This window comes from Eleutherodactylus coqui, chromosome 2, assembly GCF_035609145.1.
Source record: "Eleutherodactylus coqui strain aEleCoq1 chromosome 2, aEleCoq1.hap1, whole genome shotgun sequence".
Classification (NCBI taxonomy): domain Eukaryota; kingdom Metazoa; phylum Chordata; class Amphibia; order Anura; family Eleutherodactylidae; genus Eleutherodactylus; species Eleutherodactylus coqui.
The window spans coordinates 133,294,313-133,438,491 of record NC_089838.1 but is presented as its reverse complement, the minus strand read 5'-3'; the positions used below and the strand labels follow the sequence as shown (position 1 = coordinate 133,438,491).

The 144,179-nt window shown below is 43.1% G+C and overlaps 1 protein-coding gene across 1 annotated transcript; it reads right to left on the bottom strand.

The window, feature by feature from the left end:
* Positions 1-39,250: 39,250 nt before the first annotated feature.
* Positions 39,251-137,966, bottom strand: WIF1 (WNT inhibitory factor 1). The gene is made up of 10 exons (XM_066591575.1): positions 137,742-137,966; positions 137,437-137,576; positions 92,417-92,525; positions 83,838-83,978; positions 75,084-75,179; positions 64,101-64,196; positions 60,541-60,636; positions 56,896-56,991; positions 47,752-47,847; positions 39,251-39,924 (listed from the first exon to the last, which is right to left on the bottom strand). The coding sequence occupies exons 1-10, from the start codon at positions 137,881-137,883 to the stop codon at positions 39,803-39,805; spliced, it is 1,134 nt and encodes a 377-aa protein (XP_066447672.1). The 5' UTR covers positions 137,884-137,966; the 3' UTR covers positions 39,251-39,802.
* Positions 137,967-144,179: the final 6,213 nt, after the last annotated feature.

Sequence of the window (144,179 nt, the reverse complement as noted above, 5' to 3'; positions counted from 1 at the left end):
TATTTGTCCAAAAGAAAAGAATAGCAATACAAAAAGAAAAGCAAAAAAGATAGGTCAAGCTGTGTTTTTAGAAAAACGTCCATGAAAAATATTAGAGATGAGCGAGTTAGTTACTCGAGCGAGCCTTGCTCTTCTCGAGTAACTGCATTCTTGTCCGAGCGCGCTCGGGGGGGGGATGCAGGGGACAGCGGGGGGAGAGAGAGATCTCTCACTCTCTCCCCCGCTACCCACTGCCGCCCCCCGAGCATGCTCAGACAAGAATGCAGTTACTTAAGAAGAGCAATGCTCACTCGAGTAACTGACTTATCCAAGCGTGCTCGCTCATCTGTAAAGATTTATAGACTCTTTCTCAAAAAGAAATTAAGCACCCTAGAAGGAGTTGTCATTTTGTTGCAAAACTTTATATATAACAAGCAGATATGCAGATGATTAGAGTTATAGCAAAATTAGATAACCGGTCTTGTCACTTGTGGGTAGTAGATCTCTTTTTCAGCTTGTCTAGAGCTTGTTGACCACTAGACGCTTCAATGATGCAATTGGAGATTTTGCCCAGTTATCTGAATTTGAGAGGGGATACATTATTGGAATGTGAGAAGCTAGATGGTCATAACGATAAATTGCCCGCCGCCTGGATCGTTGTGACCAATGGATGTGTGAGGGAACACACAAGACGACTAGGCTCAGGATGCCCTTCACAGACAACAAGTACAGAAGATCGTCCGACAAGTTCAAGCAGCTCCAATTGTTTGTTTGTCGGCCATCCAGAGATAGGTGGCACCATCGTTACAAGACCCTGTGCCTGTTGGAAGCATTTCCAGGCACTTGGCTGAAGGGCATTTTCTCACTGCAGCCATTACATGTACTGCCTTTGTCACCCACCATCGCCTTCATTTGCAGTGGTGTCATGAACTACAAAACTGGACTGCTATGGAGTGAAACCAGGTTGTCTTCAGCGATGACCGTTTGTCATCCCTAGTATTGCTTTATTATCTTTGGAGTTTGTCAATATCAAGAGAATAGATCTGCTGCTGAATTAGTCCATGGCCTAAAGGTACCTTTACACTGGAAACAGCGTTTTTGGGCAATAGTCATCCTGTGTTCACATAGCCACCAGCAGGACACTGAATGAGAAGTTTATCACTTTTCGGAGTTGCTTGGTTCTTAACTCACCTAAAAAAACAAGCGACTATTGGCCCTGTTTGCATGGAGACATTAATAATGTTAACATATGCTGGCACATGGAAAAATGAGAGCCTGTATGTGAATGGAGGCAGGCAGAGGAGATATCAAAGGCGGTCCGCCTCCATTCTCTGGATGACTATAGCTTGTGTATGAAATCACAGGAGAGAGAGTCAGTGGGACTGCTGTTGGACACTTATGTGCCCGACAGTCGGCCTGTATAAAGGTACCTTAATAGAAGAAATCATGATATTTGCATACAAACACTAAATACAATAGTATTCAAAGGATGCTTTTCAAGAATTCTGTGCCTATTGTATAGAAATGCTAATGTTGCAGGTCAATGTGCAAACTTGTTTAAAAAGGATCCCCATAAAATGAACACTAAATTTATAGAAAAAGCCAATGACTCTTGTAGTAAAATAACAAGAAGAAAAATAACAGGTTCTTCATTAAGAAAACAATGTTTGGATTTGAAGAGTTTCTTCGAATATTAGATCAAAATTTCAATGTAATTAAATTGCATTGACTCTCTATCTACATTTCACTAATTGCAATTTAATTTCTAGAAGTGTAATATGATTTTTTCCCTTGTAGATCACAGCCTACAGTGCCTTAACGTGAATATTCTGTTTTTATTTCAGCAAAATATTTCTTGTCTTTTACATTTGTGATTGCTTCACCTCTGGACTAACCAGTCCCTTCTAACAAGTAATATTTTTGATGATTGTAAAATTGGTCAATTTTGTATTCATCCAAAAGAAGTGTAGTAGCTGATGACTACAGGCCAGTTAGCTTAACATCAGCAGTTGTAAAAACAATGAAAATTCTCCTGATAAAAAGAGGATAATTTTTCACCTAAAAAGCATCAATATTAGGATACAAAACAGCACAGCTTTACTGAGGGTAGATCATGTCAAACTTATTGATTTCTCTATGTCACATAAATGTTGGATGAAGGTGGTGACATGGATATCTCCTCTCTAGATTTCCTCAAAGACTTTGGTATAGTTCCACATAAAGAGCTCGTAGATATGTTATCAGCCTCCCATGTACTCTTTTACCCTAATTACTATAGCCTCTTCCGTCTTTTTTTCTTTTATTTCAGAGCTTATCCTCTAATTGCTTAGTGTTTGTTATGTTGTGTATGCCTACCCAAATGTTACTACACATCAAAACATTATGCAATAATTGTCCTTAACCCTTTCCAATCCACTGTCTGACGTCTAAAGACATTATGATTTAAGGCTGTACAGGTCTGATGTTGGAAGACGTCCGTCTGGGTTCTCTTACTGTCTATTGCCAGCGTCTCTGCTGTTGGAGCCTATCCAACGTGTCACCTCACGCAGTACTTGCTTTAGCCAGCAGATAGCGCCATTGTATAACGGCAGAAAAAGAGTAAGCCCCTTAGGAAAACCAGGATACAAATTGGATTGGAAAGGGTTAAAGTACCAATATAAACATGTATTTATCACTAACACATGAAAAACGGATAACAAGATAAACACAGTAATGGGAGTGTTTTAACTCCCCAACATATTGGCCTTGGTGATCCCTGCCTGAAAAGAGGTCCATTTCCCGATAAGGACGGCCCCACATATTGTACCTATGGGGCCTGGTCCATCCCTAGAGGACAGCAAGAGAAGACAGACAGGAGACTACTGCCACACCAAAGAGGACATGATTCAGGTGAGTGCAGACCGACTGGAAAAGGGGATTCAAGTGTCCACACATCTACATAATTCAAACCAGACTAAGATGTCAGACATCACCCGTCTGATGGTGAAAAGAAAACAGACAAAACATGACTCTCTCCATCAGTTTCGTTCACCTTACTTTTTTAATTCCCCTACTTCTTGAGGTAAAATGAGTAAAGCTTTAATTTGCTTATAGAAAGGATATATGTTGACCTATCTATCTGTTGAATCGGTCAGTTCGACTCATAGGATATCTATCGAACTGAATGATCATTAGTGACTGGCCTATTTTGTGCCGTAATGACCAAACTACTTAGTTTTTTTAAATCATATTTATAGTGCCATAATTTTGTTTTTCCGTCAACATAGCTTTATGAGGGCTTGTTTTTTGCTAGACAAGTTGTATCTGTAATGGCACCACTTTTGATATTATGTTGTAAAACTTTTATATTTTTTTTTCTTAGTGGATGTAAAACCCCCCAGAAATGTTAGCATTGTTTTTTTGGGTTTGTTAAATTGCCGTTTGTTATTCTCTGGATCAGCATGATGCTAGCGATATCAAGTTCAAGTAATTTTTTTTATATGTGTTACTACTTTTGCACACTAAAAACACTTTAAAAAATCGTTCCACTGTCACTACAGTACAAGACCCAAAACATTTTTCGTTTTTCATTGAACGTGCTGTGATAGGACTTATTTTTTGTGGGACAACATGTAGTTTTATTGTTAACGTTTTCGGCTACATAAGACTTATTTTTTTTTATTTATTGCATGTATTTGTTCATTAAACTAGAAGTGTTGTGTGCGTATATTGTAGATTTATTATATGTTCTCACCTTTTGTATTTTTGTATTCTTTCTTTATTTTATGTTGGTTAGCTCTTGGAAGACTGAAATATACTATATGTTCATATAAATGTGCAAATGTTTATTTGGGGATCGGTCGCATAGAGCTCATACGTTGGGCATTTCTATCTGAGTGTGCCGCTGGCACCCTAGTCTCTTTGGTGATGGCGCAATGATTTATTATGTGCGCCTGCGTGGTGATGTGGATGCATGTGCATGTCCATGCACAATGTATATCATGGCGCAGGTGTGCGGGTTAATGGACCCTGCAGCTGTGTCCACATTTCGTGTGTGTGTGTATATATATGTATATGTATATATATGTATGTATATATATATATATATATATATATATAATCACTCTCCTTTCTTGGGATTTTATTCTCTCCTGATGAAGCCTTGATGGATGAAATACTCATCAGTTTCTTTGCTGTGGTTCTCCAAGTGTTTCCCTCAGGGTAGGTGATATTGTAACCATTATTAGTATCATACAAAGATTTCTGATTGTATATGGGTTTTACACCCCCAGCGAAAAAAAAAGAGATCTGGACGGAGAAGGGGAAAACGAGGAGGGCAGTGTTCTGTACAAAAGTACAAAGGAAAGTTGAAAAGTTCTTATTTTTTAACTGTTTTAACAGATGTACAGAACATGGTTTTAAATAAGGCCAGTCTCAGATGACCGTAAGTGTAAAACGCTGTGTATCTCACGCACACTGTCATGCGCAGTCTTCCTTGTTTCTTTTGTTGTTTAGATTTCCCACTCTATCACTTTACAATGGCACGTATAAACTCCACACTAACGCAATGTAATTGTGTATGTACCGTGTTGATTATGTGCCCATAGAGAACAATGGGCTCTATCGCGCATAACATGCTGTGTTCTTTTTTTTGCGCGGATTATACTAAATGAATATTCACAAGTGTTCATGGATTAATGAAATCATTGACTTTATTGACTGTGTATTCCACAGGCGTACATAGCCTGCATAGTACGCCTTGAAATCAGGCTTGTGTGAGTCCGACCCAAGGGTTTGAGGTTTGCTCCAGAAATTGGAGTGAATTCCAGCCCTATGTTGGTGTTCATAGGTTTATTCAGACTTTGAAGTTAAAAAAAATATTCTGCTTGATGATAGTTTTATCTGTGCAGATCTTAAAGTGAAGTCCATATTCAATCCTGTTGAACAGTGATCACATTAACCCTTTCTAATCCACTGTCTGACGTCTTCAGACATTCTGATTGAAGGCTGTACAGCTTCAATGTCGGAAGACGTCCAGCAGGGTATTCTTGCTGTATATTGCTCTGTTGTCGGGGCCTCTCCGGCATGTCACATACTGCAGTACTGGCTCTAGCCAGCAGATGGCATCATTGTATAATGGCAGAAAGAGAAAGCCCCCTAGGAAACCCGGAATCCAAAATTGGATTGCCAAGGGTTAATGCCTTTTAAAACTTGTATGTTCTGGGAAATACAGAATCTGGATAATGTAGGCCAACCCCTGTATTATCAGAAAACAAGTAGATAAGGGGGGAGGAATTATTATGAATATAGAAGATTATGCTGTGGAGGTTATGAGACAATTAGCAGACACAAAAACTTACCAATTGTTGAAGAGTGATCCTACAATTAAATATACTGCGGCTTTGAAGAAATTTTTAGATACTGGTATGAAAGACATTTTAAATAAAAGGGAATATGGTTATCTGTATGTAGAACCTCCTAGAATTCTGTATTATACTGTCTTCCTAAGTTGTACAAGATCCCAAATAAACCCCCTGGATGTCCTATCATGTCAGGTAGCGTGTCACTCATCTGTAGAATTTTCAAATATATTGAATTTTTTTTTCACTAAAATATGTTAAATTGGTCCCTTGCTATCTGCGTGACTCTAAATATTTACTGGAGGATATATGAGAATTTATTAGTGACTGCAGTTGTGAATTCACTCTATACTATAATTCTTGCAGTCAGAGAATCCCTTAGTAGAGATGATGCTATACCCCAATTGTAGGAAGAATTTATTATCAAATTACAGATATTTGTACTTCACCATATCTACTGGTATGGAAGCTCTTTCTACCTGCAGTGGTAGTGCTGTAGCCATCTGTTGGGTCACTAACGCTGGATGGCTTACTCCACCACACTCTGCTGTCTCCCTCCAAGCCTTCTGCTGAGCCACTGCCATCTTCCCCCCACACCAGATTCCACCACCAGAGGACCGCAACTCAACTTCCTCGGTGGTGGCAGCGCAGCCAGCCCCACTGCTTCAGCTCAGCCCTCCATGCCGGACACTCTTTGTTTTCCAGTGACTTCCCTCTCTTCCATGGCTCCTGAATATATCGCCCTGCCTCCGAGAAGCACTGCTGGCACCCAATAACTTAAAGGGCAGCTAGCCCTATCTAAGGTTAGTGAGGAAGATGACTGGGACATGAAGGAAAGAATTAACCCTTCTCATCCTCAGAGGCTACATACAATGGCCCTTGTAGATGCCCACCCACACTGATCTCTTGGAGAGAGTGCCCCCTGTTGCTTAGATGGCCTCAGCCCTCCTCCTGACCATGACTACTACCACTCTGTCACAGTGTGTACAAGGGAGTGCAAGTTTATAGTCATCTTTGACATTTTCAAGACTGGAATTAACACCAAAAGTGGATTCATGCACCACTGGAGATTATGAGAAATCTATAGCAGAGATAACATGAAGTCCCTAACACCAAATTTAGAGACTATAAAACTTTCACATGCCTTATCAGTGGGCTAATTAAGTATTTACTCCTCTGCTCATCCTGTTCTGGTATTGTTTTAGGTGCAAATTAATCACACCATGTCTGTGCCTTTTCATATGTATGTGTGTATATACTGTATATGCCTCTTTAAATTTATTCCATTAAGTCTGAAGAAGAACCCTAAGTAGGTTTGAAAGCTTGTTATAACATTATGTCGTTTTGTTAGTCATTAAAAGATATAAAATTTACAAGATTACTTGGTCTCTCTTGCTGAGAACAATCACAACTAAGCCAAAGGGCATGGCTGCACAGCCACGATATATTATTTGTTGCATAGATGATTTTGAACTCAAGGATTGTATCATGGTTAAAGCTTGTGCATTGCACAATTTTGAATTTCATGGAGAACCTATACAGCTTTTCCCTGACTTATCTTGGATCACTCTAACAAAATGGAGGATGGCGTTCAATTACCCTGGGGCCATTGATGAACTTTCTCCTTTTGTTCATTACTGCCGATCCCAATGCCTTCCTCATTTGATTGAGAGGTCGACTCCCAAACTCCCGCACCTCCTCCATTATGGCATCCTGTAGAACACAAAAGAAGAAATCTTTATTCCACAATCTCAACTGCTTCGTCTCCAAGGAATGGCCATCCTCATTGATGACTTTGCTACTTTACTGTGAATTTTGCATAATTCTGCCTTATAGCCCATGAATAATGTGCTAGTTAGTCGTTCAGCTTTCTGTCTGCAAGCCTTGATATTAAACTTTTTCCTTTTTATATAATGGGATTTGCAGGGATTCATCGGGAACCCTTGTTCTCCTGTTTTTTTCCTGACTAGTTAGCTGTGTTGTTCTGGCCTGTTCTGAGCCCTCCCCACATTTGATAGAGATTTGCAGTTAACTCTTTTCTTAGTTTTTTGTTTTGAGGAAAGTGCGTTTTTTTAGCAAAAATACTCCTATCTTTTGCCCCATCAAATTCACATATTCTGCCCTCAAGGATCAATGTTTTTTTCCTGTGTATTTCAAACAGTTATTTCCATGTTGGTGGTCTGCGTTTCTCAAGATGTTTGCCCTTGTCTTCGTCTCTTCCCTATTTTGTGCCTTTTTGTCTCATAATTCATACTGGCTTGTGATCATGGACTTGAATATCTCAACTGGTCTGCCTCTCGCTCTCCTTCTTGAGTTCTCTGTTGCTATTACTTTACTTCCTCTCTATTTAAACACACCAGCGGTGAGTTGCTACTATTTTTGTTCTTATTCCCCTGCTTAAGTGTGTTTCTTTAAATGTCAAGGTCCTTTATTCCAATGTGAAGTGGCACTTAACGAATCTTAAAGCCAATGTCACATTCCTGCAAGAGACCCATTTTGACAAAACATGTTACTTTAATTTTGCACTCCAACATTATCCTACAATTTATTCTGCGGCACAAGATTTAAAAAAAAGCGGACATAGCTATTCAGGTATGCTCAGCGACTCCAGACCGGAATGGTAAATGTATTATTTTACAAGCCTCCTTAAATGGAACTTCTAATGTTTGTAATCTATATGCTCCTAACAGCTCCCATATTAAATTTATTAAAATGGTCCTCAATAAGCTTTCACGACTTCCCCCTTCTTGGTGGCGACTTTAACACAGCTTTTTTGGACAAAATAGACCATTTTTTCCTTTCGGGTAAGCTACCTCACCCTTCACTATCTCTGTTTTCCAGGGAATTCTGTAAATTGATTAGATGTTATACTTTATTGGATCTCTGGTGTAAAAACACCCCTCTGAAAAACCCTTCTTTTTCTCCTGGCCTCATTGTACCCACACGCAAATAGATTATTTTTTCAGGAATTTTCCAACCTTGTGTCTATTACGCTTGACGGATATGGGCACTATCACATGGTCTGACCATGCCCCTCTTTCAATATCTCTGAAAAGATCCTCTGTTGGCATTTGTGTGTGCCACTGGCGTCTTAATGACTACTTGCTTAGGAGTAGGCGGTTCTGCACTAAACTTTGAGAACATCTGAAATCATTCTTTGAAACTAACCTTGGTAAGGTCTCCTCAGAAGCAACTCACAAGGCTGGTTTTTGAAAGCATTGTATTGCTTTGGGTTCCAGACTTACTGGAAACTGCGCTCCAGAAAACTGCGTTGATTAGAGATGAGCGAACGTACTCGTCCGAGCTTGATACTCGTTCGAGTATTAGCGTGTTCGAGATGCTCGTTATTCGAAATGAGCACCGCGCGATGTTCGAGTTACTTTCACTTTCATCTCTGAGACGTTAGCGCGCTTTTCTGGCCAATAGAAAGACAGGGAAGGCATTACAACTTCCCCCTGCGACGTTCAAGCCCTATACCACCCCCCTGCAGTGAGTGGCTGGCGAGATCAGGTGTCACCCGAGTATAAAAATCGGCCCCTCCCGCGGCTCGCCACAGATGCATTCTGACGTAGTTCAGGGAAAGTGCTGTCTTGCTGGAGTTGCTATAGAGAGAGTGTTAGGAGTTATTTTAGGCTTCAAGAACCCCAACAGTCCTTCTTAGGGCCACATCTAACTGTGTGCAGTACTGTTGAGGCTGCTTTTTGCAGTGTTGCACATTTATTTTTTTTTGTATATCGGCCGTGCAGAGCATTGCGTCCTGCAGTAATTTTACATTGCCCAGGGCCAGTAGTGGTGAGGCAGGGACAGAAGACATATTTAGTGTATATAGGCAGTGGGCCTTTCCAAAAACATTTTGGAAAAAAAATCTATTTGGGCTGCTTGTGACCGTCCTCAGTGTACTGGGTCTCTGTTGGGGGTAGTTGTCCTAATTCATACGCAGCCAGCTAAGTGTTACAGCAGGCTTGCGCAAAATTCTTTCCTGGCTCTGTGTTGCCTGTTACATCCCCGCTGTATTCCTGTCCACAGTGAAACAGTCTGCAGTAATTTTACATTGTCCAGGGCCAGTAGTGGTGAGGCAGGGACAGAAGACATATTTAGTGTATATAGGCAGTGGGCCTTTCCAAAAACATTTGGGAAAAAAAATCTATTTGGGCTGCCTGTGATCGTCCTCAGTGTACTGGGTCTCTGCTGGGGGTAGTTGTCCTAATTCATACGCAGCCAGCTAAGTGTTACAGCAGGCTTGCGCAAAATTCTTTCTTGGCTCTGCTGTGCGTTCCGTAAGCGAAGTCAGCCTCCAACCACAGGCCAATAAGCGGCACATTTAATTACAGCGTTCTGTTTCTGCACTACTAGTAAAACACCATGCTGAGGGGTAGGGGTAGGCCTAGAGGACGTGGACGCGGCCGAGGACGCGGAGGCCCAAGTCAGGGTGTGGGCACAGGCCGAGCTCCTGATCCAGGTGTATCGCAGCCGACTGCTGCGGGATTAGGAGAGAGGCACGTTTCTGGCGTCCCCACATTCATCTCCCAATTAATGGGTCCACGCGGTAGACCTTTATTAGAAAATGAGCAGTGTGAGCAGGTCCTTTCGTGGATGGCAGAAAGTGCATCCAGCAATCTATCGACCACCCAGACTTCTGCGCCGTCCACTGCTGCAACTCTGAATCCTCTGGCTGCTGCTCCTCCTTCCTCCCAGCCTCCTCCCTCCATTACAATGACACATTCTGAGGAGCAGGCAGACTCCCAGGAACTGTTCTCGGGCCCCTGCCCAGAATGGGCAGCAATGCTTCCGAATCCTCTCCCACTGGAGGAGTTTGTCGTGACCGATGCCCAACCTTTGGAAAGTTTCCGGGGTCCGGGGGATGAGGCTGGGGACTTCGGGCAACTGTCTCAAGAGCTTTCAGTGGGTGAGGAGGACGATGACGATGAGACACAGTTGTCTATCAGTGAGGTAGTAGTAAGGGCAGTAATTCCGAGGGAGGAGTGCACAGAGGATTCGGAGGAAGAGCAGCAGGACGATGAGGTGACAGGTCTTCAGAGGGGGAGGCAAGGGCAGCAGCAGGGCAGGTTGGAAGAGGCAGTGCAGTGGCCAAGGGTAGAGGCAGGGCCAGACCGAATAATCCACCAACTGTTTCCCAAAGCGCCCCCTCGCGCCATGCCACCCTGCAGAGGCCGAGGTGCTCAAAGGTCTGGCAGTTTTTCACTGAGAGTGCAGACGACCGACGAACAGTGGTGTGCAACCTGTGTCGCGCCAAGATCAGCCGGGGAGCCACCACCACCAGCCTCACCACCAGCACGCGCAGACATATGATGGCCAAGCACCGCACAAGGTGGGATGAAGGCCGTTCACCGCCTCCGGTTTGCACCGCTGCCTCTCCCCCTGTGCCCCAACCTGCCACTGAGATCCAACCCCCCTTTCAGGACACAGGCACTACCGTCTCCTGGCCTGCACCCACATCCTCACCTCCGCTGTCCTCGGCCCCATCCACCAATGTCTGTCAGCGCACCGTCCAGCCGTCGCTAGCGCAAGTGTTGGAGCGCAAGCGCAAGTACGCCACCACGCACCCGCACGCTCAAGCGTTAAACGTGCACATAGCCAAATTTATCAGCCTGGAGATGCTGCCGTATAGGGTTGTGGAAACGGAGGCTTTCAAAGGTATGATGGCGGCGGCGGCCCCGCGCTACTCAGTTCCCAGTCGCCACTACTTTTCCCGATGTGCCGTCCCAGCCCTGCACGACCACGTCTCCCGCAACATTGTACGCGCCCTCACCAACGCGGTTACTGCCAAGGTCCACTTAACAACGGACACGTGGACAAGCACAGGCGGGCAGGGCCACTATATCTCCCTGACGGCACATTGGGTGAATTTAGTGGAGGCTGGGACAGAGTCAGAGCCTGGGACCGCTCACGTCCTACCCACCCCCAGAATTGCCGGCCCCAGCTCGGTGGTGGTATCTGCGGCGGTGTATGTGTCCTCCACTAAACCACCCTCCTCCTTCTCCGCAACCTCTGTCTCGCAATCAAGATGTGTCAGCAGATGTGTGACAACGGCCGTAACCTGGTGGCGGCTCTGCAGCTCGGCAGCCTCACGCACGTGCCATGCCTGGCCCACGTCTTTAATTTGGTGGTTCAGCGCTTTCTGAAAAGCTACCCACGCTTGTCAGACCTGCTCGGAAAGCTGCGCCGGCTCTGCGCACATTTCCGCAAGTCCCACACGGACGCTGCCACCCTGCGCACCCTGCAACATCAGTTTAATCTGTCAGTGCACCGACTGCTGTGCGACGTGCCCACACAGTGGAACTCCACGCTCCACATGTTGGCCAGGCTCTATGAGCAGCGTAGAGCTATAGTGGAATACCAACTCCAACATGGGCGGCGCAGTGGGAGTCAGCCTCCTCAATTCTTTACAGAAGAGTGGGCCTGGTTGGCAGACATCTGCCAGGTCCTTGGAAACTTTGAGGAGTCTACCCAGATGGTGAGCGGGGATGCTGCAATCATTAGCATCACCATTCCTCTGCTATGCCTCTTGAGAAGTTCCCTGCAAAGCATAAAGGCAGACGCTTTGCGCTCGGAAACAGAGCCGGGGGAAGACAGTATGTCGCTGGATAGTCAGAGCACCCTCCTGTCTATATCTCAGCGCGTTGAGGAGGAGGAGCATGAGGAGGATGAGGAGGAGGGGGAAGAGACAGCTTGGCCCACTGCTGAGGGTACCCATGCTGCTTGCCTGTCATCATTTCAGCGTGTATGGCCTGAGGAGGAGGAGGATCCTGAAAGTGATCTTCCTAGTGAGGACAGCCATGTGTTGCGTACAGGTACCCTGGCACACATGGCGGACTTCATGTTAGGATGCCTTTCTCGTGACCCTCGCGTTACACGCATTCTGGCCACTACGGATTACTGGGTGTACACACTGCTCGACCCACGGTATAAGGAGAACCTTTACACTCTGATACCCGAAGAGGAAAGGGGTTCGGGAGTGATGCTATACCACAGGACCCTGGCGGACAAGCTGATGGTAAAATTCCCATCCGACAGCGCTAGTGGCAGAAGGCGCAGTTCCGAGGGCCAGGTAGCAGGGGAGGTGCGGAGATCAGGCAGCATGTACAGCACAGGCAGGGGAACACTCTCTAAGGCCTTTGACAGCTTTCTGGCTCCCCAGCAAGACTGTGTCACCGCTGCCCAGTCAAGGCTGAGTCGGCGGGAGCACTGTAAAAGGATAGTGAGGGAGTACGTAGCCGATCACACGACCGTCCTCCGTGACGCCTCTGCCCCCTACAACTACTGGGTGTCGAAGCTGGACATGTGGCCTGAACTCGCGCTGTATGCCCTGGAGGTGCTTGCTTGTCCTGCGGCTAGCGTCTTGTCAGAGAGGGTGTGTAGTGCGGCTGGGGGAATCATCACAGATAAGCGTACCCGCCTGTCAACCGACAGTGCCGACAGGCTTACACTCATCAAGATGAAGAAAGCCTGGATTTCCCCAGACTTCTCTTCTCCACCAGCGGACAGCAGCGATACCTAAGGAATACGTAGGCTGCACCCGCGGATGGAAGCATCGTTCTCTATCACCATCAAAAACGGGGACCTTTTTGCTTCATCAATCTGTTTATAATATTCATCCTCCTCCTCCTCCTCCTGAAACCTCATGTAATCACGCCGAACGGGCAATTTTTCTTAGGCCCACAAGGCTCAGTCATATAATTTTTGTAAACAATTTTTATACGTTTCAATGCTCATTAAAGCGTTGAAACTTGCACCTGAACCAATTTTTTTTAAACTGGGCTGCCTCCAGGCCTAGTTACAAATTAAGCCACATTAACCAAAGCGATTAATGGGTTTCACCTACCCTCTTGGTTGGGCATGGGCAATTTTTCTGAGGTACATTAGTACTGTTGGTACACCAATTTTTTGGGGCCCTCGCCTACAGTGTAATCCAATTAATTTTTTGCCCACCTGCATTAAAGCTGACGTTACCTCAGCTGTGCTGGGCACTGCAATGGGATATATTTATGTACCGCCGGTGGGTTCCAGGGAGCCACCCATGCTGTCGGTCCACACGGAGTTGTAACTGCATGTGTCCACTTCTAAAGAACCCCAGTCTGACTGGGGCATGCAGTGGGGGCCGAAGCCGACCTGCATTAAACATGACATTACCTCAGCTGTGATGGGCAATGCAATGGGATATATTTATGTGACGCTGGTGGCTTCCTGGCACCCACCCATGCTGTCGGTCCACAGGGACTTCACAATAGGGAGTTGTACCTGCCTGTGTCTATGAATTAAAAACCCCGGTCAGGTTGGAGCATGCAGTGTGGGCTGAAGCCCACCTGCATTTAATCTGACTTTAGCTCTGCTGTCCAGGGCACTGCAATGGGATACATTTATGTACAGCCGGTGGGTTCCAGGGAGCCACCCATGCTGTGGGTGCACACGGAATTCCCATTGCGGAGTTGTACCTGCCTGTGACTATTTATAAAAAACCGCGGTCTGACTGGGGCATGCAGACACCTTGACAGAATGAATAGTGTGTGGCACATAGGTTCCGCATTGCTATGCCCACGTGTGCAGCTCCTGATGGCGGTGGCACAGGATTATATTTCTCACTGCTTCTGTACAGCATTGTGGGCTATCACCCCGCCCCTTTTAAAGAGGGTCACTGCCTAGCCGTGCCAACCCTCTGCAGTGTGTGCCTGCGGTTCCTCCTCATGGCAGACGCACTTATAAATAGACATGAGGGTGGCGTGGCATGAGGGCAGCTGAAGGCTGCGCAGGGACACTTTGGTGTGTGCTGTGGACACTGGGTCTTGCGGGGGGGAGGGTTGGGCAGCATGTAACCCAGGAGAAGTGGCAGCGGAGTGTCATGCAGGCAGTGATTGTGCTTTGTTGGAGGTAGTGTGGTGCTTAGCTAAGGTATGCATTGCTAATGAGGGATTTTCAGAAGTAAAAATTGTTGGGAGGGGGGGGCACTCTTGCCGCTATTGTGGCTTAATAGTGGGACCTGGGAACTTGAGATGCAGCCCAACATGTAGCCCCTCGCCTGCCCTATCCGTTGCTGTGTCGTTCCCATCACTTTCTTGAATTGCCCAGATTTTCACAAATGGAAACCTTAGCGAGCATCGGCGATATACAAAAATGCTCGGGTCGCCCATTGACTTCAATGGGGTTCGTTATTCGAAACGAACCCTCGAGCATCGCGAAATTTTCATCCCGAGTAACGAGCACCCGAGCATTTTGGTGCTCGCTCATCTCTAGCGTTGATGGCTAGACTGTGATAGCTTGAGTCATCCTTGTCAGTCTGCCCTCCTGAACTACTTTTAAACCACTCAGATCCTAGTTAATGTATCTTACCCTTCGGAAAGTCGACCAATTACTACTTAATACCAAACAACTTTATTATGAATAAGGAAATAAACCCCATACTTTTTTAGGGAACAGCTGCGAGATCAGGCAGAGCAAACTACTTTCCACGCCCTTATGGTACCAAAATTTGTTATCCACCTACCATTTTCCGCATGTTCTTCGATTATTTCTCACAACTCCTATTCCCTCCCAGACACCCTTCCTGCTAGTGAGTCTGAGAGGGAGGAAATTCTTTATACCTATCTCAATGTCTGTTCTTTACTTAAACTGTCAACAGAGGCCCTACCCTACCTTAACGAGTCCATTTCTGCACTAGACATTCCAGATGTCATCGAGAGACTTCCTAATAGCAAAATACCAGGCTTAGATGGCTTGCCATATTTATATTACAAAGCTTATGCCCAAATCCGACTGTCTGATGCTACTACCAATACACTTACAATTAGGAATGGCATGCACCAGTGCTCTCCCCCATCTCTTTGCGCTTTCCATTTAGCCGCTCACAGCCTCCACAGGCTCTAATTCTGATATCAAGGGGATTGTGGTTCAAGGGAAGAAATTGAAATTATCTTTATTTGATTACATGCTGCTGTTGCTCACAAACCTATATGCCTCTCTTCCCAATTTGCATGCCCCCTTACGGGAATTTGGACGGCTCTCTGGCAAAAACCAAATCCCTTCCTCTCAACTTCTCAGGCGCCTTTTTATCCCATCTGAAGTCTAATTTTTCTTATCAATGGCGAGACACCACTATAGCTTTCTTAAGAATTAAATTGACTTCCTCTTACTTCTTTATATACTGTATTTTTCCCCCCTGCTATATAGAAATATTCATTGTCTTCTTGATAAATGGAAACGTCTCCCATTTTTTTTAGTCAGACAGATTTTTAAAAAATTGTTCAAGCAAGTGAAAATTAATGATAATCGTTTAGTGCAAATGTTTAAACGATAAATCATTCGCTTTTCATCCACCATTGATTTTATGCAGGCATAAACATTATCGTTGGCTCATTCACTAATTCTTTGGTTTAAATACAAATCGTTCAGTTGATCTCATTCACTTATACAGTGCATGTGAATGAGTGAACCATTTCTCATTTGAACGATCCATCTGCCTATATAATCAGACTGTATGAGCGAATGAGCGAACTCTGAGATCGTTGGCTCGTTCAAACAATAAACTGGTGTAAATAGACGCTAAGACTTGGAGTCGACGCTCTTTGTATTTGCTGATATTATGAATCCTGTTTGGTATAACTTTGCTCTTGTTTTTAGATTTGAAGACCAAACACCAATTGCCCGCATATATTCACTATCACTTTCTACAAATTCAACATTTTATGGCTTCCATGTTTGGTGGCACCCAGGTCTCTGCTAAACATTCTTTGAGAATTTGTGTAGCTGTATCACTTCTACAAGAGGCCTTATTTCTGCCATATATAAAAATTCTAATTAGTCCTTCCATAGAGACCCTCCCCAGACACTTTATATATGACAAAGTAGGGAGACTACCTACAGGAAGTTTTATCCGATGATGTTGTGCAGCGTATCTGAAAGTGAGCTGCTATAACCTCTTTATGCGTGACCAATAAAATGAATCAAAATATCACTTTTCCTTTGGTATCACTCTTCTGAACACCTTCATAGACTTGACCCAGCAACCCCCTCCACTTGCTGAAGATGAGGGAGGTTCTGTATTCCATATCTTTTGGGACTGTCCCTTAACACACTAATTTTTGACCGAGGTTCATCAGGTTCTCTCCAAAATTGTTAGGCTCAATATTCTGTTTTCTACTAAAGCATATCACCTTAATATTTTTCCAATACCATTGAGTAAGAATACACTTAAGTTGCTACTGTATACCCTGACCGCTACATGATGTCTGATTGCACACTGTTGAAAGAGGACACCTCCGCCACCTATTTCTGAATATTTTACTATAATACTGGATTTGAGAACTTTAGAATATTATTCTGCTCTTAATCAAAATATGGTTGATTCATTTTCTGCTGTCTGGGACCCAAGGGACACTTTCTAGATACTCCGTGACCTATTAAGTGTTTTCTTTTTGCCTTTTGTCTTGTTTTAAATTTCCCCCAATTCTTTTTTAATTTTCTTTTTCTCTGCTCCCTATAGCCATATTTCTTGTTTATTCATGCCTGGCTTGTTGCTATTTCTTAGTGAGATCATTTATTGTACCTCATTGAAATATTTCATTTTTTTTTTACTATCTTTATACATACTGTTTATTTTTTTTTTTTAATTTATAGTGGAATTTTTTTCTGAACTTTGATTTTTTTAAATTCTATTTCTTAGTCCTTCAAGGGGACTTGATGATGCGATTGCTCGATTGCATAGTATACTGCATTACTTCTGTAATGTAGTATACTATGCATATGCCATCAGCCTTTCGGACTCTGTCAGAGTCGGGGTGTGAGAGCCTGAGATACCTGGCAGACACAGAGGCTTGCTGCCATGGTAATCCATTGGTATGTCGCAATCGCATTGTGGGGTACCGATGGGTGACAGGAGGCGCCTCCTCCCCCTGTTACCAACTTACATGCTGTGATCACTATTGATCATGGTGTGGAAGGGGTTAAACGGTCAGCACCGGAGGTTTCTCTGCTCACAAATGTTTCAGTAAGAGCCCAGATGTTAGTCAACAGCCGAGCACCCAATCTACTCCTGCTACATTACAGGAGCTTTAAGCCTGTGCCGTAAATTTACCATAGCATGGATTTTAAGCCCAGGATCAAGCAGCATATATTTGTGGTGCTTGGTCACTAAAGAGTTAATATAAGTGAAAACTGTAACACATTTTGCTATTGGATATTATGATTTCAAAGACATATCAAGTATAATAAAGAGAAAATTCATTACACATTGAATGAAGCTAGATAAAAGCTTTATGTCATCACTTCAGAGGGAGCAAAATGAGATGAAAGGATCGTGATGACAATAACATTGCAGCTAAAAAATCCAGAGAGGGCTTGATGAGTTTAACAGATATGACCAGGTCGTCTTCATTCCAAACTGACCACTTTTATTTTTAGCATGCAGATACTGACTTACATAGTAAATACTGCAATACATTACTCACAGATGTAGGTACAACATGCTCTAAGATTCTGATTAGTCAGCATAAAAGTAGCACAGGCTGGGTTGGTGGCACGGATTCCAAAGTTTTATTAGTGATTTTATCAACGAGTGCAGCAAATTAAGCACTTTTGTCCTCATAAAGCTTCATTCCATGGTTCTAAATACTGAATAACATCCATTGTATATACTATAGACAAGTCCTAAGGTTGTGGACTGGGAGCTCATTTTTTAAAGTTATGAAAGCCCTCTCTACGAGTCCCCTGTGGTTTAAAGGCGCCATTACACAGAACAATTATAATCGTTAATAAATAATAATCATTCATTGTAAACAGAGGCAAAGATCAAACAACGACCAATTAATCATTTGCTTTCTGTTCATCATTATTCATTTTATGCTGGCATAAAAATCATTGTTGGCTCATTCACTAATCATTTGGTTTAACCCCTTCCCGCTCCAGGACGTACATTTACGTCCTGGAGCGTCGGGGTATGTATGAAGAGAGGTCGCGGGGCGACCTCTCTGCATACAGCATGGGTGTCAGCTGTTTATTACAGCTGACACCCGCGGGCAATAGCCGTGCCACTGATAGCTGCTATTAACCCTTTAAGTGCCGCTGTCAATTCTGTACATCCCCCCCCTGCAGTGAGATCGGGGAAGCTGTGCAGGTGTCATGGCTGCTGGGGCCCTTCTGAAAGGCCCCAGGGCTGCCTTGAGAGACTGCCTATCAAGCCATCCCCGTAGGGTGGCTTGATAGACTGCATGTCAGAATGCAGTATGATGTAATGCTATAGCAGTACATCATACTGCAGCAGCGATCAAAGTATCGCATGTCAGAGTCCCCCAGGGGGACTTAAAAGTAAAGTGAAAAAAAGAGCAATAAAGTTTTTTAATTGTAAAAAAAAAGTTATTAAAATTTAAATCACCCTCCTTTTGCCATATCTATAATTAAAAAGTCTAAATAATAAATAATACTAAAAATACATATTTGGTATCACCACATCCGTAAAACTCTGATCTATCAAAGTAGTGCATTATTTTTCCCACACGGTGAACGTCGTCCGAAAAAAAAATAAAGAATGCCAGAAATGCACTTTTTCAGTCATCCTGTCTCCCAGACAAAAATGCAATAAAAAGTGATCAAAAAGTAGTATGTATTCCGAATTAGTACTAACGGAAACTACAGGACTTTTTTGCAAAAAATGAGCCATTGCTGAACTACGTCGATGGAAAAATAAAAATGTTATTGCGCGCACAAGATGACGGCAGAAAACAATTGAAAAGAATTAAATGTCTGAAAAAAAAGAGTAGTATAGTAAAAAAAAAACTATACAAGTTTGGTACTGTAGTAATCGTACCAACCCATAGAATAAAGTTATCGTGTCATTTTTGTGCGCCGTAGAAACAAGATGCACTGAAAAATGGCGGAATGTCATTTTTTTTTTTTTATTTTACTCCACTTAGAATTTTTTAAAAGTTTTTTAGTACAATACATGGTACATTAAATAGCAACATTGAAAACTACAACTCGTCCCGCAAAAAACAAGCCCTCATACAGCGATCTCGATGGATAAATAAAGGAGTTATAATTTTTTTAAGGGGGGGGGAAACGAAAATGGAAAAAAAAGGGGGTTGCATCATGAAGGGGTTAAATACTGATCGAACAATTTCTCTTTTGAAGGAGTCAACAATGTATCTGTCCATATAAACAGGCTGCCTGAGCGAACTCTGACATCATTAGCTCATTCAAAGGATAAATCGTTGGTGTAAACAGACCCTAAAATAAGAAAGCAGCTGATTCTCTCTTTTCCCTGCTTGTCCCTATCATCTTTAAAGGCTACAGTCTGCCTGACCTGTCTACGAACAAGCTGCTGCAGCCAAAGACATTGCTCAGCTATCAATATTGGGTGCCATTATTAATTGCAGCAGCAGGTTTATAGGACGTCACAGACAGTCTGTAAACAAACACAGGGTGAAGGAATTTTTTACCCCAAAAGGGGCTAAATTGGCTTCTGCCTCACTGCGGTTTTTTGCATTCCTCTGGATCAACAAGAGGGGGTGCAAACAGGCTGAACGAGATGGACATTGTCTTCTTTCAGCCTAACATACTATGTTACAGCAGGGACCAGAGCTGGTGGTGCGGGGTGAGCGGGGAGCGGAGAAAGGTGAATATCACCCAGTGAGATGGCCCTTCCTAACTCCGAAAAACTTATGTCTCCTTTGTGATAAGTCAACCCATTTCTTTCCCTTATTTTGTCCCACCTACTGCCCAGTTTTCTTCCACACTGTTTTTCTTTTTAGTTCTTACTCTTTTTCTTCCCTCTCCCCTATCTTCTTCACTTTCTCCCCTTTTTTACTTTCCTTGATCTGGTTCTTTCGAACTCGGTCTGATGTCATTAGGATTGCATTACTATTTACTTTTAAAAGTGGTGAGAAAAGTGGGCATATAGGCGGGAGCTGTACACTAGATTTACTGTAATTTACACTAGAAATTGGTGTAAAGTAGAGCTCAGATGTACACCTGCCTATTTCTGTTTCTGATACGTGGACAGCCAAAGATGTGCCAAATTTATGAAGAGTTGTGCACTTCTACCATTATCCTATTTATTATTATAGCCCATATAGTAACAATCCACACAGCCAAGCAGCATAATGTTCTAGTGTCACAAATACCTAGTTGACAGAGATTATCGCAGCACTCTCAAGGTGCTCAAGATGTTCAAATATCATTATTCACCGTCGCCCAATGGGATTGGTGGAGGTGTCTTTTATTACCACCTATACAGTGGACAGGTGATATGTCTATTCTGGTCCAACCCCTTTGACCTACAACCATTCTAGATCGCCATGGATAATGGATATCAATGTTAATTTACCTCCTTCATCCTTGTAGAGCATCAGAGATACATTGTATTAATGCTAAGCCACACTAGATTCCAAGGAATATTACCAGGAACCCTTTAACCCCTAAATCACCATAGGTAAAAAATGTAGGAAGTGGTACATAAAGAAAGTGCTATGATTGAGTATTATGAACAGATGGCAGTCTAAGGATATTGGGATGTGTGTGATCTTATTTCGAAATTCTATTCTGCATTACAAATGATCCCTCAGTAGACATTTCAACACTGCTATGTGATGTCTAGTAAAGGGGTTGTCTCGCGAAAGCAAGTGGGGTTAAGTACTTCTGTATGGCCATATTAATGCACTTTGTAATATACATCATGCATTAAATATGAGCCATACAGAAGTTATTCACCTACCTGCTCCGTTGCTGGCGTCCCCATCTCCATGGCTCCGTCTAATTTCGGTGTCTTCTTGCTTTTTTAGACGCGCTTGCGCAGATGGGTCTTCTCCCAATCAGGAGGAATCAGGAGGCTGGAATCGCCACATGTGATGGGGGCGGAGCTACGCGATGACGCGTACAAGGGGGCGGAGCCAAAACACCGCTGCTGCCGAGCGGAGCCAAAGGGAGAAGACCCATCTGCGCAAGCGTGTCTAAAAAAGCAAGAAGACACCGAAATTAGACGGAGCCATGGAGACGGGGACGCCAGCAATGGAGCAGGTAAGTGAATAACTTCTGTATGGCTCATATTTAATGCACGATGTATATTACAAAGTGCATTAATATGGCCATACAGAAGTACTTAACCCCACTTGCTTTCGCGAGACAACCCCTTTAAGGCTTTGGTCCTTCCTCTAACTGAACAGTGAACGCAAACATGGCAGGAGTTGACTCCCTAATCCGAAATTAGGACCAAGAAGGACAATTAGGAATTAATACAAATGACTTGTTCAAGGCTGCAGACTGATAAATCCTGAAAACAATGTATCTAAATGATAGATTCCATTTGGTATATACACGTTCGAGTAGGAAAGGATTTCATCTTATTTTTGTGCTACCACCTACCTAGATGAAATGTTTTCATAAGATGCAGCTGTATAAGGAAAAATGACAACTGGATCACACATTGATGCATTATGAACAAAATGTACTATATTCCACGAGGCCAGCCTAAATACAGAGCACACTCTGAATAGTCAGGCAGCTGGGCACCTGTTGTAGATTGAGGTAAACTATTACAATTTACTATGCTGGAAAGCTTAGCAAAGCAATTTGGCAGAAATAAAAAAAAAATGTGGTCTTTGTAGTAGTGATTCAGTTACTAATAAGAAAAGTGGGACCAGAGATCTTCCTAAATTTGAAACACATTTGAAAAGGTAGAAATATGTAAAGTTGTGAGCATTCCTTGGCTGTCCATGTGCACATGTCCAATACTTAGAATTCTTTGCAGGGTATTGAAGTGGGATTTCCTGCATAATGTAGGCTTTTGGGAAAGTCAAAAGATTAGTAAATAACCAGTACTTTGCATATTTTTAGAGATAATTCTAAGGTCTACTTAATAGATATTGATTCATTATCCCACGATGATTTATTTTATAAGATCAACTAAGCAAATAGAAGAAGACAATTCAAGCTTAAAATGTATTTTAGAAATCCTTGTACTCCAGGACAAACTCCAAAGCAAATGTGAATTGCAGTTTGTCTTCAACTACTTTTGTCTCAACTTTAGGGTGCATTCACACATGCCAATTCAATACATTATTGATGCAGTTTTCGAAGCCAACATACAAAGATTAAAAATAAAAGGATACACACATTCTTTCCTATATACAGTTGCAAGAAAACGTAAGTGAACCCTTTAGACTTGCCTGTATTTCTGCATTGATTACTAATAAAATGGGGTGTGAATGTCATTTAGGCCAGAATTATAGACAAACACAATCTAACTAAATGAATAAGATGCAATTGTAGTGTTAATGTCTATTGGATGGCAGCATTCCTTCAAATCAATGTCACTTTATAACAAGTCTTAACAATGATTGGGAATAGGAAACCAAGCCAGAAAACCATGTACAAACAGCAGTTTCGAGGTGTTTGCCCCTCATCAGTCTACAGTAGGTTTCTGGCTTAGCTTATGAGAGGCCTGCGATGTGGGTCAGGAGGGGTGTCGTGTCTCTTTAAGGAGAGCACCTAAAAAGTGTGTGGAGACACGTAGGGGGTGAGTGGGTCGGGGATTGGTATAGTCTCTCCCCAAGGAGAGCACCCAAAAGGGATGTGGGGACACCTAGAAGGCCATGCTAGCTCCTCTGGGTAATTTATGCAAATAAGGAAGATGGAAAAATACCTCTGCAGTGCCACCTATTGGATGGCAGCATTCCTGCAAATCAATGTGACTTTTTAACAAGTCTTAACAATGATTGGGAATAGGAAAACAAGCCAGAAAACCATGTACATACAGCTGTTTTGGGTTGTTTGCCCCCCGACCAACTCACCTCCTGAGTCCTTAATGACATCTCCAAGGGATAACTGGCAGAGTTTTTCAATTTATTTTAGATGAGCCACAGTGTTTTTTTGGACAGTAGGGATTTTTTTCATAGTGTCCTTATAAAAACACTGAACAAGAATGGTGTTCATCGAATAGTGGACACATAAACTGAGGTTTTTGCAGTTTGTAGAGTCTTCAGTAATTCATTTGCTGTTATGTTTGGATTCTTTTTCTAGATATTCCACTGTGCTCTTGGAATGATCTAAACATGATCTACTCTCCTAGCAGGAGAGTAGTGATATAGTAACCAAAAATGTTAAAAATAATATATAAGGCTTTGTAGTAATTAAGAGTTAATTCCCTTCATTACTTAAAGGGGATTTCCAGGGAAATACTATTGATGACCTATCTTCAGGATAGGATGCAGAAATGTATGTTTTCTATGCAGTTATTAATATACTCTATTGCACATGTCCTCTGCTGAAATGAACCAACTCAAGATCACAATCTCAGAGAAGTACACTAAAACAAAAAGCTAAACTTAAGTACTGAAGTGAATTAACCCTTAGTCACTACAAAGCCTTAGAAATGATATTTAACTTTTGGTTACTATATCACTACTCTCCTGCTAGCAGAGTAGATGGAGTTTAGATCAGTCCAAGAGCACAATGGAAAATCCTGAAAAAGAATCCAAGCATAACAGCAAAAAAAAAATGCCAAAGACTCTACAAACTGCAAAAGCCTCTGTTTGTGTCCAGTATCCACTATTAAAAAAACACTATGCAAGAATGGTGTTCATCGAAGGACACTGAGAAGGAAGCCACTACTGTCCAAACAAACATTGCAGCTCATCTAAAACACTATGGAAATAAAACGCTGCATGCAAACACCAAAATTTTATCCCAACAGTGAAGCATGGTGGAGAAGCTTTATGATTTGGAGCTTTTTTGCCATCTCAGGGCTCAGATGCCTTGTGACCATTGAGGATACACTGAATTCTAGGGCATATCCAAACATTTTACAGGAGCATGTGAAGGCAGCAGCCCATGGCTTGAAGCTGTAAAGATGTTGGATGATGCAACAAACCAATTACCCAAAGCACACAAGTAAGGCTATGTTAACTTCTGCATTGTATGAGCCAGCCTGCGCAATTTCGTCCTGGAAAATTTCTTCCAACATGCTGGAAGCCAGATGTATCCCATTGTAGTTAATGGGCTCTGCTTGAAGCCTTCCGGGTTCAGCATATGCCGAATCTGGTACTTCTTGCTTTTCTGCTGTTCGGTTTTGAGGACAAAGCCAAGCATCAGAAACATAATGCGGGTGTGAAGAAAACTAAAGAACAATGGAAAAATTTTGTATTTTGGAATTGCCAAATAAGAGTCCCAAGTTTATCTCTATAGAGAAACTGTGGCCGACCTGAAGAGGGCGGTGCATGCAAGGTATCACAAGAAATATTCATAACTTGAGTCACATCTGCAGAGAGAAGAATAGTCCAATATTCCTCTTCAATGATGTCCAAATCTTATTTTCATTTACAGAAAACGTTTGATGGAGGTAATTGTTGCTAACGGGGTTTTTTCAGATTTTTAAAAATTCCGTTTTAGAGGTCAGTTTTGACTTGTATAACAATCAGATTACAGTTTATACGTAATCAATGCGGAAATCTAGGTAATTTCAAAAGGTTCACTTACTTTTTCTTTCAAGTAGAATTGCCTTAACTTTGTGATCCACTCCTGACATTAGCGTCAAAAACGGAATCAATTAGCTACCTAAAAACGGCACAAGTGCAAACACCCTCAGACACTACTGAGGTTCGCTATTCTAATAGGCCTTATGCACAGAATTAATTACTGCTCGATATGAGTTTTACTCTTTCGTACATTGCTGATCTTCTCCAATTCAGGAGTATATATCCCGTGTGCTTCATTATCCTCTATCAGATACCATTTGGACAAGGCCGAATTTACCTATGGACACATTAGGCTGTTACTATAGGCAGCCCTAGGGAAAGGGCAGCTGCTGAAAGACGTAGACTGAACAGAAGGCTGTAAATGGTACTAGATGTTGAGAACAGCACACCACAATGTTTTGTATTATTTTATAGAGAAGACTAACATTTTAGAGCAATACATGACTTAAAATGGTTGCACATGTTTTTTGTTTTTTGTGTTATAGTTCAATGACCCCTTTGCCACCCATAGAAACTTTGTCATATACTTCCATTTCTGAAGATAGGCCTGTTATAACTGGGGATATGTGAACTGTGATGTCAACACTTCATCCTGGCCCAGCAATGTTCAGTATACACATCACATAGGCTGGGACCTGAAAGTCATTGCTCTGTATACGGGGATATCACTGATGATATTCTGTTTCAGGGCAAGTAGCTTGCACTCTATTGGCTGCAGCTGCCATGTGGGTATACAGGCACATTACCGATTCAGCCATTGTAAACAAAGATCAGCATGGAGGAGCAGACCGGCGGCACTGGAGCAAAAAGTATAAGTACTGGCTAACTTATTATGTTAGAGCACCTCCCTATTTTTACAACTTGGGCAATTACTTTAAGGTGTGGTCAATTTGTTTGCTATACACTAAACTGATCAATCTGTGCTATGCTATCATGTAGTATCTAACATTTACAGCCCTTTACACTACTAGTACCTTCTTCTTCCTTCAGTTATGAATTTTGATACAGATCATAGTTCTATTGATATGTTCTGTAAATGATACATTGCCACAAGTGCCGTGTTTCAGTGTCCATTAACCCCTTCCAACTTTTGATTGATTTATAGTTAAAATTTCAATTACATGATGTAGATGGCAATGACCAAAACAGATTTTTAGTGCTAAAGGGCTTTACCACTGAATGCATTGCAGATGTCTTTTTATCCACCTTGGCATGATGTCTTTCCCAAACACTTAGAAATTTTGATAGGCTGACAGATTTCCATCTCTTGCCATATTTTTGCCAACTACAATGAAAAATTATGTTTTTGGAATATTTGATTTTTTTATTCCATGAGTCCTTTAGTTTTCTTTTTTGAGTCTGGCAAATATATTCTTGATGGGTTCTCTTTTACTCACACATTATTTCCATGATCCCACTTGCTTTTTTTTATGCCAACTTATATACTGAAGCTGCTGGTGAATAGCTAGTTGAGAAAATACGGGTCTTGTTTCTACTACAGGCCAAAAAATGTCATATTCTTTCCATAGTCACACACAGATACGGCATTTAGGAAGCCATATATAGCAAAAGAGACCAATATTTACTCTCAATCGTACTGAAAAATAAGGATAAATCTGAAGCAGACGGTTTATAACGTTTGTATACAAGAACAGAATTTGTTTGTTAAATCAACCATACTTGGGAAAAACTTCTCTTAATTAAATGCAGTGAAAATAATTTGTGTGTTTTGTTTGTTAATTTTTGCGTTTTGTGCTTAATATTTGCCAAGCAGCATTTGTATATTAAAAATAACAATTAAACACAATTTACTTGTTAAGGCCCATTTACACGCAACGGTCATCGCTCAAAACTCGTTTAAATGGTTGAAATTGAGCGATAATCATTACGTGTAAACGGGAAGCCATCGAGCACTATTATAGTTTCAGCCTGCAAAAAAATAGTCGCTCGGTCATTTGCTTTTCATTTCCTCTAAATGGAATTCGTTCAGTCGTTTGAAAGACTGAACTACTTGAGGGGAGGGGTGATTGTTTGCCTTTCTAAACACAAGGACTTGACTACTTGTTTACTCATGTCTGCAGAAGACAATGGCTTTTCTTCACACTAATTATAAACCTCCTGGATTCCTCATACACACAGGACCCCTGAGAAAACAACATATACAGTGTTTACATATTAATGAGGGAAATGGAGAGGATTTCAGCCCATTATCTTTACTACACTTGATCTTAGCCAAAAAGCAAAGCCAAGAAGCGATTCAGACGATTATCTTGACGTGTAAACGCTCGGCATTTCTATGCAAGAAAGTCGCTAATTTGTTCAGTCCTTCATTCAAACGATAATTAGTGTGTAAATGGGGCTTGATTTAATACATCAGATATTAGCAAATGTTATATGCTATGGATTATCATACTATTGTATTTTAAAGGGGATTGATTACAGTTCTAGTACAGTCATCAGTTATCTGTGTCTTGTAATGGGTCATGTACCTTTGTGTCCAACACATGAACAGGACTAATTTGTATTCACTGGCAGTAAACAATGAATATTCTTACTGAATGCTTGCAAGCTGATATCTTATAAATTACAGTACATTATCGCAGAAAGTGAATTAATAAATTGTATATTCTTTATTACACAGTGAATAACCTTTATTTAATCATAACATCCCTTTAATAAATTGTGAACCTAATATATTATGTGGCTTCTCAAGCCACCCAGTGTCTTATGTTTACACTAAACACCCATAGGCGCCTTTAGGGCCACTCTCACACTGACGCTTTTGTATAGCGTTTAGGTGGCGTTTTTAATGCCAGCTAAAAACGCAACACTAAGCCTGCATTCATTTTAATTGGGTTTCTCAGACCCCAAGCGTTTTAGTGCAGCGTTTATAATGCGCGCTAAAACTAACACTGTACGTTCTATTTTTGGCATTGCAGCGCGTTTTTGATGTCGCCTATTAAAAAGATTGGGGGGCATTAAAAACAGTGTAAGATTCTGTGTACAGTGTTTTACAGCGTTTTTAATGCTGCTAATGAAGCCCCTGGAGGGGGGGGGGGGGGAATGGTGACGTCATCAGCTAGCTTAACTTGTGCTATTACTGCACAAAATATACAGTAAAATGCAGGCAAATGCTCATAAAAACTCCGTAAAATGCTGCTCTCAACACTGTACAACCTAGCATCTTCACAATCGCAGCAGTCACACAATGAGAGTGGCCAAAGGGTGACCATACACATTAGATGAGCGTTGTCGGAACTCGCTGATTATCTTGGTATCCAGACTTTCCCCTATTGGCAGAAATGAAGAGTAAACCACAACCTGGGGTTCTAGAAGCAGTTTACCCCCCCTCTTCTTATCAAGAACATGCATGCTTAGCCGAGTTGAGTGTGTATGTATATATATATATATATATATATATATATATATATATACATATATATATGAGGGGGTCAGGAGTAATAGCTTGTTCGGACAACAGCTATCTGAAGAATATGGCCAATTAAAGCAGCTGACCGATCTGAAAAAAATAGATGACAGACTTAAAGAGAGAAGCAAACTATACTTATATATTAAATTGCTACTTGTTGGACATCACCGATCTTGAGAACAAGTCCTTTTAAACAAACAGCATTTATTCTAAGATGAGGCACAGTGAGAACAGGTTACAAACGTCTTGACATTCATACATTGAAAGTCTTCATATTCTTACAAAGAATACACATATCTTATGCATGTCTCTCCATACTTAAGTGGTTACATCACTTTGGACTACACATCTCACACTCTCCCCTCTATGTGAGACTCAGTGTCAGTTTGAGATACAAGGTGTCTGTATGTCTTGGACTAGAACAATGAACCTTGTCAAGTTTCTTTCTGTACTGGCTTGCTGAGAAGCTATAAATCTATCACAGTAGGTTAAATATATATTTGTGTAACTTTAGCATCTAGGTTGGACACTAAGACTATTCTGGGTTAACATAATCAGATACAGGAAGAAGAATACATATATTATGCTCAGACGACATTGAAAGATAAGCAGACATTCTGTTGTAGAAAGAAGAAGATGCAAGTCTGAGTCTCTTCCGCATTAGATAAGTATAAGAAAATAGAATCTTAGTATATGAGTCCCACACATGAATACATCCCTGTACCTGGCCCCGGCCGGGTTAAACACAGTAAATTAAGGTGCGTTTAGACACAACAATTATCTTTCCAAAAAATTGTTAAAACGAACAAAAGGGAACAATATAATTGTTTAGTTTATATGCAAGCCAAGGACTGAACAACAAACTAGAATTGTTTTTTTTTTGTTTGTTGTTCATTTTCAGCCAGCATAACAATCATCGTTGGCTCGTTCACTTATCGTTGCGTTTAAACAACACCCCCCACTCAGTGTTTTACATAGGAATGCAAACACTGAACTAGAAGTGAGCAAGCGCCATAAAAACGTGTGAACAGGCGCACAAATCTAACATTTGTCCGCTCGTTCAGATGGCACGGGCCTGGCGCATTTGCGCCGAGGCCGCAATGCCGTTGCCTCCCCTTCCCTCCCTCTTACTGGCTTACCTCCTCTTTCCTTCCCTCGGGCTGTTTGCAATGGAAGTGGGTGGGACAGGGGTGGAGCTAAGCCCCAGCACCCTCCCCGCCCCTTGTCTGCAGCCAGCAATGGGAAGGGCATAGTGGAGTGGAGCTTAGCTCCGCCCCACCCCTCCCATTGCAAACAGCCGGAGGGAAGGAAAGAAGGGGGAGGGATTTTAGCAGTTACGCTGCTAAACTCCCTCTCACCTCTTTTCTCTGGCCACTGTCATTGGCTCCCATAGGAGCCCATGCAGCTGCTGACGTATTCCGAACACAAAGATAGCTCCAGGACTGTCTTTGCTGCCCTGCGTAAAAGCCCTTTTTACTTTGCAGGAATACGCCTGTGTGATCTGATGCATTGGAATCCAATGTATCAGATGGTAGTGTGAAATGGTGGCCCATATACGCTCATGTGAATAAGCCCTAAACAGGCTGCACAAGTTTGGATGAGCTGGTGATGATGTATCCAGCTCGTTAACTCGGGGAAATCATGCATTTCTCATTGTGTCTAAGAAGGCCATTAGTCTATTAGTTACAATATACTAGTAAGATGACTGTCTGAGAACAATATATGGTTGACTGTAGTCATGCCTGATTCTCCTACACTCCTTGCTTACAATTTTTTCTATCTAAAATGTAATCAAATTAAAGGGAATTATTGAAGTCAAGACAAGATCTGGAAGAACCATTCGTAGACTTGTGAAGTGTACAAAACAAAACCCACACATTCCTGCCAAGGCCTTTCTACCATAAGCATTGCTCGTGCAAATGAAATCTGCATTTAAGCATCCTCAGAGAAAAACCTTACCCGTTGACAGTTCATGAAAGTCAATATCTCAAGTATGCCATACAATACTGGGGTATCTCGAAATTACCTTGAAATTAAAGGGGTTGTCTCATGAAATCAAGTGGGGTTATATGCTTCTGTATGGCCATATTAATGCACTTTGTAATATACATCGTGCATTAATTATGAGCCATACAGAAGTTATTCACTTACCTGTTCCGTTGCTAGCATCCTCGTCTCCATGGTGCCGTCTAATTTCAGCGTCTAATCGCCCGATTAGACGCACTTGCGCAGTCCGGTCTTCTCCCTGGTGAATGGGGTCGCTCGTGCCGGAGAGCTGGTCCTCGTAGCTCCGCCCCGTCACGTGTGCCGATTCCAGCCAATCAGGAGGCTGGAATCGGCAATGGACCGCACAGAGCCCATGGTGCACCATGGGAGAAGACCTGCAGTGCATCGTGGGTGAAGATCCCGGCGGCCATCTTGGTAAGGTAAGTAAGAAGTCGCCGCAGAGCGGGGATTCGGGTAAGTACTAAACGTTTTGTTTTTTTTTAACCCATCCCTTGTGTTTGTCTCGCGCCGAACGGGGGACCTATTGAATAAAAAAAAACAACGTTTCGGCGTGAGACAACCCCTTTAATCCTACAATACATACTGCAACATTTTTGGATACATTTGATCCAAGTGCAATGATTTGTTTAAATGTACATGAGATAACACAACTATGCAGTGAGCTTTCTCTTCAGCTATTCTAGTAATGGAATGTAGTCATTTCCGTGTGGTTGGCTGAATTGGAAAGCTTTTGAAGAGTATTTAGTTGCAAATGGTGGATGATGACAGAAAAGAGAGGTGAGTACGTAGATTTTAGCTCAGTTATACATATTTTATTATTTTCTTACACTATAAAAAATATTTTCTATAGGATCTGTTCTTATGAAATATCACTTCTTCAGAGTTACTGTTTGTTCAATGACTTTCCTGTGAGGTATATTAGGGAATTAGAATGGTGTATAATTTTTGCTACACTGTGCATTCAGATAGCTGATGCATTTCATTCTCACCCCTTGTTTTATTTTTTCAGTATTTAGTCCATTTCTTTATTGCGCTTTCTATTGTTATGCTATCATATATATGTATACATGTGCTATAGATTTCTTAATCGATTGTGATAGATGGTACTGCCTATCAAAAGTGATATTGGCAATCATTACGTTGTATAAAGTTTTTAAAAAGAATCAAACATTCTTTTATATATATAAGAAATTAAAAACTTTTACCAAGAGATGCAAGTTGCCTAACTGCAAAGGGTTTACTGCAATTAAGTGTGAAAGGTGTGGTGTGCCACTTTGCTTGAAAAGGACAAGCAATTGTTTCAAGATGTACCACTGAACGTGGTTAGTCATAAAATGAAATTGATCCTGAATAGAGATGAGCGAGCATACTCGCTAAGGGCAATTGCTCGAGTGAGCATTGCCCTTAGGGTGCATTCACACGAACGTATATCGGCTCGGTTTTCACGCCAAGCCGATATACGTTGTCCTCGTGTGCAGGGGGGGGGGATGGAAGAGCCAAGTGCAGAAACTGAGCTCCCGCCCCCCTCTCTGCCTCTTCTCCGCCCCTCTGCATTATTTGTAATGGGAAGAGGCAGGGCGGGGGCGGGGCTAAGCTCAGCGAATTAGCCCCACCCCCATCCCACCTCTTCCCATTGCAAATGATGCAGAGGGGGGCGGGAGCTCAGTTTCTGCACTTGGCTCTTCCATCCTCCCCCCCCCTGCACACGAGGACAACGTATATCGGCTCGGCGTGAAAACCGAGCCGATATACGTTCGTGTGAAAGCACCCTTAGTGAATACCTGCCCGCTCGAGAGAAAAAGTTTGGGTGCCGGCGCGGGGGAGCGGTGAGTTGCGGCAGTCAGCAGGGGGGAGCGGTGGGGGGGGGGAGCGAGAGAGATCTCCGCTCCGTTCCTCCCCGCTCTCCCCTGCAGCTCCCTGCCCGCCGCTGGCAGCCGAACCTTTTCTCTCGAGCGGGCAGGTACTCGCTAAGGGCAATGCTCGCTCGAGTAATTGCCCTTAGCGAGTATGCTCGCTCATCACTAATCCTGAACTTAGTTTTCGTAAGTAGAGAAGCATGGTTAATATAAAAAAAAAGAAATTAAAGTTTTAATGTAACATTTGCTCAACTATGAGGTGCATGGATATAAGAACTGTAGAAAAATGTTGTGATCTGTAGATATTGTGACATATGTGACTGAAGTGCACAGTGTAGCCTTTTGGCCCACAATAATAAAACCTAAATAATGTGAAATTTTAATTTAGATTTTTAAAATTATTTTTCCCTAAAACCAATTACCTTTCCAGGCTGTCCACAATTTTTTGTAAGAAAATAAAAAAATCAGGCATTGTTTAGTTAAAGGGGTTGTTCAAGATGAAAAAAAGGAGGTTCTTTTCTTTTTATAAAAGTTCCACCAGTGCTCATAGGTTGTGACTGGTACTACATCTCAGCTCCATTAAAATAAATAGGGCAAAGCTGCAATACCATACTCACAACCTGTGGACAGGTGTAACTCTGCTTTTCGAGGGGTCCTTTCACACTGGTGGAGTTTTCTGCTTTCTGCACTGCAAGTCGCTATAAATTCCACACCATAGCTCCATGAGGATTTTGATGTGGAATGAAAATGGGTTAAATCTGCTTGAAATCGCACACCAAAATCTGCAGTTAGCCCTGCAGATTTTTATGCGGCATTCTGCTGCGTCCCAGTGTAAATACTCTAACCTTGTGAAAGGTCCTTTGGACAACCTGTTTATGTTTAATCCTTTTATTAATTTTGAAGCTATAACATAACAAATACAGATTTCAAAAGTAGTAATTACAATTAACTGTAGCAGTGTCGCCGAAGGACCATCTGGGGGTGAGAGTCCATGTAGTCCAAGAGATCCTCAGCTTGTATAGAACTTCCAAGTCGAAGTTCAGATTCCTTCTGAAGTATTTACTTAACTGGACTGTGGTATGTGGATTTTTCAGAGAATGGCCCTAGAGTACCAGGACACTGCTTAAAGGGGTTGTCCCGCGCCGAAACGGGGTTTTTTTTTTTCAACCCCTCCCCCCCCCCGTTCGGCGCGAGACAACCCCGATGCAGGGACTTAAAAAAAAAAACGCACAGCGCTTACCTGAATCCCCGCGCTCCGGTGACTTCTTACTTACCGGTTGAAGATGGCCGCCGGGATCTTCTCCCTTGGTGGACCGCAGGGCTTCTGTGCGGTCCACAGCCTCCTGATTGGCTGGAATCGGCACGTGACGGGGCAGAGCTACACGGAGTCGGCATCCTGCACGAGCGGCCCCATTGAGAAAACAAGAAGAACTGGACTGCGCAAGCGCGGCTAATTTGGCCATTAGACGCCGAAAATTAGTCGGCTCCATGGAAACGAGGACGCTAGCAACGGAGCAGGTAAGTGAAAAACTTCTTATAACTTCTGTATGGCTCATAATTAATGCACAATGTACATTACAAAGTGCATTAATATGGCCATACAGAAGTGTATAGACCCACTTGCTGCCTCGGGACAACCCCTTTAATATTAACTTAAGTGGTTGTTAAACCAACATTGAGTGAAAGGTATAGCAAATAAAGAGTAAGAAAGAACAAGAGGTAGAGATATAAGAGGGAGACAAAGAGAAACGAAGTAGGGGATAGAAAAAGAACTGATAGGAAGAGAAAGATGTGGGGGTGGGAGGAAACGGACCTATAAGTAGCGTGGGAGAAGAAACCAGAGAATAGGATATGGGAACACGATGGTGGAGTGGGATGTTGGCCTTGTCCCATCACTCCAATAGATTCATGAACTCAGGCTTATGCTGGAAGGAGATCCATGGCCCCCATGAGTCTAAACCTCCACTGGATTCAAGAGCATCACCTCCCACCAATTCTTCCATGTGCATTAAGCAGTTCAGCTCTTGAATAAACTCTACTGCGGAAGGTGTGTGTGTGTGTGTGTGGGGGGGGGGGGGTTGCCAATAGCGAGAAACTACAGTTCGCGCTGCTGTTAAGAAATGATGCAATAAACCTTTCTTTGCCTGGGCTAACGAGCCTGGAATAATAGAGAGTAGCGCCAATTTAGGTGATGCAACAACTGGGTTGCGTGTTACCTGTTCATGGATCTGAAAGACCACATCCCAAAAGGGCCGGAGATCCGGGAAGTTCCACCAAACATGTAGTAAAGTACACCTCGCAAAGCCACAATGCCAGCAGGAGGTCGATATTGCTGGATAAATATGGTAAATGAGGTCTGGACATCTATACCACCTGGTGAGCAATTTATATGGACAACCTGTTTAAGTGCTGTGATTCAATGAAACTAACATTAAACTCTTTAAAGGGGTTGTCCCGCGCCGAAACGGGGTTAAAAAAACAACCCGCACAGCGCTTACCTGAATCCCGGCGGTCCGGCATCTTCATACTTACCTGCTGAAGATGGCCGCCGGGATCCTCTGTCTCCGTGGACCGCAGGGCTTCTGTGCGGTCCATTGCCGATTCCAGCCTCCTGATTGGCTGGAATCGGCACGTGACGGGGCGGAGCTACACGGAGCCGGCATTCTACACGAGCGGCCCCATAGAAGACTGCAGAAGACCCGGACTGCGCAAGCGCGGCTAATTTGGCCATCGGAGGGCGAAAATTAGTCGGCTCCATGGGAACGAGGACGCCAGCAACGGAGCAGGTAAGTATAAAACTTTTTATAACTTCTGTATGGCTCATAATTAATGCACAATGTACATTACAAAGTGCATTATTATGGCCATACAGAAGTGTATAGACCCACTTGCTGCCGCGGGACAACCCCTTTAATTACATCACCAACAGGAAGTTTGGACAAAAAAAATCATTCCAAGGAAAGGACACCATGCCAAGTCTTAAAGTGGTATTCCCGCAATCTAAAGTATACCTCATTGTTCTCTAGTAGTAAAATACATAATATTTGCAAATATAACTAATTAGCAGACTATGTTTCTACAGCAACGAAATACCCCAAAACTGCATCCCATGTAGTTTTAACCTGGTTGCTACTAGAGAGGTCCTCCAGTAGCTTTTGGTTTGTAAGACAACCATGAGTTTTGCTATCTTTTTATAGTGAATCTCTGTATTACCCTGAACAGTGAATTAATGCATGTACCGCTTCACCATACTCAATGCACAGGGTGAGCATGCATTATACGGTACACCTCTCCCACTCAGTAACGCACAGGGAGGAGATGCACAGCAGTTGTGGAAAGTGTAGTTTCCTACCGTGAACCAGCCGTCTTGTGTGCTGCACAGTAAAACTGCCAAGTTTACTCAAGGAAGAAAGCAATACCAACATAGGAACTAGAGACAGAAACCATAGAAGATAACCAACTGGTAAGTTTATTTGGGCATGTTAAAATTTGTTTTCTTAAGTTAGGAACCTAGACAGCATTTTGAGAAAATATCCGATTCTGGAATAACCCTTTAAAAGGGCTTGTCCAGGGTTAGAAAAACATGGCTGTTTTCTTTCAAATACAGTGCCACCCTTGTCTGTGGGTCGAGTCTGGTATTACAATTACACTCCCATTCACTTCAGTGGAGCTGAGCTACAATACCACGCAATCCTATGTTTTCTTTTTTAACCCTGGATGCATGATGGTGGTTCTGTTTAATCGTGGGATTGTGTGGAAATATTCCTCAAATAGAGGGAAGAATGAATTTTACTGAATAGCAACAAATCCTAAAAGTCAATATCCCATGGACAGTGAGCAAATTTTAGCTACAAGACAATGATCCCAAACATACTTTAAATAGGTTGCATTCACTTTTTTTCACACTCACAAAATCAACAGAACACGTACACAGACAAGGAAACCCAAACTTTTGGCATACTAGTGCCCACGTATCCCTTGATGTCCGGCTCTTCCCATCTTTTTTGAATTCTGGGCTCATGCTCTTGCAGAGTGTCCGCAGCTCTTGATGAAGTGGCTGTTTCCTGCAATACTTGAAGCCTGGCCTCATGCTATTCTGTTGTTCCCAACACTCTTGATGCACTGGCTCTTCCCCTCTCTTTTTTTGGAATGCGGGCCTGATACTGTTCTGAGGTCTCTACAGCCATTGATGTTCTGGCTCTTTCCTGCTCATTCTTAAATCATTGTTCACTTCTCTCACTCGCTCACAGTAAATTTTGCTTTTGGTTGGACAGGTCCAATGGGTTTCTGCATTTTTGGAGGCATTCCAGATCCACTACACATTATTCACCATACTGAATTACAAAGTATCTTATTTTTTCATATATTATATGATACACTTCGTTTATTGAAACTGTGTAAAAAACAAAAAACAAAACCATATTTGTTACACATACCAACCAATCATTATTCCTTAAAGTGGTTTTCCCACAACTTAAAATTGCTTCATAAATACTCTGTCCTTCCTTGTTGCTGCCGTCCAGGACATGTGACTGATGCAACCAATCACTGTTCTTCTATAGCTAGTAATTAGCTGAATTAGTCACATGTCCTGGACAGCAGCAAGCAGGAAGGACAGAGTGTCTGAGAAGCAATTTTAAGTCTTGGGAAAACCCCTTTAAGCTGCTGTAGTAAAGTGGAAGCTGTGATTGGTCTCAACTAGAGTTGAGCGAACGTACTCTTCCGAGCTTGATGCTCGTTCCAGTATTAGCATACTCGATGGTGCTCGCTACTCGAGCGAGCATCACGCCATGTTCGACCCCGCCGCAGTCTTGGCCCCTACCCGCCGCTGACGTGTCAGATTTGACCCCTTCCTGCTGCGATGCTGCGCACGTCAACGGTAGTTTGTGGCTGGCTTGGTGGAGGGGAGAGAGAGAGAGAGAAAGAGAGAGAGAGAGAGAACAGGAAGAAAAAAAAAGCTTGGCAACCGGCGGGTCCCATACAAAAATGCTTGAATCTCCCATTGAAGTCAATGGGGTTCGTTACTCGAATAGAGCTCTCAAATTTTGTGAAAAGCTCGACTCGAATAACGAGGACCGGCGCATTTTGGTGCTCGCTCATCTCTAGTCTCAACTAAACTTACTGCTTGTTGTTCATAGCAACCAATCAAGGCATGCATGGGCCTATGAGGAACAAAGAAGCAAATATACAAACAATTCTTTATTTATATATATATAACTATTCGGAAAATGTCTAAAGGATTAGAGTTTTTCTGTTGAAACCTCCATCACGAATCCCACAATCAGGGGTGCTTAATTGCAGCCAATCCCTTGCAGAGAGGGGCTCTGCACATGTGGTTTTCGTTGCTTGCTGTGTCGATATCTGAACACAATATCAAGTGTGCCACCTCAAGTGTAAAATGTGTCTGTGACGTTTTCTGCTTTAGTCAACTACTATGCCTTTTCATGCCCAACCCTCGTCCCAGTGATGCTCGCTCTTGTGCTTTTACATAGCAGCAAGCATCACTGGCATCGCTTTCAGCACTTCCAGCATGGAGGCGGAGCGAGCTGGGAGCATTCTCCCACCCACTCCCCTTGACGGGAATATTTTGCTTCTTGGATGTCTCTCTTCATGGTCCAGCAATAGTCATCCAGCATAATGGGACTCCACTTGCATTGATACCGCTGTTCCATCATAGAAATCTTCTGATGGAGATGCTCGTCATGTTGCTCACTGACAGCCCCAAGATTTTCCTGGAAGAAGTCCAGGTGGGAGTCCAAGAAGTGAGGTTTTAAGGACCTATTGCATCTCAATGCTTGGTATGATTCACAAGATCACTCACCAGATCACAATAGTTTCCTGATTTATGATTTCCAAGAAAGGAAGAGGAGTTATTTTTGAATGACAACCAGGCTGCTTTTTGATTTAATTTTTGGATTTAACATTTCCTGACATTTTTCATCATCCATCACTAATCTTATTTGTGACCCTACAAAAATTTCTTCTTTCAGTTTTACATCAGTAACGTTAGGAAATTTAGATTTCATATGCATAAATGCTTCTGAATTTCTATCAATTGCTTTTACAAATTGTTTCATCAGTCCCAGTTTTATATGCAGTGGAGGCAAATTCACTTAATGTATATTTGCCGCTTTTTTTTGCCAAGAATAAGAGATGTATGTTAAGGCCATTGTTTTTGTGTAAAATGGCCATTACCAGAAGCATAACTTGAAGATTCGGGGCCCCAATGCGGAATCCGTAACAGGGCCCCCAACTATGATGTTTTATTCTCACTAGGCTTCCTATATGGAGAAGATAGGCCTTATGGGCCCCTTAAGAATCCTGGTGCAATCGAATCCCCTGCAACCCCTATAGTTACACCCCTGGCTATTACATATGGGAACGTTAAGATGAACCACCTGCAGACAGCACCCCCTTACCAAGTTTATGCCTAAACTCAATAGTATTACTATGTAGCAGACTGCCATTGTTTCAGTGAAGTTAAATGGGACTGAATTCCGTTGTGCAGAATTCCGTTATGCATGTTATGACCACTGTTCCTTGCAGGTGCTGTGTCCAGGGGTGTGCCTAGCCCCCACTAAAAAAATATATGCTAGATCTATTGATCCTGAGATCTTGTTGGGTGGTAAAATGCTACCCTGTTATCTTGACCTGTAGTGGCCTTGCTTGGGAATGTTGGGCAAGAGAAAACTCCTTAACCAGAGGCGTCCCTGGAGTGTTATAGTAGTTTCAGATTGCTACCAGGAGAGAAAAATTGTACCGTGGGCTGAACAAAGATTTATGACAAGGAGTTTGAATGATGTTGTAGTTGAGCATGTACTCCATCACTCCATTTAATGCCTATGAGGTGGACCTACTATCAGTTCCAGATATGTGATGGAGCAGCACATTGCATGCAAGACCACTCCTTCATTTAAAGTTTTCCTCACTGTGGTTATGCAGTAAGGAGACATGGGCACTCAGGACTGTTTTAATGACTGGTGGGTCCCCAAGTGATTAAACATTTATCACCTAACCCTTAGATAGGTGATAATGTCCATTGTAGGGCAACCCCTTAAAGTAGCTTTCTGAGTTAAATACCCATTGGGAACTATAGTTACACACTATACAGCATCAATAACATAAATATATCGCAAGCAATTCATGTAACACTTTTATTTTGTATAGAATATTGTAAAGTTTATTTGTTGATATGAATGATATCTTTACAAAATCTGCATTTTATATACTAGTTCTTTATATGCCACATACTAGAAGCAAGTGTTCAAGAAACAAAAACGATTCTTTCTGGCCTTTAGAATGAATTATAAATACCTTAATTTAATTTCAAATCCTTTTTATGTTTTCTGCTGCTAAAACAAATGTATGAGGAATAAACACCACATAGAGACTTAAAAACCTACAAAAGTATTACAAACTGGTAAAACAAAATACTACTTTCTTATAGGTTTTGTTATGAGAATACTGAACACTGGGCATATATTACATAGGGTGTAAGAACCACTAGGACAACAAAACAAAACAGTAACCTACTGATTAACAGGTAGCCCATACAACAATTACACGTAAGTCAATGTTATGTCAATGGTTCATAATGATGAAGCTAGTGAGAATTAGACCAGTAACATGTCATAAGCATGTTATTATCTAACACAAGGGAAGTTAATGGACACTGTGAACTTTGTGTACTGTAAAATCTTTCAGATGTCTTGGTTTTCACCAGATGTAATTAGACTCGGGAGGAACAGGCTTGTCTTCAGTCCTTTTAGGTGAAGGTGTGTGCTGCCTGTTTTTGGTGCCCGTTGGCCTCATGGCGTTCACAACGTTGGCTCCATACCCTGAAACATCAGAGTTCAAGAGAACAGAAATTAGAAAAATACACCTATGACGTTATTTACACTTTACATTTTCCAAATTGTGTTTGAAAAAGAAAATTATTATATACGTAAAGGGACTATCCAGAGCTTTCATCTTGCCACTTGTCCTACAACACAGTCAGGGAAGTTAGATTTTGGTGTGCTGTGTATTGGTAAATATATTGGTAAGTCTGTGGGCTGCAGGGAACCTGTAAACAGGTCAAAGCTCTAACACCTTAACGCAAAGGTTACCCAGGACATTCACTGACTCCCCGCTGGACAAGTTTGAGCCTGCCTAAAGGCATGTGATGGAATATGATCAGGATTAGAGATGAGCGAGCATACTCGTTAAGGGCAATTGCTCGAGCGAGCATTGCCCTTAGCGAGTACCTGCCCGCTCGAGACAAAAGGTTCGGGTGCTGGCGCGGGGGAGCGGTGAGTAGCGGCAGTCAGCAGGTGGGAACGGGGGGGGAGAGAGGGAGAGAGAGATCTCCCCTCCGTTCCCCTCCCTGCTCTCCCCCGCAGCTACCTGCCCGCCGCCGGCACCCGAACCTTTTGTCTCAAGCGGGCAGGTACTCGCTAAGGGCAATGCTCGCTCATCACTAATCAGGATATATTTTCAACCTGTAAATGCAAACATCTTAACCCCTTAGTGATGAAGACCATTTGCGCCTTAATGAACAACTAATTTTTCACTTTTTTTCATTATCCCATTCCTAGAGCCATAATATTTCAATTTTTTTTTGGCGGGACAAAATGCAATCATTTTGGGGTAATATATTGTATAACTAATTAATTTTTTAAAAAGGATTAGGGTAGTAAAAAAGAAATTCTGCCATTCGTTTTTTAGATTTCATATTTACAGCGTTCAGTGTGCAAAATAAATAATAAAATAGTATTATTCTCTCGGTCATAACTATTCCAGCGACACCTAGTTCATACAATTTTGGTATTTTTGTACACAAAAAACACTTTTTTTTTTTAAAGATTTGCTTTTGTGTTGCCGCATTCCAAGAGCCATAGCATTTTTATTTTTCCACTGACTGAGCTGTATAAGGCTTTTTTTGTGGGATGAGCTCTACTCTTCATTTATCCACTTTTTGGGAACATATGACATTTTAATTGCTTTTAATTTTTTAACAAAATCGGCAATTTTGGCATGTTTTTTTTATTTCATTTTAACGACGATCACTGCGCAGTATGAATGTGTTAAATTAATTTGGCTGGCCAGTACAATTACACCAATACTAAATTTATATAGTTTTTTTTGCAACTTTTTCACACCTTTTTAAAACAAAATGTATTTTTTGTTTATCACTGCATTTAAAGACCCTTAGCATTTTTTTTTATTGTCAACGGTGTTGTGTAAGGGTTTTTTTTTGCAGGATGAGTTGTACTTTTTAATAGCACCATTTGTTGATCCATGCAACGTTTTGATCACTTCCATTTTTTGTAAGGCAAGATGGGCAAAATTAGCTACTTTTGCCATGTTTTTGGATTTTTTTCTATAACATGCACTGTATGGGTTAAATAATGTACTAACTTTTTTCTCTGGGTAATTATGCATGATATCACTTAAAAGACTGCGCATCAGAATAAACCCCTTAACAGCTGCCGTCAAAAGGCATATGAGCGGCTGTTAAGGTGTTAGGAGTTGTCTCACACACAGGTTTTTGTGACAGTTTACTTTTTCATGCAGTTTTTTTGAGGCAAAGCCACCGGGGAATTCAAAAGATATGAGAAATATAAAGGGAGGAATTCTACTTCTTCTTTCTGCTGGATCCACTTCTGGGTTTAGTTCAAAGAACTAATGAAAAACTGCCACAAAAATCTCACCGTCAAAACCTGAAATTTTTCACGTTGTGTCAAAAGATGGGTCTTTGACAGCACCAGCGCAATCTTGAGGGCAAACTGTGCTCTTTCATAGAAATCTATGCTTAGTCATATGTGAATAAAACTTGGCAGCGTGTTGTAACTAATCATTGCAATCTGCCGTAGGGGTTCAGAGTCAGGTGAAATCCAGGCCTAGCTCATTTTTATAAATGCCAGGCAATCCACATTGTCTGTGGACAGGCAGATGCGTATGTCAGTTATCGTACCCCCGCCTTTGCTGAATACTCTTTATGATAGCACACTGGTAGTGGGGCAGGCAAGCACCTGTATCACATGTTGGGCAAGCTCTGGCCATTCATCCAGCTTACACACCCAGAAATTGATGGGGCCAACACCATGTCTAAGTACATCCATGCGGGTGTTGACGTAGTCTTGGACCATCATGAATAAGCACTGCCTGTGACTCTGAATCCTACACTGATTTACAACAGCCTGAAAAAAACTATGCCACACTTCTGTTAGACTTCGCCTGCCATCGGTGGTGGTGCTGTTACGGCTCCCTACTCGTCCATCATGAGCCTAAGAGCCGCAATTGCTTACAGATGCATCAGCACTGCCATTGGGGAAATGCTCTGCTCGAGTTTATCTCCTGATACTGCTGAATTTTGATGTCCCTCTCCACTGCGGAAATGAGATTTGTTATGTTGGCCTTGTAGCAGGGATCAAGGAGAGTGGCCACCCAGTAATGATCTGATGTTTTGATGTGGGTTGTGCAACAATTCTTCTGCAAGCATTGCAACATAAAGTCACTCATATGTCTCAAAGCCCCTACTGGTGACGATGCACATTCCTATGTTATCCCCATCCTCCTTGTCGTCGTCTTCTTCCTCCTCCTACTGGTCTTCCTCCCATATACTTCTTCCATGGATAGAGAAAAGTATTGGAGAAGACACCCTTCTTTATTGTCCAAAACAAACCATGTGTCAGCCTGGGTCTGCAGAACAGTCAACAGCTCTTCAGCGGTGTGAAATGCTCACCTGGAAAGATGAGTTTTAGTACAGCGTGGTATCATTTTCTGTGGGCAGTGCTATATGGAGGCCAAGTTTCGTGAGATACTGATATCTGTGTCAATGCAGAAAGTGTTCAAAGTTGGTAGGAGGAAGTGGAGGAACCGAAGAAGTTCCATAAGTATCTGTGGTCAGATGCACCCTTCCACTGACCGTAATCTGCCCACATGGCGGTGCAGGGCAGGGACATTTTTTGGCAAAGAAATGGTGGCTGGGCAGCGGTTACTGTGGCTTAGCATGAACCATTATGTTGCAGAAGGAGTCTGTGTCCAGCAGCTTGGAGGGCAGCATTTCCATTGCAAGCAGCCGTGCAATGCCTGCATTCATGCTCTGTGCTTGTGGATGGTTGAGGTGATATTTTTTTTTACGTTCCCATAGCTGGAAGATAGAGGGCTGGCTACTTACCCAGGACACGCTGGAAAATGGAGTAAATGGCAATGTTGTAGAAGGTGGTGGTGGTGACAGCTCCATATCTGCTTTCCATTTCCTATTACTGGCTCTAAAAGCTGTAGCCTGGTCATCAGTGTCAGAGGAGAGGCCTGAACTACCCATGCCACTTTCCTTAGACAAAACTGTCTCTCTGTGCTCAGAGGCTACTGCATGAACAAGGAGGAAGAGGCAGCAACGGCAGTGGAAGAGGGGGCAGGATGAGACTGCCTGTTTGCCCTCTGGTCTAGCTGGGCTCTTCAAAGCAGTGGGTGGTGAGAGTTCATGTAGCTGGTCATACACATTCTGTTGAGGTTGTTTATGTTCTAGCCTAGTTTCAAATGCTTCCCACATATCTTACAATTGACCACTGTTCTGTCATTACCTGTGGTTTCAAAGAATGCCCAGGCTACACACATCCTGTGAGCAGACATAGCTGTGGGCCTAATGTTGGTGGTGCTGAGGCTAGTAGTAGTTGGTGGTGGTGGTACAGCCCTTTTAGTTTTCTGTGACACCCTGCAACATCCACCTCTTCCTCCTTTCCCCTCTGAGCTGCTATGATGATGCTCCCTGCCTTCACGCCATGTTGGGTCAAGTACCTCATAATCTTCCACCACCTCTTCCTCTTTGTTGTGCCCCTCTCGCTGAGTGGACTATGCTACAGTGAGCACTGGGAGCTGGCACCCATGTCTCTGCATCCACCTGTACAGATATTGTCTGTGCAGGGCTGACCACACACACTGACCCACCCTCATCTTTCTCTTTGGAAGGAAAACATTACTAGACATCAGTGTATACAATGTCTTGGTCTTCTCTCTCTGGTTGTTTGGAGTGCCTCGTTGACATCCATGGCACAGAATGATCAAGCAGCGCTTTATACTGATCCATGTGGACTGCTTCAGAGTCTCTGAGTGATTTGGTACAAAGCAGAGGGTGAATCTCTTGGTCAACTGGTGCAGACTGAAATGCGAGGAAAGGGAAGTACTGGTAGTTGATGCATGCAGTGTTATCCACTCTATGACCTGTTCGGGGTGCTGCGAATGTAATGCACAGACAGAACCTCTTAGGAATGGCAGCAGGCTTGCCTTGCTTCGTGTATCATGTGCAGCCATTGCTTCAGTGAGAGCCGCCTGAGGGGCCAACTTGGCCTGTTCTCTATCACCACCATGACTACTGACATGTCCAATACCAGAGAATATCAGAGAAAATAACTTTACCCTAGTCCTCTGCAGTGTTTTTTTGATGAATGTCTCTTCAGACTGTTTAGGACATCTGGAAGAATGAGTCCTGTGTCATGCCAAAAGTAAAGCATCCTGAGACCACCATGTGTGGGGTTGCTTTTCATCCAAGGAACGAGGGCTCACTGACAATATTTCCTAACACTGCCATGAATGGTATCTAAACATCCTCTAAGAGCAACTTCTCACAACCATCCAGGAGCAATTTGGTGATTAACAAAGCTTTTTCCAGCATGATGGAGCACCATGTCACAAGACAAAAGTGATAACTAAGGGGCTTTGTGAACAAAACATTGAGATTTTGGTTCCATGGGCAGGAAACTCCTTAGATCTGAATCCAATTGAGAACCTGCTATCAATCCTCAAAAAGCAGGTGGACAAAAAAAACCCCAAAAATTGCGATAAACTCCAAGCACTAATTAGTTAAGAATGGGTTGCCATCAGTCAAGATTAAGCCCAGAGGCTGATATCCAGCATGCCAGGGCGAATTGCAGAGGTCTTGAAAAATAAGGGTCAAGGCTGTAAATATGAAGACTTTGCCTTGACTTGATGTATTTCTCAATAAAAGTTCGAAATCTTCTGAAATGTTTATAATTATACTTCAGTAACCATAGAAACATCTGACTGTGACCAGGCTCACACGGGCAAACCGGATTCCGCATGCGAGAGGCCAGCAGCAAATTCCAGGTGTGAGCCCAGCCAGTCACCCTGTGTACCTGCTATTACGGTATTGTTAATTGCACATGGGCCGTGGGTCGGACGGCCTCCACTGACATCAATGGAGGCTGTCCGCGTGGATTCTGTGGCAAAATAGAGCATGCTGCATTTTCTCTTCTGCTCCCAGAATATGCAATTTGTATATGCAAGTGTGAGCGAAAATGCATGCCTTTCATTGCCCGTGTTTTACTGCGGATCACCTGCCCAGACGGTGATCACAAGATCCGCAATCCAAATTCGCCAGTGTAAGCTCAGCCTAAAAGATCTGAGAACAGAGAGGCAGCAAACTTTGTGAAAACCAAAATTTGTGTCAGTCCCAAATCTTTTGGTCACGACTGTACAGGAGAAGATTATCTGTTATTTATTTAACCTCAGATCTTGCTTCTTTGCTGTATTTTAGCTCAGTTCTATTATGGCAGAGCTGTGATCTGTGACTACAGTTTAACTACAGTGCATAATCTTAACCCTCATGTGGTACCAGTTTCAAAGTGCAGGACTGCAAGGAACAAGGTGGGGGTCAAATAGACGTATGGTACCACACAAGAGCTAGGTTGTCTGCAACATACTTAACAATAAAACTTTGCAATATTACATATCATACTATAAAGATGCCAATCTATCATAAACTACATTGACACAGCCGAGAGATTACTGTGATACGTATGAAGGAACCCTAGAGAGTAGTTTGAATTACTTTCTATGTTTTATGTATGGTAAAATGGAATCATATTATGTTCTATGAAAGCGTCTATAGAATATAGAAAAAAGTTTTAATGAAAAGTGTTTTATTCACTGCTATTATCAAAAGGTAAGTCATGCTCTAGAATGTTTGATGTATAATTATTTGGAAAATCTAGACCTAGCCCTGGCTTTTTGATTGATGTCTGTAAATTAATACAGTATTTTTTTTTTTCCAGCAATTTTTCATTTAGAGATTTTCTGGTTTATAAGAGCAGATGACTTTGCCAAGCAGTGGAACTCAAACTATTTTCCCATCAAAGTTCCATTTCTAGCTCTTTTAAAGTAGTACCCTTGTTATGCTATTGCCATGTGTATATTATGAATCTTACGCCATGTCGCTGTTTGTTCAGCATACTTACAGATTTGGTAAACAGTTCTGCACAGGCCATGAATACATAAGTAGAGGCTTGTTTTAATTTCTGTCACACTCCATAATAGTACCTATCATTATCTGCCAGCATCATCAGATTAAAAGCTTGTATTGGAAAGAAGCCAAAACTTTTCTGCCAGTTTAAACTTCTGTGGTGGTCTGGCCCCTCTTATAGTAAACTGATGGAGGTAAAAAGAACCCTAAACTCTCGGTTATTTTGACTGACACTGGGAAATGGCAATTCACAGTCAGTGGGTGTTTACGACAGATCTGTGTGGCAGAAGGAGGCTTTTACGAAGTTCTTCCTTGCTAAGCATGCAGTTGTTTAATTGTTTAGATCACAAAATGGGACATATAAACTCCGGAGACCTGTCAAAACTTAATGACTTTGTTTTACTGAAATGAAAATGAGAACACGACATAGAAACATGGCTTCAGTCTAAGACTACATTCACATGGCCTTATTTGCGGTCTGTGTGAGGTCCGTCTATTTTGTGCCAAAAACTGGAGTGGATCCTATTAGAGTGAAGGAGGAAAACTTTTCTCAGAGAAGAGGTTTTCTTGCATTCCTCTTACAGGACTTGAACCAATTTCTGCTGCAAGACATATAGACTTTACAGGGTTCTCAAATATTGGATGTTTCACTGTTTTCCTATGATGCATTGATTTCTATGATGTTCTTAGTTTGGATCAGTAAACCCGAGGTCGGGCCGGGACGCTTGTCCATAATATGGACATATAAATGTGCCTTTGTGAAACCACACTAACGCTATTATCAAGTTGGTATTAAAGGAGTATAACGATTTCAGCAAATAAAGGTCACTAATTATAATGTAAAGTTAGAAAAGTTTCCACAAGTTTCTTTATCAATTTTTTACGAGTTCTTTGCAAGATCTCTGCTTCCAGTCATTCAATAGGAACCATTATCGTTTCTTATAGCTACCTATTAGAGATGAGCGAGCATACTCGCTAAGGGCAATTACTCAAGCGCATATTGTCCTTAGCGAATACCTGCCAGCACGGAAGAAAAGATTCGGCTGCCGGCGGCGGGCAGGGAGCGGCGGGGGAAAGCGGGGGGGGGGGAGGGGGGACGGAGGGGAGATCACTCTCTCCCTCTCACCCCCGCTCCCCCCTGCTCACTCCCGCAACTCACCGCTCACCAGCGCCGGCACCCGAATCTTTTCTTCCGAGCGGGCAGGTACTCGCTAAGGACAATACTCGCTCGAGCAATTGCCCTTAGCGAGTATGCTCGCTCATCTCTATTACCCATACAATGAATACTTTTTATTTGTTGAAACAAAGATACTAGATGTTCCATTTTCTGTTTTCCTGGTAATTGTTAATTAAATTTACATGTATAGACTGAATTACACCAAAAAGGAAGAGGTCAGGAACCATCAGAAAACTCAGCTCTTACTTTTGTTACAGTATCTACCATTCCAGCCTTCTTTGCATTGGCATTTGTTGGGTTCAATGCAGGTTCCATGTGAACCACATGAAGGTTCACAAACAGCTGAATAAAAACAAAGCAAAATGATAAATACCAGCTATACTATTCTCCACAATACTCCTGAAGTACAAGCGCTCGGCTAGTTCCGTCAGCGCCATTGAAATGAATAGACAGTGGACGTACATGCATGGTCAGAGCTTCGTTCATTCTGGTGAGACCCCGACTGATCAGACTTTAATCACCTATCTAATGGGTATCTATCTTGGGATAACCCCTTTAAAGGATCATTACAAAGTTACAAGATGGTTCAAACTGTGCAGTATTCATGGCTCTCACAATGTTTTATAGCTGGTATAAGCTTCGCAAGATTTTAGATGGAGCAACTAAAAAGTGATAATCGCTCTTCTGAGCAACAAATGTTATCAGAGTGGTTATCACTTTCATCTCCTAACAAAGATCTCTCATCCAGAAAAGCCTAGCAAAAATTTAAATGCAATGCCCCGCAACAAAATATTATGGTCCAAATTTTTGTGGGCCATGAAAAACAGATTTTTTAATTTATTCAAGTTGCTACAGTATGTGGTAATTACATTCTAGTAGCAATGCACTCAGCTTTGTATATCATAGTAGGAGGGGCTAAAATAATTGCAACTATGATCTGCCAAGTTATAAAATGAAAACATACATGAAAATAATTATTGTAATATGTAACGAGTAATACAGGGTATAGCTGAACAAATGCATTATTATTAGAGATGAGCGAACACGTTCGGCTCCGCCCCTTTTTCGCCCGAACACCGAACTTTGCGAACACTTCAGTGTTCGGGCGAAAAAGTTCGGGGGCCGCCGTGGCAGCGCGGGGGGGGGTGCGGCGGGGAGTGGGGGGGAGAGGGAGAGAGAGAGGGCTCCCCCCTGTTCCCCGCTACTGCCGCCCGCGCCGCCGCGCATCTCCCCGCCCCCCGGCGGCACCCGGACACTTACGCGCGAACACTGCAGTGTTCGGCAAAGCCGGTGTCCGGGTGCGGATGTGTCCGTAACGGACACGTTCGCTCATCCCTAATTATTATACAACTAATACATAAGACCAAAGCACCATGTTACTCAGTTATCTCTTCTTATTTATTATACAGGGGGTAGTCAAATAGGCTGATCCAGCGCTATATCTCAATACTGGTGGCATATAATGAAATAATATTAGTATACTTTATTGGAAGGCATGGATGTGCTACATGGTGGTGTGGCACGCTGGCCCCTAGGAACATGGATTTCAATTATAATTTTATTGTGCTCCCTGTTAGAGAGTAAAACCCAACTGCAAAGTTAAAGAGTAACATATGAGAAGCAGAAATCCGCTTTTTGTGTTTCTAAGAGCCGTTGTTGGACCCAGTTATGTTGTGTTCAGTCCAGGGACTCTCAACAAGGACCGGTACCTGAATCTCCTGCAGACGACGGTGGATGTCTTCCTGGATGGTCTGCCCCTATCATAGCAGATGGAGGCCACTACATGTACACTTTCCTTCCTTCAGTCATAGCAGTGGTCACACAGACTTGTAGAGACGTGGTAAGCGGATTTCTGCTTCTCACATGCTACTTGACAATTGGGTTTTACTCTCTATTAGAGATGAGCGAACACCAAAATGTTCGGGTGTTCGTTATTCGAAACGAACTTCCCGCGATGTTCGAGGGTTCGTTTCGAATAACGAACCCCATTGAAGTCAATGGGCGACCAGAGCATTTTTGTATTTCGCCGATGCTCGCTAAGGTTTTCATGTGTGAAAATCTGGGCAATTCAAGAAAGTGATGGGAATGACACAGAAACGGATAGGGCAGGCGAGGGGCTACATGTTGGGCTGCATCTCAAGTTCACAGGTCCCACTATTAAGCCACAATACCGGCAAGAGTGGGCCCCCCCCTCCCAACAACTTTTACTTCTGAAAAGCCCTCATTAGCATTGCATACCTTTGCTAAGCACCACACTAGCTACAACAAAGCACAATCACTGCCTGGATGACACTCCGCTGCCACTTCTCCTGGGTTACATGCTGCCCAACCGCCCTCCCTCCCCCCCCACAGCGCACACCAAAGTGTCCCTGCGCAGCCTTCAGCTGCCCTCATGCCACGCCACACTCATGTCTATTTAGAAGTGCGTCTGCCATGAGGAGGAACCGCAGGCACACACTGCAGAGGGTTGGCACGGCTAGGCAGCGACCCTCTTTAAAAGGGGCGGGGCGATAGCCCACAATGCTGTACAGAAGCAATGAGAAATAGAATCCTGTGCCACCGCCATCAGGAGCTGCACACGTGGGCATAGCAATGGGGAACCTATGTGCCACACACTATTCATTCTGTCAAGGTGTCTGCATGCCCCAGTCAGACTGGTAATATGCACCTTAACAGTAACCGCGTTGGTGGTAATGTGGTGGTGACTGCGGACCTAGTAGCACGGTTGTATTTTGTTGGTTTTCGGAATGCGGCCAGGATTAAGTGGGCCGTGGCAGGGGGATGGTGTGGGGGCTCTCTTGTTGTGTCGGTAAAGGTGAAATTCTTGGACTGCCACCAGACGAACCAATGCAAAGGCATTTGCCAAGAATGTTTTCCCTGTTGGAGGAGGAGGGGGATGTTTTTGAGGCACTACGTGTCCTCTCCACGTGTCCGTGGTTATATGCACCTTAACAGTAACCGCGTTGGTGGGAAATGGCCTCGCCGCCATCATGTCTTTGGGAAGCCTCTGTTTCCACACCCCAGAGACATACCATTAGCAGCGGTATAGGCAGAGCCCAGAATTCGTAACATTTCAGCCGTAGCATTAGGACAGGCCCCACTAACATATCAGTAGCAGCATTATAGGAGGAGCGCAGTCTTCGTTCCATGTCAGCAATAGTAGCACTCAAGACAGGCCCCAGTAACAATTCCGAAGCAGCAGTATAGCGGGAGCGCAGTCTTCGTTCCATGTCAGCAATAGTAGCACTCAAGACAGGCCCCAGTAACAATTCTGAAGCAGCAGTATAGTGGGAGCGCAGTCTTAGTTCCATTTCAGTAGCCTTAGTATAGCCAAGGCCCAAGTTACATTTATGTAGCTAAAGTGTAGGCCAACCCCACACACCTTTCTGTACCATGAGTGCAGGCGAAGAACATACAAATTGCTATGATTACACTGTAGGTGAGGGCCCCAAAAAATTGGTGTACCAACAGTACTAATGTACCTCAGTAAAAATTGGCCATGCCCAACCAAGATGGCAGGTGAATCGCTTTGGTTAATGTGGCTTAAGTGGTAACTAGGCCTGGAGGCAGCCCAGTGTAACGAAAAATTGGTTCAAGTTAAAGTTCCAACGCTTTTAAGCGCATTGAAACTTATAAAAATTGTTCAGAAAAATTATTTGAGTGAGCCTTGTGGCCCTAAGAAAAATTGCCCGTTCAGCGTGATTACGTGAGGTTTCAGGAGGAGGAGCAGGAGGAGGAGGAGGAATATTAGACACAGATTGATGAAGCAGAAATGTCCCCGTTTTGGATGGTGAGAGAGAACGTAGCTTCCATCCGCGGGTGCAGCCTACGTATTGCTTACGTATCGCTGCTGTCCGCTGGTGGAGAACAGAAGTCTGGGGAAATCCAGCCTTTGTTCATCTTGATGAGTGTTAGCCTGTCGGCACTGTCGGTTGACAAGCGGCTACGCTTATCTGTGATGATTCCCCCAGCCGCACTAAACACCCTCTCCGACAAGACGCTAGCCGCAGGACAAGCAAGCACCTCCAGGGCATACAGCGCTAGTTCAGGCCACGTGTCCAGCTTCGACACCCAGTAGTTGTAGGGGGCAGAGGCGTCACCGAGGATGGTCGTGCGATCGGCTACGTACTCCCTCACCATCCTTTTACAGTGCTCCCGCCGACTCAGCCTTGACTGGGGAGCGGTGACACAGTCTTGGTGGGGAGCCATAAAGCTGGCCAGGCCCTTAAAGACTGTTGCACTGCCTGGAATGTACATGCTGCTCGATCTCCGCACCTCCCCTGCTTCCTTGCCCTCGGTACTGCGCCTTCTGCCACTAGCGCTGTCGGCTGGGAATTTTACCATCAGCTTGTCCGCAAGGGTCCTGTGGTATAGCAACACTCTCGAACCCCTTTCCTCTTCGGGAATGAGAGTGGGCAGGTTCTCCTTATAGCGTGGGTCGAGCAGTGTGTACACCCAGTAATCCGTTGTGGCCAGAATGCGTGCAACGCGAGGGTCACGAGAAAGGCATCCTAACATGAAGTCAGCCATGTGTGCCAGGGTACCAGTACGCAACACATGGCTGTCTTCACTAGGAAGATCACTTTCAGGATCCTCCTCCTCCTCCTCCTCCTCCTCAGGCCATACACGCTGAAAGGATGACAGGCAATCAGCCGGTGTACCGTCAGCAGCGGGCCAAGCTGTCTCTTCCCCCTCCTCCTCATCCTCCTCATGCTCCTCCTCCTCCTCCTGTACGCGCTGAGAAATAGACAGGAGGGTGCCCTGACTATCCAGCGGCATACTGTCTTCCCCCGCCCCCGTTTCTGAGCGCAAAGCAGCTGCCTTTATGGTTTGCAGGGAATTTCTCAAGATGCATAGCAGAGGAATGGTGACGCTAATGATTGTAGCATCGCCGCTCACCACCTGGGTAGACTCCTCAAAATTACCAAGGACCAGGCAGATGTCTGCCAACCAGGCCCACTCTTCTGAAAGGAATTGAGGAGGCTGACTCCCACTGCGCCGCCCATGTTGGAGTTGGTATTCGACTATAGCTCTACGTTGTTCATAGAGCCTGGCCAACATGTGGAGCGTAGAGTTCCACCGTGTGGGCACGTCGCACAGCAGTCGGTGCACTGGCAGCTTAAAGTGATGTTGCAGGGTGCGCAGGGTGGCAGCGTCCGTGTGGGACTTGCGGAAATGTGCGCAGAGCCGGCGCGCCTTTACGAGCAGGTCTGACAAGCGTGGGTAGCTTTTCAGAAAGCACTGAACCACCAAATTAAAGACGTGGGCCAGGCATGGCACGTGCGTGAGGCTGCCGAGCTGCAGAGCCGCCACCAGGTTACGGCCGTTGTCACACACGACCATGCCCGGTTGGAGGCTCAGCGGCGCAAGCCAGCGGTCGGTCTGCTGTGTCAGACCCTGCAGCAGTTCGTGGGCCGTGTGCCTCTTATCGCCTAAGCTGAGTAGTTTCAGCACGGCCTGCTGACGCTTGCCCACCGCTGTGCTGCCACACCGCGCGACACCGACTGCTGGCGACATGCTGCTGCTAACACATCTTGATTGCGAGACAGAGGAGGAGGAGGAGGAGGAGGGTGCTTTAGTGGAGGAAGCATACACCTCCGCAGATACCACCACCGAGCTGGGGCCCGCAATTCTGGGGGTGGGTAGGACGTGAGCGGTCCCAGGCTCTGACTCTGTCCCAGCCTCCACTAAATTCACCCAATGTGCCGTCAGGGAGATGTAGTGGCCCTGCCCGCCTGTGCTTGTCCACGTGTCCGTTGTTAAGTGGACCGTGGCAGTAACCGCGTTGGTGAGGGCGCGTACAATGTTGCAGGAGACGTGGTCGTGCAGGGCTGGGACGGCACATCGTGAAAAGTAGTGGCGACTGGGAACTGAGTAGCGCGGGGCCGCCGCCTCCATGATACTTTTGAAGGACTCCGTTTCCACAACCCTATACGGCAGCATCTCAAGGCTGATGAATTTTGCTATGCGGACGGTTAACGTTTGAGCGTGCGGGTGTGTGGCGGCGTACTTGCGCTTGCGCTCCAACAGTTGCGCAAGCGACGGCTGGACGGTGCGCTGAACTACACTGCTGGATGGGGCCGAGGACAGCGGAGATGAGGGTGTGGGTGCAGGCCATGAGGCGGTAGTGCCTGTGTCCTGAGAGGGGGGTTGCATCTCAGTGGCAGGTTGGGGCACAGGGGGAGAGGCAGGGGTGCAAACTGGAGGCGCTGAACGGCCTTCGTCCCACCTTGTGGGGTGCTTGGCCATCATATGTCTGCGCATGGTGGTGGTGGTGAGGCTGTTGGTGTTGGCTCCCCGGCTGAGCTTTGCGCGACAAAGGTTGCACACCACTGTTCGTCGGTCGTCAGGCGTCTCTGTGAAAAACTGCCAGACCTTAGAGCACCTCGGCCTCTGCAGGGTGGCATGGCGCGAGGGGGCGCTTTGGGAAACAGTTGGTGGATTATTCGGTATGGCCCTGCCTCTACCCCTGGCCACCGCACTGCCTCTTCCAACCTGCCCTGCTGATGCCCTTGACTCCCCCTCTGAAGACCTGTCCTCCTGAGTAAGCGTTGCACACCAGGTGGGGTCAGTCACCTCATCGTCCTGCTGCTCTTCCTCCGAATCCTCTGTGCGCTGCTCCCTCGGACTTACTGCCCTTACTACTACCTCACTGCAAGACAACTGTGTCTGATCGTCATCGTCCTCCTCACCCACAGAAAGTTGTTGAGACAGTTGGCGGAAGTCCCCAGCCTCTTCCCCCGGACCCCGGGAACTTTCGAATGGTTGGGCATCAGTGACGATAAACTCCTCTGGTGGGAGAGGAACCACTCCTGCCCAATCAAAGCAGGGGCCCGAGAACAGTTCCTGGGAGTGTTCCCGCTCCTGAGCAGGTGTCATTGTAGTGGAGTGAGGAGCCTGGGAGGAAGGAGGAGCAGCAGACAGAGGATTCGGATTTGCAGCAGTGGACGGCGCAGAACTGCGTGTTGACGATAGGTTGCTTGAAGCACTTTCTGCCATCCAGGACAGGACCTGCTCACACTGCTCATTTTCTAATAACCGTCTCCCGCGTGGACCCATTAATTGGGCGATGAATGTGGGGACGCCAGAAACGTGCCTCTCTCCTAATCGCGCAGCAGTCGGCTGCGACACACCTGGATCAGGAGCTCGGCCTGTGCCCATACCCTGACTTGGCCCTCCGCGTCCTCGGCCGCGTCCACGTCCTCTAGGCCTACCCCTACCCCTCAGCATGCTGTATTACCAGTGATTTGATTTCACAGGCAGGAAATAAATTGGCGCAAGACTGCAGCCAAATATAATTTTTTCCCTTTTTTGAAAACGAAAGGCCCCACTGCCTCTAGTGAATGAATAATCTAAGTTTAATAACTGTGCTGTGTCCCTGCTAATGTGTCACAGAACGTGAGGGTAGCAGAGTTATTAACTCTGGCAGAGCAGGTATTCTTTTTCCCAATTAAGGAAAGCAAATGGCGAAGCCAGGAGTAAAACGTAGCTGGGTGCGTCTGATTTTTAAACGTTGCACACGCAGCCGACACGTGTCCACCGCCCTTAGGACGGACAGAGGCAGGACAAATAGAATTATTTTCAGTTTTTTTCCACCAAAAGGCAGCACTGCGTATATTCAATGAACATGAGAAGTTTAATAACTGTGCTGTGGCCCTGCTAATGTGGCACAGAACGTGAGGGTAGCAGAGTTATTAACTCTGGCAGAGCAGGTATTTTTTTTCCCATTTAAAGAAAGCAAATGGCGAAGCCAGGAGTAAAACGTAGCTGGGTGCGTCTGATTTTTAAACGTTGCACACGCAGCCAACACGTGTCCACCGCCCTTAGGACGGACAGAGGCAGGACAAATAGAATTATTTTCAGTTTTTTTCCACCAAAAGGCAGCACTGCGTATATTCAATGAACATGAGAAGTTTAATAACTGTGCTGTGGCCCTGCTAATGTGGCACAGAACGTGAGGGTAGCAGAGTTATTAACTCTGGCAGAGCAGGTATTTTTTTTCCCAATTAAGGAAAGCAAATGGCGAAGCCAGGAGTAAAACGTAGCTGGGTGCGTCTGATTTTTAAACGTTGCACACGCAGCCGACACGTGTCCACCGCCCTTAGGACGGACAGAGGCAGGACAAATAGAATTATTTTCAGTTTTTTTCCACCAACAGGCAGCACTGCGTATATTCAATGAACATGAGAAGTTTAATAACTGTGCTGTGGCCCTGCTAATGTGGCACAGAACGTGAGGGTAGCAGAGTTATTAACTCTGGCAGAGCAGGTATTTTTTTTCCCAATTAAGGAAAGCAAATGGCGAAGCCAGCAGTAAACCGTAGCTGGGTGCGTCTGATTTTTAAACGTTGCACACGCAGCCGACACGTGTCCACCGCCCTTAGGACGGACAGAGGCAGGACAAATAGAATTATTTTCAGTTTTTTTCCACCAAAAGGCAGCACTGCGTATATTCAATGAATAATAACTGTGTTGTGGCCCTGCCTACACAATTCTTTCCCTGCAGTATCAATGGAGGGTGCAATGCTCTGCAGAGGCGATTTTGAGAAGAAAAAAAAAATGCAGCACAGCTAACAGCAGCCAGCACAGTACTGCACACGGTTAAATATGGCCCTAGAAAGGACCGTTGAGGTTCTTGAAGGCTACACTCACTCCTAACACTCTCCCTGCCTATGCAGCACTTCTGTCCCTAATGCCGGGTGCAACGCTCTGCAGAGGCGATTTTGAGAAAAAAAATAATTGCCACTGCTAACAGCAGCCAACACACAGCTATCAGTGGCCCTAATAAGGACCTTTGGGGGTCTTGAAGCCTACACTAACTACCAATTCTTTCCCTACAGCAGCTCCGGTACAAACAGCACTGTCCCTCATCTAACTCACACCGCATCTGAGGCGAACCGCGGGAGGGGCTGACTTTTATATTCGGGTGACATCTGATCTTCCCAGCCACTCACAGCAGGGGGGTGGTATAGGGCTTGAACGTCGCAGGGGGAAGTTGTAATGCCTTCCCTGTCTTTCAATTGGCCAGAAAAGCGCGCTAACGTCTCAGGGAAGGAAGTGAAAGTAACCAGAACACCGCATGGTGTTCGTTACGAATAACGAACATCCCGAACACCCTAATATTCGCACGAATATCAAGCTCGGACGAACACGTTCGCTCATCTCTACTCTCTATCACTTATAGGGGTCACAACACGAAATTGAAATCCATGTTCCACGGCCCCGAGGGGCCCATGCACCTTACTATTGTGTGCGCATGTATGCCTTCCTGCTCAAGTACGCTATTGTTATTTCAATACAGGATACTAGTATTGAGATATAGCGCTGGATCGGTCTTAATGACTACACTCTGTATTATAACTAATCTCCATGGTTAAAATGTAAAACTTACGTTTTGAGCACAGATCTCCTTGGTAGCCCTTGGAACATTTACACTTGTTCTTGCCGCTACATTTTCCTCCATTTCGGCATGCCTGTTGACATTTACCTTAGAAAACCAACAAAGGCACATACTGGTCTTAAATTATGATACTCAATTTACATTAAAGCACATTGTTTTACAACACCGTTTAAAATGACATGAGGCAATAAAATGTCTCAGAATGCATATAGGAAAGGTTTTCAAGTGAATGGAATGGAGCTGCAGTTTCAGCTACGACAAAAGGTGCAGAGCGTGGCCTGGTAAACAGTAAAGGGGACACACTACTAACTGGAGGGCTGTGGCCTCTTCAATCAGCTGATGCGCTGCAGGCCTAGAATCGGACCCCACTGATATGATATTAATGGTCTATCCTCAAAAGCTCAGAAAAGATGACTGCCCCATAATCATGTACAAAAAATATCCACAAATAGCAAATTCTAATGAATTAAAAGAAAAAGCACGTGTTTCAATATGTGTTTTCAATGTTATATTTTTTTGAATTGTATCATGTGAGTCCAAGTCAAATGAATGAGTTCTTTTCCCATGTGAGTTCTGTCCGTCTCTGAATCGAACAGAACTCGAGCCGGAAAATCACCTGTGTGAATGCAACCTTAATAAGATTATGGCCACTTTCAGACGGCCAAGAAAATGGTGGTGCGGGAAAATAATCGCGGTATGTCATATTGCTTCACGTTCCTCAGAACGCATCGCCCATTGATTTCAATGCCTCGCATGGCTCTCACATGCTGTGTGATGTGCATGCGAGGTTTCCCATTGAGATCAATGGGAAACACAACCGATCTTCTATCGCAGGTGAAAATTGCGCGAGAGTATCAAAGCTTCACCGATGCTATGCATTTTTGCCTGAAAAACGCCTATCGTCTGCAGGTACATTGCACATGGGCGAGCGCGATATTGAGCTGAGTTTCACCCCTGATATCGCGCTCACCTGTGTGCAGGTAGTCTTAAAGGAGATGTCCCGAGGCAGCAAGTGGGTCTATACACTTCTGTATGGCCATAATAATGCACTTTGTAATGTACATTGTGCATTAATTATGAGCCATACAGAAGTTATAAAAAGTTTTATACTTACCTGCTCCGTTGCTAGCGTCCTCGTCTCCATGGTGCCGACTAATTTTCGCCCTCCGATGGCCAAATTAGCCGCGCTTGCGCAGTCCGGGTCTTCTCCTCTTCTCTATGGGGCTCCGTGTAGCTCCGTGTAGCTCCGCCCCGTCACGTGCCGATTCCAGCCAATCAGGAGGCTGGAATCGGCAATGGACCGCACAGAAGCCCTGCGGTCCATGAAGACAGAGGATCCCGGCGGCCATCTTCAGCAGGTGAGTATGAAGACGCCGGACCGCCGGGATTCAGGCAAGCGCTGTGCGGGTGGTTTTTTTAACCCCTGCATCGGGGTTGTCTCGCGCCGAACGGGGGGGGGGTTTAAAAAAAAAAAAACCCGTTTCGGCGCGGGACATCTCCTTTAAGGAATACCAAATTTATATAGTCACCCTGTGCTCAGGTTCATGGAGGGACCATTGAGGCAAGAGATAAATATCAGCCTCTGTCTAACAGCTTACATGTAATGCGGCACCTAAATGGTTGAAGAGCCAGGAGTTATCTGTGATCATGGCTCTTGAGGACGAGTGTCAGCTGGGTAACACAGTCAGCATATGCAGTGTATGGACCGGGCTTGGCTACAGATGATGTACCTGTATGTCGTTGGTCGTTAAGGATAAGGATAATCTTGGCCTTTGAAATTCAGTGTATTTTCCACTTTTTGCCTTTCCGCAATCTGAGTTTCAAGACTTTTATTTTTGCGCTGCTGTTGCTGTGTGAGATATTGTTTCGGCTTTTTGGGGTGCTATATTTGTGTATAATTTTTCTGTAGATAAACATTTAATTTATATTAAATAATTTCACCAGTTTTTATGTTTTTTTTTCCGCATCATTCTCTGAACTTCCTAAATTATGTTTTACATTAATTTTTTCATGTGAAACGGATATATAATTTTATGTTTTATAACTTTTATTAAATAAATCTTTAATAAAAACAATTATGTGTATTTTTTGTGTTAATATTTTTAAACTTATTGAAAACTTTTTTTTTTTACATACTGGTATGTAGTCCAATGTATTACACACAGGCAGTATTTAGGGCATAACTCAGGTTTCACATGGAGTCACACAAGACTTACCTTTGATAGGGCAGATTCCTAAAACCATTAATGCTAGTTAACGAGGTGGCCAACTTGAATTTTCTTTTCTTTTTAACAACTTATTCAAAAATCACAGACAGACAACATTTTTTTTTACAAACTAACTACACACTATAATGAATGATAAAGATTATAAGTAATACAAGTACAGCAGTTTTTTAGTGTAAATTATACATAAATGTGTTGGGCCAGGGTGATCACACCCCTTCTAGATAAACCATGCCCCCTTTTCGGGAAAGCGGTTTAGACGGGTGTATCTATTAAAGAGTCATAACATTTTTGTGCAAGCGCGTTAAAAAACGTATGATAAATCTCCTCCATGGTGTCTGTGTCTACATGCTATACCTTCCTACCCACTGGCTGACATCTTTGAGTAACCTCAATCCTCCACATACCCCTTGGTTCATGCCCCATCATTGACTATTTCATGAATCCTTTACAAGTGACTGAGGAGGAGGGACCTATCTGTCTTTACCAAAATGAAGCATTGGGGTGACTTGACTACATGTTAAAACTTTCTGTCTACATGATTTGTTATAAAGTAGCAAATTTCCTTTTCAAAAGTTTCCGATACATCAAACATCAATCATTAGTGTCATTACTAGATTCGGGGGCCGGCGCGGGTGACAGGTGAGTTGCGGGGGGGAGAGAGGGAGAGAGAGATCTCCCCTCTGTTCCTCCCCGCTCTCCCCCGCCGCACCCCGCCCGCTGCCAGACCCCGAATTTTTAGAGACGAGCGGGGAGATACTCGGCTAAGGCACTACTCGCTCAAGTAGTTAGCCTTAGCGAGTATACTCGCTCATCTCTAATTACTAATCATTATATAGGGAATGCTAAGATTCTCATGACGTTTGCTTCAACTAATTTGTTTTATCTTTTTCCTCTGCCTTCCTATAATAAACAAATCGTCTCACTATACTTTATTACATATCATATAATGAAACCTATATTACTGGAGACCACATATTACTTTACGGGTATTCTAGGCTTTTACTATTGATGGCTTATTCCATCCTTCATATTTATTTTTGTTAGTTTTACAACCTTCTGTATATGTTTTTCTATATGTCAAAATAATTGAAGTAGTGTCTAGCATTCTACAAACTAAGCAGCGTGCTTCTATACAAATAAGTTATTTCAGGCTAAATGTGAGCTTATTGGAGTGGAGGCCGATAGGAAAATGTGATAGGAAAATACATTTGTGCTTCAAACATCACCCAGTTACAGTGGGATGTGTGAAAGGCTTTGATGCCAAACCTCTGAAAATTCTTTGATCTTGACATAAATAAAAGCAGCTTGAAAGCTGCAGTGCGAGTTATAAATTACTACATTTTAACCTAACACAGACAAAGGGCACATGAATCGCAGAAATTCAGTGCAATGGGTTCTGGTCACATACTTATTTCACACTGATCTCCCTCGTAACCTGAGGGGCAGATACACTTTCCGGGGTAGAAGCATGTTCCTCCATTCAGACAAGTTGTAGTACAATTTGCTGTATAAAGAAACAAAGAAGAAATAAATGCTTTTGTAAACTTTTTTGTTCAGAGATATCTTTGTTGGAAATGCAAGATGCCTTGTATGTAGTATCCTAATCAATGGAAGCTATATTACTGCAGTGTTGACATGGTAATATTAATAATATCATCATAATAACATTTGTCTAATGTTTTCTAGGTTGTACCGTGTTTCCCCGAAAATAAGACCGTGTCTTATATTAATTTTTGTTCAAAAAGGTTTAACTTTTTTACATGTATAGCTGCCTGGACACTATTTAAATTGACTTTTTTAATTAACTGTTAGCAGGGCTTAATTTTGGAGTAGGGCTTATATTTCAAGCATCCTCAAAAAGCCTGAAAAATCATTTTGCATCCTCAAAAATTCTGGAAATTCATGCTGTCTTATTTTCAGGGTATGTCTTATTTTCAGGGAAACAGGGTATCTCCTGTGTTTTCTTATTTTGGATATGAATCACTTATATGTCATAGAGTAAAGCATGTATGTTCAGCTGTCTCATGTAAAAACATTCTCCCCAATCATGCCATCTACACTTTTATATTCTTTCATGTAAAGGACCTCTGTCAGCGTCCCTGCAGCTACTAAACCAGTACAACAGCTGGGACGTGGACATGGAGTAAAGGCTATACACACCCTCAACGCTTCACAGCCTGCCTCAGGAACCCCAAATTCAGCCTCTGAAACCACCATGCACCATATGTAAATGATGCTGGAGCCGTCTGATTGGCAACCCACTGCAGAATAGTGGTCCTGGGTTTTCTGTGTTAAGAAATCGTCAACCCGTCCCCATGGCTGTGGATTGATAGGTCAAGTATGACACTAGCAGCCAATCAAGAGCCATACGGAGGAGTTGACAATCAATTAATGCAGCTGTTTAGCCTGCGGCAGAAGGACATTTTACCCCAGGACAATGCAATATGCCATAAGCATCACATAGCTGTGGATTGGTTCCAGGAATATAACAAGCAAGTTTTCTCTACTTCACTAGCCTTTACAGTCCCCAGTTTGGTTTAGAGCATGTTAGTACCTCCATCTAGCAATTGAAAGAAGATGTGATCAGTCACTGCCTCTAAGCTCATTACCTCACACCTAACCCCAACATAACCAGTACACCATGTAACTCCCATAGTACCAGTGTACGTATCAACACCTAATCACTAGTGTACTATATCAAGCCCAGTTGGAAAGGTTGAGCATTTAAAATATTTCAGACTTTGTGGGATACAGTTTAAGCTACTGTTACAATACAGAACACTAATGCCTCCAAGACATTTGCCAACCAGACGAAAAGTATCACTTCTCAAGTGAAGAAGGCATATCATCTTTACGTCGGATGCAAGATTGGCGACCAAGATAATCCTTGGGCCCCGCATATATCCTGTGCTACATGTATAACACAGTTTTCATAGTGGTTGAATGGCAAAAGACCACCAATGCCATTTGCAGTCCCCATGGTGTGGAGAGAGCCAAGCAACCACACAAATCACTGTTACTTCTGCTTGGTTCCTCCTCTTTCTGGTGGGATAATGAAGCAAAAGAAGTTGAGAATACTCTACCCCAACATTCCATCTACATTGAGACCAGTTCCATGGGATATACCAAATACATGTGTTTCTTGAGTGGGCTAGCCGAGCAAGGAATTGCACTACTTGTGGAAGGAATGGACTCGCAGACAAAATGTAGCAGTTGGAGAGAAGAATATCCAGCACCCAGCTCTGGTCGAGGCTCACAAAATCCTGCTACCACCCCTTAGCATCAAACTAGGTTTGGTGAAGAACCTTGTGAAAGCCATGGACCAGCTTTCTGATACTTTCATTAAAAGTTCCCTCAACTCAGTAAGGCAAAGATTAAAGGAGGGAGTTTTTGGGGGTCCTCAGATTTAAGAGCCCTTTCAAGATGACCAGTTCAACAACTTTTTTTTTTTTAATTCAAATATTTTTTTATTGAATTTTCCTCGTCCAAAGACGTTTAAGTAACAATACAAAACACTAAAACATATCCCAAATAGTCTCTCACGCGCCGTGAGGATAAGCCTGCTGTGCTCTTGATCCATGCAGTTCAACAACTTGCTGCAGGGTGATGCGAAACAAGCATGGAATGCTTTTCGCCTAGTGTCTACAAACTTTCTCGGGAATGTTAGGGCAGAAAACTACAAGGAACTAGTACAAGACATGCTGATGCAAGATCAGAAACTTGGCCACAATATGTCTCTAAAGATCCACTTCCTTCATTCCTATCTGGATTTCTTTCCAGACAACTGTGGTATGGTTAGTGATGAACATGGCGAACAAAGATACCATGGAAGATGGTCCACTACCATGCCGCCTGACTACTGCTGGGCACTTCGCAGAGATGCTCCCGAACAGCTGGACAAGAGACAGGCAAAGAAATCTAAGACATCGTCTATGACTTGATGTTCTACATGTATTAACCATAGGCCTATTACTATTGGCATGCATTTCATGATGCAAACCATTATTGCAGATTACAAAAAAAATAGAGCCAATTTAGCATTTTGCATATGACTGTCATATTCGTGTTGAGCGCATACTAATTGATAACAAATGCCTGATTTTATTTCAGTAACATGACTTTTGAAAAGTTTGTTGACCAGTGAAATCAGTTTTGATTGAACAGACAATTGAATTGAATTGCAAGCAGCTATACTGTTCACATGGGCCAGTACTCCTGCCAAACTATTTCAACACCTAATGGAATCTATGTCACGAGGAACTGCTGCGGTTCTGAAGGGCAAAAGAGGTCCAACAAGCAACTAGATGGGTGTCTCTAATAAAGTGTCCATTTAGTGTATATTACCCATGAAAAACACAACTCTAGTGTTTCTTATCTTACAAATTTGTTATACCATTCCTCTTACAAATGTATAAAAAGATTAATGATTGGATGCTACCATTCGCCTTGTCAAAAGGATGTGTCCCTACACTTTTTGATAGTTTCACCACCGCCTGGTGCTCTCCCATTTCACCATTTGTTCGTTCTCTCCCATAGACTTCTATATAAGACACAAAATGCAGCCTGAAAAGAGTCAGATTTTCAGACCGCACGTGATTTTCACTGGGTGACAGCACAGGAATGGGGGACCGATTGAGTACAGAAAATACACCCCCCTGCTCTCAGTCACGGGGCTCTTTCAAGGTAATAGGTGTCCTTTAACATTTACCTTTGAGCAATATAGTTAGATACAGTATATGAGTTGTCCGGCATATAACTCGACTACATTACGTATTGACTAGGAAAACTTGCCTTACTCAATGTCTTTTACTTTATAGTAAGGCATAGGTAATATTTTCTCATGGAATGCCAGCACTTCACACATCTGCAATATAATATGTTTATAAATGGTTTTACCTGTGTTATCACCTGTACATAAGTTAAAAACGGCAAAGATAGTTCCATCTTTGATATGTGTATGTTACGTACCTTTATCACAGTTGGTGCCATAGTACCCCGGAGGGCAGATGCACAATCCTGGAGTTACACAGAGCCCTCCATTTAAACAACGTGGCATGCAAAGTGCTGTAATAAAACAATAAAATAACTGAATTCAGTGCATTTTATGACGAGTTCTTTCATTTTTTTCCATGCAAACCTCACATAAAAACATGTAGCCTATATTTTGGGATTTTTTTTAATATAGACCCAAGGTTTCATTCACATGGGCGAGAACCTCACGGGAGTTTTTTTTAGTTGTGAGATACACAAAACTTGAACAAACATGAACTCCATTCCTTTGAAAAGATATAAAAAAATTGCTGAATATTCTGTCTTGGAGTTTCCTTAGAATTAGAGATGAGCGAACGTACTCGGATAGGCACTACTCGTCCGAGTAATGTGCCTTATCCGAGTACCGCTGTGCTCGTGCTGAAAGATTCGGGGCGCTCCGCTGCTGACAGGTGAGTCGCAGCGGGGAGCGGGGCAGAGCGGCCGGGAGAGAAGGAGAGAAAGATCTCCCCTTCGTTCCTCCCCGCTCTCCCCTGCAGCTCCCCGCTCCGCAGCGCGTCCCGAATCTTTCAGCACGAGTACAGCGGTACTCGGATAAGGCACATTACTCGGACGAGTAGTGCCTATCCGAGTACGTTCGTTCATCTCTACTCAGAATGCCTCTCCCATTGTTTTCAATGGGACCTTTAAAGACTTTGCATGGCACTTGCATGCCGTGCAATGTGCATGTGAGTGCCCTGTGATGTTTCCCATTGAAATCTATGGGAAACACTTGCTATCATCTGATGCGTGTGAAACACGTACATGGGAATCGCAATTTCAAAGATGTGATGCGAGGCATTTTTGAATGAAAAATGCCTCGCATCGGCATTATCGCCCTGATATTGTGCTTGCCTGTGTGAATCTGGCTTTAGTGTAAAGTAAATGTTCAGGCATACCTGCTAAGCCTGTTGGAGCATTTCTTTCATAGTGTTTTATGTCCCTCCTTCCTATACTGCAGTGCTCTATGTGCTAGGCATCAATTATTGATTTTTGGTGGATGTATGGTAAATGGTACTTGTAACAAAATCAAGTACATCTGAAATGTATAATATGAATATGAAGCATGGTTGATTAAGATGAAATCATGTTTGATTCCACAACATTTCTGGCAATATACACTGTATGTGCTCCTGCCATGTGCATGCCAGACATATTTATACCGATCAGCCATAACATTAACCACTGAATACTGTATACTATGCAGCTATAAAGTAAGCTGTGATACACTGAAATGGGGAGCGGGTGATTGACTGTCGGATGACAGCCAGGCGCTTGCTCTAACAGCAGGGACAGGAGAAACTTCAGATCCCCGCTGTTCAACTCTTTACATGCTGCTGTCAATGCTAATGCCTACAGGGTTGTCAGGGGGAGGGGGGACTGCCTCTGTCGACCATCAGACCCCTAGGAAAGGATCTAGAGGTCATGATGGGTTGCTATGGCACTTGAAGGCTTGAAGATGGTCTCCAGGTCTGCCAGCTACAGTGGCCTGTGAGACTCAGTCCCTAGCAGTCATAGACTACATAATACACTGCTATACTGAAGTATAGTAGTGTATTATAAGAACAATCAAAAGTGGTGAAATTCAAGTCCCCTAGTGGGATAAAAGTAAAAACCTTAAAAAAAAAGGGAAAACAAAATGCAAAAACAATAAAAGATAAAAAGTCAAAACCCCACCTTTCCCCTATTTACTACATGGACAATATAGATGTTGTCCCTGAGATTCTCATGCACAACTCTCACTGGAGAGCCCTCGGACACCCAGTGTGCTATCTGATCTGCTGGAGACTGTATATTGACATGTGCAATTGTAGTTCAAAAATCAAACAAGAATTTTTTTTATTCGGATTATAAATCCAAGTAAAAAAATGCCCATGTGCATGTTCCCATTCAAATAAATGGGTGCTATGTCCATCCGATTTTCGGACTGATTTTTTTGGTCTGAAAATCAGTTAGAAATAAATGCTGTGTAGCCCTTAGATTGCATGCACTCTGGCTTTTTTTTTTACTAGGACACACAATCTGGTTGGCCCTATTTGTGTCCGATTCTAAAATAATTATAGACAAAAATAGTACATGTCAATGTACTGTGTTTAGCACATCAGTCAGCACACGGATGGGATGTTCACGTGCTGTCTGATGCAAGTCGTGCTCAAGAATCTCAGCCACAAAAACGCCTGTGTGTCTGTACCCTAAGTATGTAAAAAGACCCACACAAAAAACCCCACTGCAGATTTGATATCTCCGTGTTTGTAACTACCTAAGAAAAAGGCACGAAAAAGGAAATACAACAAACATATTATATGCTAAAATGATATAGCTAATTTTACCTAACTCACCTTACAAAAAAATAGAAAGCGATCAAAAAGTCGTATGGATCAACAAATGGTACCATTAATAAGTACAACTTGTGTTGCAAAAAAAAAACCCAAACAAAACACTGTCAACAAAAAAAAAAAATGTTAGGGGCCTTTGAGGCCGGCTGCACATGACTGGATTTGCAATGTGGAACCCGGAGTGGGTGTCTGCCTCCGCGTTCCGCAGCAAATACCTTCCATAGCATGCTATGAAAAAGCGCTTTTTCCTGCACACAAGTAGAAACCAAAAATCGCAGCATGCTGTATTTTTGAGCGGATTCCGTGCGGACGGCTTCCATTAAAGTCAATGGAAAAGCAGGGGTTTAAAAAAAATCTGTTCTGTGCATGTCATCATCAGCAGTACAGAAGAGGAGGCCGCAATGACAGGTATGCGCAGAAGCCGGCTGGGCACAGGCTCTGATTCCACTGTGGGCTCCCGCATGCACAATCCGATCCGGTTTTGTGCAGCCAGCCTGAACGTGGTGATGGCAAAAAAGATTCATTAAAAAAGATATGAAAAAACAACTCTATATAAATTTGGTATCAACGTAATCACACTGGCCCACAGAACTAATTTAACATGTTATTTATACCCCATGGTGAACACCTTTAAAAGTAAAAATAAAAAAAATACCAGAATTGCAGATGTTAATCTTTCCTTTAGCAAAAAATGGAATAAGTGATCATAAATGTTATATCTTCCCAAAGTTTGGATAAATGAAGACTAGAGTTCATCCCGCAAAAAACAAGCCCCCATAGAGCTCCATTGATGGAAAAATAAAACTGTCATGGCTCTTAGAATGCGGCGACACAAGAGCAAATCTTTAAAAACTTGTTCTAGTGTGCAAAAATAGCAAAACATAAAAAACTGCATAAATTTGGCATCCCATACTCAACTCTGTAAAGATGAAATTCAAATAATCAACAGATGAATTTCTTTTCTAAATCCCCCTAACAAATAATTAATGAAAATTATACAATACATTATATGCACCCCAAAATGATGTCATTAAAAAATACAAGTTGCCCCGCAAATATCAAGCCCATATGTGGCAATGTTGATGGAAAAATTAAAAAGCTATGGCTCTAAAAATCTAATAATGAAAAAACCTGATAAATAGGTTGGTCACTAGGGGGCAAACAGGCTTCGGTACTAAGGGCTTAACGTTAATTCCATACAGCTCTGACCCGTGACATTTCATTACCAACAGCAGAAACTTCTAGAAGACTACACAGAACTGATGCTAAATTTCCAGCACGGTTGTAAGAGCCCTTGAGGTTCAATCTGTTATGACACATTCATGCTTGTGCCAATCGTTAAAGAGTTAAGTGGTGCCATCTGGGGATAACTGTGGAGCCATCTTTTAATCTAATCCAGTTTGTCTCCACATGAGGAATTTGAAAAAAACTCAGTAATGAATGTATCAGAGCTGGAATGCCATCCTTTCTGTAATCTCTTGTGTAATCTCTCCGGTAATACTGGGGAAGGGATAACACTATGTATAGCATAATCAGGTGCCATCCATCCATATAAAGTTTTATGGTATACCCTGGACTCCGACAACTACACTGCTGCATGCATGGGCACAGAGCTGGAAGGTTATTTTTACAAATGTTGGCATCATTATAAAAGACTGCTATAGGCTTCAGGCACTCAGTGTGCACATTTGTTTGCAAACACCAAATATAAAACAGGAGTGAGCACATTAAGTGTATTTAAAGCCACACAGACAGACATATCTAAGCCAGGAACGCTTTTTGAACAAAAGCACAGTTCAGAGAGAATCAAAATGTACTATAATACTCTCATTGACAAAAAATAATGCATCGAGATAGAAATGCCAGATTGCTGAAAAACTCAACATGTAGTTATGTCACGTAAATGATTACAGTTGTGGTCTGATTAGACTTTGGGTCTTATCACCAGCGACTGTAAAAGTGTTCTACCCATTGCTCTGTATAAAGGTTCTCGGAGGCCACTTTGTAGTGTATCTCTTGTTGAGAGATCGTTCACCACTAGGCGCCCCTACGATGCACTCAAATACTTTCAGGTAAAAGTGTATGAAAGAGGGGAGCATCATTAGAATGATAGAAGAAGAATGGTTGTTTTGACAAATTGTCTATCTAGGCTTCTGACTAAGTTGTTAGGAGGTGTTAGGAGCAGTGGTCACGTGAAGGCACACACATGGCGAACAGGCCCTGAATAACCCAGAAGGACTGCCAGTAGAGAGGATTGTTTGACTCACCAACAAGTGTGAGCAGATCCAACAGTTTTGCTGTCCACCATCCAGACAGATGGCACCTTCATTACAGAATGCTCTTTCTATCTGGACCATTTCCAGGTACATTATATTTCTTGCCATTAACACCCCAACACCATCGCCTTCATTTGCAGCGGTGACAGGAACGAGAAATCTGGACTGCTATTATGGTGGCCGAGCGCAGACCTCACTGGGTTGAGGGAGACAGTGGGGTTGAGTAGATGGTTGTCACGGGTGACTCTACTGCTCAGATCCAAGGGTTGGCTGCGGCCTGGCTCAACCACTCGCTGGTTGCAAATGGGCATAGACAAATAGCTTGTGAAGCCAATACCCTTTATCTTAATTATGCTAATTAGGATGATAGAAAACAGTGCAGCCACAGATAGTTTGGTAAACTAAGGGTATAAAGTTTCCTAAATTCCTCAATACAGTCCATAACAAATTCCAAACGATATCCTTACAGTGGCAGCATTCACCATCAATTACTTCTCAGGCAGAGGATAATACACAATGTCTCTCATGCTATCCTGAGGGAGTTATTAATGGTGAAATAAAGGAACTTTAAATGGCCACTATCCTTTCTGTTTGTTCACAGATAGCTTACTCACAGTTGCTTTCTGTATCTTCAGGGTGACACCAAGAGGTCTTGTTCCGTCTGCACATGACTATTTCAGCAGGAGGGAAATAGACTCTTTCCTGAGGCTCTGTTCTTTTCCCATTAGGAGGTGTCTCAAGTTCTCCCCTCTGAGTGCTTCTTTTTTTTCTCTTCCTCTGTTGGGCTCTCTCCATTTGGACTCTCCCGCACTCCTATTTAGAAACTCCCCTCTGGCTAGACCGGGGGGATTCAGGGTGAACCCTCTAACCAATCCCAGGACTGCCTTTGGGGGTGACTCACAAGACATATGAGGGTACAGTGTCTCCCATCCACACACATACAAGTTAGACATACACAATACCAGACATTTGACCTGACAGTGACTCTATACAACATACAAAACCACCTCCTGGCTCCTTCATTATACATGACAGACAATAAATCACGAATACAATCACACAATCCACAGGAGGTAATTAAAGTACCTTGTGAACCTAAGTCTGGGACACTACACTATCAACTGGAACAGCTTCTGTTTGGGAACTGACGATGGTCATGTTCAAGTATGGACACCTAATGGTGAGGTCTTCAATCCTGCCTTTGCTGTGGAGTAACAAACTGCCCCCACTACTGGTGTGATGCTCTAGGTAGTAATATGAGGGACAGTAACAGCTCAGCAATATGTGCCATATATCCCGTGGATTTACGTGTTGCCTCTCATGGCAGGGGCTCCAACAGGCATTTTTCAGCAAAATAATGCTTGCCCACACATAGTAAAGGTTTCCAAGGAATGTCTCTGCCTGGTTGCCACACTTAGTTGGCCTGTCCGGTCAGCAGATATATTGTCAATTGAGCTTTTATGGGACCAGCCGGGATGCCAGCTTTGGCAGCCTACGAGTGTGCAGGATCTAGAGGCCTAGTTGTAATATCTGTGGGCAAATGTGCCACAGGATAACATACAGAGGCTGTATACCTCCATGCCCAACCATATCTCATGTATCCAGACTAAAGGTGGCTCAACATGGTATTAGAGCCTCCTATGTATGCTCCAGTTTCCCCCAATAAACGTATCATTTCACTCTAATATTGTAATCACTTACATATATCATCATTACATTCACACATATAGTTTCATTTGATTCCAACAACTTTTTTGGTGCATTATTTTTTTTGTCAATGAGTGTATACTAGCATCATAGGCCTGAAAGCAACACCACTAATAGAATGGTAAAAGACAATATTATATAACTGTAGACATGATAATGGAGATAATCTAAATTAACACATTAACTAATTTATGCGGAGATATTAAATAGTGGGGTAATTCCTGATAGCAATCAATGACCTAATCATCTTCCACAGTAATTCCCATTGCATTGAGTCACAAGAATCTTTGCACTCTGTACTTTGCAACAAGTACTTTACTGTGTCGCTTTATTATTGTCCTCCATATAGCAATCTACATCCGATAGAACACGGCTTACTGCTTTTTTTCTGTCAGGTTCATACTTTGTATGAAACTGGATGCATGCAGAAGTACATTAAAGGAGATGTCCCGAGGCAGCAAGTGGGTCTATACACTTCTGTATGGCCATAATAATGCACTTTGTAATGTACATTGTGCATTAATTATGAGCCATACAGAAGTTATAAAAAGTTTTATACTTACCTGCTCCGTTGCTGGCGTCCTCGTCTCCATGGTGCCGACTAATTTTCGCCCTCCGATGGCCAAATTAGCCGCGCTTGCGCAGTCCGGGTCTTCTCCTCTTCTCTATGGGGCTCCGTGTAGCTCCGTGTAGCTCCGCCCCGTCACGTGCCGATTCCAGCCAATCAGGAGGCTGGAATCGGCAATGGACCGCACAGAAGCCCTGCGGCCCATGAAGACAGAGGATCCCGGCGGCCATCTTCAGCAGGTGAGTATGAAGACGCCGGACCGCCGGGATTCAGGTAAGCGCTGTGCGGGTGGTTTTTTTAACCCCTGCATCGGGGTTGTCTCGCGCCGAACGGGGGGGGGGTTTAAAAAAAAAAAAACCCGTTTCGGCGCGGGACATCTCCTTTAAGATGCTACAGACTACTACAGCTGTGGTTCAGTTCAAAATAGCATATATTGATGTAGGCTCTCTCTTTTTTTTTTAGTAAAAGTGATTCAAACTAATTGATCATTGAATGCATAAAATACATTTTTGGATGTGTACATAACCAAACATATGGCATGTAAATTCATTTTTATTTTTCCTTTTCAGGTTCACCCACATAATAAATCATATTACAGCCTCATCCCTTTTTTCCCTTTCATTTTTCCCTTATGTGTTCCTCTCGTTACTCTCATTTATGGATCTCTAATGTTTATACTGGTTAATATGATTAGGAGTTGCAGTAATTGAAGAAGTGAAAATCGGCACTTTCCTTTTATTTTACTTTGTATGTTTACCAGAAATTATATCTGGCAGTGTAACTCCTGATTTATCTGTTCAATCTACTTGCCGCTGGACTTTACACATGACGGTAATGTTGTCATTCTTGATTGATATATTTTGGAACATCATAAAACCAATAAATATTTTGTTAAACAAAGTATATGGCATGCAGCTATGTTTGGATCCTATAAAAATAGATCTTGACTAAACTGAGATAAATTGCTGAAAACTTTTAACTTTTTCAACCAATGTAAATGAAAGGAATCAGTCAAAGGATCTCTAAGTTTATAGTTTAGGTGACCAAAATCCTACAGTAATGTAAACCTAACAGTCATAAGGTGCAAGTAGCAGTAGACCTAGAGTGACAGAACTTGATCCACAGCTATCATAGGAACTGTGGGATGATGTGATTGTACATAAGAGGTTATTCTTCATGCGATATATGGTTTAGATTTTATACAATGGGTCTGGAAAATCTTTAGACCCTTTCACTCTAGTAAAAAAAAGTAAAGTTGTGGTCTTCTGCAGAAAAAAAAAAATCACATTTTTCCCAGTCATTCTGCACTCACTACCCCCATAATGACAAAGGGAAAATGGAATGGTAGAAATCTTTGTAAATTTTTAAAAAATGAGAAATATTTTGCAATGACATAACTATTTAGACCCTTTGGTATAACACTTGAAATTTAGCTCCTGCGGGGCCTCCTCTTTTTTTTTGATTATCTTTGAGATGTTTCTACACCTTGATTGGAGTCCACCTGCGGTACATTCAGCTGATTGGATGTCATTTTAAAAGACTCACCTCAGGCTATATAAGGTTTCCCTGCTCACAAAGTATATCAGAGCCAAAACTAAGCTATGAGGAGAAATGAACTGCCTGTAGAGCTCAGAGACAAGATTGTGTGAAGGCACAGATCTGGAGAAGGATAAAAATAAATGCTGCACTGAAAATTCCCAAGAGTACAGTGGCCTCCAATTCTTAAATGGAAGAAGTTTGGAACAACCAGAATTCTTCCTATAGATGACCAACCGACCAAACTAAGTAAGTGGGGGAAAAGGGCCTTAGTAAGAGAGGTGACCAAGAACCCAATGGTCACTCTGGTTGAGCTCCAAAGATCCTGTGTGCAGATGGGATAAACTTCCAGAAGGCCTACCATCACTGCAGCACTCAGCCAATCTGAGAATTATGGCAGAGTGGTTAGATAGAAACCTCTCCTCAGTGAAAGACACATGAAAGCCTGCCTGGAGTTTGCCAAAAAGCACCTAAAGGACTCTCAAACTGTGAGAAACAAGATTCTCTGGTCTCGTGAAACCAGGATTGAACTTTTTGACCCCAATTATAAGTGTTATGTCTAAAGGAAATCAGGCTCTGTTCATCACCTGCCCAATACTATCTCTAATATGAAACATGGTGGTGGCAACATCATGTGGGGGTGTTTTTTAGTGGCTGCGACTAGAGCAAAGTATAGAATACAGGGTTATTATAAATGATCTTCCTGATTTGAAACACTCATGACACACGTTTATTGACAATAAGATACATAAATTTGATATCAATGGGAACAGAAACTCACACAGTTTTGTTGTACAACATCAAAAATGTTTTCCACATAGAGGAAATGTGAGCTCCCCTTGTCTCTTAACACAGATCGAACCTGTAGACAAGTTTCTGCCATACACATTGTAGAGTATCACAATTGACTCATGCAATGGCTTCTCGGTTGTGTACTTGTAGATCATGCATGGTGGGTGGTAAGGGGGGCATATAGACTATATTTAACACTTCCCCAGGGGAAAAAATCACAAGGAGTAAGGTCCTGGGAACATGGAGGCCAAGGAAGAAGTTCACTATTGTTACGACCTGCATGACCAATCCATCTGTTTGGTAGTTGCCTAATAAGCTAATTTCTGACGTCATTGTGAAAATGAGGGGAAGTCCGTCCTGTTGGAAGATGAACCTAGGATTTTCTTGTATCATCTGTAGCAGAAGCCACATCGGTAGCATGTCCAAATACGAAATCCCCGTGATTGTCTCCTTGTGGAAAAAGAAGGGGCTGTATACTTTCCTACAGCTTATAGCACAAAACACATTCACCTTGGGGAATCGCACATATGCTGCAAATAGGCATGTGGGTTTTCTGTCCCCCAAATTCTGACATTAAATTTATTAAGATGGAAGGTGGCTTCATCACTAAACACTAAAGATTCCATGAACCCATCCCGCAGCTGATTTCGGAAGATACAGAGCTCACCTTTGAAGTCTTCGACTGTCAGCACACTCCTTCACCCGATACCTGGCAGACTGTAATGAGTGCAGTGCCGCTGTTCAGGTGATGGCACTTCTATTTCATTTAGAAAAATGTTTTCTAGAATTGAGCGATTAACTCTTTTCAGCGGTGCAGGCTGTTATCACAGTGGGCAGCGCTGATAAGATTCTTTCAGCTCATACCTCACTGGTAGTTTACAGCGGGACTCGAGCTGTAAGTGTGGAGAACAATGCAGCTGTTTGCTTATGCAAAACAGCTGTATTGTTCGGCGAGCGATAGCGGCGGTGTCCAGCTCCGCCTGCATAGCTCTTTATTAGCTACTTAGATACTATAGACTATGCAAAGATAATCGCTCAAAACTGTCACTCAAACTGTCGTTGTGGGGTCTTAGACAGTTTTGCTAAATGAAAACTCTTTGAGTTTCTGTTTCCATTTATATCAAATTTATACATCTAATAGTTATTAAATGTGAGTTATGAGTGCTTCAAATCGGAAGGTTCATTTTTAAAAACCCTGTATTCTTAATAAAAACCTGATCCACAGCACAACAGACATCAGATTGGGCAGAATGTTCACCTTCCAACAAGACAATGATCCTAAGCACGCAGCCTAGGCAACACAGAAGTGGCTTATGGAAAACTCTGTGAATGTCCTTGGGTGGCCCAGCCAGAGCTCTGACTTGAACCAAATCGAAAATCTCTGGGGAGACCCGAAAATAGCTGTCCACAGACAGTCCACATCCAACCAGATGAAGCTTGAGAGGATCTGCAGAGAAGAGTGGTGGAAAATCCCCAACTCCAGGTGTGAAAACCTTGTGGCATCACACCCAAGAAAACTGGAGGCTGTAATCGCTACCAAAAGTGCTTCAACTAAGTACTGAGTACAGGGTGTGAATACTTATGTCAAGGCATAATGTAAATTTTTAATGATGGGGAAAGACTTGTTTTTTTAAAAAATTTGCACAAGGCCACAACATAAAAAAATGTAAAAAACTATGTGTTTCTTATATAGTCTGATCAGTTGTACCTTTTTCACAGTGAGGTCCGTAGAACCCATCTTGACACTCACAGACATGTCTCTCATTACAGAAACCTCCATTTCTACATCCACCGGGACACTTTGCTTGAAAAAAAAAAGAAGATATATAAGAGCATTAGAAAAAAAAGTGAAGTTACGATCACATGACATAAAACCACAGTTTTTTCCAGTGTTTTTTTTCCTGCATGTAAAAGACAGCATATGTTTCAAGGATTTTTAAAGGTTGTTTTTGCATGCATTCTTTATTTTGGTGTCACTTTGTACAAGTGTTTTCAAAGCACTATGAATAAACCTATGGAGTATAATGCCATTCTTAGAGCGTGGCGAGTTTTGATGAACTAACCAGAAAAAAGGCTAAAAAAATTATTAAACACCAAATTGCTGTGTTTGTAGGCTATAGACGTTAAAAAAATGGAAAGAAACGGCAATGAAACGTCATCGAATACATATCAAAAGGCTGTGTGTGATTCCAGCATACAAATATGTTAATTCTCGGTTATGCAGTGAAAAACCCGTAGAGTCAATCAATGATATAACTGTAAAGATGAGGATAGCCATAATGGTTAAGCAAATAGTGCCTCCTGCATTGCCATACTGGTTATAACTTTGTGCTGGTTGTATGTTGCTTTTACTTAAAGGGGATGTCTGGATATTTTAAAAAATCATCTAACAGCAGGGAATATGCAAAAATATGAAAAAATAACCAATACTCAGTATTAAATTCCCTGCCACTCCACAGGCCTCTGCTTACTTTGCTGCAGTGATGCTGCACCATTTACTGTACGTGACTACTGGCCTCGAAGATCTTGTGCAGGACATAAAATCATCACCACGGAGGCCACTGATTGGTTACATGGATGTACCTCACATCGTCACTGCAGCAAAGCAAACAAAGGTCACCAGAGTGGAAGGAGACGGGTGAGAGTTGGTTCGTTTTTCATTTTAGCATGTTCCTTGCTGTTTCACTTTTTTTAAACCCCTTCAAAATGACTCATTTCTGACAGTTCAAACTGATGTGCTGGATTGATCAACAAGCACAGGAAATGTTTCATTTTAGTCATTGCACTAAAAAAGAGTCCAGAATTAATAAATCTGAAGATCCACATGTTCTTTCTATCACAGATGATGAGCGTTGGATCATTGTGGTTATTAAAAACACATGGAGGACTGTAAGGCCTGTGTCACACCAACATATGCCTTCTTGCCTGCTGCATTTTTGCTGAACGGGCGTTGTATTGTTGCACGCACAACAGCGTTTTTTACTGTACTTTCTGCAAATGTAAGTTGAGTGCAACTGCGCACGCAATAAGAAAGACTCGCACCGCTGCTCTCAGCCATTGACATGGCCAATTAGTTTAATGACTTCAAAATGAATTCTTTCCTGGCAAAGGCAAATAGAGCATGCTGCGTATTTTTCTGTGTGACCAAATTCCGCACACCAAATACGCTCATGGGAAATCAATGGGTTCTATTTTCTGTGTATCACATGCGCAAATATGCCCATACGACACAGGCCTAAGGTATTTTCTGAATATTGCGTGCGCAATACGGAAAGAACATATCTTGAGCTCATTAAACTAATTGGCCATTTCCATGGCTGAGAGCATCAGTCCATGTTTTTTTGCAAGCGCAGTAGCGCACAACTTGCGCGTGCAAACAGTACAGTAAAATCCGCTGTTGTGCATGCAAAGACAACACACCCATTCAGCAAAAACGCAGCACTAATGCGCATACACTCATGTGACACAGGTCTTAGGCTCCTTTCACACGGCTGAGAAACATGCGCAAGAGTTGTGCACTGCAAGACGCACAAATCTTGTGCGAATATGATCCCCATTCTTTTGCATGTAGTCATTTACACGAAAATGTAACGTACATGTTCTATCTTTTCGAATTCCTCGAAATGCATCGCCCATTGATTGGGACCTTTAATGCATCGCATGGCTCTCGCATGTCGTGCGATGTGCATACGAGTGCGATGCGAGGTTTCCCATTGAATGGGAAACACTTCTGACCCTCTATCACTCATGAAACTCGTGCGAGAGTATCGGAATTTCACATATTTGAGGTGTTCTTGACTGAAAATCGCTTTGTATCTGCAGATGAACACAGGTTGCCGAGCATGATATCGGGCCAAGTTTCTGAGCCTGATATTGCGCTCGTCTGTGCGTAGGTAGCCTAAGGCCAAGAAAATAGCGCAAGATTTGTGCATTGCGAGTCATTGCATCTCCCATTGTTTTCAATGGGGCCAGCTGCAGCATCGCTCCATGTGCTAGGTGCGTGCAGTGTGGTGCGAGGTTTCCTCATTAAAAACAATGGGAGAAACTCTGTGATTCTGACAACCACAGTGGAGGATTGCTAATTCCCCAAAGTGATGGTTTTAAGATAAAAACACCTCGCATCCACGGGGAAATCGCATCTTGGCGAACAAAATATCAGGCTGTGATACACTAGAGGATAGGTCATCAGGTGAAAAGAGCCCAGTCTACCCCTTTAATTGCCTTTCAAATAGTTCTAATTCATCCAGATCAGTCTCTCAAATAAAAGCACATTTACTAGTGGCTACTCATGCAGTAATTCCAAGACATCAAAATTTGGAAATCTCTGCTAATCCCTTCCATGATTAAATGAGTACATTAACCATTTCCAATCCACTGTCTGACCTCTGAAGTTATTATGATTTAAGGCTGTACAGCTCCGATGTTGGAAGACGTCTGTTGGGGTTCTCTTACTGTATATTGCCAGCCTCTCTGCTGTCGGAGCCTATCCAACATGTCATCTCATGCAGTACTGGCTTTAGCCAGCATATAGCGCCATTGTATAACAGCAGAAAAAGAGTAGGCCCCCTAGGAAAAGCAGGATACAGATTGGATTGGAAAGGGTTAAGTTAATACAATCATAAGAATGTAGATAATCCAACTCCAAATCTGAAAAATCTGCATTATCCCCTTAACGACCAGCCCATAGTGTTTTTACGTCCTCCCGAAGTGGGCTTTATTCTCTGAGGACATAAAAACATGTGTCCTGCAGAGAATAATGCCTCTCGGGCTGTGGACGTGACAGCTCCATGCTGTTGGTGTCCGCAGGTAGCTGACAGCATGGAGCTGTCATCCCGGGCTGTTCGGACACCCCCCCGGCATTGTGATCGGCGCTATGCAATGGATAGCGCCGATCGCAAAAAAGTAAATAAAAGTGCAATAAAAGTGACATATTCAGCTGCTCTGATGGATTGGATCCATCGGAGCAGCTGAAGTTACTCACGGAGGTCCTCCGCACAACTCCCCGCTGTCCTGATGCTTCGGGCGCCGTAGCCGTCCTTCTGCGCATGCGCGCCAGGCGGCATTACGTCAGCCGCATGTGCAGAAGGCCCGGCGGCGCGGGAGACTTAAAATCTCCTGGCTCCCGGCTCCTGTAGGTAGCCGGGAGACAGGAGATGTCAGCGGGGACTGCGGTGAGCGGTCCCCGGTACCGCGATCGCCGTTATACAATGGATAACGACGATCGCGGAAAAGTGAAAAAAAGTGTAAAAAAAGAAAAGTTTCACCTCTCCTCATGGATTGGATCCATGAGGGGAGGTGAAAATACTCACCTCAGGTCCGCCGATGTCCTCCGGCCGGTGTCGGGACCCCCCGCTGGCTTCTGCGATGTGCCGATGTGGTGCGCATGCGCAGAAGCCGGCGAGCCCGGCAAATTCAAAATCTCCCTGCACCCAGCTGTCACAGATAGCCGAGTGCAGGGAGATATGACTGGGGACCGCTGTTAAAAGTAAAAAAAAGTTTAAAAAGTTAAAGTTTCATCTCCCCTTATGGATCGTATCCGTAAGGGGGGATGAAATTACATACCCAAGGTCCCGGATTTGTTCCCTAGTGGGATGTTGATCCGCGGATCTTACCCCAGCTTCGGTGCATGCGCCCGTCAGCATGATGGCGGACGCATGCGCAAAAGTGAAATATTGCCCAAGAAATATAAAATCTCCCTGCTGCTGGCTACAAAAGGTAGCCAAGAGCCTGGAGATGTCACGGGGAGCCGCGGTATGCGGTTACTGGTCACGTGATCGCCGTTATCCAATGCATAATGGCGATCACGTAAACGTTCTTTAAAAAGTGGCAGTTTCATTTCCCCTCACCGATGCGATTGGTGAGAGGAGATGAAACATCTTCTCGGAGGCTTAAGCATTTGAATCCAGATGTGATAATCCTCCATGGACCCTTCCGGCTGCTGCGCATGCGCCCGCCGGCAAAATGCCGGACACATTCGCAGGAGCCGGGAAGCCTAGGAAATGTTAAATCTCCTTGCTCCCAGCGACCAACGGTTGCTGAGTGCTTGGAGCAGTGACCGGCGGCCTCGCTGAGTGGTCCCCGGTCACGTGATAAAGTAGTGATCTAACATTAGGCCGGTCACGTGTGACCGGAGAGGAATTACAGGTTCCGCATGCGCTTGATCAGCGGTAATCCACGGATCAATCGCATGCATTGGATTACACAATTCCCCCCAATTAGCGGGTCGGAATTACGTAATCCACTCGCAGAAACAGAACACAGCATGTTATATTTTACCACGAATATCTGCGACCTAGAGCCCTTTGTGCTCTATGACCGCGGATATACTCGCACCCCATATGCAAACACATTGTGTACGGGCTGCGGGTACCCGGGTCATCCCGAAGCGACGGCACGGGAAATGCAAACAAAAAACCGCCTGTGTGAGTAGGCAGTTATGCGCAGTACATTACGCAACCGTACGCAGGGTCACAGCCGGGCTCACAGCTGGAATCCGCTGCAGGCCTCGGCAAGCGGATTCCGCCTACGGCTGCGTGAGCCCGGCGTTATTCAGACCGCTACCTGTAATCCGTAATTTACAAGAAGCCCCGGGAACGTTCGTCTTCCTGCAGTTCCAGGAGCAGCTTGTTGAGCGCCTTCTCTGTGAGACCGCTGCACCGTAGCAAGATTACAAAGCCTCACAACGCCACTTTCTACACACCATACCCGCTGCTGAGGTTACGAAATACCCCCCAAAATACATGAGAGGAGGGGGGGGGATACCCGGTTTTCTTGCCCCATGTGCCCAACCCAACCAGCCTCCGTAATTACCCCTGTCTTCGGACATAAAACGCAGTTTATATTATTACCTTTATCTAATATTTAGGGAATGCCAAAAAATGGGGATGGCCGGGGGATGGGGGGGGGGGTTATTTTTAGGAAGTCAAATTTTTTTCCGTATAAGTGGGCAATGGGGCCTGGAATTTATTCAGTTCTGCCCTGAAATCCAGCGGGCATTCCCTCCATTATGGGCCTAGCCATGTGTCCTGTAAGTAGATTAGGGCCACAATGGGTATGTTTCTGAACACGGGACAAACGGGGGTATCCATTTTGGGGTGAACGTCTTCATTCCTATGTACACTGTACAAAAAAAACAGTTTTTAAATTGACAAAATTGCCAAACAAATGAAAATCGTAATTTTTTCCTTTTGCTTTGCTTAGATTCATTCAAATACTTTGGGGTCAAAATATGCAGTACACCCCTAGATGAATTTGTTAAGGGGTCTAGTTTTTAACATGGGGTCATTTGTGGGGGTTCTCTATCGTTTTGGACGCTCAATGGCTCTACATGTGGGCAATGGGGACTGGAATTTATTCCGTTGTACCCTGAAATCCAACGGGTGCTCCTTCCATTATAGGCCTAGCTATGTTTCCTTTAAGTAGATTAGGGCCACAATGGGTATGTTTCTGAACACGGGACAAATGGGGGTATCCATTTTGGGGTGAAAGTCTTCATTCCTATGTACACTTTCCAAAAAAAACTGTTTTTAAATTGACACAATTGCCAAAAAAATGAAAATCATAATTTTTTCCTTCTGCTTGGCTTAGATTAATTCAAAAACTGTGAAGTCAAAAAAGTCATCATACCCCTAGATAAATTCGTTAGGGGGTCTACTTTTCAAAATAGGGTCACTTGTGGGGGTTCTCCATCGTTTTGGTCACTCAATGGCTCTACAAGTGGGCAATGGGGACTAAATCTCCTTCAAGCAAAATTTCTGTTCCGAAAGCCACCGCTTGCTCCTTTCATTTTGGGCCCTATTGTGCATATAGACGTAATATTAGTGCCACAATGGGTATGTTTCTGAGCACAGGACAAACAGGGGTATCCATTTTGGGGTGCAAGTCTTCATTCATATATGTGCGGTACAAAAAAAACTGCTTTTGAAATGACAGAATTACCAAAAAAATGAAAATCGTATTTTTTTTTCCTTCGGCTTGGCTTAGATTCATTCAAAAACTGTGAAGTCAAAAAAGTCATAGTACCCCTAGATAAATTCGTTAAGGGGTCTACTTTTCAAAATGGGGTCACTTGTGGGGGTTCTCCATTGTTTTGGTCACTCAAGGGCTCTACAAGTGGGCAATGGGGACTAAATCTCCTTCAAGCAAAATTTCTGTTCCGAAAGCCACCGCTTGCTCCTTTCATTTTGGGCCCCATTGTGCATCCAGACGTATGATTAGGGCCACAATGGGTATGTTTCTGAGCACAGGAGAAACAGGGGTATCCATTTTGGGGTGCAAGTCTTCATTCATATATGTGCTGTACAAAAAAACTGCTTTTAAAATGACAGAATTACCAAAAAAATGAAAATTGTAATTTTTTTCCTTCGGCTTGGCTTAGATTCATTCAAAAACTGTGAAGTCAAAAAAGTCATCGTACCCCTAGATAAATTCGTTAAGGGGTCTACTTTTCAAAATGGGGTCACTTGTGGGCGTTCTCCATAGTTTTGGTCACTCAATGGCTCTACAAGTGGGCAATGGGGCCTAAATCTCCTTCAAGCAAAATTTCTGTTCCGAAAGCCACCGATTGCTCCTTTCATTTTGGGCCCCATTGTGCATCCAGACATAATACTAGGACCACAATGGGTATGTTTCTGAGCACGGGACAAACAGGGGTATCCATTCTGGGGTGCAAATCCTAATTTTCATGTGTACTATAGAAAAAAGTCCTGTCTTTAAAATGACATATTTGCAAAAATATGAAATTTTTGTTTTTCTCTTCTAAATTGCATTGACTCCTGAAAAAAAACTGTGGGGTTAAAATACTCATGACACCCCTTAGTGAATACGTTAAAGGGTGTAGTTTTTAAAATGGGGTCACTTGTGGGGGTATCTATCATTTTGACTCCTATGAGCCTTTGCAATCTTGGATTGGTGTAGGAAAACAAAGTGTTCCTCAAAATGCTGAAAAGTAATGCTACATTTGTACGTCTCCTAAATGGTTAAAAAAAAACGAAAGTTTTTCCAATGTGCGCCCAAAATAAAGTAAACGGATGGAAATATAAATCTTAGCAAAAATTTCTATATTATGTTTGCACATATTTAAGATATTGCAGTTGGAAATGTGAAAAAATGACGATTTTTTCAAAATTTTCCCAATTTTGGCGCTTTTAATAAATAAACACAAATTCTATCAGTCTTTTTTTTCCACCTAAATGAAGTATAATATGTGGCGAAAAAACAATGTCAGAATCGCTTGGATATGCAAAACCTTTCTGGTCTTTTTCCATGCTAAAGTGACACGTGTCAGATTTGCAAAATTTGGCCTGGTCATTAAGGCGTAAACAGGCTTGGTCACTAAGGGGTTAAATTCAATGTCTGGTAAAGAAAACATTCACTCCATATCTGCACCAATTTCCATACTAGTCCTTTTCCCCCTTATTCATCTCCCTCTTAATTCTACTTCCCTACTGGCAGTGCCTCCATTCTCCTCTAGTTCCCCTCGACTAAATTCTACTCATAGTCATATTAATCTTAGGACTTGTTCACACTAGTGTTTTCATTTCTGTTTTGTTGATCCGTCATGGGAGCAGTAAACAAAAAGAAATGCTTCCATTTTCAAGCCCATAGAAATGTATTGAAGAAGAAAGTCTTCAGTTTCATATTTTCCGTCTACATTCTGCTTTTTATACTGGATCAAAACTGCAGACTACTGCACTTTTGTTTCTTGTTTCCGAAACGGAATACAGATGGATTCTTTTTTAATTGCATTCAATGGAAGGTACTTGAAGACAATCTACTTTTTATTTCCATTTCTTTGTATGTGCCCCTTCAGTGAATGTGGCTCAGTGGTTAGTACTGTGGCCTTGCAGTGCTGGGGTCCTAGGTTCAAATTTCATCAAGGTCAACATCAACTTTGAACAACTCCATACAGACATCACCCATGGTCAGATTTGAACCTACAATTCCAGCACTGCAAGGCAACAGAGCTAACAACTGAGCCGCCACACTTGTTCTTTCATTGCTAGAGAAATATAGAATGCAGAATAAACACAGAGAACATAAAAATCCAATACAGACATCCTCCTTAGTCAGATATGAACCTACGAACTCCAGCACTATGGGTCAACAGTGCTTGCTCTTCTTTCTTTCTTCTCTAGAGGAGGTGGAGAACAAGAAACACAAAGAGAATATACAAAGTCCAGGCAGATGTTGTCTTTCATCAGATTTGAACCTAGGACCCCAGTGCAGCAAGCCAACCGGGTTAATGACTAAGTCACCATGCTTTTTCTTTCCTCTTGAAGACGCACCACCACCTAAATGCTGAAGATGGGTATAAGCAGTAAGCTTACAGGTGCTTTCCGTCTTACTCCCATTTTCTGATGTACATTTTTAATAAAACTGGATCAGTAGAAAAAAATCACTAGTGTGAATGTAGCCCAAGATGGATTTCTACTATGCTTTGGTTTTATATTTTTCCACTTACCTTGCTGACATGTTTTAAAAAAGATGGCATTCTGCGGTGTCTGGAGAATCACATTGCCTTCTGAATTCATAACAATGATATTAACCTCAAATGCTGCCACTCCATCTTGATTACCAAGGCAAGGAAATCCAACCTGGACAACTGAAGAACAATAACATGAATGCTCGAAGCCATTATGTGCTAAGTGAAAGGGTATTTATTGGGATCCTGGACAGCAGAAGGAAGAGATGACAGGCAGAGCCTGTACACATATGTGTGACTATGCCTGGTATATTAACCCTTTCCAATCCACTGTCTGACGTCTGAAGACATTATGATTTATGTTGGAAGACGTCTGTCGGGTTTCTCTTACTGTATATTGCCAGCCTCTCTGCTGTCGGAGCCTATCCAATGTGTCACCTCATGCAGTACTGGCTTTAGCCAGCATATAGCGCCGGTGTATAATGGCAGAAAAAGAGTAAGCCCCCTGGGAAAACCAAGATACATATTGGATTGGAAAGGGTTAAAGGGTTGTCCAGTGGGAGAATATAACCTAAAAGAGTGCACTGCTTTAAAATAATAAAGTAACTTATACTCACCTTTTGCTGTCTTGGGCTCTGTGGTTCTGGTTCACTTCGACCTCCATCTGCTTCCGGATAGCATGGTCATGCATCATCTAAGCACATGACTGCTGCAACCAATCATTGCCCTCAGCATTATTAGCAGTGATTGGCCCCAGCAGTCATGCACTTTGATGGCGTATGACTGCATTACCTGAAAGAGAACAGAGGCTGGGGGTAGCTGTAACCCACGGGACATTATTAAGGTGTGCATAAGTCACTTGCTATTTAATGCAGTGCACTCTTTTACGATATTTTTTTTCCACTGGACACTTAGCCCCATTCAGTTGAATGAGAGTGAGATACAGTATCAAGCACAGCCACCCTTATGGATGAGCTATTATGCCTGTGTAAACAATGATTGGTGCATAGGGTCACAGTAGATATTAGGCAGAACAGGTACCAGTATAGAAAGCAGACAACGGAGTTACAAAAATAGAATTTTTTATTATAACTAATAAACTGCAAAAGAAGATTGGTTATGCAACTTTCAGTCAACAGTTGAGAAAATATTTAAATTCTACAGATCCATTACACTTTAGCAGCAACTGGGGAACTGACAATTGCAGCATGCCGCACACAGTCCATACATAAGCAAAGAACAGTCCGCAACTAGTGAATTTGTAATTACTGAACGCAATTACCAGAAAGTTGCAGGCTCATTTACAAGAAAATCTCAGTCCTTTGGATAAGTGCTCGACCCGTTAATGTACTAATGTCCCACAGAAATGTGTTGTGCGTTCTGAACTAGCATACCTGCGTAGTCCCTAACAGTCACTAAACGTGCACACTTTCAGCTTTTATTGAGGCTGACCTCACTTACGTCCTGATGCAGAAGAAGAATTTGCTGTCCTGCCTTGAGTCTTAGCCCGGGGTGTGCAGATCCAGTTTCTATTTCTTTCTGGCGTGACGTCATCAGTTGTCTCTCAATGCAATCGTCACAGAGGCAACCCCGCTACAAACGTCTTATCAATCATTAAGCAGCAGCCTCTGCTTTTTACTCCACAGCAGCCCCTTTGCTGCCTCAATGGCCCTGATGTGCAGTCTCTCTCCCGTTACACAGCAGCCCTTCAGAGCTGCTCATTCAAGTCCCAGCTCAGTCTTCTGCAGCTCCTGTGTCACACAGGTCCCTCTGATGCTGTGCCTATTGCTCTCTGCAGACCCAGCTCCTTCTCACTGCACTGGCCTTCCTCCAGTCTGAGAGAAACCACATTTCTCTCCTTAAGTTGCCTAGTAAGTTTCAGGACCTTCTTAATGTTATATTTTCCATAGCTTGTGTGGCACAGTTGACTGTATCTTACTGCATTATGTAATGGGGGCAGCGCTTCCCCCCTTCCACATAGCCCTCGCCTATCATTAGGATAGGCCATCAGTGTTTACATCCCTAAAAAAACTTTTAGCTATATTTTACTACAGTATTAGATATCAACATAAACTGAAAAATGCATTAGTAAATAAACAACATTCTGTTTGTATTTGGGTCATATTTCCCCATTCACTAAAAGTTACTTCTATTTATAAAATAAAAAGCAAGAAAAAAAAACACAAAAACATCTTGTGTGAACCCAGCCTTAAAACGATTTCTCTTACAATGTTGTATGAATTAATGACATAGTTAAGAGAATTTTCATTTCCCTGGAAAGCTGCTTCAGGAAACCCCATTCTTGTGCTGAGTTTCCCATAGCTCCCTTTGAAGCACCTCCTTCATGTCTCATTAAAATACACATTGGTTGAAACCTCATCCTGTTTGTTCAGCTAAAAATAACACATCTGTCATTTTCTGATTACAGAGCATTGGGCCCACACATCAGCTTACAAACATGGCCCAGTATATAATATGGATTGTATATGCACAGCACACACTTGCCATGCTGCCATCTTGAGATGCAAATGCTAATTGCATGTTATATTTATTGACAGAATGAAAATACTTAAAACACATAGGATTTGTAAATGTAACAGCTAATTTCCTCTAGCAACTGGTAATGCTTCATTTGCTACATATTGGGAAAAGAGTTCTGTAATGGGACATAACAAGCAATAACAAAACTAGACTATCTGACATTGTATGTTAAGTCCTTTACTAAGACAGTGATTCCCAACTTTTTTACCATGGGGGACATCTGAAAAAAGCTCCCAAACCATTTCACTTTGAAAGGAGCTACTGTCTTCTGACCAATGTACTAAGTAGAGATGAGCGAGCATACACTATAAGGCAAACTACTCGAGCGAGTAGTGCCTTATTCGAGTACCTGCCCGCTCGTCTCTAAAGATTCCGGTGCTGGCAGGGGGCGGGGAGCGGCGGGGGAGAGCAGGGAGGAACAGAGGGGAGATCTCTCTCTCCCCCCCGCTCCCCCCTGCTTACCGCCGCAACTCACCTGTCACCCGCGCCGGCAGCCGGATCTTTAGAGACGAGCGGGCAGGTACTCGAATAAGGCACTACTCACTCGAGTAGTTTGCCTTATCGAGTACGCTCGCTCATCTCTAGTACTAAGTAAACTTGGGAGTTTTTCCACTTTGTCATGTCTCCATAAGAGTTTTTCTATAGAAATTATTTCTCCATGTATTCTTTATACTTTAATATCCTGAAATCATAGTAGTAAAAGAATTTAGCTCTAAAGTATAACAAAATATGACCCTGAATATAAAATGTAAATATGATATAAAATAACTATATCTGATATGTTTATATTCTATGCAGTCAATAAGAGACATTAATAAAAGTTGCATTTCACCTGTAGCGGTCAAAGTACTAATTTATGTCAAATGTGGCACATGATATTGATGTTGTGTTTACAACAAGCATATGCATAGGGCTTATTTACATGAAAGTATATCGCTTCCATCTGGGCAGTCTCCCCCTGCCCTCCCCTTCACCGGCTCTCTGCCTCTCTCCTCCCCTCAGGCTGTTTGCAATGGGAGTGGGCGGGACAGAGCAGAGCTTAGCCCCACCCCATCCTGCCCCCTCGCATTGCAAACACCAGAGTGGAGGAGAGAAACAGTGAGGGGGAGGGAAGGGGGAAACTGCTCAGACGGAAGTGTATATCGGCCGGCTGTGAAAACGCCGTCCAATATACGCTCGTGTGAATAAGTCCTTAAACAAGCTAATAGATATTTGTAACTAATTCCCTATATTGTGCTATGACGCTAATGCTATTCTATTCTGAACTGATACTAAACAGCTTCTTATCCTCTTCAGGAGCAGAGATTTTCTTTTTTTTTATTTTTGTTTTTCAATCCTCACCATCCAAAAGCCATAACTTTTTTATTTTTCCATTGACATAGCCATATGAAAGCTACTTTTTTTGCAGCATGAGTTGTATTTTTTAATGGTACCATTTAATGCACCCATATAATTTACGGAAAACCTTTTACAAATTGGGGAGAAATGAAAAAAAAATGCAACAGCGAAATTTTGAGTGTGTTTAGTTTTTACAACGTTCACAGTGCAGTATAAATGACATATGAACTTTATTCCATGGTTCAGTACGATTACGATGATACCAAATTTATATAGTTTTTTTTTAATGCTTTTCTACTTTTAAAATGTAAAAAAATTTTCTTAAACAAAAATTGCTTTCCATCACTATATTCTGAGACCCACTATTATTTATTCGTTGTTTGGGCTGTGTGAGGGTTCATTTTTTTGCAGGGTGAACTGTAGTTTTCATTATTACAATTTTGTGAAACAAATATATTTTGGACCTTTTTTATTCAAATGTTTTTGGGAGCTGGCATAACAAAAAAAACTGCAATTCTGATATTCTGTACTTTTTTTTTAAATGACCTTCTCCAGTGGGAAAATTTATTATATTATAATAGTTTGGACTTTTACATACAGAGCGATAAAAAATATCCGTGTTTTTAATTGTTTAGAAAAATCAGAAAAGGGTTGTTTTTATATATTTACACTTTCTTACGATTACATTTTTTTTTACCTATTTATTCAGTCCCCACAGGGGACTTGAACTTAAAATCCTCTGCTCACTTTAAATATACACTGCAATACTTCAATATTGCAGTATATAATGTTTTCTAATGTTGCTTATGAATAGTGATGAGCGAGCATACTCGCTAAGGGCAATTGCTCGAGCGAGCATTGCCCTTAGCGAGTACCTGCCCGCTTGAGACAAAAGGTTCGGCTACCGGCGGCGGGCAGGGAGCAGCGGAGGAAAGTGGGGAGGAACGGAGGGGAGATCTCTCTCTCCCTCTCTTTCCCCCGCTCCCTCCTGCTCACTGCCGCAACTCACCTGTCACCCGCGCCGGCATCCGAACCATCTCTGCCGAGCGGGGAGATACTCGTTAAGGACAATGCTCGATCGAGCAATTGTCCTTAGCGAGTATGCTCGCTCATCTCTACTTATGAAGCAAAGACATGACTTAATAAGCATCTATGCATGGCAGCCCTGGGAGCCTTATGATTGAATGGCAGGGGGTGCGGATGAGGCGTGGGAAGCGGTCCTCCTGCTGACTGTTTGGATGTGTGGTCACTTTTGACCACAGCATTAAAACAGTTTACTGCTGCGATCATAGCTCTTATTGCTTCAGTTGCTGTCAGCTGTCAAAAACAGGTCATAGCCGCCAGGTATAGAGCGGACTCGGCTCTTCATGCACCCTTCATAACTGTCAGGATCCACGTCAATTAGCTGTTCGTTGGGCCTACTGTTATTATGGACAAAGCCAGAAGCAGACAGCTCTATGCACATTGCAGCAACTCAGGCTGATATTCCAGGAGCAGCGCCTATTGGAAACAGCCAACACCACCAGAGCACACTGACCAGCTGTATATTTATATATTTTACTGCATTCTTGTCAGTTTACAGACATCTACAGCTTGCAACATTTTGAAATTTTTATTCGAGGTGGTTGGCCATTTAAAATATTTGCAAATACCAAAGCATATTAGAGAAAACATTATAAAATATGATGGCAGTATATCTAATACTTTATTTTTTTTACTTTCTATCGGTCATAATGTGACAGACAACACCTTTAAATTGATTATTAAAAATGATAGTTCAATGAGTACAAGTTTACTTTAGGGTGTTTTTACATAGGCTAGTTTCACGCCCGAGTTCGATCCGATAGCGATATGGATGGAACCCACGTGTTAATAACACATTGATTTTAATGTGTAAATTCACATGAGCGTTTATTTTCTTGCATTGATGCTTCGAGATTGAAAAATCAATGCATGTCCTGTTTTTTGGGCGATTCCTCATAAAGAATGGTGCATTATTTTCTATGGGATCTTTGAAAAAACTTGCACACACATGCCATGTGATTTGCAGGCGAGTGCGATTTTTACCATTAAAAACTATTGAAAGCACTTTCAATTTTATCATGGGCATAAAAATCGCAGGTACATGGATGCGAGGCGATGCGTTTTTTAAGCAAAGAGGCATCGTGCTCACATCCCGAATCACAATTTCACGATATGGCAACTTAAAGTAACTTTAGTCCCGGGCAAACCTAGATAGCCACACTACTTTTCTGACTAGAACAGCGTTTCCCAACTCCTGTCCTCAAGAACACCTGTGTCAATGTCTGAGACAATAATTACATCACCTGTGCAATACTGAGGAAATCCTGAAAACATCACCTGTTGGGGCTCCATGAGGAATATGCGGGAGCCTCGTTACTACCGGGACAGCAATAGGGGGGAGCCCATTACTACCGGGGCAGCAATTAGGCTTACCTATTACTATCGGGGCAGCAATAGGGGTCACCTATTACTACCAGGGCAGCAATAGGCCTCACCTATTACTACCAGGGCAGCAATAGGCATCCCCTATTACTACTGGGGCAGCAATAGGGGTCACCTATTACTATCGGGGCTGCAATTCGGGTCACCTATTACTACTGGGGCAGCAATAGCGGTCACCTATTACTATTAGGGCCGCAATAGGTGTCACTATTACTACTGAGGCCGTAATAGGTGTCATCTATTACTACTGAGGCCGCAATAGGGGTCACCTATTACTACTGGGGTAGCAATGGGGGACACTATTACTACTGGTAATTGGTCAGCACTGCTCATGGAAACATTGCTGGCTAATCAGAGCAGCATATATTATATTAGACTAGCAATGCCTAAAAATGCAATGTGCCTTAGGCAGTCCAAGAAGCGGTGCAACCATCTAGGTTTGTCTGGGACTGGAGGGTTGCCTCAAGTAGTGAGTGCATGACCCTGTTTATCCATTTCAGAATGTTTTTCACTGTTACAGTCAACAAGTCTAGATGTTCAGATATGATGGCAAATGGCTAATTAGTTCCAAATGTGTCCTTCTCCCAGTGCAACTACGGCAATATGGGTATTATTGTATCTTGTCACCACCAGGAAGCTAGGGGTTTGACAGGGCTTGGATGCAGGAACGCCCCTGTCACACCCCTAGCTCTTGATTGGTGACTTTTCAAAGGTCCTAGCAGCACACTGTGCTGTGAATTTTGGCTTGTCAGGATGGCTAGGGATAAGTGTAGCATTTAGCCGTACGTTATTACCTCACAAGGGTGTAATGTAAAATAAAAAATAATCTAATCCTAACCCTAAAGCATCCCTAACTCTCCTGGGAAGGCTAATTGGCCGAGGACAGGCTGCTTATTAATGTGGGTAGACTTACAGTGGTGGGCGCAAAACACATCTGTCGGCCCCACCAGCACTCTTCAGCGCTGACAAGTGTGGACCAACGCCTCTCCGCTTCCTTCTTGCCCGCCACTCGGGGATAGTGAAAGCGGCCAGATATTGCTGTGGTTCTGCAGGTAGGTTGATGCTTCCGACGCCGCATGGAACACTGACACAGGGGACACTGACATCAAACCCGGTAAGGGGAGGCCACAGGCACACCTGCAGTAATGGGGGGAGGTAGCCGCCGCTGGGGACAGTGCAGGCGGAAAGAGAGTCACACCAGCGCTGCAAAGGTGAGGACACTGCCAGTGCTGCGCTGCTGGGGGAAGGGCGCCGGCAGCCCCTACACTCACAGCGGGTCCAGCACCACACGCTGTATACTGACATCCAGAAGACTGCACTGAGTGCCAGGACCTGCTGTGAGCCACAGAAATTTCACCCTATCAGGAACAGGGGGCGTCACCCCCCCTGTCAACCAGCTAGTATCTTGTCACTACCCGGTGGTGACAAGATACAAGAATACTGGCAACATGTTATTCATCGGTATAGTGACACTGTAGAACATAGTAACAAATGTACAATGCAATGTGGAAAAGCTAGTATTAGGCCAGATACACACAGGCATATTTGCACATGCAATACGTACAGAATTGAACCCATTGATTTTAATGGGTTAATTCACATTTCTGTATTTTGCGTGTGCAAAAAAAAAATTGAACCTACGCACCAAAGGTCCCCATAGAAGTAAGTAGGGGGTGTGCAAATGCTAGTGCAATACGCAATGAGATGCATGAAACCCTGCGTAGTTGCACTGGGAGAAGGACACATTTGGAACTAATTAGCCATTTCAATCAATGCATTTGTTTGCCACGCACAAATGGACATGCCTTGCGGGGGGCAAAAAGTACAGTAACATGCGCTGATGAAAACATCATTCATTCCACAAATACGCTTATGCTCATGTGAAGCCGGTCTTAGGATATGTTCCCGTATTGTGGAAATGGTGTGGATTTTACTCACAAGAAAACCTGCAGCAAAAAACATGTCAAAAGTTGTGTCAAAATTCTCACCATTTGGTGCAGATTTTAATGCAGAGCTGCAGCGAACTTCACCCCTTCAATTGAAAGAGGGAAATCTGCTCCAGATCCATGTCAAAATCTGTACCAAATGATGAGAATTTTGACACAAATTTTGGTGTGGTTCTGCAGCAAACTCTGCAACACAAAATATGCTGTGGATTTTGGCAGGGATATGCAGTAAAATACGTTACGTGTGAACATACCCCTATGTTGCTTTTGAATACAGCGCTGGAAAATTAGAAGACAAAATACATTAAAGCATGGCATCATACTAACCTGAAGCCTTGTGTGGAACAGAGCCCAGTAATGGTATATTTACAGTGGGATCTGCCATAATTGCTTTATCAAGCGAGCGAAGTGACAGGAACTCATAAAAATATTCTGCCTGTAACAAAAGGAATAAGGTACATGACAAACTGATGTAATGTGCATAAAACAAATAAAGTCTTGGAGTTTTAGTATCTTAGATTTTATATAATATCTAAACACACATAAAGCATAGTAGCCCTTGGCACAAACGTACATTGATGCAATGGAGCTAGTGTGAAGAAAAGTGCAGGGATGGCCCAGGTTCAGGAACTGTAAGCCCACCATTCACGGCAATGCAGCCGGCTCCATTGAAAGTAATGGGCTGCGGGCAATCTCACGATGAATTTTTGGGAAGGGCTTAAAAATATAAGCCCTTCCCGGAAATGCATCCAGAAATGTGTAAAAACCCAAAAAAAATATATACTCACCTGGTCCCGGCAGACGGAGTTCAGCTGCGGCCGGACGGCAGTTCTCCTGAAGTGCTCTGAGTAGTATTCAGCAGCCAGGGATTTAAAATCCCCGCCTGCTGAATGAGCTGCCTCTGATTGGTCACAGCCTCACCAATCAGAGGCAGCTCTCACTTACCCATTCATGAATTACATACAACTTTTGAATCGCTTTTGAATCGCTTTTTATTACATTTTTCTTAAAGAGAGAAAAAAAACACAATTCCAGTATTGTGTATTTTATTCTGGGCAATGTTACTGTGCAGGATGAATAATGTATTTCTTTGATAGATCGCAGCAATACTAAATATGTTTTATTTATTTTTTTTATTATCAATATGGGAAAAGGGTTTTTAACTTTTTAATACTTTTATTTTTTCTAAAAAAAACTTCTTTGAACTCATTTTCAGTTTTTTTTAGTCCCCATTGTATTACATTGTACCATGAGCTGGCAGGTATTCTATCAAGCCATGCAACAGGATTGCCTTGATAAGCAATCTTATCTCCCCCAAAGTAATCTCAGATTGTTCCCCCTTGTTCTAGTGTTTAGTTTCTTAATAAAAACACTTCCCAACTGAGCCTTAGGGCTCATGCCCATGGCCATATTTGTAAAACGCTGCGAGTCTCCTGCGGAGTTTTACACATTACAGTCCATACGCTCTGCTGGCAGAGACCGCATATGGGTTGAGTATGGCACTGTGCATGCCCGCGAATCCATATGTGCAGTGTGATTAATTCTGCATTTATTTTTTAATTCCCTGCTCTGGACAGTATTGCGTATGGGCAGCACATCATACACAGACTATAGAGGGGCAGCGCATCATACACAGAGAAATATAGTGTGCTGCTATTTATTTCTCTTGCATATGGATACTTTCTCGTGCAAAGTATTGTTACCTTGCCACGGTGCTGGAGCACCTCAATTACGCCATAAGCAAAACCATGAATGGACAGCCAAGATGGGAAGGTCATGATGGAGAGGTCAGAGTAAATACGATCCCTGGGGAAGGTAATGGCAATCCACCCCAGTATTCTTGCCACGAAAACTAAATGGATCAGGAGAACCAGAGATATGTCGGTATACCACCGGAAGATGGGACCCCCAGGTCAGAAGATGGTCCAAATGCTACTGGACAGGAACAGACAACTAGCCCTAGTTGTGATGATGCAGCTAGCTCAAAGCCGAAAGGATGGCTAACAGCCGACGCTGCTGGTGGCGAACGTCGAATCCGATGTTCTAAAGATCAACACACTATAGGAACCTGGAATGTAAGATCAATGAACCAGGGAAAATTGGACAAGGTTATTGGTGAGATGTCAAGATTAAATATAGACATTCTGGGTGTCAGTGAACTGAACTGAACTGGAATGGGCCACTTCACAACAGATGACCACCAGATATACTACTGTGGTCAAGAGGACCAGAGAAGAAATGGAGTAGTCTTCATAATTAATAATAAAGTGGCTAAAGCAGTGCTTCGATACAATCCTAAAAATGATAGAATGATCTCAATTTGAGTTCACGGTAAGCCATTTAACATCACAGTGATCCAAATATACGCCCCGACCACAGCTGCTGAAGAAGCAGAGGTAGATCAGTTCTATGAGGATCTGCAGCACCTACCAGATAATACACCAAAAAGAGACATTATTTTTATTACAGGAGATTGAAATGTTAAGGTGGGTAGTCACATGATACCTGGAATTGTGGGCAAACATGGTCTGGGACAATAAAATGAAGTGGGACATTGGCTGATAGAATTTTGCCAGGACAACTCACTGTGCATAACAAACACTCTCTTTCAACAACCTAAAAGATGGCTTTATACATGGACTTCACCAGATGGTCAAAACCGAAATCAGATTGACTATATCCTTTGCAGCCAAAGGTGGCGGACATCTATTCAGTCAGTGAAAACAAGACCTGGAGCTGACTGTAGCTCAGATCACGAACTTCTTGTTGCAGAATTTAGAATCAGACTAAAGACACACAAATCAGTTAGATATGATCTCACTAATATTCCTAATGAATATGCAGTGGAGGTTAGGAATAGATTTAGGAGACTAGATATAACAGATAGGGTCCCAGAAGAACTTTGGACAATAGTTCGCAACATTGTTCAGGAGGCGGCAACAAAGAGCGTCCCAAAGAAAAAGAAAACCAAGAAGGCAAGATGGTTGTCTGCTGAGACACTGGAAGTAGCCCAAGAAAGAAGGAAAGCAAAAGGAAACAGTGATCGGCGGAGATATGCCCAGTTAATTGCGTAATTCCAGAGGTTAGCCAGAAGGGATAAGGAACTATTTCTAAACAAGCAATGCATGTAAGTGGAGGAAGACAATAGAATAGGAAGGACAATAGACCTCTTCCAGAAAATTAAAAACATAGGAGGTAAATTTCAGGCAAAAATGAGCATGATCAAAAACAAAGATGGCAAGGATCTAACAGAAGTGGAAGAGATCAAGAGAAGGTGGCGAGAATATATGGAAGATCTGTATGGGAAGGATAATAATATCGAGGACAGCTTTGACGGTGTGGTGAGTGAATTTGAACCAGACTGTCAGGTCTGTGCGGCTCACAAGCACCACGCTCAGCACGGACGCAGGGTGATGTTGACAACTACTGTAGTAGATAGATTTATGCACTGAAGAACAGTGCGTACCACAACTAAAATACGTAACCCAGATGTAAAGCCCATGCGACACCAGAGTACTACACTCAGCACGGCGACAGGGAACGTACACACTGTTGGAAATAGCCGCACACCACGCTATGCTGAACTGTAGCACCACTCCAGGGAGAAGGAAGTTTGGCCCTAACCTAGCAGGGTGGAGTGAAGGGTCCCTGCCTAAACGCGGAGTAATCGTCTTGATAGAGATGGCCCCACAGTCTTCATCCTGGGCTCTAATTGTCCCTATAGGAACCCATGGAGAGATGAACCAAACAGCAAAGCAAAACAGAAATGAAAAGCAGAAATACAACTGAAAAGGAACCCACAGCAACTTATCTGTGAGTCGCAATGCACCCAGCACGGAAGAGCTCCAAACTCCAAGTACTCCACCATGGAACGGAATAAGCAGTACTGAGCAAAGGAAGGGGTGAGACTATTAAGCCCCTCTACACCTGGGGATTGGCAGAGTGAATAGAAAACCACACCTCCTCCCTACTCCCAGGCATGACTAATCCAGCATGCAACCATGCAGCAAAGAAAGACAGCATCAGCAATCTCTGCCCATGGCGCATTAACCCTTGTCTTGCATAACAAGGCGGCAGGTCTTGGACTGTGTTGAGGCCACCATGCCACGGTGCTGACGCAACTGACAAGCTGCAACACAGACATCCTTAGGAGTAAGATTGAATGGGCCTTAAAGGGGTTGTCTCACGAAAGCAAGTGGGGTTATACACTTCTGTATGGCCATATTAATGCACTTTGTAAAATATGAGCCATACAGAAGTTATTCACTTACCTGCTCCGTTGCTAGCGTCCCCGTCGCCATGGCTCCGTCTAATTTCGGTGTCTTCTTGCTTTTTTAGACGTGCTTGCGCAGATGGGTCTTCTCCCTTCGGCTCGGCTCGGAAGCAGCGGCGATTTGGCTCCGCCCCCTTGTACGCGTCTTCGCGTGGCTCCGTCCCGTCACATGTGCCGATTCCAGCCTCCTGATTGGCTGGAATCTGCACATGTGATGGGGCGGAGCTACGCGATGACGCGTACAAGGGGGCGGGGCCAAATCACCGCTGCTTCCGAGCCGAAGGGAGAAGACCCATCTGCGCAAGCGCGTCTAAAAAAGCAAGAAGACACCGAAATTAGACGGAGCCATGGTGACAGGGACGCTAGCAACGGAGCAGGTAAGTGAATAACTTCTGTATGGCTCATATTTAATGCACGATGTATATTACAAAGTGCATTAATATGGCCATACAGAAGTGTATAACCCCACTTGATTTCGCGAGACAACCCCTTTAAGTATCCCAGTTGAACTGTTTAATGCTGTCAAGGTAATGCATGCCATATGCCATCAGAAAATGCAAAACACAAGAATGGCCATGAGATTGGAAAAAATCTACTTATTTCCCCATACCAAAAAAGGGAAACACTAAAGAATGCTCTAGCTATCGCACAGTGGCCCTTATCTCACAAGCCAGTAAAGTAATGCTCAAGATCCTGCAAGGTAGACTCCAGCAATTCATGGAGCGAGAGTTGCCAGATGTAAAAGCTGGGTTCCGAAAAGGCAGAGGAACTAGAGACCAAATTGCCAATACCCGCTGGATAATGGAGGCAGGCAGGGAATTTCAAAAAATCATCTATTTCTGTTTTATTGATTATTCTAAAGCCTTTGACTGTGTGGATCATAATAAAGTGTGGCAAGTTCTTGGTGGTATGAGGATAGCTGTGGGGTCAAAATAGTCATGACATCCCTCAGTGAATATATTAAGATTTGTATTTTTTTAAATGGGGTAATTTGTGGGGGTATCTATCATTCTGATACCTATGAGCCTTTGCAATCTTGGCTTGGTGTAGGAAAACAAAATGTTTCTCAAAATGTTAATAATCAATGTTAAATTAGTAAGTCTCCTAAATGGTTTTTTAAAAGTTTTTTCAATGTGCTTCCAGAATAAAGTAAAATAAAAAAAATTGTACAGTATGTTGGCACATATTTGAGATATTGCTGCTGAAAATGTGAAAAAAGACAATTTTGGTGCTTTTAATAACTATTCACAAATTCTATTGGCCTATTTTTACCAACTAAATGAAGTACAATATGTGGTGAGAAACAATGTCAGAATCACTTGGATACACAATGCTAAATTGACACATCAGATTTCCAAAATTTGGTCTGATCATTAAGGCGCAAGCAGTCTTGGTCACTAAGGGGTTAAGGCTATATCCTTTTGTCTGCAGGATGAACAGTTTAATTATCATTACCTTCTGTATTCACCTAAATAGGCTACAGACTGTAAGCATACAGTCAATAGGATGAGCTGTGATGTCCTCTGTTATAACTGTGTGACAGGAGCTGTGTGATCATCATCAGTTAAAGGGGTTGTCCCGCGCCGAAAGGGTTTCCCCCCCCCCCCCCCCCCCCGTTCGGCGCGAGACAACCCCGATGCAGGGACTTAAAAAAAAAAACACACAGCGCTTACCTGAATCCCCGCGCTCCGGTGACTTCCTACTTACCGGTTGAAGATGGCCGCCGGGATCTTCTCCCTCGGTGGACCGCAGGGCTTCTGTGCGGTCCATTGCCGATTCCAGCCTCCTGATTGGCTGGAATCGGCACGTGACGGGGCGGAGCTACACGGAGCCGGCATCCTGCACGAGCGGCCCCATTGAGGAAAGAAGAAGACCCGGACCGCGCAAGCGCGGCTAATTTGGCCATTAGACGCCGAAAATTAGTCGGCTCCATGGAAACGAGGACGCTAGCAACGGAGCAGGTAAGTGAAAAACTTCTTATAACTTCTGTATGGCTCATAATTAATGCACAATGTACATTACAAAGTGCATTAATATGGCCATACAGAAGTGTATAGACCCACTTGCTGCCGCGGGACAACCCCTTTAATGTAACAGGAGTGCCTGTCCCGCCCCCTCAACACAGTTTCAGTTATAGATCTATGTATCAGCATTACACAGAGAAATGAATCCATAACCTCCAAGCAGATCTGAGCTGGTCAGAATTAAGATCCCATGACCATCTGAGGAAAAAGAGGTCAGAAGTTTCAGACAGAAAAAATAAGTAACCAAGATAACACTTGCTCACTTATATATACAGGGTGATAGCTACATAATAAAATTAGTATTTATAAAATCTAATAGTTTGGTTGTAGTAAATGATTGCTCAAAGTCTGTTCTTATGTCAAACCATAAACATTGGTGGTAACTGAAACCCAAATTATTTTCCAACTTAACCTCAGACTGCCAGATCTCCATTGCTAAATCTAGAATTTAATCTCCTCTGGTTGATGACCTAACTAGCTGTTTTAGAGATGATCCATAATTTCATCAACCAACTGGTTATCGTAATCTTTAGTTTGCCCCAGAAGCCTATATATGACACCAGAATTCCCTAATCATAGTTCCTTCTTTAGTTTGCAAGCAAACCCTGAAAGTTTCTAACTTTGTGCGTGTTTTTTGAATTACCACTGATTTTGATGTCAAGACCTTCCTTGACATAAATGGCTAGTTATAAAGAGTAAGGATGTTTATCTATCAGTAGATTTGTGTGAAATGTTCCAGTACTCTAGTTATCTTAGTGCTTCACATTTACTATTAGGGAAAAAAAAGACAGCAAGTGTGTGGATATTTTATTTTTAAGATTTCACAATTGCCAAGTTCTGTAGTTATGGATCAAGTTGTTACCATAAAACCAGACCATTTATGCCAATAGCTGGATTCCCAGCAGATGTGTAAATAAAAAATTTTACTACCTTTTTTACCTTGGCAAGATAAATCAAACCTCCTGTTGTGACTCAGAATTGACAACATTACTTGATCTCAATCCATATGCAAAAACAACATAAGTTATCTTTTTTTCATGAGTTCTAAGGTAGAAAGTTCAAAGCTCTTGAAGGCTACCCAATTATCACGTTGTATTTTAACCCTGCCAATTGACTTTAAAGTGGTTATCGGGTGAGAACATACATTCTAAAATATCATTAAGGAAAGCTGAGCACCAGGCATGTCTTGCTCAGTGGTTAGCATCTCATGCTGTTGGAATCTCCTGTTCAAATTTGACCAGGGGCAACATCTCTACATGTAGTTGAGGTTGTACGTTCTCCATGTGTTTGCATGGGAACTGGTTTCCTTCTTTCCTCCAAAAACATACAAACAGGTTAATTTGTAACTTACATTGTGAGCTCTAGTAGGGACAGAGACGGATATAAGTGATGGCTAGTGTTGCTTGTCTTGATTGGCTGGGCAGAAAAATCGCCCCAATTTCTGCCAGATCTGGTAAGTCACACCCAATTTTTGGTGAAAATCACATTTCCCAAAATGTCTGCTACAGAAGTCAGAGTGCTGCTAATCAGCAGCCAACGTGCCTTAATGATGTCACCAAATGTGTCCTCCATCTTGCATATGGGCATCAGTTTCTTTAGATTCTTTTATCACATGACCTAATCATATGTACATAGACACAGTGTGACCAGTGGCCATTTTATAGCTAAGCAGAACATATAGAAGCCGCATCAAGTTTATATGCCCCTATAAAATATGAACTGGTGTTGGGGAGATATATTCTACAGAGGATATATTCCTGTTGGTGTGAAAGCTTGTATACCAGCAGAGAAGTTAACCTGGGTCGTATTGGAGGAACCAGAGAAAGAAGCTGCATGGCGTTCATATGTTTATACAAAACGTGGTCTGTAAATTGGGAGAGGATATATTTCTGCTGCTGTCACCGTATATTGCAGCAAAGCAGACAAACTATGCTTTGGTGTGGGGAAAATTGCATGTTTGTGGTCTCAGGCATCATTCAAAGTCGGGAGTATGGCCATTACAAATGATTTGCAGGGCTTACACAGCTAGCAGTGGGGTCAGGGGGATTAAATTACACTGCATAAAACAGAGACAGTTTACAATATACAATCTATAATGTGTGTCCTGAGAAGCCTCAGATATTGTTCAGAGCGACTATGAATTAGTAGTGGGGTGAAGGGATTTAAATTATTATATGCAAAATAGGGACAGTTCACTAAGTTAAAAAAAATTAATAAAAAGGAAACATGAAGAAGGCATAGTGTAGGGAATGTGTCGGTAGTGGTGGGTCATAAAGTGGATGACACAGCATGCTTCATGTACCACTACTGCTTTTTCCTCCCAGTCACAATCCCACAGCAGTCAGCCTTCACCAGTTAGCCATAAGTATCCACACTCCGTGCCAAATTCCCAGATCCTTTCTGAAGCAGTCCACATGGATTAGTCTGAGGAGCTGTTTAGTTAAATATTGTGATTCGGGAAACTCAAAATTTCCCATCCTTCTTGGACATTATTGTCCTTAAGAACATCCAGCTATTGGATTCTTCCTACCCATTTTCTTTCTAGTCCATTAAACTCTGCCTTTCTAAAATTGTTTTCTCTTCTACCTTTTGGAAGATATAGTTGTCAGCAAGAGAGAATAAGAATTTGTTGGATGCTTTACTTTTACCTGAAAGAGATTCCCAGCAAAAGTCTGGATAGTTAAAATCTCCCAAGATCACTATGCCATATTTTTTTGAAAGCTTGGACATCTGATGTAGAAAGAGTTCATCCATATCTTTTGGTTGTCCAGCCTATAGTAAATGCCTAGAATGGTGTCATTTATGTTCTTTTTTTCTCTATATTCATACCCAAACAATTTCTACAGAAGTTCCATTCTCTGAAGCTCGACTCTCTCTGAAGATGAATGCTTTCCTAAGATGCAATGCAATACCTCCTCCCCTTTTATTGAATCAGTTTCTTATAAATAAGTTGTATCCTTCAAGCCTTGTATTCCAACCATGTGCATCATTCCACCAAGTTTCCGTGATGCCTATGACATCATTTTTCTCTTCCTGTATTAGGAGCTCTATTTCTCCTTGTTTGTTTCCCATGATATGTGCATTTGTGTAAAAACATTTTAGTTTGTGATCGGTGTCTCTTGCTCCTCTACTTTCCTTCACAATTTTTTGTCTTTGTTCTTTCTTTCCACTTCTAACAAGAAGGTTCTCAAATGTATTTATTGGCTGTATATTTTTACCTGCCCTTTCACTTTCCTTCCTATATTGTTCTAGTTTAAAGCTCTCATGATGAGTGCCTACCAAATATATGCTTACTTGTCTTTGTAAGGTGCAACTGATCTCCAGCATCAGTCCATCATATAGCTAATTCACTTCATTGTCTAGAAATCCAAATCCTTGCTGACAGCACCATCGACATAGCCAGTTATTGACCTCTAGAATCCTATTCCATTTCCTTATTCCATGAACATCCACTGGGAGGATGGATGAGAAGACCACCTGTGCTCCTAGTTTCTTCACTTTCCTGACCAGGGCTTCAAAGTTTATGCAGATAGTTGCAATGTCCTTTTTTCGGTGTCATGTGTCCCTACATGTATTAGTAGGAATAGGTAGTGGTCTGTAGAACTAAAGAGTCATAATAGCCTATCATTAATTTGTGCACCTAGAAGGTAAGCTCAGAAGAGGTGTGCTATGTCAGGTCTGCATATAGCTGCCTCTGTTCCTTTTAATAGGGATTCCCCTACAAGCAGCACTCCCCTATTCTTCTTCACAACAATTTTTTCTCTCCATCTAAGAGTCCTTACTAGACTTGTTCTTTGTGGGCAAAGTCATATCTTGATGTGCCTCTTCATTGTTCTCCTGCATGCGAACTTGGTACCGGTTCCTGGGCAGTATGGGTGCTGGCTGACTCCTGATTCTCCTGCGTCTTTGGGTCACATGCTTCCATTCGCTGGCTTCTGCAGGTACACTGGACATTTCTTTTCTTTCAATATTCCTAAGAGTTACTTCTGCTCGGTCAAGGAAATCCTCATATTCCATAACGAGTTTCAAAATAAATAAAACTAGAAAAAGGAGGGCACCACTAATTAATAAATCGAAAAATAGCAACAGGGGCTCAATGTCTCACTCACACAATACAAATTGCACAAAGATGGCCCGTCTGGTACAACCTCATTGTTCCATGCCTTTGCTTGACTTCCTTTAGTGCTACCTTCTCCTGCAGGTTCACTATATCAGATTTTTTTTTTGCCTTGGACCTTACTTTTTAGAGTATGTTTGTATACTAGGGCTTGAGTTCCTTTACTTTACGCATATTCATTCATTATTGGAGTTTTTTTGTAACACTTACGTATTGTATTCCTTTGTATATTTATTTGAATTTGGTGTGTCCATTTATTGTGTATGCGAGGCTCGTCATGGGTCCATTTTCTATGGTGCTTATGGACCTTGGATGCTTTGTTACTCTCTGGTTTGGGATTTTTAAATGTTTTAAATTACTTTTTTCCAGTCTGCATGTTCTAATAAAAATACATTTAAGATTTAAATATTTATTGTTATGTTTGTTACAACTGTGCTATATTATTCACACACTTTTCTGAGTTCTTTGTACCTACTGAAAATGACTAAACAGAAAGTGAGAGTGATATTTTGCATCAATGCTGGTCATATTTTCAAGTGCCTTTTCTATGATCCTTAACCAAGAGCCAAGTATTAGTGGTAAGGTTCTTACCTTTTTATGAATAGTAAGTATTTTTCTGATCCTTATGTCAATGTTTAGCAATGCTGTGGCGTCCAAGTTGTTATTAGTGCATAATATCTGTTGCTACCAACAACTGGACAGCCATCAACAGGGGGGGCAGTGATATAGAGGACCTGAAATACTGTAGCAGTGATGCAGAAGGTCTGTGACTTCAGTGAAAAAGCAAATAAGAAAATGTGAATCTAAAACAAAAATCATGAGATGATTTAACCCCTTAATGATGCGGCCCCTTTTTCTTTTTCTATTTTCGTTTTTTCCTCCCCCCTTCAAAAAAATTGTAACTCCTTTTATTTATCCATCGACGTCACTGTATGAGGGCTTGTTTTTTGCGGGACGAGTTGTATTTTTCAATGGTGCTATTTAATGTACCATATAATGTACTGAAAAACTTTTTAAAAATTCTAAGTGGAGTAAAATGAAAAAAAAAAACACCATTTCGACATTTTTTAGTGCGTCTTGTTTATACGGCACACAAACGGCAACAAAAGCGACATGATAATTTAATTCTATGGGTCGCTACAATTACTACGATACCAAACTTGTATAGTTTTTTTTTACTGTACTACTCTTTTTTTTTTTTTGAAGGCATTTAATTTTTTTCAATTATTTTCTGCGTTCATTTTGTGCGCGCAATAACTTTTTTATTTTTCCGTCGACATAGTTGAGTGAGGGCTCATTTTTTGTGGGATGTCCTGTAGTTTCCGATAGTATCAATTTGGAGTACATACGACTTTTTGATCGCTTTTTATTGCGTTTTTTTCTGGGAGACAGGGTAACTAAAAAAGTGCATTTCTGGCATTCTTTATTTTTTTTTCCGGACGACGTTCACCATGCGGGAAAAAATAATGCGCTACTTCGATAGATCGGACTTTTACGGATACGGCGATACCGAATACATATTTTTATTTTATGATTTAGATAGCGGCTATTGCCCTAGGTGTCAGCTGTTATAAACAGCTGACGCCCGCACTGTATGACGTACTGGTACGTCATGGAGTGGGAAGGGGTTAAAGAGGTTGTCCCATGAAAAAAATCTATCGCCTATCGAGAAAGGTAGCTGATAAGTATTTGATCGGTGTGCATCTAACCTCTGAGTACATGCGCTTGGCTAACCTGTGGATATGTGAAAAGTTCTTTTTGCAGGACAGCGCACTTTAATTAAGTTTACAAAAATGCTCATTAACTGCACACATTTGCTCTTATTATTTGCTCTTAAGGTGAGACGACACACAGTTGCTGTGGTCCATCTCATGTGTGGCTATGCTGTGCATGCAAACTGTGAACAATATTCAGTTTCACAGTGAATCAGTGGCTTTGCATTGCTTGTTTTTGCCTACATGTAGGTAAAACTGATTCTTTATGTTCACTAGGAGTCTGGAGGTCTTTCTTGAAAAATATAACATCACAAACTCTGCAATTTTGCAACTTTTGTCTGTTGTTTTTCGTGGCGTGTTCAATTGGTTCACGTGGTTATGTCAATCACCCAGAAATATTTTGCTACATATGTGGCTGTTATACGACAGGAAAACAGAGGCAAAACATTACGCCTTTTGTGAAAAATGCTTATTGTCAATACTTCGGGATTAAACTAGCAGATCAGAGCAAAGCGTGGTCTTCTCATAAAGTGTGCCGTGCATGTGTGAAGGAGTTGCGAAACTAGAAAAGTGGAAAAAGGGAATCAATGCGTTTGGTGTACCCATGGTTTGGCGTGAGCCTAGAAATCACAGTGATGACTACTACTTCTGCACTGTTAAGATCGTGGGCCATACCAGTAAGTGTAACATTGTGTATCCCAATATGCCATCTGCCATGAGACCAGTGCCCCATAGTGAATCCATCCCTGTGCCATCCCCGTCCAATGTACAGCTCCCAACAGATACCAATTCAAATGTTGATACAAGTGATGAGATGTACCAACCAGACATCATGGAGTGTGAAACCCCAGTGCCATTTACCCAGCATCAACTGAATGATTTGGTTCGTGATCTGAATTAACCTAAAGACACATCAGAGTTGTTAGGATCACTACTTCATGAAGAGAATTTACTGTGTCCTAATACGAGCTTCTCCTGGTACAGACACCGAGAAGCAGAATTGCTTCCGTTTTTTGCTGAGGAAGGCGGTTAGGTATATTGTCGAGACATTCCGGCAGTCATGAAATACTTCACCTTTAATTTCAATTCAGGAGAGTGGAAGTTGTTCACAGATGTCAGCAAATCCAGTTTAAAAGGTGTTTTATTACACAATGCTAACAGCCATCCATCCATTCCAGTAGCACATTCTGGGACTATGAAAGAGACATACGAAAACCTTACATTTCTGCCGGAAAGTGTGCAGTACAAGCTTCATGAATGGTCTGTGATTGCAATATTCTTTGGCCAACAAGCAGGCTACACCAAATTTCCTTCCTTTTTGTGTGAATGGGACTCCAGAGCAAGGACTGAACATTGAGTTTGGAAGCAGTAGCAGTAAGAAGTACCTTCACACCTGGCGAAAAAAACATTGCTTCACTTCCACTGAGTGATCCCTCAAAAATACTGTTGCCACTGTTACACATAAAACTAGGTTTAATGAAGTGATTTGTGTCAGCCTTAGGCAGAGACAGTAAATGCTTTCAGTACCTTGGTGTTAAGTTTCCATCAATCACTTCTGAAAAATCAAAGCTGGCATTTTTATAGGCCCACAAATACGAAAATTAATGGCAGATAATATTTTCAAAAAAAACATGAGAGAGTGCAAATTGCGAGCATGGTCTGCATTCAGAAATGTGGTACAAAAGTTTTTGGGGAACACAAAGGCTGCAAATTACACCATTTTAGTTGATGAGATGTTGGAATCCTATAAACTGCTTGGCTGTAACAGGAGCATCAAAGTTCACTTTCTTCATGCTCATCTAAATTACTTTCCTTACAGTCTTGTTGATTTTATAGAAGAACATGGCGAGCGCTTTCATCAGGATATTAAAGTGATGGAAAAGAGATATCAGGGAAAGTGGACCGCACATATGATGACCGACTATTGTTGGACGTTGAAAAGAGACTGTACAGACGAAGACCGAAGAAAATCCAAAAAGAGGAAATTTCAAGGGGAGCCAAGTGGTAAATGTTAGGAATGTTTGCATTTTCACACGTTACAAATAGAGATGAGCGAGCGTACTCGGAAAAGCACTACTCGCTCGAGTAATTTGCTTTATCCGAGTATCGCTGTGCTCGTCCCTGAAGATTCGGGTGCCGCTGCGGCTGACAGGTGAGTCGCAGCGGGGAGCAGGGGAGAGCGGGCGGGAGAGAGGGAGAGAAAGATCTCCCCTCCGTTCCTCCCCGCTCTCCCCCGCAGCTCCCCGCTCCGTGCCGGCACCCGAATCTTCAGGGACGAGCACAGCGATACTCGGATAAAGCAAATTACTCGAGCGAGTAGTGCTTTTCCGAGTACGCTCGCTCATCCCTAGTTACAAACATTGTCATATATGAATGTCATGTGTTTTGTAATTTCCACATTTTCGTGATTTGTGAAAAAACCTGATGTGATACGAAATTTTGAAGGTCATTTTTGGAATCTGTAGAAAAAATCCATTCCATCATTTCAAAACAACAAAACTTTGCATATCTGTGTTATGGGTGCTACATTTCTCTAGATGACTTCGTGGAAGAATGGCCTACAAAGCCTGAGTGGTCATGTGCCCAATGGATGGCAAGGGACCGCATAGCACCACTTCTGGGTTTTGAGCAGCAGGTACTGGGGTTGCAGCACTGGGTAGGGAGACACTGAAATAGGGGAGTATTCATTTTTACATTATTTTACACTATTTTAAGCCTCTTCAAGGTTAAAATCACACCTGAAGTTTTTATGGTAATATTTCTTGAGCCAAACACAGAAATACAAAAGAGAGAAGTATCAGTCTTTATGTTAGACTTTTTTTCTGTTTGGATCCACTACTGGCTTTGGCTCAAGAAAACTGGATCAAAAACTGCCACAAAAGCTGTATGTGTGATTTCAGCCTTATCGTAAAAGTCTTTAGCTGATTAAAATATTATCTGTTTTTCTATGTAGGGAACCAGTTGTGCTACATGGCAGACTAGCAGTAACAGGTAGTTAGGGCCCTTTTACAAGGAACGATTATCATTTAGTTAATTAATCATTGGCCGTGTTTAGACTGAATGAGTATTGTTCAGTTTTTGCACAATCCAACGCTTGACTGATGAGTGATAAATTGTTCGCCTATCCTTCGTTGTTCACTGTATGCCGGCATAAAATCCTGACGATAATTGAGCCATACAAATAGGCAGTCATTCATATGTGAACAACTTTGTGAAAGCATAAGAGCGATAATCTTTGGTACAACTGTCAGGCTCTTAAAGGACCTATGCAAAAGGACACTTACTATCAGAATTATTCGGGCAGTGTCAGAGTGCATAGGTAAATATCCTATTGACAATGGAAATGATCAAGCCCAGGCGTCAACATATTCATACATTTACAGAAGTATAAAGGAGGAATAACGCAAGGCAAAATTCAAAGAGAAGAGGCTAAATATTTTTTTTTCAGGGAGGTAGTCTAGTATTTACTGTACTAGACATGTCAGGAGCATGAACAGGTCCCCTTTAAGGCAGAACTCATGTGTGTAGTACAAATCAAAGGGGACTCAATACAGATTTTTAAAGACCAAGTTCTTATACTACTCAACAGAGGTGGCAGTTAAACTCCTTCTACATGCTCTTCAAATACAAATGGGCCTTCCCTTTCTCTGGCTTCTTAGATCTCACAACGAATACTATGGCTTTGCTGCTATTCAGCCATCTGAAAAAATCCATAAAAAGATGGACCTCCAGATTACAGAAGAACCTGTCACCCTACGGCCTCAGTTATCTCTTCAACACATCTCCCCACTATGGACGGACTCCACAGGACTTTGTTAGTCCTGAATTCACAACTGGCTGAGTGATCGTACTCAAAGAGTGGTCATAAATGGCTGCACATCCAAGTGGAAGAATGTATCAAGTGGGGTACCACAAGGCTCTGTGCAGGGCTCAGTGTGGTTCAACATTTTAATAAATGATCTGGAGGGGGAAATTGGTGGGAAACTTGATCAAATTTACTGACGACACAAAGCTAGGAGGGATAGCTAACACTAGGGGAGAGAGAGTATTCAAAAATATCTAGAAAAGCTTGAGCAGTGGGTGGTCAATAACATAATGGTATTTAACAAGGAGAAATGCAAAGTCCTACATTTGGGCAAGAAAAATGAAAAAAGCACATACAGAATGGGAGGAATTGGGCAAAGCAGCAGCACATGTGAAAAGACTTGGGTATACTAATAGATTATAGACTGAACATGAGTCAACAATGTGATGCAGCAGCCAAAAAGGCAAACACAATTCTGGGATGTATTAAAAGAAGCATAGAGTCTAGATCATGTGAGGTAATTATCCCCCTCTACTCTTCCTTAGTCAGACCTCATCTGGAATACTGTGTCCAGTTCTGGACACCCCACTTTAAAAAAGACATAGACAAACTAGAGCAAGCTCAGAGAAGAGTTACCAAGATGGTGAGCGGTCTGCAAATCATGTCCTATGAGGAACGATTAAAGGATCTGGGAATGTTTAGCTTGCAAAAAAGAAGGCTGAGAAGAGACTTAATAGCGGTCTACAAATATCTGAAGGGCTGTCACAGTACAGAGGGATCAGCCCTATTCTCATTTGCACAAGGAAAGACTAGAAGCAATGGGATGAAACTGAAAGGGAGGAGACACAAATTAGATATTAGAAAGTGAGGGGGTGATCAATGAGTGGAACAGGTTACCACAGGAGGTGGCGAGTTCTTCTTCAATGGAAGTGTTCAAACAAAGGTTGGACAAATATCTGTCTGGGATGATTTAGTGAATCCTGCATTCAGCAGGGTGTTAGACCAGATGATCCTGGGAGTCCCGTCCAACTCTACCATTCTATGATAATTGGTGACCCCAATTGCTGCCCTGATAGTAATAAGTGACCCCTATTGTTTCCCTGGTAGTAATAGGTGACCCCTATTGCTGCCCCTAAAATTCTATGTAGTCAGCATTGTTTGTAACAATAATTTCCTTTATCTACATACCACCAATTGTACTTCCATTCCAATTCCTTTTCTAACCAATATGGGATCCCTCAAAAGTACAGTGATATACTGAATCTTCACAATGACTATTTCTATACTGCATAAGTGCTTCTGAGCTGTATCATTGTATTCAAGCGAATGAAGCTGAGTTGCAGTAGCAGCCACAGCCACAAGAGTATCGATATCGATGTCAGTGCGGCAGTTGCTTCCACTGAAAGGGGTCTTCGCATCTTGGCAAGTTATCGTCTATTAACAGGATAGGGGATAACTTGCTGATCAGTGGGGGTCTGACTACTGGGAACCCCATTGATGCAGAGATATCACCCCTGGCGTGCATGGCTCTAAGGTTTGACAGCACTGGCCACTCTTCTGCCATTGCTCCTTTCACTTCAATTTGAACTGCCGGAAATAGCCAAGTTCAAGAGTTTGCAATCTCCAGCAGTCCCAATCCCTTCAATGGGACCGCCAGAGATTGCCAGGGTGCTTGAACTCAGCTGTCTGAGCTAGTTCCCATTGAAGTGAACAGAGTAGTGGTGCACATTAGTGTCCACCGCTATCAAAATTTCAGGACATGCCCGGGGCGATATCTTTGGATCGGTGAGATTCCCAGCAGTCGGACCCCCACCAATCAGTAACTTATCCCCTAATTTGAAACAGTATTCTAAGCAAAGATTGATTCAGATCCGTGTATAGTTTGCTTAGAATATTATCAACTCTATAGAGCTGCTCATCTTGGAAATATATGTTAATGTTATCTTCTCACATGTATCTGTGACATATAAGAAGATTATTTTGACTTGATTTCCTATTTGAAAGGCATCACTATTCTGAGTTACAATCAAGACTGCATTCCAATTATTTTTAGGCCAATATCTAATAAACGTCGCTTCTTGCAGTTAACTTGGAAGCAAATGAGTACTAGAACTTTGCTCTAAAAGGAAATAAGTTACCTTCTATGCACCACCAACCAAAATCCTAGTCTGCTTTGGATCTCAAACCTAGTTCCCAGTAACTATCTTGCCCAATTCCAGATGTCTCTTTTAGTTCATTTGGGGTAATAATATTGGCAGCTTGAGATGCATTCATATTGAGAAATATTATAATGCAGTAAGTTTGCAACGCTTTAACCTGTACAACTCTACGATTATTCTCCAATGGGGTAAAATAACACTAAACCTAGAAATAAATGCTAAAAGTAAACAGTAGATAATTTTGCCCCTACTGGTTGTCAGTCTACAGGATGTTCTAGAGGTTCTTGAAATAAACTAGTTCCTTCTGGTCTTTTCTCTTTTAGGTTAGTGAATGGCTGAGGGGTGGGGCTTAGATAAAGGGTGGGTTTTAAGGAGTTATCCAGGTAAAATACATTTTTGGAAATCGTCTCAGTCTGCTGGAAAAAGCATAAAAGTCACACTCACCTCACCAGATCCCCTGCTGCTCCTTTTCCAACAATATCTGGGTCCCCGCTGCTCTCTACTTCCTGCTGGTCAGTACCATTTTAAGTTAATGAATGGCTGATTGAATGATGACATCACAGATACAGGGGCATCTGAATGCTGCAGTCAGTCATCAGCTCAGTGAATAACTGCAGTTGTCACATGTCCCCTTGTCAGGACAGCATTGCGGTTGCAGCAGAAAGTTTAGAGCAGCCAGGGTACTAGGAGATGGTGGAACAGGAGCAGCAGCAGATCAGGGGAGGTAAGTATAAGTTCTTTTTCTTTTTCTAGCTGGCAGAGCAGATTTTTTTTAAAATTATTTTGCCTGGATAACCCATTTAATTATTCCTTCATCTTACTGCAAACAGAAGAGGAGGGACACTTGTGTTCTAGTCAGTTGTCTTACAGCCACTCCCAGGATTGTAAGGAGAATGGAAAAATTGAGAGTATTGCAGCGTCCCATAGGGAGCCCCCAGACACCTAATATACATGGGGAGCTGGGAGGGTAAAGTGCTCACGTGTCACAGTGACACTTACCAGATGCATTCTCAGAGGGACACACGCAACCAAGGCCAGAGTATCACTGCAGGCCACCTGGGACAGCCCTAGGATAGGGAATGCCCACTAAACAGCATAACAGGAGTTGTAGTTGTCATGGGTGATGCCACCGTTTCTATACACACTGGTATGACCCTCGGCGGATAATAAACTGAGTCACAGACAGTTCTTAGTACCACAGGTCCCTAGGAACGGTTAGAGCCCAGAAAACTTTACTTAAAACTTGGCAACAGATATTACAAGGCAGTTCAGTTGTAAACTTCACAGTGCAGGTAAAGACTAGACTTCAAAAACGTAGTACCTAAACATGGCTCTCATAAGATGCATGTGTGTGAACAGAGATTACTATCTTGCAGTACCTCCATCCAGTCTGGAAGACGCAGGGGTGTGACAATTAAAGGGTGTACCTCTACGCAGTGATCCAGGCTCCAGACGGCCGCACAGAAAAATTAGATGATGAGGTAGTACCACTGCACTGGCCTTGAGAAGAAGTAGTTGCTTACAATTGCTCTCTCTCTCTCTCTGGGGCTCACTCTATTAACTTCCAATCAGACATGGCATGGGAAATCTCTCCTTCTCTTCCATGCTTCAGTACATGAGGACTAAAGGTGTCCCCATGTACCTGGACCTCCTGAACCACAACACTCCTGAAGACATGGACTCCTTTTCCACTCTCAAACACTCCCTTTTATAACCTCCTCTTATACTACATTACATAACAGACTTGATACATTTACATGCAGGCTTTGGATTTTTATTGACGTTAACCTCTCAAGCGCTGCAGCTGTGCAATACACATACTGCAAATGATAAGACAGGTTTGCACAGTGCAGCAACATAAGACAAACATGTATGACATTTATGGAGGGGACCAAGATGATGTACTGGGTCACTACAATATTGATACAGTTCATTTGGAAAGTCTTCAGACCCTTTCACTTGTTTTACATGTTCTTATGTCATGGCCTTGTGAAATGAAAAAATAAAAATAAAGAAATCAAGGTTCCCCCATTATTCTGCACCTAGTACCCCATAATGACAAAGCGAAAACAGAATGTTAGAAATCTCTGTAATTTTTTTTCAATGAAAAACTAATAATTTGCATTGAAATAAGTATTCACACCCTGTACTCAATACTTAGTTAAAGCACCTTTGAGACTGTGGAACTCTCTGCCTGAGGACATGGTGATGGTAAATATGATTTAAAAAGTTCAAGAGGGTCCTGGCTGCCTTTTTTGAGCAATACAATATTGTATTTTATAATCAATAATAACTTCAGAAGGGTTGGTGATGCAGGGATTATTCCGATTGCCAGATTGGAGTCAGGAAGGAATTTTTTCCCTTAAATGGGGAAAATTGGCTTCTACCTCATTGAACGGTGGGGGTGGGGGGGAGCCTTCCTTTTGATCAGCATTGGGGGTTAATAAGCTGAACTGGGTGGATATATGTCTTTTTTTGGCCTTACATACTATGTTACTATGTATGTCCCTTGTGTTCTGGATCAGGTTTTCATTAAGACTATCTCTGCACTTTGTTCTATTCAGTTTTGCATCAACCCTGACAAGTCTCCCTATCCCAGCCACTGAAAAACGCCACCATAGAATAATACTGCCACCACCATGCTTAACTGCCGGGATGGCTTTTGGCAGGTGATGAGTAGTGCTTGGTTTCCTCCAGACACTATGCTTAGAATTCAGGCCAAAAAGCTCAATCTTGGTTTCATCAGACCAGAGAATCTTGTTTGTCACAGTCTGAGGGTCCTTTAGATGCTTTTTATAGAGGACTGCAATGCCAGCATTGCTTCTTTCAAAAATCTTTCAGAGGCTGCGTGATTGTGAGCCGGTATGTCTTCTAGTGACATTTCAGGTAGTAGCTCGGAGTCATTAGAGTAGCGAGCTCGTTGCTTTAGCGGACTGGCGCCATTTGATTTGTTGTTTTGTGTCAGGTCTGGGATTGGTGGAGGCTTCTGTAAGGCTCTTTTGTTGCTTGGTATCCCTGCTGCCGTCTGGGGAGAATCGGAGGGTCTTACTTGGGCCCAGTCTGAAAGGCTTATATCTGGCCTAACGGAATTATTAATCAGAGGTCTTTCCGTGGGAGAGGAGGGTGGGGGAGATCTTGTGTCTGAGGGAGTGACTGGTCTGTCCCTACAGCTCCCTTGGGAGCCCAGCAGATTGGCAACAGACCCTGTGTTGTTTTGAAGATCATGTCTTGTTTTATTTAGGGCCCCTGCCCCACTCTTGTGATGGTTGGCTGCTATTATTTCATGGTTATCCCTCTGCAGCACAGTTTGCGATGCTCTGCAGTGTGGGACTCTGCTGGGTTGCTGGGCTGTGTAAGTTGGGGGGGACTGCGCCTTTAAGTTTGCTAATGCTGCTGCCTGGGACAGAGTGCTCTCATCCGGAACCAGCCCCAGGGGACCCCGCTCACCCACCTGCGATTTCTGCATCTGGTCTGGGCTTTCAGCGGCGGATCCGGGTGTCAGTGGAAGAGACGAGTCCGTCGCTGCATCCAGGAGAGAGGGAGAGCCGCGGCGGGCGCTTCTGGTATTTTCGGCTCCTGTGTTCTCCCGGTGAGCCGTCGCCGCCTCCGCAGCCAACTCTGGAGTGACAGCGGGCGCTCCGTGCCTCCCGCTCGAGCGGCTCTGACTGTCGGCAGCAGGAGGACCTCCCGGTGAGTAGTGTGCTGTGTCGGCAGGCAAGCGCCGTGGTTCTCGGCTTGAGCGGTCGGGCAGGGACTCTTCTCTGTTGGTTCCTGGCGGCTCTGAGTTCGGCACGGCAGGGGAGAGCTTTCTACCACCTGTTGGTATTACAGGCAGGGTTCTACCTCCACTGCTTTTCTGTGTTGGTGCAGTCGTGAGAGACGGAAATCTCTCGTCTGTTGCCGCGCGCGGGAGCCCAGGGCCGCCATCTTTGGGATCTTCTTCTCAGCTTCTTGTGGCGTAGAAGTCTGTTAACTTCTTTGGAGACAGCTTTCTTAGCCTTCTAGGCATGATTTCTGATGCTGGTCGTTCCCAGGAGTGATTTTTATAAAAATTGAGCTGGATAAATGTCCGTTTTGGTAGTCGCTAGACAGGTTTGGACGGGAGCTAAGTTAAGGTGCGACCAACCAGCTCTCCATCCAGGCCACGCCCCCTTTAGATGCTTTTTGACAAACTCAAAGAGAGCTTGCATGTGTCATTTATTAAGGAGAAGATTCTTTTTCACCACTCTGCCATAAAGCCCACATTGGTGGAGGCTGCAGTGATGGTTGACCTTCTAGAAGTTAAGCCCATCTGCACACAAGATCTTTGGAGTTCAGCCAGAGTGATCACTGGGTTCTTGGTAACCTTTCTTACCAAGGCCTTTCACCCTGATTACTTAGTTTGGTGGGTCGTCCAGCTGTAGGAAGAGTCCTGGTTGTTCCAGACCTCTTCCATTTAAAAATTATGGAGGCGCCTGTGCTCTTGGGAACTTTCCGTGCAGCAGAAATTTTTTTGTAGCCTCCTCCAGATCTGTGTCTCCAAAAAACCTTGATTTTTTTTACACAAGGTCACAACATAACAAAATGTAAAAATGAAGAATTTCTGAATGTATTGTATATTTCTCATTTTTTATCATAATATGAGACAAAAAGAATCAGATTAAAGAAGGAATCATTTGGATATGTTTTATATTTTTTGTGCAATTTCTGTGTTTAGTATGAAGCTTTAAATGGTCCCTCTTCCAGACCTATCAATATGCATTTGCAGTTTACCTCCTCTGACAGACCACCCATTTTGTGCTCAATTCCCTTTTTTTATGTATATTCCACAATAGATTCTGGCTGTAGCTCCCTCCAAAGATCCTCCCACTTATCTGCAACACAATATTTTTCTAACTCCATCTCCTGAGATGTTTCAAGTGTGGTTAAAAAAAGGTACCACAGTTTACTAAACATTTGTTCCCTATCTTAAAATAGGCCTTCCCCTTTTTGATGCGCAACAATTTCGTCCTAATGTCCATTTGCTTGTTCAGTCCTGGGGGAGAATTATTCTCTGTTTGTGTCTTGTTGGGTTTTTCATCTACCAAACAATCTTCTATATCTCTTTGGGTAAGGGATCATACAGTACATGCTTTCACATCTATAGTGGGGGTCAGTTTTTCTGCTTTGATCGGGGAGCAGGAAGGGGGATTCCCCTGGCTAAATGGGTTCATCTTATGACTGTAATAGTAATCTGTTTCCACTCAGCTGCCCGGCATTTTACCAGAAGAAAAAGCACTGCACGCAGTGCTATTTCTTCAATATTTTGTTCCAGCGCAGATGGGAACCCAGCCTTACATCAGTGTTTCCCAACTCCAGTCCTCAAGGCAACCCAATATATCATGTTTTCAGGATATCCTATGGTAAGAACACTTGTGGCAATGTCTGAGGCACTGACAATAATAATAATAATCTTTATTTACATAGCGCCAACATATTCCGCAGCGCTTACAAGACAGGGGGAATAAAACAAGACCAGGGTTACATGAAGTAATCAATTGATGGAAACCGTAGGGGTGAGGGTCCTGCTCCAACGTGCTTACATACTGCAAATAATGGGATGATACAGAAGGTAAAGGGGCTGGAGATGTGCACGGTATGGCGAGGTGGAGAGTGAGGGATGCTATACACACAGACACTGGACAGGAAGATAAGCCTGGCTGCCGCATTCCGGATGGATTGCAGAGGGTAGAGTCTGGCGCGGGGGAGGCTAATCAGCAGCAAGTTGCAATAATCAAGCCGAGAGTGGATGAGGGCAACAGTGAGCGTTTGTAGCGTGCCCACGATTAGAAAAGGGCGTATTCTTGTAATTACATCACCTATGCAATACTGAGGAAATCCTGAAAACATGACCTGTTGGGGTGCCTTGAGGATTGGATTTGGTAAATACTGGCTTACATGGTAGTATATCTAAGGTAGAAAAGTTTTTTTCTGCAATCTTCCTTTGCATGTTTCTATGCTTTGTTACATAAGGTTCAATGTTTATATCAAATTTTTGGACTCGGTTACTCTATTATAATGGTTGTATTTATCTCTGAGTTCTGCTTAATACTACAATTCTGGGTATCTCCAGTTATTACCAAAATTAAAGGGTTATTCCCATATCAATCAATTGTGGCTAAAATAGGAATACCCCTCTGTATGTGGCAACCAACGATAGGTGGGATTGCAGAAAAAGCCAAGCTGGCTGTTCTACCCTGTTTCCACCTCTGGCATACAGGCAGGTTATTCCCGACCCTTTAATTTGTTTTATCCTACTGACTGAGAAAGTCACTGTGGACCGCTCTTGGAAAACATCCACTATTCTTCCTCATCTGATTAAAACTAAGCTGAACTTGATAATGATAAATGACAAGTTTGTTGGCATTTTGCAAGATAAGGAACAATTGTTTAATAAAGTGTGGGAGCTCCGGATTACTTAATCAAACAAAATCTGATAACAAAAGGTAAATCATGATCTTTTAACTTTTCTTTTCCCATGCACTTATTTCCTAAAGGTCCAGCAATAAGACCTCTATTATAGGCTTGAATCATCTGTCACAATTTACTCCTCATTTTCGGGTGAATGCTCACCATACATTGCTATCTCGATTACAATGTTTTAGTTTAAATATGAACGTTTTCTGGAATACCCTTGCTTCTGAGAGAAAAATCACAACACTAGTATTGTTGTAATTGACTATTATAGATTAACCAGATGATCTTTAATACAGTATCTGCAACATGGGCATACAAAGACCCATTTATAGTACCTTGTGTGCTCCAATGATGATAGCTAAGTTATGATTGCAGGCTAGTTCATCATTATAAAATCCTCTTGTAAATATGTTACCATTGCTCAAACTGTGCTGTTTAAGGAAGCACTGCAATTAATGATCTTTGAGAACTTGAGTATCTGGCACATTAGCATTTGTGGGTTTGAATATGGGATTCAGTTGTGGGCTCCGACTGTAAAATGTATTTAAGGGCTCTTTCCCACGAGCATATATTGGCTGCCGTTTTCACGGCATTAGGTTCCAATGCATCAGATCACATGCCAGTATTCCCGCGGCGTAAAAGCGCCCGGACGGGCCGAAAAGATAGTCCTGGACCTATCTTTCTGGCTGGAATACGTCGGCTGCTGCATGAGCTCCTATGGGAGCCAATGACAGCAGCCGGAGAAGGGAGGTGGGAGGGAGTTTAGCAGCATGACTGCTAAACTCCCTTCTTCTCTCCTCCTCTCTTCTCCCTTCCGGCAGTTTGCAATGGGAGACGGAGTTTTGCTTCACCCCTTTCCATTGCTAACTGCGGACAAGGGGTGAGGAGGGGGCTTATCTCCGTCCCATCCCACCCACTCCCATTGCAAACAGCCAGAGGGAAGGAGAGGAGGTGAGACGGCGAAGGGGAGGGAATGGCATTGCGGCCTCGGAGTATATGCGCCAGGGCCCACGCCATCTGAACAGACGCACAAACGTTAGATTTGTGCGCCCATTCACACGTTTTTACGGCGCCAGTGGATGCACGTAAAGACGCCTACGGCCATGTGAGAGAGGCCTTAGAGAGCTGAAATTAGATCAAAGGCGGGCGACTAGATTAGTTATGAAACAGGATAGGATTTGATCCAACTGCACTACAATAATCCAAAGTCTACTGGTATTCTTTCTATAATGGGTTGTCCAATGCAATCACCAGCCCTCATACCTATCGAGCAGTTGTGGGAGCAGTTTTTCCTTGTAGCACAAAATAAGTTCTCAATTAGACATGGAATATGTGGGGCGCTTCAGGAAGCACAAGGTGAAAGATCTTCAGATCACCAGATTATCTAAATAAATTAAAGGGATTGTCTCGCGAAAGCAAGTGTGGTTATACACTTCTGTATGGCCATATTAATGCACTTTGTAATATACATCGTGCATTAAATATGAGCCATACAGAAGTTATATACTCACCTTCCCTGCGCTGACGTCCCCGTCTCCATGGTGCCGTCTAATTTCAGCGTCTAATCGCCCGATTAGACGCGCTCCCTTCTGGTCGGTCCGGGCACGAGCTGTGTTCTGGCTCCGCCCCCTTCTACGCGTCATCGCGTAGCTCCGCCCCATCACGTGTGCCAATTCCAGCCAATAAGGAGGCTGGAATCGGCAATGGACCGCACAGAGCCCACGGTGCACCATGGGAGAAGACCCGCGGTGCATCGTGGGTGAAGATCCCGGCGGCCATCTTGGAGGAAAAGAAGGAAGAAGTTGCAGAGAGGGGATTCGCGTAAGTAAAATTTTTTTTTTAAATTTCAACACATCCCTTGGGTTTGTCCTGCGCCTATGCAAAAAAAAAAAAAAAAACGTTTCGGAGCGGGACAACCCTTTTAAATACTAGAATGCTACAGATCTGCAAGGCCGTAATTGTTGAGCACGAATGACTATTTGAGCAGCTTGCAGCACTCATGCAGAAATCATTATTTCTTTTCATTATATTTTTTATTCATTTCAGATTTTTGGGATGAACTGAAGTGTGGGTTTTTATGAGTGTCTCTAAACGTCCAAACTATTGAATTTAATACAGTGAAACAGAAGAAGAAAATCTCATGAATGTTAGATTTTCTAAATGACATCTGGCTCTTGAACATAATTAAGGCGCTTTTACATGGGCCGACAGTCTTTTAAACGACTACACGGGCACTGACGTCACTGCTAAGGTCATCAGCGCTTGTGCAGAGCATTTACACAGAAAAACTTGCCGCTGAATCGTGGGCTTGTCGTCCGCTTCTCGCTCAGTGCTTCACCTACTATGGATGAGAAGTAAGAGTGATTTTTTCTTCTCATTCACACTGAACGATAATCGCTCAAATTCATCCATTTGAACAAATTTTGATAATCGTTATGCGTAAATGGGCCTTTATTGGTACAACATCCTGAGGATAGGTGACATTTTTGGTAAAGTTTTCAAATTAGCATTACATTAGGGCCGGCTGCACACGGCCGTGATGGGCTCCGCCGCGGAATTCCCCGGCGGAGCCCATCACGGCGCCCCCCAGAGACCCCCAAACTGACCTGCGGATCCAGCGTCCTCGCTCCCGCATGACGCTTCGGCGTGACGCGCTGCAGCGTCATATGACGTGGCGGCGGTAGGCGGAGAGGTGATTTCACACTATCTTCCGCTGTGCTACAGCGGAAGATAGCGTGAACGGACGGCTTCCATTGACTGCAATGGAAGCCGTCTGCGTGTACACCCACGGCAAATAGAGCATGCCGCGGGTGAGGACGGGAGATTTCACGGTGCGGAATTCCGCACCGTGAGCCCTGAGCTATTAGGTTCAATAGAACCTAATAGCTGCAGGCAATGCAGCGGACTTCCGCCACGAATTATGCAGCGGAAATCCGTCAGTGTGCAGCCAGCCTAAGAGACAATAAAATACTCTAAAACAACATAAAGGGCAGTTCCCTTTTGCCTACTAGAGAATCCTAAAAAAGATGGTACCCAAGAACAAACTACATCCCATTTTTCATGGATTTAGTAGAGGCATTTTGGATTTTAGGTTACGTGAAGAGCAAATATCTACCCTTCAATGCCATCTTACCATTTTGTTGTTGTTTTTTTAAATCTATAAAGGTTCAAAATTCTATGCTGAATAATTTGTTAGTTTTGTCAGCTATGCATGAATAGAATAGAGCCCTTCATAAGGCAACACCATTGAAAAATAAATAAAGTGAAAAAAAGAAAGCCCAGGGATAGTCCTCCTCATTCTGTTTTATCACCTTAAGAGCATAATACATCCATATGCTTATCTCTCCAGTACATGACCCTCAGATATGTTGCTGTTGGTCTCTCCATTCACATACAGTAATTAATAGACATGATTCACAGGTCTCATGATCATTGATCAGGCTGAGAAACTTTATTGGATGTGATCCAAGTCTAAATTGATCTGTTCCTCAGGATTACACCTCGTTGTGGGCTAACTCAATTACTACGGAAGCCTAATTGCATCAATAATTATATTCATGAGACCCCTGAATCTTTTAGAGCAAAAGCACAGCCAAAGGAAGTCTTTATTCTGACTACCTATATTACTGTAATTTGTATAGCTGTCAGTGTTGTACATTTAAAAAAATACACCGGCTGTATACTACCACTAGAGGAATCTTAAGAGCACATTGCATGCTGCTGTACCCCACAGTATGCAGTAAAGATCACCCTAGTGAAGGCTACAGGCTTCTAGCAGGTCTATGTAGCAAATTTGGAGCTCTGTATAAAAAAAGCAAGCTGTGACTGATATAAAGATGTATCAATCAGCACATAATTCTGGACCTAAAATGACATGATCATAAATAATAGAGGTGCATTTTAAGGGTCTGTTGATACTTCTGTTTTCCCATTTCACTATTCTTGCTTTGAAAAATAGCTAAAGTCCCCTGGTGCAAGAACCGAGTCTCGACTGACTGCTCGGGTGACATCACATCGTGATGTTTTCTTGGCAGATTGTTTTTGTGTCGTGGTTTGCCATTGCCATCCCAGTCAGCTATTATCCCCCCCCCCCCCCCCCCAGCAAGCTGGGTACTAATTTTACCAATCTCAGAAGCATGGAAAGTTGAATCGACCTTGAGCCGGCTACCTGAACCATGCAGGGATTGAACCGGCAACTTTCAGGTCGTGAGCGAGAGCTTAGGACTGCATTTCTGCCAGAAACCAAACTAAGCCAATGGGGTCTGTCAGGTTTCACTGGAAACAGTTTGCAAGCAGTTCCACTATAGCTTTTTTGGCTCAGTTATGAAAGCCATTATACTAGTGTGAACAATGTCTTAAGTACGGATGTGGCCAACTTCCATGGCTGTGACTCCTATGAAAGACCAGCATACATTTGTGCTTTTTCACATGCAGCTTAATTGATTAAAACTCAGATGCAAAATCTCAACTATGTTAATATTAATGAAGTAATGCAGTTCAATATACATACCTACATAAATGTAGTACTGTATAATAGCAATATACCGTATACATTCTACAGCGTAGCGATTGAACTCACATCAGTCCGTCTGCACAAATGATGCAAACAGATGCACATTTGTAGTTCAAAAGGCAGTTCCATCACCAGATTATTCACCTTCATTAGAGATGAGCGAACGTACTCGTCTGAGCTTGATACTCGTTCGAGTATTAGCGTGTTCGAGATGCTCGTTACTAGAGGCGAGCACCACGTGATGTTCGAGTTACTTTCACTTTCATCTCTGAGACGTTAGCGCGCTTTTTTGGCCAATAGAAAGACAGGGAAGGCATTACAACTTCCCCCTGCGACGTTCAAGCCCTATACCACCCCCCTGCAGTGAGTGGCTGGCGAGATCAGGTGTCACCCGAGTATACAAATCGGCCCCTCCCGCGGCTCGCCACAGATGCATTCTGACAGAGATCAGGGAAAGTGCTGCTGATGCTGGAGCTGCTATAGGGAGAGTGTTAGGATTGATTTTAGGCTTCAAGAACCCCAACGGTCCTTCTTAGGGCCACATCTGACTGTGTGCAGTACTGCTGAGGCTGCTTTTAGCAGTGTTGCACATTTTTTTTTTTTTTTGTATATCGGCCATGCAGAGCATTGCGTCCAGAGCATTGCATCCTGCAGTAATTTTACATAGTCCACGGCCAGTAGTGGTGGTGAGGCAGGGACAGTGAAAGACATATCCAGTCTATATAGGCAGTGGGCTTTTCCCAAAAAATTTGGGAAAAAAAATCTATTTGGGCTGCCTGTGACCGTCCTGACTGTACTGCGTCTCTGCTGGGGGTAGTTGTCCTAATTCATACGCAGCCAGCTAAGTGTTACAGCAGGCTTGCGCAAAATTCTTTCCTGGCTCTGCGCTGCCTCTTACATCACCGCTGTCATCCTGTCCAGAGTGAAACAGTCTGCAGTAATTTTACATAGTCCACGGCCAGTAGTGGTGGTGAGGCAGGGACAGTGAAAGACATATCCAGTCTATATAGGCAGTGGGCTTTTCCAAAAAAATTTGGGACAAAAAAATATATTTGGGCTGCCTGTGACCGTCCTGACTGTACTGCGTCTCTGCTGGGGGTAGTTGTCCTAATTCATACGCAGCCAGCTAAGTGTTACAGCAGGTTTGTGCAAAATTCTTTCCTGCCTCTGCTGTGTGTTCCGTAAGCGAAGTCAGCCTCCAACCACAGGCCAATAAGCGGCACATTTAATTACAGCGTTCTGTTTCTGCACTACTGGTAATACAGCATGCTGAGGGGTAGGGGTAGGCCTAGAGGACATGGACACGGGCGAGGACGCGGAGGCCCAAGTCAGGGTGTGGGCACAGGCCGAGCTCCTGATCCAGGTGTATCGCAGCCGACTGCTGCGGGATTAGGAGAGAGGCACGTTTCTGGCGTCCCCACATTCATCTCACAATTAATGGGTCCACGCGGTAGACCTTTATTAGAAAATGAGCAGTGTGAGCAGGTCCTGTCGTGGATGGCAGAAAGTGCATCCAGCAATCTATCGACCACCCAGAGTTCTGCGCCGTCCACTGCTGCAACTCTGAATCCTCTGGCTGCTGCTCCTCCTTCCTCCCAGCCTCCTCACTCCATTACAATGACACATTCTGAGGAGCAGGCAGACTCCCAGGAACTGTTCTCGGGCCCCTGCCCAGAATGGGCAGCAATGGTTCCAAATCCTCTCCCACTGGAGGAGTTTGTCGTGACCGATGCCCAACCTTTGGAAAGTTCCCGGGGTCCGGGGGATGAGGCTGGGGACTTCCGGCAACTGTCTTAAGAGCTTTCAGTGGGTGAGGAGGACGATGACGATGAGACACAGTTGTCTATCACTCAGGTAGTAGTAATTGGAGTAAGTCCGAGGGAGGAGCGCACAGAGGATTCGGAGGAAGAGCAGCAGGACGATGAGGTGACTGACCCCACCTGGTTTGCTACGCCTACTGAGGACAGGTCTTCAGAGGGGGAGGCAAGTGCAGCAGCAGGGCAGGTTGGAAGAGGCAGTGCGGTGGCCAGGGGTAGAGGCAGGGCCAGACCGAATAATCCACCAACTGTTTCCCAAAGCGCCCCCTCGCGCCATGCCACCATGCAGAGGCCGAGGTGCTCAAAGGTCAGGCAGTTTTTCACTGAGAGTGCAGACGACCGACGAACAGTGGTGTGCAACCTTTGTCGCGCCAAGATCAGCCGGGGAGCCACCACCACCAGCAAACGGAGGCTTTCAAAGGTATGATGGTGGCGGCGGCCCCGCGCTACTCAGTTCCCAGTCGCCACTACTTTTCCCGATGTGCCATCCCAGCCCTGCACGACCACGTCTCCCGCAACATTGTACGCGCCCTCACCAACGCGGTTACTGCCAAGGTCCACTTAACAATGGACACATGGACAAGCACAGGCGGGCAGGGTCACTATATCTCCCTGACGGCACATTGGGTGAATTTAGTGGAGGCTGGGACAGAGTCAGAGCCTGGGACCGCTCACGTCCTACCCACCCCCAGAATTGCGGGCCCCAGCTCGGTGGTGGTATCTGCGGTGGTGTATGCTTTCTCCACTAAACCACCCTCCTCCTCCTCCTACGCAACCTCTGTCTCGCAATCAAGATGTGTCAGCAGCAGCACGTCGCCAGCAGTCGGTGTCGCGCGGCGTGGCAGCACAGCGGTGGGCAAGCGTCAGCAGGCCGTGCTGAAACTACTCAGCTTAGGAGAGAAGAGGCACACGGCCCACGAACTGCTGCAGGGTCTGACAGAGCAGACCGACCTCTGGCTTGCGCCGCTGAGCCTCCAACCGGGCATGGTCGTGTGTGACAACGGCCGTAACCTGGTGGCGGCTCTGCAGCTCGGCAGCCTCACGCACATGCCATGCCTGGCCCACGTCTTCAATTTGGTGGTTCACCGCTTTCTGAAAAGCTACCCACGATTGTCAGACCTGCTCGGAAAGGTGCGCCGGCTCTGCGCACATTTCCGCAAGTCCCACACAGACGCTGCCACCCTGCTCACCCTGCAAAATTGGTTTCATCTGCCAGTGTACCGACTGCTGTGCGACGTGCCCACACGGTGGAACTCTACGCTCCACATGTTGGCCAGGCTCTATGAGCAGCGTAGAGCTATAGTGGAATACCAACTCCAACATGGGCGGCGCAGTGGGAGTCAGCCTCCTCAATTCTTTACAGCAGAATGGGCCTGGTTGGCAGACATCTGCCAGGTCCTTGGAAACCTTGAGGAGTCTACCCAGATGGTGAGCGGCGATGCTGCAATCATTAGCGTCACCATTCCTCTGCTATGCCTCTTGAGAAGTTCCCTGCAAAGCATAAAGGCAGACGCTTTGCGCTCGGAAACAGAGGCGGGGGAAGACAGTATGTTGCTGAATAGTCAGCGCACCCTCCTGTCTATATCTCAGCACGTTGAGGAGGAGGAGGAGGAGGAGCATGAGGAGGATGAGGAGGAGGGGGAAGAGACAGCTTGGCCCACTGCTGAGGGTACCCATGCTGCTTGCCTGTCATCCTTTCAGCGTGTATGGCCTGAGGAGGAGGAGGATCCTGAAAGTGATCTTCCTAGTGAGGACAGCCATGTGTTGCGTACAGGTACCCTGGCACACATGGCTGACTTCATGTTAGGATGCCTTTCTCGTGACCCTCGCGTTACACGCATTCTGGCCACTACGGATTACTGGGTGTACACACTGCTCGACCCACGGTATAAGGAGAACCTTTCCACTCTCATACCCAAAGAGGAAAGGGGTTCGAGAGTGATGCTATACCACAGGACACTGGCGGACAAACTGCTGGTAAAATTCCCATCCGACAGCGCTAGTGGCCGAAGGCGCAGTTCTGAGGGCCAGGTAGCAGGGGAGGCGCGGAGATCAGGCAGCATGTACAGCACAGGCAGGGGAACACTCTCTAACGCCTTTGACAGCTTTCTGGCTCCCCAGCAAGACTGTGTCACCGCTCCCCAGTCAAGGCGGAGTCGGCGGGAGCACTGTAAGAGGATGGTGAGGGAGTACGTAGCCGATCGCACGACCGTCCTCCGTGACGCCTCTGCCCCCTACAACTACTGGGTGTCGAAGCTGGACACGTGGCCTGAACTCGCGATGTATGCCCTGGAGGTGCTTGCTTGTCCTGCGGCTAGCGTCTTGTCAGAGAGGGTGTTTAGTGCGGCTGGGGGAATCATCACAGATAAGCGTACCCGCCTGTCAACCGACAGTGCCGACAGGCTTACACTCATCAAGATGAACAAAGCCTGGATTTCCCCAGACTTCTCTTCTCCACCAGCGGACAGCAGCGATACCTAAACAATACGTAGGCTGCACCCGCGGATGGAAGCATTGTTCTCTATCACCATCAAAAACGGGGCCTTTTAGCTTCATCAATTGGTGCATAATATTCATCCTCCTCCTCCTGCTCCTCCTCCTGAAACCTGACGTAATCACGGCGAACGGGCAATTTTTCTTAGGCCCACAAGGCTCAGTCATATAATTTTTGTAAACAATTTTTATACGTTTCAATGCTCATTAAAGCGTTGAAACTTGCACCTGAACCAATTTTTATTTTAACTGGGCTGCCTCCAGGCCTAGTTACAAATTAAGCCACATTAACCAAAGCGATTAATGGGTTTCACCTGCCCTCTTGGTTGGGCATGGGCAATTTTTCTGACGTACATTAGTACTGTTGGTACACCAATTTTTTGGGGCCCTCGCCTACAGTGTAATCCAATAAATTTTTTGCCCACCTGCATTAAAGCTGACGTTACATCAGCTGTGCTGGGCAATGCAATGGGATATATTTATGTACCGCCGGTGGGTTCCAGGGAGCCACCCATGCTGTCGGTCCACACGGAGTTGTAACTGCATGTGTCCACTTCTAAAGAACCCCAGTCTGACTGGGGCATGCAGTGTGGGCCGAAGCCCACCTGCATTAAACATGACATTACCTCAGCTGTGATGGGCAATGCAATGGGATATATTTATGTACCGCGGGTGGGTTCCAGGGAGCCACCCATGCTGTCGGTCCACACGGAGTTGTAACTGCATGTGTCCACTTCTATAGAACCCCAGTCTGACTGGGGCATGCAGTGTGGGCCGAAGCCCACCTGCATTAAACATGACATTACCTCAGCTGTGATGGGCAATGCAATGGGATATATTTATGTACCGCCGGTGGGTTCCAGGGAGCCACCCATGCTGTCGGTCCACACGGAGTTGTAACTGCATGTGTCCACTTCTAAAGAACCCCAGTCTGACTGGGGCATGCAGTGTGGGCCGAAGCCCACATGCATTAAACATGACATTACCTCAGCTGTGCTGGGCAATGCAATGGGATTTATTTATGTACCGCCTGTGGCTTCCTGGGACCCTCCCATGCTGTCGGTCCACACGGACTTCACAATAGGGAGTTGTACCTGCCTGTGTCTACTTATAAAGAACCCCAGTCTGACTGGGGCATGCAGTGTGGGCCGAAGCCCACCTGCATTAAACATGACATTACCTCAGCTGTGATGGGCAATGCAATGGGATATAGTTATGTACCGCCGGTGGCTTCCTGGCACCCACCCATGCTGTCGGTCCACAGGGACTTCACAATAGGGAGTTGTACCTGCCTGTGCCCACCTGCATTTAATCTGACGTTAGCTCTGCTGTCCAGGGCACTGCAATGGGATACATTTATGTACAGCCGGTGGGTTCCAGGGAGCCACCCATGCTGTGGGTGCACGCGGAATTCCCATTGCGGAGTTGTACCTGTCTGTGACTATTTATAAAAAAACGCGGTCTGACTGGGGCATGCAGATACCTTGACAGAATGAATAGTGTGGCACATAGGTTCCCCATTGCTATGCCCACGTGTGCAGCTCCTGATGGCGGTGGCACAGAATTATATTTCTCATTGCTTCTGTACAGCATTGTGGGCTATCGCCCCGCCCCTTTTAAAGAGGGTCGCTGCCTAGCCATGCCAACCCTCTGCAGTGTGTGCCTGCGGTTCCTCCTCATGGCAGACGCACTTATAAATAGACATGAGGGTGGTGTGGCATGAGGGCAGCTGAAGGCTGCGCAGGGACACTTTGGTGTGCGCTGTGGACACTGGGTCATGCGGGGGGGGGGGGGGGGTGTTGGGCAGCATGTAACCCAGGAGAAGTGGCAGCGGAGTGTCATGCAGGCAGTGATTGTGCTTTGTTGGAGGTAGTGTGGTGCTTAGCTAAGGTATGCATTGCTAATGAGGGCTTTTCAGAAGTAAAAATTGTTGGGAGGGGGGGCCCACTCTTGCCGCTATTGTGGCTTAATAATGGGACCTGGGAACTTGAGATGCAGCCCAACATGTAGCCCCTCGCCTGCCCTATCCGTTTCTGTGTCGTTCCCATCACTTTCTTGAATTGCCCAGATTTTCACAAATGGAAACCTTAGCAAGCATCGGCGATATACAAAAATGCTCGGGTCACCCATTGACTTCAATGGGGTTCGTTACTCGAAACGAACCCTCGAGCATCTCGAAAATTTCGTCCCGAGTAACGAGCACCCGAGCATTTTGGTGCTCGCTCATCTCTAACCTTCATTAAAATGACATACTTTATTCAAAAAAGGTTACAATTTTGGTGTATACATCAAAAGTTAAAAACACCAGAGTTTAAGCGTTTCAGACATCTCAGGTCCTTATTCATGAGAATGAAACATTTAAACGCTGGTATTTTTTAACTTCAGATATATACACTATATTTTTAACCTTTTCTAAATATATTAATGCAGGGGTCCCCAACTCCAGTTCTCAGGGACCCCCAACAGGTCATGTTTTCAGGATATCCTATGGTAAGAACCCCTGTGGCAATGTCTGATGCACTGACAATAATTACATCACCTGTGCAACACTGAGGAAATCCTGAAAACATGACCTGTTGGCGGTCCCTGAGGACTGGAGTTGGGGAACACTGTATTAATGGACTTTTAATGAGAGTGAATAATGTGGCGCTGGAACTGTCTATTGGACTGCATATACCTGGGAACCGGCTCAGCATCTTTCTTCCCTGCACCTGCGGTTGTTCCTGGTGGATAAAATGTATTTGCAGTTAGCAGTGAGCTGATTCCTTTCTTTTTGCTGTTGAGATGTGCTGCTGTACCAGTTTGCATCCTACAGAACTAGTTCCCCATAGTGGACACATACTTTTAAGTTTATCATTAATATTTATTTATAGAAAGTTTTAATGGAAATCTGTCAGATCTATCTTGGGGTCTAAACCAATGGTAGGCATAGGTTGGAGCCGCGCAGACAGGTGTCAACATACCTGTCCTCTGCATAGGTCCCAGAAATCAGAGATGTGGTGTGCGCTGTATGTATGTTTGTAGCAAACCGTCCAAAGGGCAGATTGCTAGCTGTGACTGGTCTGTACTATCTTCCTTAATGATCGATGTGTCCAGCTTCCTTGAACTGCAGGCATCAATTCTTAAGCAAGGGTCGTGGTTTGGGTGGGATTTGTGTGCAGCAACGGGGAGACAGTCTAGACTATCAGATGTTTGCTCCAACTGAAAAAAAAACGATTTCAGGGATATATCAAGATTTGTGCAGAGAGGGAAGGTATTTGTTAACGGTTGTCTACACAGCACCCACCTATGCATGCTATTGGGCTAAACCCTAAAATCGATCTAACAGACTTCCTTTAGTGGAACACTAACTTTTTAAACAATTTATGCTTATCTACTAGCATGTGTTAGTCAACTCATTTCTGTAATATACTTGCATTGAAAATGATGTTGCTTTAATACTGTAAATCACATTTGAAGTGGCTGCCACTAGGGGTCTCCCTTCCAGATTCTCTGTAATCCACTCTCTGATAGGTAAAGAACTTCCAAAGTAACAAGGACGCAGGGACGTTTCAATAGCAAGAGTGGGGAGGGCTATCTTCTCTGCAGCTTCCCTGTACTTACAAGCTGCAGGCTGACAGATCTGCAGAAACTGTGATAACAATCTGGACAGTTTCTGCCTCTCCTGCTGTTACAACATCTATGTGTGTCTGTGCGCACATTATAGTGGGTTTACTAACCATTTGTCCAGAATGTCTATGCATTCCTTATTCATACTGGGAAAGCAGAGGGATGGGAATTCAGATATTGCCTCCCCTGATTGGAGCAGAGACTGTGCAATGCAGCTTAGGAAAAAAGGGCAAGGAAGTGCAGGACAGGGAACTACTGGCAGAATACTAGGCTTCCTACATGCCACCTCCTTGAAAGTACACTGGAAACAGCACAACCGCAGAAAAATGGGGAAGCCCTGAAAATCAGAATTTACAGACATGAAACGGTGCAAACAGCAGCAAATGAGATGGAAACGATAACCTGGTGTATTTTAGAAAACTCAGGTATGCTTTAAAATTAGCTGTACAATAGATAGTACTACCACTAACTACTGAAGCTGAACAAATCGTTTGAATGAATGAATGCCACTCTTTTACTTAGCTGTGGTTATTTGCTCAAGTGAAGCTGTCCTGAGAAAGCAATCTCATCATACCACATCGTAATACATCTAAAATGATGGTGTCAACACATCTTAAAATATTTGCAGAGAGATGGAAGAATCTGACCACTATACACCACAACTAATTCCCTGGAATACTTCAGAAATTTATTTAGCACCTTTACATTTAGATGAAAGACTTTCCAGGACAAATTCAAACTTTAGCTTTTCTACTGTGTCATCTTGCAGTGATAACTACTGAGCTTATTTGACCATAAAGGGTTCTTAGCTTTTAAGAAAATTAATCCATGCCTTGAAAGGTAAGACACATGGCTAACTGGTACAGACTGATGTTGGACAGGCTTCAAACTATTAAGCCTTTGTTCTTAGGACTTACAGAGTGGCTTTGATGTCTTGGATAAAACACCCCGGGCACACTAAAGACCAAATGCCTGATTATGTTCTAACGAAAGTATAATCAATAGCGCACGTAAGTTAAAAGGGAGCAGAATTAAAATGCTTTTGTAATTAAAACTTTATTGACTGTATATGCCTCATTTAACCCAGTCTGCAAAATTGGTTTGTCTGTGGCATAACTCTGTGCTTGTAATTACCTTTGTTACAGTTATTCAAAGAATCAAGTATTGACAGCCATTTCAAAGGCATGAATATGTTGCAAGATATTCTAGTATGGAAGTACAAGCACTTGATGGTAGTGAAAGCGAAGGCTTTAATCTAGAGTCCCTATTTGCTCGTGGAAGAAGAGCACATTTTCTCAAAAGGTCAGTCAAAATAATTGACAAATCTTTCAAAAGGACACATAAGTACATAAGTACTATTGGCAACAATGTCATTTACAATACGTAAGTGCTACGAGTATTACTGCTTGTTTTTTGTAAATGTAATAATCTTATATTGAACTATTTTCCATTGAATATAGTGGCTCAGTGGTTAGCACTGTGGTTGCGGTTACATGATTTGCTCACAAGGCTACATCTCTGACTCTTGCTTGCAATGTCCCCTTCTGTGCAGGTGCTGAACAGTAAATGAATGCATCTAGTGCATGTGCAGATACAGGCCGCAGAATCTCTTGCATTTATGCATTCACTAAATGTGTTCAGTACGGTTCAACGCCTGTACAGAAGGGAATGAAGCAAGGGAAAGTCAAGGAAGCGTTCAAGCTGGTAAATCACGGTGCCACAGTTTTATATCCTATGGATGTGGAGACCACAGCTGTCCATTATTTAGCTGGAAGGGAGCCCACCATCCCAGAGTGAGTGCCACGTTCAATTGTATCCATATTCTCAGAATGCATGTCCAATTGAAATGTATGTTGGAGAAGAGAGTATTGGTCATTACATTACACTGCGTCACCTACACTTGGCCATGGGAAGTAGGAAGAGGACCCAGCAGTGGGAATGGGGTTATGTGACTATCCATTATATATTTTAAGAAAAGTTGGGGACGGTACTAGAAAATGGAGGAACTACAGAAAACTATGCAGCAAACTCTGCTGAGATGCATGATGGCTGCAAGAAGTTGTTATAGCGGTCTGGATCATTGAGATGAAAAGGAAAGTGACTAACTCTAATCAGAGAAGATGTCAGCTGTGAGTTATTGGATTTTAAAGGGTTTTCCAGCTTTTCCTTATTGATGACCTATCCTCAAGATAGGTCATCAATGTCAGATAGGCAGGAATCCCCCACTGACCAGCTGTTTTCAGAAGTGGCTGCATGCCAGAATAAGCAGAGCTCTGTTCACGCTGCAGTGGCCTGGGATAGTACTGCAGGCTCAATCCCATTGAACTGAAGCAATATTTTTATCCCTTGTATAGTGTAAATATAGGTAATATAATATTAGCCTTGGTATACTGCATTTTGTTCAGTAACAGTATAGTAATAATATTTTCTACTTGAATAATTGTATTATTTATTAACTGTATGACTGTCATTTAACTGTATATTATTATCACACATATAAATGATCTTATAGTCTATTCAAAAGAAATAGGACTTCCTTTCTCACAGAATTATCTGCTTCAGCAAGCTAGCTGCCTTTTCATACACTGCTGAAATTGGAAATCTTTAATTAAGACTGTGCTCAGTATGTGGTGCAATGGAACCCCTTTCTGCCCCTATGTCTATAATCATAGCGATAATTATCCATGTCTCCATCCCAGATTAAATAATTAATAGGGTGTATACATCTTAAACCATAGGCCTATTTTATAGCTAACCTATGCAGGAGACATACTTATGTGCATCGTTTGCTGTTTGGCAAGTCTGTTGTTTGGATTAGTTTTGATTCGCGCCTGTCTTGCATTGCACATAATTTCAGATATCTTCTGCACACACTTTTGAATCTGTCGCTAACTTACCTCTATGAGCCTTTTAGTATGAATGGTAATAAAAGTGTAAATGTAATAATTTTCCTATGCATCATACCATTAGCACATCATATTTTGTGTTACATTGTGTGTAACAATATATATATATATATATATGTGTGTGTGTACGTGTGCGACACTTTCTTGTTTTTTTCCTTCTTAAGACTAACTTCACATGGGCGAATGCAATACTGGGCCGTGAATCATGGCCCAATTTTGTGCTCGACAACATGTGATTTTGCGTTGTTGCAAGGCATTTTTGTAACAAAACCGCCTCGCATCACATTGCATCGCACCCCGTGCACCCAGTATGTGGAGTGATGCTGCCGCCGGCCCCATTGAGAACATGGGAGATGCGATGTGAGAGCACGTGGTGCAATGCGGGAAAACATCGCTTACAAGTATGACCCCATTTAAAAGAACGGAGTTCATATTTGTGCGAGATTTGAGTGTCCTTCAACGCACAAATCTCGCGTGATTTTCTCACTCATGGGAAGCCGGCCTAAGAACAAACTTTTTTTTATATAGAAAGATGGCTAACATGTTCAAGCAGTTGATTCCCTGAGGAAGCCATAAATACATGCAGGTGGGTAGTGTTGGTTTGACATTTGAGGTATCAGTTCTCCACAAAGCGTTTATTAGCATTATATAGTATGTCTCCTCTGGGCTGTTGGTGTGCTGTGTTGTTCCAAAGGGGTTTGGACTTCCATATTTGGGTTGTGTACCACAGGTGTTTATGTGAAGTTTTAATCATCATTTTTGGACCTGTTGCGTAAGTATATTTAGAATGCACGCCATTCCTTAGTTTTCTGGTGAGAACAATACTTTTAACATTGGCAGAACAGCAAGCTAATCAACAAAACCAGCTGCTTGCCTTTAAACTGATTGGAATACATGTCTTGGCATGAATGCATTAAGATACTTTTCTCTTAATTCAAGTAAACTTGTGAGGAACAGACGAGTACTGTACATTGTAGCAGTGGTATGACTTTAGGGAATGCAAAGTTTACAATCGCATCTAGGGCCTGATTTGTAAAAAGGCCATTTTAGATATAGGAGAATAGAAGTACTACAAGGTTGTGATGGGATATAATGACAATCGCACAAAAATGAATTATGCAGTACAGATATATTTTACTATAGAAATTAATACTGTACTTTATACTCTTTATCTCTCTATAGTACACATTTTGCTTTGGGGCTCAAGAGATCTGTAGTGTCGTGGTATATGAATTACATATTACAGTATAGAAATACATAACTCGGGCTCAGTAAGAAAGATGTTATAGAAGAGTTAGTTACATACGTTATATTGTGCTATATATTCCATGTATGTATCTTTAATTCTATAATAACAATTATAGTAAGAAAAAAACTTTCCATTCCCAGATAAGTGGTCTTAAGGCCCATTTACACAGGACGAGTGTCGGGCAAACGATGCCCGACACTCGTCCCTGTATCCCCACACTCCCGTGCTCCTGCACGGGAACTAGCAGAGCAGGCTGGTTCATGGAGCATCCAGCAAGGGGGCGGGGCAGTGCAGGAGATTTCTCTCCTCTCGCTCCCCTGCCCCTCTCCATTCACATAACACAGCGCCTGTCCGCTATGGAACGGCGGCTGTTTAAACTGAATGATGAGCGATGAGCTTCATTGCTCATCATTTATGCAGCATAAAAGATGAGCGATTAAGCTCATCGTGCAGTTTAAATAGCGGCTGTTCAGTAGTGAACGGCCACTGTGTTATCTCAATGGAGAGGGGGAGTGAGAGGAGAGAAATTTCCTGCACTGCCCTGCCCCCCTGCTGGCTGCTCCGTGAGTGAGACAGCTCTGCTAGCTCCCATACAGGAGCACGGGAGCGTGGAGACACAGGGACGAGTGTCAGGCATCGTTTGCCCGACAGCCATCCTGTGTAAATAGGCCTTTATTCAGAGTATCTTACAATATTCGTACTCTAATCATCTTATTGCGTTGTTCGTCAATATAACGAGAAGAGGTCATGCAGTAGACATAATTGTGTCACATAAGTCCCGAATACAAATTAATTTACATAAAGACACACAGAGTAACCCATAACAAAAACAATATGGTAAGCAGCACTACATCTTGTATTGAGGAGGTATTCTCCCTTACAAGTATTGCTTTGATCCTATAAGCATAATGTTCCTCAGACCTATTTTCTACTATTGATGCTAGTTGCATTCCATTAAGTTTTCGTTTACTGTTTGTTTATGTGATTTTGCACTACATAATCTTGGAATGTTTAAGAAATTTGTAAATAAAATGTTATGTTATAATACAATCCTAATGCATTACACTCTTTCACTTAAGCACAACTTAAAAAAGTATGACAACCATGGTTATTATAGAGTAATTCAATAATACATTCTTATCTAAATCTATTGCGAGAAGGCTCAGAATAAATATTAAGTCAGCATATTATAATAAGTCTTATAAATATAGGACATATAGCTTAAATTAAATATTACAGAACAGAAATATTATAGAAATGCATGTTTTGGACAACTACTGTTTTTCTTGCTGGGTTAAACTGACTAGTTGACTGTGCTGGAGGGGGGTGTCCTACTGTTGGGACTCTCCGCAAACAGCAGAAGAAATTGAACTTTATCATAATTTCGACAGCAGTGTCAATAGTAATTAGCTATCCACTTATCTAAACGTCTGCTGCAGGTAGAGATTCTACATTCTAGCTAAGGTTGGCTTCACATCTGTGTTGGAACGTACGGTCAGAGGTTCTATCATAGAATCATAGTGGAAACTGAATGGACTTGTTTAGCGCTGTTTGGTTCCGTCCTGAGGCAGAGCCATTTGGCAGTGAGGATTCCCCTTTCCTGCACCCCGAATGGAACAGGAAAGCGCAACCCCGGGTGCAGGTGAAAACACCTTAATAGAAAGTGGAGGTCCCAATGAGACAGACAACCCCTTTAAGCAACCAATAAAAGTTAAATGGAATAAAAAGAATGTTTGTGCCTCTTGTGTTCTTGTTAAAATGATGTTATAATATATAATGGCCTATATGTACTTGTGCCTCAAATGCATCACTGTCGTATAAATATGTGGTTTTGACCCAAACAGTTTTGTATAATATACAGTATTTTAACTACAAATCTTATCATAACGAATGTATAGGAATGTCATAGATAACATACATTACAGGCCCATTAAGTGGTGAAATCAGTATCATAAAGCCTTTGTAGAAATATCACACAATCATATTTCTATCATAAGAGGAAATATAAAGCTCTGTTATAGATAAGACCACCTTGCACTATCCACAACAAGATGAACATTATGAGCGCAGAGGTAAGTATAATTATTACAGGCTGCAAATTAATAATGTGATAATACTGCCAGCATATGGCAGACATGTACAGTAATATCACTTTATTTCCTCTCTTCCTAAATGTCTTGGGTATTTCACTGACTGATCTGCATGACATTAATGATATCATGTGCGCTGTTGTGAAGCACAGGGGTTGTGTACTGAACTGTTATACTGTGTAAACTACTATGGAAACCAGATGTAACTTACAAGGTGCCTCGCATCTCATCTCTAAGCACTAAAGCCTTTTTTGGCCAAAGTTTGAGTGGTTTACCGCTGTTTTCTATCAGATAGAACAGATGGCATGCACATGCTTGCTGGACTAAATGAAGTGGGATTTCAGCAGCATTGTGCTTTGATCCCTGGTGGCATGTCTACAACACCAAGATGCAAAATACCACAGAAGAACAGGATCTCAATATTAAAGGCTGGGAGCCACACTCTTGATATATGAACCCCTTTAAGTAAAAAAAAAAGCCATGCCCACAGAATGTAAACATATTGACATTCCATTTTGGAAATTCTGCTCCAGAGGTCAGGAAGCAAGGTATTTCCTCTGTTTGGTGACATGCAGCACTGTAAAGGTATATGTCCCTTGAGTGCAGTATACATTTGCTGGTTGGAGACACTCATAATTCTTAGTAGGAAAGAATCTGAACTACTGATACTAAGCATTAAAGTAAATATTAATAAAAGAAATATAGTAGTCATGGTCAGTGAATGAACCATTGATCCATAGTCAAAGGGATGTTAAGATTCCACAAGTATTTATACAGGCATGAATCTTTTTTTTTTATTTAGAGTATGACAGGGGGGCTTATTTCTGGGGCGGATTTATAGATGCAGCTAATCTACTACTTGGAATTGGCAGCCTGTATTTCTTCACACATCACAATGCCACATGATCACTCTTACTGCAATGCTCTGGGGATAGTTTACCCACTGTGTCGCCTTGCTGCTTTGATGAAGACCTTGTTTTGGATGATCTTGAAAGAAAGGTTAAACACACATTTTTGTTTCTCTTTCAAGTTACTATGTGTGACATATTTACAGTCAGTTTTGTGTTTGAGCAGCTGGTAGTATGGGGCAGCTGCTTGGGGACTCACATTGCCTCCTGAAATATTAAATGGCACAACGAGATCAGAACGTTGCCAGAACTCTGCCAACCACATGAGCTATTTGAATGCACGAGTGAGCCTGCAAAACTTTGTTCACTTGCTTACAAATACTATTATATAAAATTGTTATTAAGTTAAACATTTCTAAATGTTACATAATAATAATATATATACATACACACAGTACTGTGCAAAAGTTTTAGGCAGGTGTAGAAACAATGCTGCAAAGGATTTTTTTCAAAGGCAGAAGACATCTGATTGGCTCTAAACTTATTCTGCAGCAGGACAACAACTCCAAACATACATCCAATGTCATTGACAACTATCTTCAGCGTAGAGAAGAACAAGGAGTCCTGGAAGTGATGATATGGCCCTCACAGAGTACTGATCTCAACATCATCGAGTCTGTCTAGGATTTCATGAAGAGACAGAAGGATTTAAGCAAACTTACATCCATAGAAAATCTGCAGTTAGTTTTCCTAGATGTTCGGAACAACCTCCCTGCCAAGTTCCTACAACAACTGTGTGCAAGTGTACCTAGAAGAATTGATGCAGCTTTGAAGGCAAAAGTGTGGTCACACCAAATATTGATTTGATTTAGATTTCCCTTTTGTTCATTCACTAGTTTTAAAAGTATTCTGACTTTGCAGCATTTGTTCCACGTCTGTCTAACACGTTTGCACAGCACTATATATATAAGTGTCATTCTAAAGCGTAGGGCAGGCAAAATATTACCACATATTGAACTTTCTTATTCTTATGCATTAATATAGTTATAATAAACTACTTTAACATCAGCTTCATAAGCCTTTTACTCACTAGTACTACTTTCCAGGAATTGTATAGCGCTTTCAATAGAAATATTAGTTAACCATTGACTGTAGGAGGAATCTACATAATTTAGAGATAAACACATACTAATGTTCATCTAAGCTCTAAAACAGAGAAATCTATTAGCAGCACACATTTAGTCATTTTTCTATCCTGGTTGTCACCCTTTTAATAGCATTATTCTAGACATACCTGTCCAGTGGCTTTCCATGTAAAGTTCATTGCCTGGATATTGACAGGAATAGCTGGCATCCTCTGCTGGGCTTTCCTAAAATCATGAGTGAACGGTGCCATTTTCCCCTCAGAAACAATCAAAATATCTTCTTCAAAGCCTGGGAATAAATGTTATGGTGATAAGAAGACAGGTACATACACATTGTGTGCTTTATCACAATGCACCCACTATTGAACAGTGTATCGATGCACTGCAACACCAGTGACTTGGAAAATACCCTTAAAGTGTAAATTCTTGTCAATCCCCAGCTAAAGGTGGCTACCTATTAACACTCTTGCTTGGTGAGCATCAATCCACATGTACAAGCTGTCTTCTTGCTGCTGAGCAGCCTGTGCTTGTGCAGATACACAGAAGAGAAGGCTCCATAGCTGGAGTGTGAGGCAGCAGAGTACTGTTAGTGCCATGCTGTAGTTGAGGTGCTAGTGTTTGGCTCTCCACTTTTCACCTCCCTCTGTCCTGGGCTCTTACTTTTCCCTGTGTGCTGGGCTGCTCTGATATCACTCAGGGGGCTGGCTTCTGGCAGCTTGCAGTCAATGAAGTAGTAAAGGAGGAAGAACTCAGTGTGACATGGGGGAGGTGCCCTATTACAGTTTGCCTGATCACCACAAGGGGGCCCCACACCACAGCGCAGAAGTCTGGTTAAGAGGTTTATGCAAGAAATCAAAAGTCATACAGAATAAACAGAGACAGGAAACAAATGTGGTGGAGAGCTTTAATTGATTTATTTTGGGCTTCAAATAACCCATTTTTGAGAAAAAAGCAATATACTCCCCTCGGTAGACCAAATGTTCCCATCAAACTTTTGCTGAACTTACACGGGCAGGTGAACACAATTATTTTAATTACTGGAATCCTATTAGCGGAGTGTTCAAAAAATGAAGGAAAGCATTGAAAAATATATATCATTTCACTAGATATGGGTTGTGTATACCAGCAAGTATCTACTGTGTCACGTGCAGAATACTGGTCGTAATAATAAATATGTACCGATATACTGCTGACCGAATCGCAGGATATTTTTCGGTATCTGTGCCTGTCATCTTTGCCTCATAAAGGAAGTGATTTCTATAAAATTACATTAGAAGATGACAATTAATACACAATTTTAGGAATTTTTAATGAGTTTTTGTTTTGTAAAAAAATGCAGTGATCAGATGTTAGCTGTAAGTCACTAGGGAGTTATGAAATGTACTAAAATACAGATTTTTTGTGACACTTTTTTTCCCTAATTTTTGGTGTGATTTTTGGGTCCTCTGCACGTTATTTCAAAATACAGCATACTTTAGGTATGTCTTTTTATAAGCTGTTTAAATAAAGAACCATAAGGTTTCTCAGGCAATGCTCACATCAATGTCAGACACTCTGTCAAGAGCCTCTGTTGTAGATTCTATCATATTTGACAGGTAAAATAGGGCTGCTTGCTAATGTACAATGACTGAGACAGGGCCCGTTCAGGGAGGAGATTTACCCTATTCTAATGAAGGGGGATATCCTCCTCCCCGAGTAAGTTCCAATAGCTTTCTGGGCTTGACCCCATTGGAGCACACATGCTTTGTTGTGAAATGGCACAAAAAGAATAGCAAACAGCACAAGGGGTAATACTGAACACAGCATCTAAGCAGCTAGCCAGAGGGGGGAACCCTCCAGCGCCTTATCAACCCCTCCATGGCATGATCGCGGAATGCTGATGGGTTGGCATGGCAGCCTGGATGCTAGTGAAGTCTCTCGGGGCTGCCGTGCATGGATGCCTATTCAGGGCTTAATAGATTGTGGGTAAAATTATAATTTACTGCAGTACTTAAGTATTGCAGTATATTAGTATACAAGTAATCAAATAGTTGGAAGCTTAATAAAAAATATATATATATTAGAAAAGATATAAAATATTGAGTATTAAAAAAAAAACCTTTTCTAAGTTTTCACTGAAAGAGAAATCAAAACAGTAAAAAATGGACATAATTGGTATTGCCTTGTCCAAAAATGTTTGAACTATCAAAATGTCTCAAAAAAACCCAACACAATATCAGAATTGCGTGGTATTTTGTTATCACGCCACTCACTTAATTAAAAGGGATCAAAAAGTCATATGTATTTCATAATGGTACCAATAAAAACTACAACTCAGCCTGCAAAAAACAACTGTTGACACAGCTCTATCGATGGATAAATAAAAAAGTTATGAGAGTCGGAATGTGGTAGCAAAAAGCATTTTTTTCGACCACTATTATATTTGATCCTACCAATTTATTAATCTCTGTATTCTCCTCTGATACTTATTATATTGCATAATTCAAAAGAACTGTCACTGTTTTATGTTGATTGTTTACTTTGTGATTATCTCCCTACCACAATTCCATTTTACTTTAGTATTTCCCTTCCCCATTTCCTAATTGAATAAATAAAGAATATATAAAAAAAGTAGTAAAAACTATACAAATTTCATATTGCCGTAATTGTACTGACCCACAGAATAAAGTTAATATGTCATTTTTAATGCACTATGAATGCCGTTAAATCAAGAATCCTCCACCCAAAGTGGCAGAATTGTTTTTCAAGTTTTTCAATGCATTAGGGCTCCTTTCCACTGGCGAGATAATCGTGCGTTTTCAGTGTGATGCGAGAGTGCGAGCTCTCACAAGTCCCACACATGTTGTTCTATGACAACCTTTCCATTAGTGATGTTTTTAAGGGCAAGCTGCGATGCGAGGATTAAAAATCGCAGCAGGGGGATTGTTTCAGCGGTTTGCGTTTTTTCTCGCACATACAGTGTAATGGCAAAACAGATTCTCGCATCGCAACGCAAAAACTTGCGATTTTGCAACGATGCAATGCGATTTTAACATTGCGATTTTCTCGCAGCAATTATCGCTATTGCCAGTGGAAAGGAGCCCTTAGGGTGACTACCCACTACAGTTATTTTCACTGCAAAATTCACTGCGTTTTTTTTTCTGCAGGGGTCTATGGGACTTGTAATGTTAAAATCGGGATCGCGGAAAATCGCAATTTACCGCAAAATCGCGATTTTAATATTACAAGTCCCACAGACCGCTGCAGAAAAAAAATGCTGCGAATTTCGCAGTGAAAATAACTGTAGTGGGTAGTCCCCCTTATATTGTACATTCAATTATGCCATTAAAAATAAATACAACTTGGTACGCCAAAAAAAAAACAAGCCCTCATATAGTTCTGTCGTTGGAAATTTTAAAACATTATGATTTTTTTTTTAAAGCAGGGATGAAAAAATGAAAATGAAAAGCCAAAAAGTGGCTGGGTTACAGGATATGTCATCAATAGTAAATTGCCAGGGATCTGCCACACGGGATCCACAGTGATCACTAGATCTTCCAGCCCAGCTGTCAATGCAGCGGACTGGATGTGCATCATAGGAAAGGGGAGCAGAAGTGGCCGAACTGGCTTCACTTCCATTGAAATCAATAGATGCCTCCTCAGCTATTACAACTCTGCACCTGTCCCTGGTTTCAGAGGCGGAGGTCAGGAAGAGTAGTAGCTCCTTCAGCTCCCATTGATTTCGATGAGAGTGAAGGCAGCTAGGCCACTTCCAGTGCCATCTTCTATGACGCATGTCTGGCCTGCTGCACTGACAGCTGGGGCAGGTGATCAGGTGATTACTGGGGATCCTTTGTGGCAAGTCTCTGTTGATTAACTATTAGGTCATCAATCATTTTTCCCTGCAATGCGCTCATGAACAAATCTCTCAATTCTGTGTTTAAAAGTTTTTATGGACAGGGAGTTGATTGCTTCAATTCTCTGTCACAGCACAGTACACAGGAGCATGTTGCATCATCAAACAGGGCATGTGAATGGCTGCTAAATCTACTTTTTTCCTCTCACTGCTTGAGAGGATAGGCTGCTCTGTATGATGTATAAGTTGTGCTAGAAACTATCTCCCCTACCGCTACCCCACTACTGACCCTACCCCCCATACACTGAGAAGCTACAACTGCTTTCCCCTTCTCCCTGCCTTCTGTTTACTGTTTTATGCTAGAGGGAAGTTTTCGGTGGCTGAGGAAGGTTCAAGGCCCCTCATTCTTCGAAGCTTAGAGGGGGCCCCCAGCTGCCCGCTCTTGAAGGGGGCACCAACACTTGTTTTTACTGGTTTGACAGATCCAGTTTAGAAAACATGCTCCCTAAGTTGTTTTAGACTGTATCTTCTTGCTTACATCTATATGTTCATACATGTGACTGGCACTGGCCAACCATTGGCCTCAGACACTAAGACCAGGTATTGGCCAGCACCGATCACATATGAAGCATGTACCAGTACTACATGAAAGTAAAAATATACTGTCCAGAACAGCTTGGGGGTGCGCAACAGGTGAGTATGTGGTTTTTCTTTCAAACCAGAACAAAAAGTGGCAGACAAGTGTCACTATTACTGTAATGGGAGCCAGAGAAGGAGCATCATTATTTATGGGGGCCAACAAAGGGACATTATTACTTTTATGGGGCCAAAAAGGTGGCATAGTTCATTCTAGGGGCCAGTAAAGGGGCATTATTGCTCACTGGGACAGAAAAAGGCTGCCTTATTATTTATGGAGGCAAAAAAGGCAGCATTAATAATTATGGGGACAGAAAGTGGTCGTTATAACTTGTGCTGGAAGAAAAGGGAGCGTTACTACTTGTGGGCGCAGAAAATAGGCATTATTAATTACGAGGGCAAAAGAGGCAGCATTATAACTGATAGAGGCAGAAAAAGTGTCACTTTTACTGTGTGGAGGGCACTAAAAGTAGCCTTTACTGCGTGGGGTCTAATTACTAATTGGGGCACCATTGATTGGGTAGAGGTGTGAAAAATATATGGAGGGTGATGGAAAAGCTTTCTGTGTGTTAATTTCTGCAGAGAAATTTCTGCGGTCTTGGTCCGGATAGGGAAGAAAAGGGAGGGAGAGGGAAAATAATCACAGACGGCGCTACCTGTCATCACTGGAGGTAACTGTACTGTGATCCCCATCATTTTGTAGAGTTGGCATGTACATGTTGTTTAGAGATGTACTATTACTGTGAAGGGATCACTGAGAGGCACTATTACTAGAAGGAAACAAAGGCCATGGCTTAGCATAAAGTGGGTGTAGCCTAAAATTTTCCTCTATGCATGCCAAAAGATTTTTTCATTAGGGTGCTTAATTTCGAGGGAGTAGGATGGAGAGCTATCATAATTCATTACTCCATACCGTAGGCAGCCTTAATCTTGCTCTGCATACAAGGTACACGATGCAGTGCTACATGTGTCTGAAACTAAGCCTACCTATAATAGCCAATAGGTAGCGATTTAACTGCATAGTTGTGAACTTATTGGTCATTGTGGGCAGGTACAACTTGGTCATGTGTAGCCAGCTATGTGATTTCACCCTGATGGTCAGAAATGCTATCATTCCTCATGTATACACGACTGCTTTTTTTGAAAAATAATCTACGTTTTTAGGTATGTTTTGATTACAGAAAAACCTTTGACCATAGATATCGTATGTTGTTAAGATGTGCTAATCAGTACCAATAAGTATCAAACTTAAAATATCACATACGTGCTCTGTCCGTGGTTCTGAAAGGTAATAAGTTATGGAAAATTTCCTCTTAGATAACCCATGAATCAAGCCATCTTCCTGCCATAATAATTTGTTATTTGAACTCCATCTAGAGCAGCGGTAGGCAACCTCAGATGGTGGAGATCTACCATTGCAACTTGGAAGGGTCTTGAGATCTACTACTGGCATTAAAGGGGTTGTCCCGAGGCAGCAAGTGGGTCTATACACTTCTGCATGGCCATAATAATGCACTTTGTAATGTACATTGTGCATTAATTATGAGCCATACAGAAGTTATAAAAAGTTTTATACTTACCTGCTCCGTTGCTGGCGTCCTCGTCTCCATGGTGCCGACTAATTTTCGCCCTCCGATGGCCAAATTAGCCGCGCTTGCGCAGTCCGGGTCTTCTTCTTTTCTGAATGGGGCTCCGTGTAGCTCCGTGTAGCTCCGCCCCGTCACGTGCCGATTCCAGCCAATCAGGAGGCTGGAATCGGCAATGGACCGCACAGAAGCCCTGCGGTCCATGGAGACAGAGGATCCCGGCGGCCATCTTCAGCAGGTGAGTATGAAGACGCCGGACCGCCGGGATTCAGGTAAGCGCTGTGCGGGCTGTTTTTTTAACCCCTGCATCGGGGTTGTCTCGCGCCGAACGGGGGGGGGGGTTTAAAAAAAAAAAAAACAGTTTCGGCGCGGGACAACCCCTTTAAGTTGTGAGAGGACCAAGTGTGGAATGGTATGTGAATTATCAGGGACGTTGCAAGGGTGTTTAAAGACCCTGTCCCTTCATGGATATTACTTTACAGAACTAACTTTAGCATTGCTAAACATACAGGAAAAGAGACCATTGATCGGATGTCATTCGCATGCAAAATGCACAACGATTACATCATGTGACTCACAGATAGCATCCCCCCTTATTGTAGATGTTCTCTTTTCTTTTTTTCTCCATTCAGCCAAAGCTGACATGAACACGTCTTCCAGCCATGACTTATCGTCTACAGATATTACCTTCAATCATTAATAGTGCCACAAAATAATTGTACCAATTAGATTGCCCCCAATATTCATACCCACAACTTATTAATGAATGGAAAGAGGAATATATTAGGCCATGCCTCTAACCATGCCTAATCCACTACATACAGTTAGGGCCATA

Bases quoted from the DNA above. Each gene is read 5' to 3' on its own strand.
- WIF1 (XM_066591575.1), bottom strand. From the start codon at position 137,883: ATGGCACTAACAGTACTCTGCTGCCTCACACTCCAGCTATGGAGCCTT. The intron at 64,197-75,083 runs GTACAACTGATC...GTTTTATTACAG, and splicing joins CGGACCTCACTGTGAAAAAG to CACTTTGCATGCCACGTTGT. The intron at 60,637-64,100 runs GTACGTAACATA...TTCTTTATACAG, and splicing joins TGGCACCAACTGTGATAAAG to CAAATTGTACTACAACTTGT.